Source organism: Ruditapes philippinarum, unplaced genomic scaffold (assembly GCF_026571515.1).
Source record: "Ruditapes philippinarum isolate M1 unplaced genomic scaffold, ASM2657151v2 ctg445_1_1_1_1, whole genome shotgun sequence".
Classification (NCBI taxonomy): domain Eukaryota; kingdom Metazoa; phylum Mollusca; class Bivalvia; order Venerida; family Veneridae; genus Ruditapes; species Ruditapes philippinarum.
Genome location: NW_026856225.1, coordinates 120505 through 264130, shown reverse-complemented (window position 1 = coordinate 264130; position 143626 = coordinate 120505). Strand labels below are relative to the sequence as shown.

Genomic DNA, 143626 nt, shown 5'->3' with positions numbered 1-143626 from the left:
AATAAGCGGTTCTTGCATGTTTCAATATTTGGGGATTCTCCGTAAATATATGCGATCAAAATTGTGGGGACACGGGACCGATTCATATTTGGTCGGCGATATCAGTGATTAAGAGCTTGCATATCTCGTGATATAGGTTGCTGTCGGTTATTTGTAAAATATTTTCACCGATCGAGAATTTTTTACATGTTTAAAAATCCCAATCGGTAATTTTTCACCGATGAAACTTATCTTTCCCCAATAGCAGTTGATAGGTGGGAAACAGGTGACCAATACGTGATATCGGTGTTAAATACGTTGTCATCGGTTCACTCCATGATTTGGTTCAAAAAACTACCGATCAATCACCGATGGCTCTGTGTAACTGGGGTGATAGGAGATAACAAAAGCTCAGTGAAGGCCCATTTATTAGAACAGTTAGGAAATCATAATTAAATTCATTAGTATGACTGGATATTGATCTTCATTTTTATTGTTTTCCTGTTAGTAAAGTAAAAGAAAATATTAAAGTTTAATATTTTATCTATATGACATCTTCCAGTTTCCAAAGTTTTGTTTTCAAGTATTTTGTTTTTATATTGTATATTCTAGTAAGTATATATCCAAGGTACCCATGGGAAATAATCCCTCGATCGGGCTTTCATGGGCAATCCGAGGTTATTGCACGCTACTTTATACATGCTTCCATTTACGTCGTTACATTATTATCTAATGGTAAATTGAAATCTAGTCAAAGAAAAGAAAGATAAATTTTGTATTGTCTGAAATGTTGTTTTTTTTTTTTTAGATTTTGTTCTTTATTATTATTAATATTATTATTTAATGAGCCTCCTGTGATATTTATGTTAGACAAACTTCCGAAAATTTTTATTACAATTGTCTTATAAAGATGCATAAGTGTTTATATTATGTATATGTGTGTTTTAACCTGAATAAATACCTATCTCTAAATCTTTGGATGGTGTCTGAGGCTGAGTCTGAGGTCTCGTGTTTAGAAAGAAAGTTTCAGGATCAGGATAAAACAATCCTGATTGTATTTGCATTAATGTATGACACTATAAAAAGGTCAATGTACATGTGATGTTATACTTTTGCTCATACAGCCTTTATGACTTGACTTATGTCCTTCATCACATGGTGAACATTCAAGGTCACCAATCGGTGCTCAAAATATTTTTTGCTCATACAGTCTTTATTTATCCATTCATGTATTCGTCATTTGTTGGTTGTCCTTTCATTTTTGTCGACGCTTTCAAGGGCCAGGTTCATTGATACTAAAAATAGATGTTTCATTTTTTTTTTTTACATAATTTGCATTGCAGAATATTGACAAAAGTGCAGTTTCGGTGAGAGCATTCATCGCCTTTAGTGATATGTTTGTTATCTCTCGGTTTTGTACTAATTTTATACCAAAGCACATTTTTCATTTGACTTTCGACTTGTTAGAAATTTAACATATTTTATTGCCTCTGATTGCAGGCCGGTGGTTGGACAGGCTTTCTTCTTTATGGGATTCAGACTGGTATAAGTGTATGGAGATTCTTTCAGAACCGCAAACGTTAGAAAAATGACCGAATATCTGATGGTGCTCTGACTACACAAGTTTATGTTATTTTATGTTACCACAGCATATATGAGACGTGCTATGACAAAACAAACGTAATGTGTTTGCGACCAGCATGGATTCAGACCAGCCTGCGCATCCGCGCAGTTTGATCAGGATCCATGCTGTTCGCTTACCAACCCTATTACAAGTAGAGAAACTGATAGCGAACAGCATGGATCCTGACCAGACTGCGCGGCTGCGCAGGCTGGTCTGGATCCATGCTGGTTGCAAACGCACTATGTTGGTTTTGTCTTGACGCGGCTCATTTTATGTGACCAAAGCATATAGTTATATCATTCCAGTTACCAAGTACATTTGTATATACTTGTTTTTTTAGTTTAGTTTATCTGAAAGGGATATTTATGAGTACAGATGTTACTCTGCCCCTCAAGATACATGTATGTGTCTCACCAAGGAGTATATTTGTCAAAATGATATCATTGTCATACTAAATATAAAGAAGACTGTATTTTAGTGAATTTTTAAAGCTTTTTGTCTGCACATATTGTTCTTGTAAATGGACAATGTTTTAGTTAAAATTTTATGGAAACTATCTATAGTGTTTTGTAGCCATTCACTGCACAATTGTCATTGTGAATAAAAACTGTAGTCAAGTTAACACCTTAACAAAAGCTTAGAACATTATGATTGAGTCATAGCGTTCATATCATTTCTTATTAATTTAAATTTATTGTGTCCTTTGGTTGAAAATGAAACAAAACAACTGAATGTGGTTTTAAAACAAATTGTGTTCATTTATCTCACAGATATAACTGAGCTTTAATAATGTTATAATTATACATGTAGTAAATAGACAAACTTGTTGAATATTGTGCAACACATAGCTATATTAAACAGATTAATTTAAATATTTGAAATAATGATATTCCATTGTTTACAATTCATTAAAACCGGTGAATGTTGAGATGTAACCATGCTATGAAATAATCATGTTATGTTGAAGTCACAGTGTGTTTTGGATATCTGTACTTATCTTTAGGGTTTACGAATAATGATCTGGTTTTAGTTTATAAGTTCGAATGTGTTGGGAGCTATAAGTTTTATGAAACACTCTCAATTCCGTTCCAACAAATACTAAGCTATGAGTGTAACCTAGGTTTCTTGTTCAATGACATAACTGCTTGTCCCAGACGGGGTTTGAGCCAACGCGGCCAACAATTGTTAGATTACCGACAATCATTACATTAAAACCTGGTTTTTGTTTCGTTAAAAATGAACAAAACACTGAATATTTTGTTCAGTTTGTTAGTTAAGATGATAACAAACCACCGGATCTATATAGTTCAAATCATTTGAACTTTTCTTACTTTTAGTTCAGAAATACAAAACCATGTATGTAGATAAAACCAAAGTGTGTTCAAATTGTTTCATTTTTATACTATTATCTAAGATTAAAACCATATTGTGTTCAAATTTTCTCACTTTTATGATATTTACAAAACCGCTGAATATACGATTAAAACCATATTGTGTTCAAATTTAATCACTTTTAAAATATTTGATTTAATACGTTTTCTCACTTTTAGTCGAATTTTTTTCAAGTTAACGTAATCTCTTGTTTAAACCATTCTGTGTTCAAATTAATTCATTTTATACGTATTGTTTACTTCTGATTTATATACGTGACAGTCACCTTGGTAGGACGGAATTGTTTCACACATTTGTTATTAAATCATTGACGATAAAGATGAGATCTTCTATATTAATTGTTTTTGTCAGATGATATACTAGTAAGTCAGATGTCGTTTCCAGTAATAATTGTGACATATGCTGAGACTTCAGTCATCATTGATAACACAATTCGCTCTAAATTAAGAGATTTGTCTGATCTTAGTATAACTGTTATAAACTCAAAATATTAAGTTTATGTTATGTTTGTTATCTTTTGTTAGAATTATATGTTTATTATCTTTTTTAGAACTGTGTGTTTATCATCTTTTTTAGAACAGTGTGTTTATTATCTTTTGTTAGAATTATGTGTTTATTATCTTTTTTTAGAACTGTGAGTTTATTATCTTTTTTAGAGCAGTGTGTTTATTTTTGTGTTGCCTCTACGGAGTAGTGGCGACATATAGGGATCACTTCTCCTTCGTCTGTCTGTCCGTCTGTCTGTCTGTCCGTCACAAAACTTGTCCGGACTACTCCTCATAAACTACTGGTGCAATTTCATCCAAACTTTACAGGAATGATCAGTACCAAGTCTAGTTGTGCATATTGTCAGCATTTTCTGGTTCAATGATTTTTGTCAGAGTTATGGCCCTTTAATAATTTTTATTTTTAAAGTTTGTCCGGACTACTTCTCTTATACCACTAATGCAATTTCAATGAAACTTTACAGGATTGATCTGTAGCTCAAGTCCTTGCGCATATTGCACGGGTTTTCCGGTTGAATGATTTTTGGCTGAGTTATGGCCCTTTGATAAAAAGGTGTTTTTTTCTGTGTGTTGCCAGATACACAAAAGCTTGTCCGGACTACTCCTCATAAACTACTGGTGCAATTTCATCCAAACTTTACAGGAATGATCAGTACCAAGTCTAGTTGTGCATATTGTCAGAATTTTCCGGTTCAATGATTTTTGTCAGAGTTATGGCCCTTTAATAATTTTTATTTTTAAAGTTTGTCCGGACTACTTCTCTTATACCACTAATGCAATTTCAATGAAACTTTACAGGATTGATCTGTAGCTCAAGTCCTTGCGCATATTGCACGAGTTTTCCGGTTGAATGATTTTTTGCCGAGTTATGGCCCTTTGATAAAAATGTGTTTTTTTCTGTGTGTTGCCAGATACACAAAAGCTTGTCCGGACTACTCCTCATAAACTACTGGTGCAATTTCATCCAAACTTTACAGGAATGATCAGTACCAAGTCTATTTGTGCACTGTCCGTCTGTCTGTCCGTCTGTCACAAAACTTGTCCCAACATGAAATTGGCCATCAAGAGGCGACACATGTGATCACTGATCGCTCTTGTCTTTTTTAGAATCGTGTGTTTAATATCTTTTTTTAGAACTGTGTGTTTATTATCTTTTTTAGAGCAGTATGTTTATTATCTTTTGTTAGAACAGTGTGTTTATTATCTTTTGTTAGAACTATGTTTTATTATCTTTAGGTAGAATTGTGTGTTTGTTATCTTTAGTCAAACTTGTATGTTTGTTATTTCTGATAAAATTTCATGTTCGTTATCTTTTGATAAAATTGTATGCGTTTTTAAACATTTCATCATTAAGTGCAAAATTTTGATTCCAGTAATTTAGGTTTCTGTCTGATTATTATTTATAATCAGTTTGTAATGCCACCTCTTCAAGTATGACATCATAGGGATTAGTAATCAACCCATCATTACCATGGCAACGAGGGGACATCTCAAAATTGCCAAAAAGATGTGTTATATATTTGTGGCTTAAAATCATAGATCTAATGTAATATCAGTCAGATATCAAGATATTGATCCTCAAAACTTATAATTACTGTTCTGAATTTCAACTTTATTTTATCAAAAAATTATGAACGTTCTCAGGGTATATTAATTCAGGTCCAAGTTTAGTTCTTTGTCAAATCTTATTATTAGAAAGCAAAATATTCTGAATTTAATACTCATATGCTAACTTTGTTAAAATCTACATACATATATTGTCTTGTGTCAAAATTTATTCTAAATAAATTTTTTCAAATTTCTTTGAGGTAACTTTTGGCTCAAAACTAGGCGAGCCATTATCCACCTTGTTGTTTATTTGATTTCCTCATTATATTGAACAATGTATATACAACAAATCAAAAGATGAAACAGTGACTCAGACCTATTTAAAAAAATTGCAGACGATATCGTTTGTTAGCAACTGACTCTGTTAGCTTTTTTATATAGATTTAATCCGAGTGTAGTGATGTGGTTTTCTTATCTGTTTAGATATATATAATTAATTAAAGTATATATTACTTATCACGGAGCTTTGTATTTTTTATTATGCACCATTCTCCCTATGTTCATTGAAAAGGTTCATTGAAAAGAAGAAAGTTTCGATCAGTTATCACTTCGTCCGTCGTCAGTCTGTCATTTATTCAGCTAGGGTATATCTTGAAAATCCTCTTACTAAAATCTTTCAAAATTTGGGTCGCCTTAACAAAAACGTTTAGTGGTTTATTTTGGGTCCTCTTAGGCTTTTTACCACAACTTAAATAACGAAAGCTTATCCGTCAGTCACACTTTCGTGTCCTGTCCATGACTTTGTCAATTATCTGTTTGTTATAATAAGACGATGTGCCATGCGTAACAACCAGACCCCTACCTCCAGTGTCCGGTCCATAACTTTCTTGTCTTTGAAGGGATTTTGTAAATACTTGCCACAATTTTGTGTGTGTCCGGTCCATAACTTTTTCATAGATCAAGGGATTTAAAAAATACTTTGCACAAATAATCACAAAAATAAGACGATATTCAGGCGTAAAAAGGGGTCCCTACCTCCAAGGTCACACTTAGAGGTCAAAGCTTAACATAGTCTGTTAAAAGGTATAGTTGTGTCCGATCTATAACTTCTTCATAGTTCAAGGGATTTTAAAAAATACTTGGCACAAATAGTTACAATAAGATGACGATATATGTCATGCACAACACCTGCACCCCTTCCTCCAAGGTCAAGGTCACACTTAGAGGTCAAAGCTTAACATGATAGATTTTTAAATTACGTGTTTCATTTAATTTCTTTAATAAATTTATAGTTACATTTGCAAATCTAGCATTGATAATAATTTTTGACTGAAAATCCTGAGAACCATAACTCAATCTTTTGAAATAGCACAATTTTATGCTTCATATAAAACTTCGCTGAGGCGAGGCACCTTGGTAACTCTGTTACAAATTATTGTTCTTTTTGTACTGTATTTGAAGACGGTATATCAGCCAAATATTTCAGTGGTAGTCCAATATTATTGTATTGCCATATAATGGTCAGTTCTAAACAATAGTTAAAATATGTTAATTTGATTCAAATAAACAAAAGTACCCATGATAGTATGGTGGTTTCCAGTGATTTACAAAACTCTCCATAGTGCGGAAGAGTTTTGCTTATCAAAAATTGGATGTCATATTTTAAGAATTGCTCTACTTTTAACTGAATGAGCATGTACGAAAGTATAATACCATGTACGAGGGGTTATCCAAAATTTCGTGAATTTTCTTTGTTGCGTAAAATATATTTGAGATATATATTTGAAATTCTTACACTGCTTAGAAGAATGTATAACAAATAAACACTGAAAAAATTCGTGTTAGTAGCTTCTTATATCACAACAATATTTAATTTTACATAAACACATTTCAGCGACAGCGGCGCACTCCAAAAGTTATTGACATCAACGTCATAATATTTAACGTACAGATTATGCTTTGAACAACGTTACGCAGTCAATAACCATTACTGCTTCGCAAAGTAATGTCCATCACTAAATTTCTTATGCCGCTTAAACACTAATGATAGTCTAATTTAATTTTCTCTGTTCGCCTGCTGTTTTTTTTTTTTAAATGTTTTTGTTATTTTCATTTCAGTATTACAACAACATTTTATGATCACGCTATTTTCTAGTTTGTTTCTGCTTCCCCGTTGTAAACAATATCGTCGTCTGGCGTTTCTGGAATTAATGGAAATGACGTCCATATTTTTTAAGAATTACTTAAATGACATCATAAAAGAAATGTGCGATGTTTAGCGGGTTTTCTACGTTAATTAGTAGTTTTTTAGCAAACAAATATGCGATGACTAACTTTTCTACCATGCGCCGGCTGCCGTGTATGTGCTTATTTAAAAGCAATATATATAAATCATTATTTATTGACGCAGTTAACTGTTCGTTTCAAAACGTGTTGATGATATTCTAAAATGTATGCTGATAAAATTCCGTTACAATACGCGTTGACGTTCAAAAGATATTTCAAAAGTCCACGAATATTTGGATAATCCCTCGTACGTTGTCATTTTGAACATTTAAACGTAAATTTTTCTGTCGATGTTTGATGGGTATTTCCTCTTTGTAATCTTAGTGGAGGAAACTCTGCTACTTTTGCTGTAATTGATAACAAAAATATAGTCAAACTTTATTCGATTGAACCCAAAGGGGGCGTGCAAACTTGTTCGAGAGATCGGTAGTTAGAGCCAACCACAGTTGAGTTTAAATTATGTATCATAATTTTTGTAGACATAGGTGTGGAGGTTATTTATTATGGTATAAAATGATACAAATCACTTAGCGCTTAGGTAAGGGAAGCCCAACTTTATATTATCTGCTTAAGAAAGGTGGTTGCTTAAAACATGTGTATCTGAGAACAAGATGTAAGTTTTGAGGCATTCTTATTTTGTGATTTAAGCCATGATACTGCTGAATGTCGGTGGCCACTGATTAAATTTTACTTTAGATGATAGCCTATCACCTGTTTATCCTTTGCAGACAGTCAAAACAAACATTTTATCCAAATTTTTGGGCAAGGGATGAGCATACTACATTTCATAATGATGTACAACTTTATTGGATAATAAACAAGAGCTGTCGGTAGGACAGCACGCTCGACTATTCTAAGTGCTTGATTGTAAAAGAGCCTTAATAATGTTAAATTTTTTAAGTTCACAAAAGGGCTAATTTTTTTTTATAAATTCATGTTATAGGCCTTAGAGAGAGTCTAATTATACAGTATTGGCTTGACTATTCGGAAGGTAATGTCACAAGGGTGTTTTATTGAGTATAATAATACTAATTACCTATGAATACATAAATTTGACAGAAAAGGTACAAAGGCTTGTTATTAAGATGTTTTATCAAGTAAATCACTGCTTTATTATTATGAATGCATAAAATTGTCCCAAAAAAGGCACAAACCCTTCAGTAGTTATTGAGATAACAGCTTACAAGCAAAACTTTACCATGAATTTCTAAGTTGAAAAAGGGGAGAAAAATCAGCCTAAATGCAAGATAGAATTATGGATCTTTGTCAGTGACCTACAATTATGACCCTAAATGTGAAGTTTTAAATAAATATCTTTAATAGTTATTGAGATATGTAAAATTGTTACAATAAAAAAAGTATTTTAAATTTCAAGTGAATATCTCAAGCAATAATTGAGATATTTGACTTTACAAAAAAACTTTAACCAAAATTTCTAAGTTCCAAAGGGGCATAATTCTGTCATTATTGTAGGCAGGGTTATCCAACTTGTCAATCTGATGTACCTTGTTACTATAAATAAGTATTGTAAGTTTCATTTGAATATCTCGAGCAATAATTGAGATATTTGACTTTACAAAAAACTTTAACCAAAATTTCTAAGTTAAAAAGGGGCATAATTCTGTCATTATTGTAGGCAGAGTTATCCAACTTGTCAATCTGATGTACCTTGTTACTATAAATAAGTAATGTAAGTTTCATTTGAATATCTCTAGCAATAATTGAGATATTTGACTTTACAAAAAACTTTAACCAAAATTTCTAAGTTCAAAAGGGGCATAATTCTATCAATATTGTAGGCAGAGTCATCCAACTTGTCAATCTGATGTACCTTGTTACTATAAATAAGTATTGTAAGTTTGTATTGAATATCTCAAGTAATAATTGAGATATTTGACTTTACAAAAAACTTTAACCAACGCAGACGCCGACGCTGACGCCGACGCCGGGGCGACTACAATAGGTCTCATATTCTTCGAATAGTCGAGCTAAAAACGGTATATAACGTGTCGTGATTTAACGCAAGAAACACACTGGCAGTAATAAAAGCTATCATAAGAACTCAAGATCATTTTCAGAGTTATCACAAGACCTCCGGGACATTTGAACAATCGGGCATAGATTTGTTAGCCGGGGCTTTATATTTGCAATTTTGCATTATAATTAGGTAATGATGAATGGCAAGGGTGAAGACCAGAAATAAACAGGTCAATACTTGCGAATTGGCAAATAATTTTGAAATTTTACTCAATACTACCAGATGTTAAACAATAGGCAATGAAAATGGCCTCTGAATTAGTATTTGGCACATAAAACAAGATGTAAAGCAAGCCTTATCCTTAAAGTTTAATTTAGCACCTAAAACTCACTCTTTAAAGATGATTCAAATTATTATTTTTGACGAACTCTTATAATATTCTTATTTTCAAAAATCCATGAATGTCGTGCAGCGGAGAACATTGATTTTCTCACCATTTGGGCACAATTTCGATCAGAAATAGCCTAAAAGACATTGGTAGAACTTGTATGTTTTCTTTTCCGAGGAGATATAATCTTAAGTTATTTACCTTCCAAGAGGTAAATGTTTGCCCACTTGATCGAGCGTGTAACTTTGTTCCAACCTTGTCTTTGGTTCAACACAATAAAAAAAGAATAGTTTATAAAGCTCGGCTATACACAGTACGAGTATAGTTGCATTTTTTTCGAATGTGACCCAGCCATCCACATGATGTTTTTCGCTAGCGGTAATTTGAAAAAAAGCTCAAGCAAATGTGATGGAGCCAACACCACCATTCAATAAGTGTCGATATTGTTGATTTTCTCATCATTTGGACTGCGTTTACCCGTTTCAGCTTTGTTTTGTACAAGGGAACAACAGCGGAAGTTTCGAGGGCCCTCCTTTAAACAGCTCACCAAAATCTGAAAGAGCCACTGTTTAATAGGGTTGTCTTCCGGAATGTCGATGGCTATCAAATATGAAAGGGCCGTGTTTCAGTTTTCTACTCTATTGATATATGGATTTGCTTGAAATTGAACATGTTCGTATTTGATAGAAATAAAATATTGTTTAAACTAAATAGATTCTGCATGCCAATGCACTATTATCTATGCCCTAGGCCTACTACTTGAAAAATAAGTCATTGAAGTTAATTGTAACCCTTTAACTATGAAATTCTTTCAGACGCTTTGCGCCTCATGTTTCCTGCAATCCAAAATTTTATATCTATTAGGACTATTTGAAAATGTATTTATAATAGGGACATAATTATATGAAAGGCATATGAAACCCTAGCAATGAGTATTGTTTTCCTCCTGTGCAAAAGGCAAACACGTGTATTATAATGTTGCAATAATGGTTAAGGATTTGTGAGATGTTTCTCACCTGAAGAAAATAGCATTGAATGAGAAATAAATTGTGAAAAAGATAGCTCAAAATGTAAACAAAATAGTATTTCTACTTCCAGATAAATACTTTATCACTATAAGTGTATTCATTGCCCAAAACACAAAAACTAGTAAAAGATGGTTCAGGTATATGGCCAATGAGTAACTTTTTGGAAGCTGATCAAACAGGACATCAAAAAAAAATGAAAACTTTTAAAAAAGATAAAAAAGTTATTGCATTTTATGCATAATGTGCCTTTAAAGATTTGACGTTAAAAGGGCATTGTTAGAAAGTAAACATCAGTGTGGCAATACCACGTGACATTGACGTCATTTTCGGCATCATTTCCAAGACAAATGTTGCTCGATTCGGAAAAGAAAATAGCCTTAAATATTTTATTTCTGTACCATTTTTTTTGGGATATGCACCAGTCTACGGGGAAAATTATAAGCTTTCCACAGAATATTGGATCTTTGTCAGTTTATAAGCCGTTTCATCAAACACTTTGCATAACCTTGGAAGTTGCTTGTATTAGAGCGGACTTCAGTTGCAAGCTATTTCGTTTTCTGGCGTTATCTGGTCTACGGCATGATTAAAAAGTCAGGTTTACACCAACCGGGAGTACGGAAGGCCAAACTCTACCTAAATATGTTCATATTTTTATCATGAATGACATAAATCTTAAATTTTTCTTCAATTGTCAATTCTGGCACCAGTTCCAAGTCGAAAAAAAAGGACTACAGTTTAAAGCAGATTTTAGAATCCGTTGCAAATGCAAAGCAACATGCTTACCGTTCTCTTTCTATAATTATGTTACCCATGAAAAACAGTGTATTTACTATACGATTTACATAAACACAAATGAATATTTAAATGATTTTTACTCGCTGCGCTAAAAGTGATTTTAAAAGTCGTAAAATTGTTGTCTGCATTTCGTCACCTCAATTCCATAATGTTCTAAGTGGACAGAAATATTTTTTTAGAAAACCGAGTTGAAAATTTTTAGGTATCATATCTCAACAATTATTCAACATAAAACTTTCATTTTTGGTACATGCCATCTGTGTATACATGTGAGCATGCATGCATTTTTTTATCTGAATGTTTAGGGTATTTTATGACGAAATCAGAATTCTAAAACAATAAAGTTACACTTTTATTCAAACATTCAACATTTCAAATTAATTCCAGAATGTCCTACAAGATAGAACATTTTAGACGTAACGAAACAAAACTTTTGTGAAATACAATGTTCTATTTTATTTATTTCTGCTTAAACTTATGCAGTAAAATTTACAAACAAAAGAATAAAACAACCTTTATGTAAAAATGTGGAAAAAAAAACAGTCTTGTAACATTATTTTAGATTTTGATACATACATGTATCTTCACTTTCTAGATCAAATATAATACATTTTATATCAATCTGAAAAACTTGAACAGTTCATAATTTTTTCTGAGCCTTTCTGGTTTAATACAACAAGGAAAATAAGAGCTTATTGTTAATAAGGAACACATTATGTCAGTGGTATCCACATTTGCATTGTGAACAACAAAAACAACGCTGAACTTCGAACCTTGGTTATCTTATCGTTTCATTTTCTTTTTTAATGTTTCACTCTGTAGATTCGTAGTGGATGACCGTTTCCCAATTTTAAGAATTGTCCTAAGATATTTACATTCAATTTCAGGAATATACTGTAACATGCTTTTTTATATTTTTCACTTTATCTGGTGAAATAATAGGTTCTTTACGAAGTAAGCACGGTCTTTTTAACACTTGTGCTGGGCCATTTCTAGTTATAACTCTACCTATGTTAACCTTCTTATAGGTACATTCTTGAAATGACTTTTTATATTCAACAAAAAAATCTTGGTCTTTGATATATTTTAGACACTTAACCTTAGTATACGGAATTTCATTGAACTTAAATTGTGAGCTTGATTTCTGAAAAATCAAAAAAGTTATGTTTTTGCAATTGGATGATTCTCATTGATTTTTTCCAACGTACAGTTTTTAAATTTCGAATAAACTAATAGGGCTATACACTTCACATGTTCGCAACCGCTTTTTCATATGACTGTGGATATTATCCACCTCTTGGATAGAAGAGTGACCAGGAGTGGAAAACTTCTGCGTTATCTCAGTTATGCTAGGATTATCTTTCATAAAGGTTTTAAGAGCGTATGTCATTACAGAATTTCTGTTCTGAGGTGTACATGAGTCTGACCACAACATAAACTTTGAAATACTTGGTAAATCATGTTTAATGGCTGACAAGATGCACAACAAGGCGGATGCTATCTCACTTGCACCTCTACCTGAAGTTGTCTCGTTCCATAAAGCATTATAAGCACCTTTGTTTTCTGAACAATGACCAGTTAAATTATATACATTCAGCTTTCGTTTATAAAAAAAGTTAGAAACATTTGCTCTCGGGCACTGGATAACGTTTTGAAGATCAAAACAAACTGTAGCCTGGTCTTTATTCAGCGATATTTCTCGATCATGATCACGTTCTAACTTTGTGTCAGTTTTGTCAGCTAGATGATTTTTAAGTTTTTGAAGAGTTTCCGAATTTAGACTGTCATTTAAGACGTTTTTTATGTAGTTCACACAAATCACATCTGTCGGTTTTTGGAATATAAAAACCAATGTTAAATTCCTGATTGAACACCTTACTGTATGTATGCTTTTTTCTGAGCAACAATTCCCTTCTTCTCACACTCTTCAGAATAAAGTTCAAACATTTTAGCGACTGAAAGACCAGACTCAAGGTATTCTCTTCGCGTCTTTTGTCTACAATAATGGGAAGGCATCCGTGGAAATGATTTTATATGTTGCCTTATGAAATTCAAACTTTCCTCTGAAATCCTTTTTTGTCTATGTTTTTTCTGTTTTGGGCTCACTATATTGTTGTAGTGCCATTGTATTCTTCGTTGACTGATATCAAGTGTTGTAAGATAAAACTCTTTGCACACTCTTGTTTTAATTTGATCATTTGTTGTAAATAGATAATATTTGTATGTAAAATTCTTCCGCGAAGCATGTGATAGCCTTTTTGAAACCTTTTGTGATCTCTCGGTAGTAGTAGAAAAAACAAAACGTTTTTATCTGATTTCCAGAATTCATCAAAAATTTCCTTTCTATCAGTATTCGAAAAATAATGGCTGCACTTAAATCTACAATTTCCCATGCAATCTTTCTTTGTTAGCACTTCACGCTTCCTACATATTTTACCTGAAGAATTAATATGCTCTTCACCAGATTGGTACTTTCTCTTTCTAATATTCTTTTGCCATTTACTTTCATCTTTCACTCGTTTTCTACCTCTGGGTTTTTCAGTTTGTTGTAGAGCTACAGATGACGTTCCTTCATGTTCAATCATAGTATCATTATTATCTAGGTTACTTAAACTTTGATTTTGCTGGCTATCACTGTTGTTTTCACGAGGAGACTTTGGCATAGAATTACGACGATCATTTATCTGTAATACTGGTGACTCAGATTCCTGTTGAGTATTATTGTTTAGATCCGTACTATCTTCAGAACGACTACCTTGTTCGACTAAGTCTAGGTTTAAGTATGTTTTACCATTTTCTTCAATTATAAGGTTTTCATTAGGTTCATCATGTAATACAATTTCATCGGGCACCACATCATATAATTATTGTAAATTTTCTGAAATGTCATTATCGTCAGTGTGAAACACATTTAAACTTTGGTCTCCTTCGCACGGCTCATTATCACTATTAGTTGCGTTTAGACACTTTTCAGTTTCTACATTTTCAATAAAACAATTAGTATCATTACTGTCTTCAGTCACAAGGTGTATTGCATCAAAAGACTTATTCAACACCTGACTTATAACTCTAATTGAACAGTGCATGCATCTCTTTTAAATTTGGTTTTTTAATTCAGATCTGTCAACTGTGTTATCTAGGAATATCTGGAAATAAAACATTGTGTTGTACTGTTCAGATAAGATTTCTTCACAATCATGAAGACCTATTTTTCACACCAGTAACATCCAAAGTAATCAAAGCAATGTACTTGCATAATTCAATTAACATGGACGGTGTAATTTGTGTAAATGCAACATTCAGTTGGCTAAGATGGCCTGCAGCTTTTAATGGCTTTGAAGTCATCATCTACTAGATTACTGCATTCAGAGAGGTCAAGTATTTCAAGTTTTGGACAATCTGTGAGGAAACATATTGTTGATATAGGACATCTGCTTAAACTCAGCCAAAATAAATTCAATCCACTAAAATGCTTTACAGAAAAAGTATGTCTATGTTAAGCACCTCACACCTATAGGTTGTGTAAGGTAACATCATTGTCTGAAACTGTCTTGAATGTTTTAAGATATTAAGAAGATCATTCTCTGATAGTGTCAAAGGATGCTCAAATTCAAAATCTCTCCAAAGCACTGAATACCTGTTTATTATGAAGCTTAATCTCTTAGAAACTCTGCAAACTGACTTCAACAAGAACTGGATATCAAGATTGCTCAAAATCCGAATAAGGACCTCGTCAGGCAGAAAAGAGAGTGATACCCTGCAATAAAGAAATATTCAACATAATGTCACATTTCTTATCACTTAATCACTTTAGAAACAAAAGTTGAAATGATTTACATAGCCTGTATATTTACTTTATCCGAAAATGTTATCCGTACATCTGGTAAAGTCTACAATGACTTTCACTTCATAGACCCTTTATTCAGTTAGTATGTTTAATCTATTAGGCTGGTCAATTATAAATGTTTCTAATACAAATATTATGCAAAATCTATGAATATCTATGTATGAATATAAGCAACACACTTACATATTTTGTGATTTTTTCCTGTGTAAATCAAATTGAAAATGTGTACATTGAAAGTGTAAATAAAGCGTCACGTGGTATGATCTTGTACATCCCATTGGTCCAGAAGATAGAACATATTGGAAACAAAGTGTTGGTCACTTTCTGAGATAGAACATAATTGAATTGGTATTACCTTCCTCAAAATTAGAGATATGATGTTCTAAGTCATTTGTTTATGTAGGTCTCTTCAACAGCTTTCCAGTGGTATAAATATCTCCATTTTTCAAAAAATTGAAGATAGAACATTTTGGAATTGACGCGACGATTTGTAAAGAAATTGATTTGCTCTTTAATCATTGTTCTTTCACGGTAATGATTATGAAAAATCTATTTGTGTCATGTAGCAATACTAAACGTGGGATTGAAAACAAAAACCCTAAATATCGCCAAAAACGGCAAAATTGAAAATGTTGCAGGCTCGGATTGACTAAGCTAGCCTGTCCAATGAACGTGTATGATAGAACACAGTGGCACTCGTTGATAAAAAATGTTTTTACATCCTGTTTTCATACCCACGGTAACCGTTTTTCGTGAACTGGATATAACTTCGTTCACTTAAGAACACAATTAAACACACTATTAAACACTATCTATTTTATAATTGCATTTATTTCTGTTGATAAACTGCATATCTGACAAATTTAGTTAATTATATCAGTCAACTCAGCTTTATCAGAGAGCTCACCAATATACATTGTAAAGAGAGGAAGGGAACGGAATATTTATGGTTTGAACACATTTAAATCGAGTAGAACTTTTTAACAATAATGTCTCTTTCAACTGAATAAAAACGATAGGGCTATTTGGGACTATTTCTTATCGATGTGGTCATTGGCTATAAATGCATGAATTATTGCACGCGGCGTGACCTGCAGATGTCCTCAACAGGCTTTTTGTAGCATTTTAAGATATAAAAAAGGACCATACATTAAAATCTAAAACATGATAAACATGACGCATATACTAAATAAGTGAATCATCTGATATGTAAATAAAGAAGTAAGTCATTTGACAGTTGAAGGGTGAAAATTGAATATACTCTTCAAATGTAATCGTAATTTTACTAAGCTTATGTTAGCTATCAATTATTCAATGGACGCATCAGTGGCATATGGACCCCAGTCATAGATTTTGTCGATGTTGCTATTACAGATGTTAATGTAAATATTTATATAATTATTGATAATCATTGTTATTGCCGTCTTTTTGAATGTTTTGTTTCAAGAAATTTGACTGTGATCGATGGCTGTTAGTTTGTAAAATCATTTATCTGTTTACTATTTTCTACTTTGTTTACTCGACATGGCGTCCATTCTCGTTCTTATTCATGGCAATTTTGGGTCTTTTTTTATAAATAGAGAATCACAAGTAATGCAACTAAGTAACAATACTATCAGATTTACACGGCAAAGTTCCAAGTTCAAATTGTGATTACGTTTATCAAACTCTATAGAAATTTATTATACAACAATTCCAGAAAATATATATACCTTTTAAAAGTCTCTCTTTTGGGGACAGAAGAACCTATTCGTCACATTCACGAGTGTCAGTGTTTGTCAGTTACTCTTTACAAAAATAAACTGAAAAAATACCTTTAGCTTTACAACACTCGCGTTAAAGTGTATAGCATACAAAGTGTTTTTTTTTTTTTATTTTAACTCTTTCTCTCACTGAGAGCACATGTATTTCTTATCAATTTCGCCATTGTGAAATTTCGCCATTGTGAAATAGAATAAAACACATTTTAATACATAGGATAAAATAAGCAACACTTTAAACATCTTCAAAACGAAACCAAAATATTATTTTCCGACAGGACTAAATCTACGTGATTTAGTTTAAACATATTTTATTCATAATCATACACAGTTCATAATATACAATAATTCAATATATACAATGATGAAATGGATTAGAACGAAAGATATAAAATCTTATATAGTTCTTCTCCGACTCTATTTTGAATTAACAACAAAGTGATGGCATCAATCTACTGAGACAATGTGTATGAATTCATATACATATATTAGATATACATATGTTAGAGAAAAAAAACCCTTAAGGATACATACATATTCAGACATATATAATAAATTGGGGGAATTAGTTGTAAATATAACGTTATCCTAGCACATTAAGAACTGACTTGCTTTGGCTGGTTCTGGAGAATACAAATTTAATGGTAAAAAAAAACGACTGTGATAATGAGTACAAGATGTATTAATAAATCATGTTTCGAACCTCTTACTTAGTTTGATATATTTATGAACTGCAGAAAATATAATCTTCGATTTGCTTCAATTGATTTGGATTCCGTTCCGAACAAGATGATCTCTAATGAAGGAGCTATAATATTTGATACTGTATTAAACAGAATACATCTTATGTTATCAAATCTTTGACATTCATAAAAATAGTGGTAGGTTGACTCAATTTCACCACACTGACAAAGGGGCGATTGAACAATATTCTTTAAAAATAAATGTTGATTGAGAGAGCTGCAATTTCTCCGGAGTCGCGTGTGAAGTATTTGATATTTCCTGTCACCGTAATAGAATAAAGAATTGCTTTTGCTACTTCCCTGATTTAGGAGAGACTTAAAATTGTTTAATGAGTTTGCATTTCTTACATTGAGTGGTAACTCATTCCATTCTTTTAATGTTGAAGGAACAAAAGAATTAGCGTATAGAGAAGTTCTTGTAGGTATAATTTGGAGATTTGTTGAGTTACGAAGATTATACTGACTTGTTTCACCTACTGTATTAGGAACAAGATTACACAGATATTCAGGAGAAATCCCATTTATCATCTTAAAGAATAAAATTAATTTATGTTTACGACGGCGCTCAGCAAGACTTTCCCAGCATATTTCGTGATAGAGCTCAGATATGGAAACAAGTTTAGTGCATCCACTTACAATTCTTGCAGCATCATGCTGTATCTTTTCGAGTTCTTCCTTTTCATAGTTTGAACAGTTGTCCCAAACTACATCAGAATATTCTAAAACTGGTCGAATAAAAGCAAAATATATAACCTCCAATGATCTACGATCAAGCAAATACTTAAGACGTCTCATAACATTATTCGTGACCAAGCCTAGTTTTTAATTTAATAAATAATTATGTTCATGCCAGGAAGCATCATCTGAAAGAAAACAGCCCAGATGTTTGTGCGATTCAACCACATGGATGCTTACATTAGACATAGACAATGGAGGATGGTGTGGTTTATTCATCTTTTTAGAAATTACCATTGACTCAGATTTATTAGGATTGAAATACACAAGCCAATTGTTTTAGCCAGTTTGATATCTTTCAATATCCAATTGCATTTGAGTTGCTGTTTCTACTGGAGACTTTACAATCATATACAAACTTGTATCATCTGCAAAAAGATTAATTTTTGAGTTAATATCTGTAACAATATCATTTATAAAGATAAGGAACAAGAGTGGTCCTAAGATAGATCCCTGAGGAACTCCAGCCTCCATATTGGTAAGATCTGAAGTACTTCCAGGTAAAACCACACGCTGCTGTCTATCAGTGAGGTAACTAGAAAACCAATTAAAAAGATTTCCTCTTATTCCTGCATGATGAAGTTTAGAAAGAAGCCCCTTATGCCACACCTTATCAAAAGCTTTACTTATATCAAAAAATACAACTCTTACTTCAAGGCCTTCATCTAAAGCTTTAGTAAAAGTATCATACAAAAATTTGACGTGCGCTATTGCGATACAAGTAAGTGTTATTGCTTTAAGGAACAATCAGTTTTTTCACAATCTCTCTGTGAAAGATCATCAATGAAAAACTAAATTGTAGAAAGAGAACGGTAGGCATATTGCTTTGCATTTGCAACGGATTCTAAAATCTGCTTTAAACTGTAGTCCTTTTTTTTCGACTTGGAACTGGTGCCAGAATTGACAATTGAAGAAAAATTTAAGATTTATGTCATTCATAATAAAAATATGAACATATTTAGGTAGAGTTTTGCCTTCCGTACTCCCGGTTGATGTAAACCTGACTTTTTAATCACGACGTAGACCAGATAACGCCAGAAAACGAAATAGCTTGCAACTGAAGCCCGCTCTAATACAAGCAACTTCCAAGGTTATGCAAAGTGTTTTGATAAAACGGCTTATAAACTGACGATGATCCAATATTCTGTGGAAAGCTTATAATTTTCCCCGTAGACTGGTGCATATCCCAAAGAAATTGGTACAGAAATAAAATATTTACGGCTATTTTCTTTTCCGAATCGAGCAACATTTGTCTTGGAAATGATGCCGAAAATGACGCCAATGTCACGTGGTATTGCCACACTGAACATGCAGTGAAACTTTATTAGAGTTTACAGCAGCTGAAGCCGAGGTGAGAGGCCCTATATAGTATACAGAAGCGATAGGGGCGTGAGCTGGAAGGTATTATCAAGACAAGGCTACTTTTTCGGCTACCGTACGTTTAAGTGCTCATACCCTCTGTATAGCGCAAAGCTAAATTATGATAGTTTTTGTACCTCATGCAGAATCTTTAAAGATTACTCGATTAAGGTGACAACGGAGTCAATTATTACTGAAAATACCTAAAATGAGATTCTTTGCTTAGTAGATTTATCAACCTTTTCTGAACACATTCGTGATTTAATTTTGGAAGCAGTTAGTCCAAAAAATGTGTTTTTAAACGTTTTAAAACGGTACCTGTACCATTTTTATCTGCTATTCGCGTAACCTGTCAATTATCGATAACGCTCCGCCCCCTGTTGAGGCATCAATGAGGGAAATCGGTAGTTCCATATATCCGTGAATTACCCGTCCATACTGGTCCATACTACTCGTAATTCATATATCGTACAAATACCGAACATCTTTTATGAATATCGTCTACCTTTTATTAAGCATTTTTATAAAATAAGAAATTGTCGGCCAATGTACGTAACATAATGTATGAAACATAAATAATTAAGCATAGCGGCAAATCGCACGACCACGGGTTGATTTAAAATATAGTTGCTAAAATATCCATAATGTGTGAAAATAATTTGTCTGTCCCGTTAATCTGATAGATATTACATTGAGTTTATGGACTTTTGTACGGATTCATCGGCGTGCTTTACATTCAACCTCGTTTTCTAACAATGTCAAGTAAAACAACAACAAAAACAGACAACATTTTTTATGTGAACGCCTATATGACTTGTGGTAAGGTGTCCCTGACAAATTTCTAAACCATTTTAGATTTGTTTAAGGATGATCATTTCTCTATGAATCAATAAAAAAAGATATTAATATATACTATCAGTGAATGCTCTGAATAAATTGTTCGCCAGTAAATCGAACACAGTACTAATAAACCTGGACAAAGTTATGGAATTTATTGTATATCCCAGTAGAAACTGGATATCTATGCCGTGCATAGATGATTTTCATGATAAAAGAAGTCATAAAGGTCAGATCATAATGATCGAGTGATACCTTTTATTTCTATTATAATATGTCAAGCATTTATTTCAAATTTGGAGGAAGAAAAATATATAATATCTCGTTTTTTATTTTTACATTTACCATGGACTTTAAAAAGACCATCAGAAGCTCAGTTTTTTGTTATTTTTAATTTATATTTTAACGGAATTTCATACACGAATACACAGACAGAGTGACACTGGTATAATATAATAATAATGCTGATGATAATAATAATAATCTTCAAAAGTGAAACAATTAAATACCCGCTAGCGGTGCGCCAAATACGTTCCATTTCCCCCCACCGAGTGCCTCAAATTTTACCGAAAGTCACGTGACATGTGCGACCGACAGTAAATCACGTTAAGATTTGAAAAAATTTCTGTTATAAACGATATTAATCAGCAACTTTTTAATTGGTCAGATTGTCACTGGGTCATAAAATGTTGTTAGAGTATGTTAGCGCAACTTGTGACCCTCTCTGGTGCGATATTTGTGTATTATGCAATATTTAGCATGAAACGTAGGGGTCCCGAGAGAGAACAGCCGATTTATGACACTTCGTTTGATGCGGGTCGGACTAACTTTGAATCGGCATAACTTTTTAATAATCAAGCAATTAACATGCGGTTTAAAGCACATGAAAGGGAATTTATTTACGGAGGGAACCGTGTCAGGGATTTTTGATTGCTCAATCAGCGACTTAATTATCTTTAATTACGTAATATGTATGGTGAAAAAAAGTCGCATAAAATGTTTGACGTTACGTAATATTTTTTTGAGAAAAGATAGAAAAAATTTGAGACACGGTTCCCCAGATATTATAAGTATGTTTATTTTCCAAAAGTTTGATGACAAAAAAATAAAAATGACTTTGATATGACGATTTAAAATTTTAGGATTTTTATTAAAAATCAACCATTTACAAAGGCATTTTTTTCAAATATGTTATTTTTTATGTTGATCAACGACATTTAATGCACAAAGATTAAATAAATAACAATTATTACTAAAATTAGTTGGTTAAAATGACATTTATGTGAGTACCACGGAAAGTGTCTGTTGTCACCTTAATTTGGAGACAAAATAAATGTAAATCAAGTACACCCTTTAGTTGCGTCTGCACAATCACTGATCGGCGAGTAAGTAAAATTTTAAGTTAATTATGCACAATAAGATCTATTTTCAAAAAAATGTTGCTAGTTTAACCCATTTCCTCATATACACACATTTTTATTGCCCTTTTCGTCCGCTTTTGAAGACTGAAATGGTGAAAAAATGCCTGATTAATGCTTCTGTTTGTGAAAAGTTGTTAAAAAAATTAATATCCTAGAGTCATTAGTTTTGACGCCCTTAAGCTGTTTAACTAGTGCAATTTTTTATATTGAACTTGATCATTAAATAATATACAATATAAAGTTACTATGGCATGTTGTTTATCACTGCAAACCATTTTTATGTTTGTTAAAAATTCAAAATCAGTTAAGTTTTGTACTTGAGTAAACAGACCATGGAGGCATCCATTGCTGTTTACAGTCATATGAAATGACACTTTTTCATTGGGTGGTTATTTTAAAAGGATATTTCACTGTTACGTAATATGAACAGCAAAAGAATATTTTTAATGAGCAAACATGCAATGAAACAACATCGTGAAAACTTAAAATTATGTTTTATTTCATATAAAACTGTCCATTATTTAGGAATGCCATACACCCTAGCAGTGGTCTTAATAGGTGCACCTGTCTCTTTCACTTTGAATGTATTTACCATTAATCTTGATGAATAGCATCTGTATTTGGCTTACAGGGCTGAAAAATATATCTAAAATGAAAGATGTTGCAAAGATAGGTATATGTTGATTTGAAAAAATGATTTTTTTCTTTCTTTTTTAAACTTTATATACAATAGTTAACCCATTTTGAATTTTACTCAGTATCAATTAAAAACCAATTAACATTTTCAAACAATATAAGCTGTACACCTTGTGCTACAGTGAATATTAAGGACACTTTGCAAAGTTTTGGTCACATGACACTCATAAGACATTTTAAAATGGAGGATAGAAACAGAAAAGGGCAGGTCAAGATTTTTCAAAGGCTTTATTTGAAAAATTATGGCTTGCATGAACATCGATTGAATTTGCATTAGTAAAAAGATGAAAAAATACAGTAAATTTGATAAAGGTGAAGTATTTTCAGTGAAATGTCTCTGTCTTTCCACATGTTTTAGTTATACGTTGTATGTACATGCTTGCAGTGTAGTCAGCAAATTATGACTTCATGCGAGGTCGTTTTCGTCATTTGTTAGGTCAAAACAAAAATGGCGTCAAAATAGATGAGCGTCAAAACACATGACCGGACGATAACTTTTTTGGCGCCGCCACCTGTCAAAAAGATACATCAGGGGGTGCCAGATTGGGGATGTACCCCTTCTGATCAGGGTTTGGAGGGGCCTTCTGCACACCCCCCACCCTTTTGCCAAGGAAAATTTAGGACTGAGGGCTCAGGTCGATGATAAGGTTACTGCAACCAACAATGAAAAGCTGTTGACTCTATCTCAATCCATTGAGAAGTTGCAGCATTTTGAAATCAGTTTTGAGGGGGAAAAAAAAATTAGTGATTTAGGTGATGCCCGTCGATGCCATGGTAGATCTAACAGGAAATTTAAGATAAAGCATTCTTGCATAGCAGACTGGCGTTTCCGTGAGATTTACCCATGCCGGAAATTTCTTCTGTCATAGGGGGTGCCGATGAGTTGTGTGCCAAACAACAACATCATTTTAGCGCACTTTATGAATGAACCGCGTTAAAATGACGTCGTTTTAGAAGGGAAATATGTGCTTAGGATGACGTCATTTCACCGTTGATATTTAAGTTGTAAGTTCATACGCTATTGTAAGAAAGTAGTTATGGATGAAATGACTTTAATTTCCATGAACATATATCATATTAAGGTAAACCATTTTAAATATGAAATAATATGGCAGAATATGCAAGAAAAAATATCTGACATATGTTTGCGGTTCGGATCGGAATATCCGTCCCTCGTTACCGCCCACTCGGCAAGCCTCGTTACCGCTCATTGGGCGGTTCCCCTCTGTACCACAACATATGACAGATATTATTACACTGTAACAAAGACAATGGTCCAGTTCACATGTGTGCCAGGTTTGATTAGTATTGAAACATTTTTTATAGTTTCATATCAATTTGAACTGGGAGGCTGATAAATGAAAACAGTCAAAATGCTCTTGCAGTATCATGTGCTTCTAATTGTAAGACAGGGTATACATTGAATTGTATAGGCTTGCAAGACAAGGTACAGTGACTTAATTATTGTGTATTTGGCCCATCATCAAATAATATAGAATAAATCTAAGACAAAATTTTTAACAAGTTCTCAAAAAAGTATATTTATTCTTAAAAATATTCTTTATTTAACATTTCTGTCAAATTTGGCTGAAATTCAACAATTTAAACAGCTCCATTTCCATCTTGGAAAAGCACAACCCTTTTGTAAAACTGTCATTAAGGCTGGCAAAATCTGATTTTGACTTATTTGTCCTTGAATATTTCCACTTGTCCGTACATGCTGTGGGAAAAGACATGGCCTCTTAAAGGGAGACACAGGCAAAATTTTCATTTCTTAGTTTTGAAATTTTCATTCATTATTCTGTAAATGTCCCCAAAATGAATACACTAAACAGTCAAAAGAACAAAACTTTTCTCCATATAAAGAATAAAATGGTGTTTTCCTAACTTGACCCGCGTGGGTCAGGTTAGAGCGCTAAAATTTCACAATAGTTGTCACTCTGTACTCTGGAAATGTTAAAAAACATGTCAAATCAATTACTTAGACTTGTTTCAATCATACAATATCCACAATATTTGTTATTGTAACTTCCAGGGTTTGTTCAAATCGCATGACTTGTTTTTAAACTATTCGGTGATTCTGTTCGCGTCAAAATTTTGTTCAACATATATAGATATATTTAAACTTCAAACCCAAAATATATAGAATTTATACAGAAATTCATGTTGGGACTTTAAGAAATGTCATTTTAGGGTGATTTGAGTACAGAAAATCATTTTTATATTTTTGCCATTATTTTGCCTGAGTATCCCTTTAAAATAAAGAACTTAATCAGGATATTTGCCCGGAAATCGTTCAAAAGAGTTTGAAAATGGGTCATCTCAGAAGAAAAACTAGGTCAAACTGGTGTCAAAAATAGAAAAATCTTGTTAACTTAACACTAGTGGCTACAGTTTCTTTAAATATTCTTGAAAATGGTCAGATTAAGGTTGTTTTAATGATATCTAACTCTGGTTCAAATATGGGTTTTCCATGTTTGGGCTGCATGAACTAGTTTTTGACCCCAGGTGACCCATATTCAAACTTTGACTTATTTTTTGACAAAACAACATTCATGACAAACCTGACGTGATGATTTATTTAAATATGACCTTGACCTTTAAATGACCTTGACTTAGTAATATTATCCACTTGAAATAAATGTTTTCTAGGAGTATTCTTTACTACAATATTCCTCCTCCAATGACATGTTTGACTAAAGGAATAAGAAAAAGTCAAAATTGGCCCCTTCTAGGGGGTAGCAGCTCCTATTAAAGAATTTACTAAAAAGTAAAAACTAGTGATGTTCCGATTGTCGCAAGTCGCCGATGATCAGTTACTGTTATGTAAAACGACAATAATCGATTCACAAAAATTTGTTCCGCGACGTTGTCGAAAATGTTTAAAGTATCAAAGAGAATTAATTCTGACGGTAATTTTCTTTTAGGAACACCTCGCTGATCGCAAAAAATCACTCAGAGACAATTTGGAGTTGAACAGGATCAATAAGTAATGTAAACAATAGTAATATAATGTGATGTGAATGCTATTATTTGACATCCATTGAAAAATAAAATCTATTTCGTAAAATTATGACTATAATAAGGTTAAAACTGTGTTGAAAAGTGCTAAATGAAGTTGATGTTACTAAATATAATAAAGTGCCTTGGTAAGAAATGTTACTTCCCTATTTCTTTTTAACGCGACTTTATTCGAAAGTTATCGATTAGGTCCCATCCGACTGAACCGATGATCGATTGGGACAAATTTCATCCGATTTCCATCACTTGTAAAAACACATGGTAAACCTGACTGACCCCCTTGGGCTGGGCCAAATTTGACCCCAGGGCTTTATGAACAACCTTGATGATGTTTTTTTTGTTAAATCTAGCCTTTATAGTTTAAGAGATGATATATAAGACTTTTCTTTCAGTTGCCATGGCAACCAGATGGCAACCAGAGTTCAGCATGGAAGGAGTCGTTTTTAACAATTTTAAAAGATAAACAGAATGTTTTGATATTATTGACTTAGAGGTTTATGAGAACATGTTGATGAAAGAAGTGTGGCCAGACAATTATGGCGACGGTGAGTGATGACGATAGCTTACTTTGGCTGTGCTCTGTTGAGTTATTAAGCATAAACTTATGTATAATTTATTATTTTATTTCAGGTGAGTAGTTACAGAAGTTGAGAATCAAGTTTTGAAGAAATCATCATTGATTATGGACCTGTTGATACTACTCCAAAGTATTCTATACTATTGTGTTGCTGTTTCGGGATTTCTATTGGCTATTCCATTAGAAGTGAATCGTGTAATTTTTTTTTAATTGCATTTGATGAATTTAATAAGGAAAATGAAACCAAATAATGATGAAATTTCTAATTATTAACTGACATAAGTATTTAACATCTCAGTGGGATTATTAAACTTCAAGCTGTTAACAATGTAGACAGTAGTTCAAATTTTGTCAAACGTATTTGGTTCAATGAAAATTTCAAAATAAAAAGACTTTTCAACAGTGTTGTTTGCATTTTATATAATATGAATGAGTTTGCATTTAATATGAATGAATATCTATTTTATCTTAGATTAATTATTTTTGTTTATATTTTTCTCTCCAGTCAGACCTTGATGGAAAATGCATTTTATATGCCAAGATTTACAAAGTCAAGCGAAGCTATATGATGACTTGGGGAGATGGTTCTGAATGCCGCTATGTTTCTAGTACTGGTTTCTTTGGAATAGTATTTGGACTTTTAGCTGGAGTTGGTTTTGGATATATAGCAAACAAGTCAAGGAAGGACAAAGGTATTGGGTGAGTACTACTGTATAATCAATAGTAAGATTTTCATTACCAATTAATTTTTTTTCAATGATAAAATTAATATTTTGAAGAAAAAAAGGTTTCCGTTTTGCCTGTAAAAAGCAGACAAAATTTTCTCAAAAAGTAACATAATAGACAAAATTTTCTCCAAAAGTAACATAATTTTTTCACACTATTCATTTCAGATATAGAATGTGGATGATGGTTTTTGTTATGATGAATGCTGGTTTAACTCTTGTCTCGCTTGTTGCTGCTTGTATGTTAACTATTGGCTTCAAAACAATTTCCAACATATTGGGCAGTCAAATGTATGTTGTCATCAGATACTCTTATATTATATATATATACAACATTTTTTATATATTGTTATTCAAATAATACATGTAGTTTCAAGGCAGATTTAACTGTTTGTCATGAAAATATTTTGTATCTTTTTATTAGCACAATGCCTGAAACAAAAATTAAAATTCAGTTTAATGTATTGTTACTAGTACTTTAGATAGAAATCAAATCATCTCTCTTTCTACCAAGTTTGTATTATTTATGTGAACTGTAATACAAAAAAATAAAAAAAAATAAATGACCAATCAAAGAACAAAATTTGATGAATGATCACCAGTGAAACTTCATATTCCTATCATCTGTATGTTTTTTGTTGCTGTTTTTTTTGCAGGTGCTCTCCAATTATTACCAATGGGAAGTTGTCAAATTTTGTTCTCTTGCATTCCTTGTCAGAGGTAATCAACAGTTATTTTACATTTCTTGTTTTATATAGAACTAAACTTGTCTCTAAATCCCAATCAACAAATTTAAACATAGGCCAGTCATAATAGAAATTATGGTAAAACTAATTCCTTCAGAAATGTTTTCACAATTAAATAAAAGATAAACATTATCTACATTTTGAGAAAAAAGTCCTCAAAAAATCTCCTTGCAGAATCCTGAAAAATCGATCATAAAGATTTAGTAAAAATCAATATTTAAATGTGTCTCTTAAATTACACCATACTTTAACTTTATGCACGTTCGGTGACGTCACGTTTATTATATTTTCGTTGAAAGATCTGAAGTTACTTCAATCCAGCATTCCTAGTGCAAAGGTGAGTAATTTTAGTCAGTTTTATATTCTTCTGTATAAATTTTAGGAAAAAATATGTCAGTAGATAGATTTAATTGACCACCAATCAATCGATTATGCAGATGACAAAATGTGTCATATAATTTCGCGATTTTAAACACAATTTTGAATAAGGTAATCATTAAAAGAGAGTTTATCTTTTACTCACTGTTCTATATTGTTTTCTTTTGTACAATTATCTAAAATGGCACAGAATTAACCACACATCTTACTGAGTATTTAAAATAATGTGTATGCACAAGTTATGTAAATTTTTCTTCTCTACGGAAGCGTGTTGTGACCAAAATCACGAAAATCTAGGGATATTTTTTAAAATGTTAAATTTGACTTATTTCAAAGAGTTGGCATGTTTTATGAATTGTGGAAATCATAATTAAATCAAATAATATGTTAACTTGATGTAAACAAACGTATTTTGTAATGCATAATGCACTTCTAAGCGAAATGATAATATTCCAGCATGTTATATGAAAAATAGACAGCGTATCCAATAGGGTTTAATCAAGCTAAAACTATTACCTATTAATGAGGAAGCTGTTACTGAAACTTTATACATTACTTTTACTTCTTAACAGAAGACATGGATTTAAAACCCGAATTATTATGTCAATTATTTGATTCTTTTGTAGGTTCAATCATATCATATGCATCTGAGAGTATGGGGTTATAGCAAATCATAAGATAATTGAGCGTATTCACTTGAAGTATTGTAAAAGAATTTTAAATGTTAGAGCCAATACAAGCATTGTTCGTATATACGGCGAACTCGGCCGTTACCCATTGTATATAAATCGATACGTAAGAATAATTAAGTTTTGGTGCAAATTGATAAATACTGATAATATAATTTTACGGAAAACATATGAATTAAGTTTATCTGACTGTTATAAATGTAAAAAACTGGGTATCAGATATTAAAAAAAAGCTGGATATATATGGTTTATCCGAAAACTTTTTTGAAAATAATATCGTAGATAGTAAATTATTTCCAAAAATATTTAAACAAAGAGTTATTGATAATTATATACAAATATGGCATTCATCTGTAGAAAATACTAGTAATTCTGTTTTAGAACTTTATAAAAATTGTAAAGAATTATATTCATACGAAAACTATCTTAACATATTACCAAAGGATCTTAGATTTTACATCACAAGAATTAGAATGTCTGCACATACACTAAGAGTACAAACGGGTTATATGGTCAGAATAAAACCCCAAGGAGTGAAAGATATTGTTTATGTTGTAAAAAGATGAATACCATTTTGTTTTGATATGCCCATGCTATGTTGACATAAGGAAAAATATATGTGAAACGATATTATTACAAATGTCCGTCAATGTGTAGATATTGAACTGATTTCTTCTAATAATAAAATTATACTCACTAATCTAGCTAAATATTTGAGAGAATCGATTAAAATCAGGAACATTATTGTTAGTACTAACAACTGAATTTTGAAATTTTGTTACACATTTATACTAAAAATTCAATTGATTTGTTGTATACTCTGCGTAACAAATTGTTTTATATTAGTGGTAATAATATTCTCTTAATCCATTATTGTTCATTCTCCAGCTTTATATGAAATTCAATAATATATATTAAATCTTATATTATTTGTTAAATAGAAACGTGACATCTTTACAATTTGTGTATTTATATTATTACTAAGTGATGATGCACTATGTACAAATCCAAAATAAAATTATGTTCTGTTCTGTTCTTTACAACGTTTTATATCTTATGTTTTAACTATTTTTATTCTGTCATTCTAGGCAATTTGGATAAGTCTAATAATCTAATGTCAAAATGCAATAGATTTCACTTATCAAAATGGTTTTAAAACACAAAATTTACTTAAATACTAAGATGACATATTCAAAGAGAAAATTAAAATGAGGTGTAAACAGACCAGACTTCAAAATTGCATTTGATATAGATGTTAATCATATCTTTTCCGACCCTAAACCATTTGATTCTTATTATAACATATTAAATTTGCTTCAATTGTTTTCTTTTAAATAAAATGTTGTGTAGCTTGATAATCTACCTTCACGATAGTATGTATATTTTAAGTAATGTTTTCCATGTTGTTGTCAGCATTTATAGAAAAGTTGTTGTATAATTAGTTAGAAGATGGATAGACACGTGACTTCTACACAAGGGGTAATGGGCTGTGAGAGAAAAATGTTTTTTACGTAGATATATCTTATTGAATGAATGAAAACAAAACAATTGGGTGTCTTTCAGGTTTGGTAATACAACAGAAATTGATATATCAACACAAATTTACATCATTGTTTTACAGCATGATTATAATAAATGCACATACAAAAGTGTTTGCTCATACCAACATTTTCTCAGGCGTTTCCCTACTATATCAGTTCAATACTATTTCTTTTTTAATATCTTTTTGATAATGTTTTATGGACTTATATATCTTATTTTCAGAGGAAGGGCTAAACATAGTATGGGATGGTTGATTGCAGAAGACAATATTTAGCGAGAGTCCAGCCTTTTATATTTTGGCAAACATAAATCAATCCGTTGATTGGATGTGGCAAGAGCTTTCCATATTTCCAAGTTAGGAGAGGCTAAATGGGTTCTGTTTGAAAAGATCCAGCATTTTTGAAAAGCAATTAACAGGTAAATCAAAGAAAAACCCTCTATATTTTTAATACACAGTTGGTGTACCAGATTCAATTTTGTTTGCTACTGCATAATTATATAACTTTTCTAAAGGGAATTCACATTTGTAAAAAAGTTAAATGGTTTTCTTTTAAAAGTGTTTTATTTTTAGTGTCCAAAACTGCAGTTTTCTTACATTCTCGGAATTACTAAGATCAGAGATTTGTTTGTTGGTTTTTATGTCACATCAACACTTTACAGGTCATATAATAACTTTCAAGCTTTACTGGTGAAGGAAACAGTGTGACATAGGTATTATTTTTAGCGCGTAGAACCACCAATATTCTATAAAGCTAGTTTGGGTAAGCTATGTCAGATAATAGATTCCAAAACCCAGACAGGACTCGAACCTACATCGTTAACACCGTGAGAAGCAAGTGTTTTGAAGTCAGTGACCTTAAACACTCGACCAAAACTTCCAATTTAGTTATCTGTATGAAAGTATAGGTGCCGTTTTGTTCAGTATTTCCTACTTATATGGCACATTATGATGTTTCACAGTCAGTGCTTCTTTCAGCCGATAGGCAATTTACATGCTTTAAATTTGTTATAACAACATAACATGAAACATATTTTCTAAAGAAGAAAGCTGAGGCACGTTTTTGCTGAGGCTAAACGTGCCTCATTAATGTATGAATTATTTCAGGTACGTATGTTAATATACGTACCTGATTATTTGTAGATAATTCAATATAAAAATATAAATCTAAAAGCACAATCCTATCTTGCTTTTCATAGTACATGTACCTACATTTTCAGTTTGACATAAAATTGTTTTATTTTAAAAGCAGAATGCAAAGTTCGCATTTTTATTTATCATATTATGTTGTAACAATTTTACAGATACGAAACAATGTGTCTCTGTGAAAAGGGCAGGCTAAAGGTTTCAACAGCACCGGCCGAAAAAGTGGAGATATAATTTCAGCATTGAACAAGGGCAGGGCAATATGTATATATACACGTGTAGCGTTGTCAGACTATATGGATAGTCGGGTCTCTGTGACAAAAATGATGAGATAACATTGTGTTTTTTTCAGTGTCTTAACATTCAGTTCAAGATTCATTTTATTTTAAAATGTCTTTTTACTTACAAAACTTCCATGGTAAAGTAATTGCAATTTAGCACTGGTAAGATATTTAATTGAAGGATTGATTTTCAGAACAGAAATGCAAATACAATGTATATAAATAATAATTATAATAATTATTTGTGTAAAATGTATTGCAATTTTGAATTATAATATGAATTTAGATAGATTCATACAACTTTAATCTTGGTAGAGCTAATTTGTTAGAATATTAAATGGAATCTGACTTAAAGTAAAAAAAAAAATTATCATTAGTGGGTGGGGTAATGTTTTATACCAGTCTAAATGATGATGTATTATGTATGCAGTGTTGCGACTTTTTGAATGTAATCAACATTGGTTGAAATGTTTTGGATTAAATAAAGCATGTTTGTGTGTTAATGTGTTACTTTGTTAATTACCATATTTGCGTAGAATATCTGGGTTATTTAATTTCACAGATTATTCTAATTGAAAACACATGATTTCAAAACATGACATTTTTAGCATGTTATACTTCGAATTTTTTTGAGGACTTTTTTCCTGTAGCAACACATATATAGTAGATAACAAATATGCAAATATCTTTTCTGAAGGAATTTGTTTGAGGTTGGGTCTTATTTTTGGCTAAAATGCCTAGCCTAACAGTCTTACCAGTCATTCTACAATTTATGTTATGTGGAGACAGCACATATCTTTGTTCATTTTAGAGTTTAAAGAAGTGTAAAAATGAGAGAAAATACTTTACCAATTTCAAAAGAATGGTAATTAATAGTAATATCTGTCTTTTTGAAAGCATGTAGGTCCTAACTTGTCTTAGTACTTTGAACTGGATTGCTGACTTTCAATTTTGATTTTTTATTACAGGTAAGTGCTTGGATTGGAACCATTATAAACTTTTTACTGACTGGAATCAGCATTGTCACTCTTCTAAGGAACAGAGGGCGTCTACAGAGTAGAGATACTAAAAATATAAATTTAAACACTACCAGGCTTCCTTCTATTGGTTAATAGTATTGTTATAAATGTTCAAGATCCTTGTAGGTGTAGCTGTATCAGAATTGACATGTTAGTGTTGAACTTGAATTGAAGGGAGGTTATAGTTATATTTCATTTATAAATTTTGTTAAAGTCACATAATTATGTTTATCATTATTTCTTATACAGGAAGTTTTAATTTTGTAGTTAATTATGTTAATAATTTAAAAAATGTTTAATATATTTGAATTCTAATTGTTTGGATTTTGGCGAAAAATGAATAAATTTATTTGAAAAAAAGTTTTTGATATGTTCATTCTAAACATGGGTCATCTTACACAAACTGAGTACATTACAAGGGCGGAAACATTTGAACTGACTATCAACATGTTAAAACACTAAGTAACCCAATTTACACAAAGTAAAAAACAAAGGTTTAACAACAGCTTCACTGATACATGTTTAGCTTGTCTGTTTTTGAAGAAAAAGTTAAACTATTTGCTGTGATGGTAGCATGGTGCAAAAACCTTAATATATCCCATTATTCAAAGATTTTCAATGAAACTTGGTATACTTGGCGTTGCTGATCATGACAAGCTGCACTTGTCAGACAAGGGGCATAATTCTGAAAGCTAAATTCTTAGTTATGCCCATTTTTACATGGAATTTTTGTCAAAATTGCTTCTAAAGTAGAAGGATTTTAAAACTATGAAATGTTTCTAAATGAAACTCAGAACCTTGTTCATCATGCCAAATTAGATGTGTTAGACAAAGAGAATAATTCTGGAAGCTTTAGAGTTATGCCCCCTTTTTAACTAAGTATTTTTTTCCAAATGGCCTAAATTATTTTTGTCAAAAATGGCCTATCAAGTAGAATAATTTTAATACTATGAAAGGTTTCTAAATGAAACTTTGGAAAACTTGTCATCGTGACAAGGCACAGTTGCTAGACAAAGGGCTTTATTCTGAAACTTATATTTTAGACATTTACACTTTTTAATTAAGAATTTTGGTAAAAATTGCTTATTAAGTTGAATGAATTGATAACCATTAAAGATATCAACATGAAACTTAGAATACTTGAATATTATGACAATGCACATTTGTAAGACCTGGGACATTATCCTGAAAGCAATATTTAATCATGTCAGTTTTTAACTTGAATATTGATAACAAGAGCGATCAGTAATCACATGTGTCGCCTCATGATGGCCAATTTTATGTTGGGACAAGTTTTGTGACAGACGGACAGACAGACAGTGCACAACTAGACTTGGTACTGATCATTCCTGTAAAGTTTGGACAAAAATTGCACCAGTAGTTTATAAGGAGTAGTCCGGACAAGCTTTTGTGTATCTGGCAACACACAGAAAAAAACACCTTTTTATCAAAGGGCCATAACTCGGCCAAAAATCATTCAACCGGAAAACCCGTGCAATATGCGCAAGGACTTGAGCTACAGATCAATCCTGTAAAGTTTCATTGAAATTGCATTAGTGGTATAAGAGAAGTAATCCGGACAAACTTTAAAAATAAAAATTATTAAAGGGCCATAACTCTGACAAAAATCATTGAACCGGAAAATACTGACAATATGCACAACTAGACTTGGTACTGATCATTCCTGTAAAGTTTGGATGAAATTGCACCAGTAGTTTTTGAGGAGTAGACCGGACAAGCTTTTGTGTATCTGGCAACAAACAGAAAAAAACACCTTTTTATCAAAGGGCCATAACTCACCCAAAAATCATTCAACTGGAAAACCTGTGCAATATGCGCAAGGACTTGAGCTACAGATCAATCCTGTAAAGTTTCATTGAAATTGCATTAGTGGTTTAAGAGAAGTAGTCCGGACAAACTTTAAAAATAAAAATCATTAAAGGGCCATAACTCTGACAAAAATCATTGAACCGGAAAATGCTGACAATATGCACAACTAGACTTGGTACTGATCATTCCTGTAAAGTTTGGATGAAATTGCACCAGTAGTTTATGAGGAGTAGTCCGGACAAGTTTTGTGACGGACAGATAGACGACGGAGAAGTGATCCCTATATGTCGCCACTACTCTGTAGAGGCGACACAAAAATTGGTTATTATAGTTGTTGCCCAGCATTTACACCAAAAGCAGTGCTCTTGTTTACAACTACACATTTACTAAAAAAAAAGAGAATAGAAGGTCACATTAACCTTGACCAGAAAATGGGCAATATGACTACAGTTTCAATGTCATAAAAGAAGTCACTGACCATAAACAGAAACTACATAATGAAAATGAATAAAGATCATTGTCACAATTGACCTTTTGACACGAAATATGTTTCGCAGGTAGGACTCGCAGTATTTAATTTAATGACTTAATATGAATCTAATTATATTTGGTCATGCTAAAAGGTCTGCATTCTCTTCTACACATATGTACATGTGGTCTAAATCTGAGGAATGTAGCTTGAAAACGTAAAATGCTTTTTTTTTATCAAAACATTGTTAGATCTTTGACATACTCGATGTCATGAGTCATTTTCAAACAAATTCATGTGATAATTAATAAATGTTGTTGCAGATTTAAATTTTTTCGTTTCCATTACAAACACTGTCGCATGTTAATTGTTACAACACAATCAAACTACATTTGATGTGATTGAAGTTTGAAGGCCATAGCTTGAAGTGTTAACATATGAAAAAAGGTGATGGACTTCCTTAAGGTTGAAGTTTATTGACATGAACATAAAAGTGTGAGGTATCTGCATTTAATGTGTAAGCTATAAATAAAAATTTTTATTTCTAATTAAGAAAGATATGTAGTATGTCACTTGCAGAGCAAATGGTAATTACTAGTGAGTTATCCAGGGAAGTTGATTCGGTGGACCAAAATTAGAGATGTGACCAAAAATATGTTGAAATCAGTGTAAAAACAATACTAGTAATAACAACGCATCCTTGTTCAAAATGCATTTATGTTACAGCGCACATCCTCGTTCTTCCCAGAATTCAATCATTTTGGAAATTCCCTTATCTTATTGACACAGTCATACAACAACTATGTTACAGAATTTAATTCTCAAAATCTTTAAGCAAATGTGATATGTGTTAACAGTAAATACAGCAGATTTGAATAGCCTATAGTCTGATCGTGTTGTCTTTCCTTTACATCAATCTTAAATATAAGAATGGAAATAAATCTTGATTATGAGTGCTTTGTGGTATATTATGATTATAGCATGGTATGACTATGTCATTAAGATGTTAATTGCTATTTATCACGCAGGCCTACAGCCTCTCTGATTATGTTACCACTAGTATGTATCTTAGCTCATTCTTTGTAACATTATACTTAAGATGCTCATTTTAAGATCTTTCTCCTAAACAAAATACAAAATTGCATTTACTACATAAATGAATATTCTTTTTATAAATTTTGTATATTTTCTTTATACATGTATTAATGAATCTTCAAATGTGCTGTTTCTCTTCAAGAATATAAAACAGTAATAATTAGACAGAATAATAACATACTTTCTGTTTTTAACTCATAAAATTTATTCTTTTCTTTTTTTAATCTTAAAAATATCAATAACAAGTGAAAGCAAGCCGGAAGATAGTCCTAAGAAGTGCATAATGTCTAAAGTTCCCACATTTTCTTTTGATAAAGTTCATATCTGAAATCTTTACGATTGTCTGCTAAGTTGTCCCTCACGAGAGCTATGTAGTCAATTTCAAGTCTAAAAGGCCCATCTATATTATCTGCAGCTGTGATTGAAAAATATTTAATCTGGTCTAACGAAACAAGATATTGTTGATCTTGAGTCCTTCCTCGAAATGCAAGGAAAAAATGGGAAAGTGGAACCTGAAATAAAAATAATAGGAAAGATTTTACCTAATGGTTATCTTATAATTCTTATGTTATTACAAATATATATGTAAAACAAGTACTGCAAATCTACCTGTAACAGCCACGATAAATGCACCTGCACAGTTTGAGAGTAAAAAGCCCAATGGGTTGTCAAGATATTGGTCAGAAACCATTTTAGTATGAAAGGTCAATGTTACCTTGAACTTTGACCTAATGACCCCAGAAATAATAGGATTCATCTACTGATCATGATAATTGCGCACATTGTTGGTGTATGGGCTTGTGGCCTAAAACATTTTAATTAAATATTAAAATTGAATCAATACCCCCACTTCTACAAGGGGGGCATAATAAATAACACTGGGACATTACAAGCATACACATGCATTGTGTTTTCAAAAGTATATGAAGCTGTTGTAATCCAGCCCCCATCTGGTTTGGAATGAAATTAATAAAATGAGAAATATTTTTGTGTGTGAATAATCTGTGAATAAAGGTGGTCTGTTTGAGGGTAATTCTGTACATTTATAATCAAAGAGGTACAACTGACAGCTGTCAAATATTGCAGATAAAAAAAATCAATAACAATGATTATCTGGCTTTTACATGTCTGTCTGCATCTAAATCAGCATTCACAGGTGACAGGGTGCCTAGAGTTGTTAGCTGACAATTGTAAAAGTAATGTAGAGTAAAATTCTTCATCAGTAAAAGAAATCAAGTAACATTGCAAAGTCTTTCCAAGGGAAATAACTTTAATCTTTATATTATGTTATAATAGTCTTCAAATTATGTTGTGGACAGAAATTAAGAATGTAAAATTGCTAACTTGAGCATTGTGCAAAAAAAAGTTATAGTTCTTAGGTAACCTGTCAACCTATGAAATAGAAAATAACAGTCCCTAAAGAACGCCTATAATAGCAAAGTCAGTTTTTATTATTGATTACATTGCATACATTTTTTTACAGGTTATATGGCCTAAGGACAAACAGTTGTATAACTGTTATATAACCCAAGCTACTAGTATAAGGTGAAGGTTATAAAGCACACAACATTTTATAAATGGCCATGTAACCTGTCAAATGTACCAGTAATGTTTCTATATAATACTTCACCTTTACAATTTGCCAGTATGGTCCCCCTCTTGTATATAGGGGATAATTATACATATCGAAAGCAAGATGAGAGTAATATCTGTCCATCTGTATAACAAGCATGTAGTTTCTGCCGTCTCCACGTACACGCAAGTACATATGTGTATATCTGCTCCAATCATATGGTATCTGTCTTTGAAATGAAAGCTACAATACACAAACAAATAACATATTGAAGCAATTATAATCCAATAATTACAAAAATAAACACTATGTTATTATTACAACTATAAACACTCTATCTTCATTTTCCTGTCAGAGGGAAGTAGACTTATTACTGTCAAAATTCTATAAGTAGACTTATTACTGTCAAAATTCTATCATTGTTTGTGTCTAGATTTAGTCAAATATTTTTAGTATTTAACAGACTCTCATAATTTTTTATGTGGAAGAAAGCGACTGATAGATTTTTGAGATATCAACTCTTCATAAGAGTAGTTCAAAACACAAAGCTGATAAACATTTACCGTATTAGTATGTATTTACAAAACTAAATTGGTCACGCGGCTGTGCCACACCTGATCAAATTAATTTTGTAAAAACGTACTAATAAACTTTTACCTTTACTTATTGTGCACTCTAAAATTGTTAATCACAATTTTCAAAGAAGGTCTGATGTATTAATCAAATTTTTAACTTCTGAAACCAAAAGAAATTAGCTTTAAGTGCCACCAGTGTAGAGCCAGCCTGCCTGTACATCCATGCAGTATAAAATCAGGATTTTAACTAACTTTAAATTTTCATTTTGGTATCCCCTAAATGATAAAAAAAGTTCTGAAACTGGACGAGTTGAATGAAGTAATTCAGTAAGTGAAAGAATAACCCTTTACGCTCTGACAGGCAATACCGTATTATGACTTGTACAATCTCTTTTATCAGTACCAAAACGAGCTAGTTTGTACCTCCATGTTGTCTGACCAGACTCTTATACTACTGGCTGCTGAATTTTAGCATTTTGATATTATCAATTAAACTTTTTTTATTCAAATAAGTCTTAAATCAGTATTGGACAAGTCTGTTACACAAATACATGTATTTAGAAAGAGACGTTAAAACTTTGGTATGCCAAACTTAATGTTGATAGAGACCTATAGATTATCAATATTCCAGACATACACTACCTTATTTAAAGGTGACCTGATATTACAGTATCCAGCATGAGTAGATTGACCATCCTTCGGAACCTCTGTGTTCAGAACCCCTTGAAACAATGCCGTTCCTGCCGAGGTTGTAGTTAAAGTTGCTGTACTTTTACCTTGACTGGTATCCTGGTCTGTAGATACCATCCAGTCCTTCACACTATCTTCACCATTAAAACGTTTAAAATACTCAAAGTCTCCGTGTTCAGGGAAAATGTCTTGATCAAATATAAGTCTCTCCTTCCATTCCTGTGCATATTTTGGCAAATCTGCCTTTATAATTTCTAAACCAATAGTAATTTCATCAATTAATGAGCCTTCTCTTTTTTTCGGTTTCTTCTTAGGATAAAATAAACCGATGTCTGATCTCTCTTTAACACAATTGCGTTTAAATAATTTTGATAAGTTTCTGTTGTCAGCTGATAGTAATTTAGTCTGACAGCTACTTAAACTATTGATACAATGCTTTCTTACTGATAAATACTGGAAACTGACATGTTTCTCCACACTTAGAATAAACTTCCCTTTACTGCTGTGCTGTGAAAGTGTTTTAAAAAGTGGCATTATTGCATTAGTATTTTGGATGTCAAAGAAAGTTGTCTGAAAGCTGTCTGTGAATGGATACGTTACTGGTCATGACTGTGCATATCTGTCTCTGGAATCTGTAAAATAAAGTCAAGTTTAGTAAAATAATCAAGGATCAAATATCATCCAACACTAAATTTTAATTCATAAATACATGCAGTGTCTATTCAAGGAGGGGGGATGGGCGGATTCATCCACATTTTTGAGAATCCCCCCCTATTTTTCAGAGCTCGGGGGAAAATTTTACATAGAGAGAGAGAAGCAAAAAAATCAACAAATGTAATAAATTCTCACTTTTCGATAAAAATCCCCCCTGTTTTTCAAATCCTAGAATAGACACTGTACATGTATATCAAATTACAGTGAGGAATACCAGTTTAGTTACCATCTTTGTTGTCACCAAATACTTTTATCATTCAGTCATATGTCACATGGTTAGCAGAAAAACAAAACTACATAATTTATAGACGCTGTTTTATCGATAAAAAACTAAGAATGAAACAATTTCAATAATCTAAAAACATGATAAAACTAGACGAAAGCAGGATAAATCGAATACATGGTTTTTGTCGGGATAGGAGAAGGTTTATCCTATTCGCTGCAAAGATGAATCTTGGCTTGCTATCTAAAGCTCTTCAAGATAACAGATAAATCTTCTCTATTCCAACAGCAACTATGTATTCTCTATATTTCCAAAACTTGATTTCAATGCTCAACTTGTAACTTCAATTAAACCACAGGAACTTGAAATTCTATCACTATTAACGATAATATGCAAAATATACTCCCTATATAATATAAATAAACACTTTTTTATAGTATATAGGGGGTATTTTTAGCATATTATCATTTATAGTGATAAAATTTCAAGTTCCTGTGATTAAACAAGACTACAAATGTAACTAGTGGGATTATGACAAATTCACTATGTGAATTGATGACTTTTTATCATCAAAGGGTATGTGAATTAGAAAAGCACACATCATTTATCTGCTTTTCATTTCAAACCCAACCCTAGTCAAAAGCTTTGATATCTGACAAGGGGGCCCTTGGGTCCTGGGTCACTCACCTGAGTCATGGGTGTATACCTGTCTTCAGAGTTTGCGAAGACAAACAATCTTAATTTTAACTGAACTTGGTAAAAGGTGATCTCAGTTTAACAAAGGTTTCCCCAAGATCTGATCAGGTGACTTAGTTTCTGAAAATATATCCTTAGTTTTGAAGCTGCACTAAGTCTTGTTGAGATATATATGTAGACAAATATCTTTTGGAATCGATTAAAAGCTTCAATAACATCGCAAAAATGTATGACACATTATTTTTTGGCCAATGTGTAAAACTGTAAGAGAGTAACAAAGACTACAAGTAAATAAATATTTTTTTTCATTTATACAAAGACTACAAATTAACTGTTTAGTTGAATACAGTATTAGTGACAATGATATCTGAAAGATAAATTTGTTAAAAAGAACAGTGAGCTCTAATTATTTGCAACAAATATAGCAACGCCAGGAAACATGCAGGCTTGGTTGTCATTAGAAACTTAAAACAAACAACTTACAATATAACTTTATGCATTGAAACAGTAAAACAGACGACAGACAATATGATGTCACAAAAGCAGACCATGTCACTCTGTGACAGGTGAGCTTAAAATCAATAGGCTCCCTGGTAGAGCCCCTTTTCATCCTTGGGGCATTATTTGAACAGTCATTGTAGAGGACAACTAGATCACATTACACACCAAATATCAAGGCTTTACGCCTTGTGGATTTTAACACGTCTCAATATGGTGATCATTTTTGTGAAATACTTTAAAAATCCGACTTCAAATAACAATGTTATAAGCCGGACACGATTTTGCTGCAAGGTCATGCTGTGACCTTGACCTTCAAGGTAATGACCCAAATGTTGCTCATGACACCTCTCTCAATATGGTGACCTTTCTGTTAAATAGTTTAAAAATCAGACTTCAAAAAATAAAGTTATTGGCCGGACACAATTTTGCTGCAATGTCATGCTGTGATTTTGACCTTCAAGGTAACGACCCAAATGTTGTGCGGGACACGTCCTCTCAATATGGTGATCATTTCTGTGAAATAGTTTTAAAATCCGACTTCAAATAATAGAGTTATGGACCGGACACCATTTTGCTGCAAGGTCATGCTGTGACCTTGCAGCAAAATCTTGGCAGAAATTCGCAGAAATGATCACCATTCAAGGTTGCGACTCAAATATTGTGTGCGACACGTCGTCTCAATATGGTGATCATTTCTGTGAAATAGTTTTAAAATCCGACTCCAAATAATAGAGTTATGGACCGGAAACGATTTTGCTGCAAGGTCATGCTGTGACCTTGACCTTCAAGATAGCGACCCAATTGTTGTGCGCGACATGTTGTCTCAATATGGTGATCATTTCTGTGAAATAGTTTTAAAATCCGACTTCAAATAATAGAGTTATGGCCCGGACACGATTTTGCTGCAAGGTCATGCTGTGACCTTGACCTTCAAGGTAGCGACCCAAATGTTGGGCGCAACACGTCATCTCAATATGGTGATCATTTCTGTGAATAGTTTAAAATCCCACTTCAAATAACAAAGTTATGGGCCGGACACGAATTTGGGACATACGTACGGACGGACAACTCGACGACTATATGCTCCCCCGAAATTTTTTGGGGAGCATAATAAAGAACAAAATATAAAATGATAAGTGAAAATAAGGAAAATCTATATTTTGCAGACAGAATGTATGTTGAATTTTGCAGACAAATTAGATAAAGAACAAAATATGAAATGATAGATCAAAATAAGGAAGGTCTGTTTTTTTCAGACAGAATATATATGAATTTTGCAGACAAGTTATATTGATCAGGAACAAAATATGAAATGATAGGTGAAAATAAGAAAAGTCTGTATTTTGCAGACAGATTCCCAGACAAGTTAAATAAAGAACGAAACATGAAATGATAGGTGAAAATAATAAAAATCTATTTTGCAGACATAATATATCTTGAATTTTGCAGACAAGTTACTAGATAAAGAACAAATATGAAAAGATTGGTGAAAATAAGGAAAATCTGTATTTTGCAGACAGAATATATGTTTTATTTTGCAGACGAGTTAAATAAAGTACAAAATATGAAATTAATGGCGAAAATATGGAAAATCGGTATTTTGCAGACCGAATGTATGTTATATTTCGTAGACAAGTTAGAATAAGAACAAAATATTAAAATTTAATGATAGGTGAATATAAGAAAAATCTGTATTTTGCAGACAGAATGTAATATGTTGAATTTAATAATAATGTTCTTATAATTATTAAGAATAATGAAACATAACCATTTTGAGAATACTTTACAAAGTATTTAATTTTTTTTATGAATATTATTTTACTTAAATAAGAAACATACTGGTCGGGGACCATCAACCGGACACTTTTTAAACATTTTTCCGTACAGATTTCATAATTTTTAACCTAGAGACCTAAAAATTTGACACAGTTCAGCTTGGTTCTTCTCCTAACTAACAAACTAGTTTGTTTATTTCTGATTGTATTGACACTTATATCTGAGGCTCGACAAAGAGGGTATAAAAATTACCTAAATTGTCTACACTACAGTACCATGTGTCCGGACAGATATGTACATGATGTGATTAATAATTCAGATAAAACCTTGGGTGTTTTAATTTTTTATTTTTAACATGTTATACACTATTTCAGCAACAAATGCTGAAGTTTTGAATATTCTCTTGTTTACTCTGCAAATGATTATAGCTGGTAAATGAGGTCAGGCATTGCTTTCTTGACCCCCAAATTTCTAGGTCAACATTCTTGAAATAGCCATTTAAAAATTACCATTTATGGAGGTTGAAATAAATTTATTTATTTAATTTTAGAAGAAACATGCACTTATTGTTGATAGAAAAGTGACTCACAACCACTGAACAAAGAAAATACTAAATTAAGCATTTTCGGGGCCGTCCGAGTTTGGTGGTTGTCCGGTTTTGGTGGTCCCCAACCAGTATTATTAGATCTATATCTAAATGATATTTAACTTCACATTGTTTTTCCTTTTTTTATTACATAGCTTACCAACTGATCAACAGCCCATCACACCTTTGACAAGGGATTAAACACTCCCTATATAATCTATATTGTCTGCGTGTAAACAAAATACACAAGGATACTAAGTCTGGGGCGAAAATATTCGTGTACGAATAATTATAATAAAATAAAGGCATGGACAAAATCCGTTAATTGATATCATATGAAAGCAGACAGTAGACGACAACATATTTGTCCAAGTGGAAAGATTCAATCTTACATTTTATATCTGCATTTTCTTGGATAAACCTGTTTAGCTTACCCTTGCATGGGCGCAGACATATTGGATTCTACTTACTGCAAAATTGTGCGTAAAGTGCAAAATCTTTTTTTGTTTTTATTTTAAATACTGAAATAAATGATTAAATATTTAATTAATTTAATTGGTTATACATGTTTTATTATGTTGATTATATGATATGTTAAAATGGATATACACATAAATATTTAATGTACATCAATTTATAACCTTGACCTCCACGGTGTGTTGATATTTGTTTCAGTACTTCCTGATATTTGCTCATTTTGACAGATTTACACATTCATTATGGGTAACCGAGCTTCTATGCAGCTTCAAGAAGAAGAAATTCATGACATACAAAATGAAACAGGATGTAAGTTTATGTTTCAATGTTTGATTTTTTTGTTGAAGATAAATTTAGATTTTAAAAAGGGCTTCCATCAGTCTGATCAGAGCTACATGTATCCTACTGGTATTTCTAAGATCAAACTTCAAAGCTCAGGTATCATGGTATTTTATTAGGTCAGAAACCAGCACAAAATGTGAACAGATGTGAATTAACCATTGAAAATCCTCCAGATTTTACTGTTTAACACTAACAGTGTTTAACATAATTTTCTCTATCATTCTTTTATTTGGATATTATCACAAGGAACTTGATAGCCGTTCGGGCCTGTACCACTACCAAAAAATCTCGCTGTAAGTGAGTCATGTACCTCTAGTCTATACGCACTGTTGTTGAGGATAGCCATGAGCAATGAGCATTTTAAATATCAAATTTTAAGCGCAAAGATGAAGTCAGTAACTTGCACGTCTTAAATTACATTTTCACAAAGAATGATAATACAATATATATTTTTATGCCCCCGCCATATAATGGCAAGGGCATATAGTGTTACCCTTTTCCGTCATTCCGTAATTCCGTCCTTCCGTCATCATCAGTTTCCGTTCATTATCTTAATAACCGTTGCACATATTGAACTCAAATTTGACATATAGATATGTCATGAGAAAATACAGGTCAAGTTCGAAATTGGTCATGGTTCGATTATTTTTGGCAGAGTTATGCCCCTTTTACTTTGAAAATAATATGAAATTTTCAGTTTCCGTTCATTATCTCCCCAACGGTACAACACATTCAACTCAAACTTGACATATGCATATGTCATGAGAAAATACAGGCCAAGTTCAAATTTGGTCATGGTTTGATGATTTTTGGCAGAGTTATGCCCCTTTCACTTTGAAAATAATATGAAATTTTCAGTTTCCGTTCATTATCTCCCCAATGGTACAACACATTCAACTCAAACTTGATATGGATATGTCAAGAGAAAATACAGGTCAAGGTCGAATTTGGTCATGGTTCGATGATTTTTGGCAGAGTTATGCCCCTTTCACTTTAAAAATAATATGAAATTTTCAGTTTCCGTTTAATATCTCCCCATCAGTATTACACATTCATCTCAAATTTGACATATGGATATATTTTTGGAATGCGCAGGCCAAGTTTGAATTTGGTCATGGTTCAATGATTTTTGGCAGAGTAATGCCCCTTTCACTTTGAAAATGATATGAAATTTACAGTTTCTGTTCATTATCAACCCAACAGTGTTACATATTCAACTCAAAATTGACATATGGATATGTCAAAGGAATGCGCAGGTCAAGTTGGAATTTGGTCATGGTTCGATGATTTTTTGGCAGAGTTATGTCCCTTTCACTTTGAAAATAATATAGAAAAATCTTAGGAATAAGCGGTTTAAGTTGGAATTTGGTCGTTGTTCAATGATTTTGGACAAACTTATCTTTCCTGAATGTTGGAAAACTTTTGAACTTTCAGTTTCAGCACTCATACTTTTGTGGAAATGTATATAGCCATTATTTTGGCTACAAATATGCAATATGCTATTTTCAAAAGGTTAAGACTGAATAATTTCAGTGCCTTGAACATTGTATAAAAATGGTTTGTGTTAACATTGAAAAGTTTTAAGGGCTTTGAACATAGAATGAAAAAAATAATTTCTGCAAACAAATTTGGAACTAAATATTATAACATTTGAAATTTTGGCTGCATGCGGGGGCATCCGTGGTATGATGACACATTTCTAGTTTCAAAATACTTTAATGGATGATATTTGGTCATTTATATTATGACAAGATGTCAGATAGACTTACTGACGATTGACAGATTTATGATGTAAAATGAGAAAAAGTAAGCTCTGGCTATTTGACTTCTAAAATTGTAACTATAGAATCTACATAGCAACCTCTCTAACAGGATACCTATCAACTTAAATACACTTATTAACATTGTTATGAACTGGAAAATTAAAACAAAATTAATAGAACTACTAACCTGCTAACAAAGATTGAAAAGTAACCATCACATATAAATTATAAATATATGTTTATTTCAGTTTCCCACAATCAGATAGTGCGGCTTTACAGTAGATTCACCAGTCTTGATAAGAATAATAATGGCTTCTTAAGGTGAGAATGGCAATTGGCCTTTACCGAGTTTAATTATGTTATATTGTTTAACTCTACTTTGAACTTGGAACTGAACACTGAACATTGCTAAAACAAGGAATTTCATTACCAAGTTTATTAAGTATGTACAGCCAACAGTTTAAGCTCTAACATGACACCTAGTCAAAATATATTGACAGGCCAAAACTAGATTCTGAGATATTTTATTTTGTAGAGGCGACATATTGCCCAGACACAAAATAGCACAATATCTCATCATGCAGTACAATTAGTTGGACTAACATGACACTATACAGTTGGGATAGGCGGACACTTTAATTACTACTCGAGTTAAAAGTTAACATATTAAATTTGTTAAAGATACATGTTTTAAGAATCTAGATAATGTTCTTTAAGTGAGAATCAGAAAAGAACATGCACAATAGTAAATGTAAAGATTGCAGGAGAAGACTCTCAGTAGAATTCAAAATGTATTTAAAAAGTAATGATTAAATACATTAAATCTATGGTTCATACATAAACTTTTGTTAATATAGTATATCTATAGGTTTACATCATGTAACAGCAATTTAATTTACAGTTGGATGTTTTTTTATTTTACAGCCGTGAAGATTTTCTAAGAATTCCAGAACTTGCCATTAATCCTTTGGGAGACAGAATTGTTCATTCCTTCTTTCTTGAAAGGTAAATCAACTGTGATTTATTAGCAGTAATTAATGCAGACCAAGAACAGCCTGCACATGTGTGCACTCTGATCATGGTCTGCACAGATCATATTCTGTTAATTCAGTATTTTGAAATTTCCACCCAAAAGATTAATGGTTTTGTCTAGATTGAAAGATTGACTAGTCCATTTAAGATATTTAGTGTAGTAAGCAAATATAAGCTTTGATTCAGGATATTGTACCAGTATCATTTTATCTCTATAAGTTATATTAGGCTGTCATATTAAAATGAAGATTTTAAATATAATGACTAACTTAAATTTACATTTTATGATATATATTGTAATAAATACAACTTATTAAACTGTCTAGTTGACTGTGTTACTTTACAAAATTCTTTACTGTTGCTCTGTAACTAAGCTATATTAACTTATTCTAATATAATGTAGATATATGTCACTTTTATTTTGATTATTGAACTACATGTATATGATATAATCACATATTTGTAAAAGTTGAAGTGAAGTGGGAATGGTTTGTACTTCTGTCTTGTATGGATAAATAAATTAAATGTGAAATTGTTATATATACATACAAGAATTACTTGTGATGAAGAAATTTTAATGCCGATTACTTTAAGTCTGGCATGTGATTTTATACATTAGCCCACTGGTTGCTACTGATTCTGGCCACACAACCAGTGTTGACCAAGATCAGCCACCAATGGCATTCATTCAGTACTTATTTTAAAATTTGAATGGTTACGTCCAGTTTAATTGAATGATGGAAAAGTTGAAGACTATTTAAGATATTTAATGCGATAAGAATTAATGCTAAAGTGCTACAATGAAGCAACCAACAGTGTTAACATCAGGCCAGACTGCCTGGATAAGCAGTCACTGACAAAATGTTACACTAGTGGTATGATACTATATGATTAATGGTTTTATGTTGCAGCAATGATGAGACAGTGAATTTTAAACAGTTCATGAGAGTTCTTGCCAGGTTCAGACCAACCAAAACTAATGTGAACAAAAATAAGCTCAACACTAGGGAAGAAAAATTGAAATGTAAGTAAGATACTTTAGTCTCTGAAAGAAATAATACATGTATGTATTATGGTCTCTGACTTTAATTGTTTAACCCATTTCATTGCCTAGAAGATGGATATACCTGTCCTAAATTCAGTACCATCTACAAAATGCAAGATGAAATGATTGATTGGTTTCAAATGGAATTTATATTATATCTGTGGTTTGAGGTTTTATTACATGTAGTATCTTAACTTTGTCTTTTTCTTTCCATAAAAGTATGTTATAATGTTTGTTATATATCTCAACTTTGTCTTTTTCCTCCCATTAAAGTAAAGGTTTGATATATATTAGTTAACTTACATGAATGTAACATTAGTATCCATTTGTTATATAAATTCCTGCAATTCTTAGAAATGTCTAGAGCAAATACACTGTAATTACAGTACTGCAAGCATCTGCCATAATTGATGACGAGCACTATTCTTTGAAAAGATATTAAAGGTGTATACGGAAACCACATGTGGTACTAGACTAGCAAGTTTCTTGTTTGGTTTTCAGTTGCATTCCAGATGTATGATCTAGATGGGGATGACAGAATATCACGGGATGAGTTGTTAGCTGTCCTACACATGATGGTTGGTGATAATATATCAGAAGAACAGGTATATATCATTTAGTTTGTTAAACAAACAGATTTGTGCAGCTATGTAACTATTTGTTCAGACAGATGTATTTTAACCCTTACAATGACTGAAAAAATGCAGTCCATGTTGCCATTTAAATTGTCTGTCTCCTTTGATTTTCAATATTCATTAATTTGGTTTAAAATGTTGACATATTCCAACACATGTGATCACTGATCACTCTTATTTTTGCTACAGAAATTGTCCAGGTTTGGTTGAGATTCTCAAACCATGTGTTAAATTTCTTATTTGTTTTAGAATTAAACCATTTGATTGCATAGATTTTCTCTTGGGCATTGTGGGCATCCTTATGAAGTTTTTGTTAAGTGTTCTCTTTCTCTCATAGAGTTCTGCAAGTAGAATAAAACATATGTATTTATTCTTGCAAATAATGATATTTTTTTGTATTTCAGTTGAATAGCATTGCAGACAGAACTATCACAGAAGCAGACGAAGATGGGGATTTAATGATCTCTTTCCTTGAGTTTAAAAAGGTAAGTAAAAAATATTTGCTATACATTATAAATATATTATATAGTATACCACAGACAATTTATATACTTTGATTACTTCTTGTTACTATTTTAGTAACAAATTTATACAAACATGATTAATTTCCACACCAGGATGTATAAGTAAGGCCTAAAATAAAATTTGATTTGTTTCCCCTTCCCTACCTACCCCTACCCAAAAGATTTTTTTCACATTCTTAGGAGATGAAAGTATTTTTTTCTTTCAGAGTACAATAGGTACAATCTAATCTGATATGTTAGACAGCTAGCATAGTTAATATATTGTTGCATATGTCAGTTGTGAATATAGTATGCATTTACATAAGCTATTGCACTTAATAAATTAGCTTTAATAGTTCATTATACATATAATTATGCAGATTATTTATTATTATGCACATATAAAAAAAAAAATTTTCCTACCTACCTACCCAACCCTAATTTTAATGGGTCGGGAAGGAGAAACAAACATAATTTTATTTTGGCCTAAAATATGTATGTTTTGTAAGATAATATGAGTGATAAATATTTTGCCTGAGGCGTATTCAAAATTCATAGTATTGATTTTAATCTCCCTGTGAAAATATTAACCATTTAATACTGATATAACAGGATATGCTAACAGGATATGTTTCAATTATATAGCTGTGATTAATGATTATGGTTAACCTGAGTTTAATATGTATACATATACAGGTAACTAGGATGTGTTGTAACATCCTCGTTTGACTTGACAATTTTTGTACCTTTAGAAATTGCACATACTCAGTATTACTTATATAATCATATATGGTCTGGTTTATTTTATTCAAATTGCTAGGAATTTTAAAAGTAAATCATTAATTGAATGAATAACTTCAATGAATAGCACATTCAATTTAATTCATGTTTAAATTTATTGACTAATGTTACCAATTTTACCAATTACCAAAATAAGTTAAAAGCTCTGTAGAAAATAGAAAAGCTCTGGACAATTTAATACAGTTATTATCGTTTATCATTCACACTTACAGCTCGAATCATGATCTGTTTACATCAATATTGACAAAAGGGGTGTCGATAATTCTTATATAAAAGCATACTATTTATCGTTTAAATCTTTAACTACCTAAACAATTACTCATGTTTTAACCATTCAGCATAATAGCGTAGTCGTTGAGTGTTGGCTTCGTCAGTGTAGAGACCCTGGTTTGATTCTTGGAAAAGGCATTTTTTTTCTTTTATTTCATTTTTTGTTTTTAGATATTTTTCAAAGAACTGGATTTAAGTTCCTCATGAATTTATTTTACACAATTCTATTTGAGAACATTTAGTTTAACACACAATCGCTTTAACAAGTAAAGTTAGAGACAACACAGTCGTAATTATAGTGATAGAAATTTAAATATATCAATACACAATGAGCCGAAATTGTTAAAAAATATAGCAAACTGAATTCAGAATTTTAAATAGAATTAAATTGACAATACTTTTCAATCTGTTTGATGACTGTTAAAATCAAATACATTTAATTTTGCTAAATTGTTTTAAGTTTAACTTTAAATTGTACAAAATATTAAATTAATCACAGGTTTATAAAAGAGAGTATGAAAATGTTTTCTGGAAGTAAAAACCATACAGGCATAAAAATATTGCACAATTCCAGATTTGAACTCGAAATATAAGGCATTTTCTTAACATTAACTCCTCTTACATGTCATAATCAGAACTCTCTAACCACTACGCTACTTTGATTTACGTGTCTCTGTCCAATTTAATTCTTTTTATTGCAGTAAAAATGCAAAAAGTAATAACTGAATAACTTGCACAACCCATTATATCATAATGGTTTGACTGATTAATGTAAACGTTATCGTGTTCAACTTATACTTTGCTTAATGCATGTAATGAATTTATCTTTCTTTGACTATGAAACTGAACATTGTAAGGGATTTATCATGTAATAGCAATAATATTGAGCAGGTAACAGACCAGTTGGGCAAAACTTGTCTAACTGTATACTGGTGACTCTTATGATTCATTATTGCTGTCATTTGCTGATAATGTTCAAAGGATTTAAACTCACCAGTTTACTGGTGCAGAATGTGCTGCAGTCTTCATTTAGCATTGTTTATGCTCCTGTTAATGTATAATGGTATTGTTATGTATTTTATTTAGGTCATGGATCGTGTAGATGTTGAACAGAAAATGAGTATACGATTCCTGAACTAACTGTGTAAACATTGTCAATATGTAGCAGACAGGGAGTATTGTGTATCCACAGATGCTGGCAGTGAACAGTTGCAGGGAAGTGACAATATGTGTAGAAATTTCCATTCAAACATGATGAAGAACTAATGTTTTTGTTTAGTATTTTCTGCTTTTTGCTTTATCTTTAAATTTATATTTCTGTTATATTATAAAATACATGAATAGTACTACATGTCACTCAACTGCTTGCAGTTCATGAGTTTAACATTCATATACAATTATTTTTAAAAATTGTTCACTTTTGAAATTAGGACAGCTTGGTTATTCTAAATCATAGTAAGGTTTTTTTATAAATATAAATAGTTCAAAGATGTAATCCATTAAATATAAGTACTTTGTTAATAAAAAAACTACACAAGGACATATCCATGCAGCACTGTTATATTTCTATACACTGTCTAAGTGTTGTAATAACATGAACAATATTGCAAATATTCCTGATACTATCTGTTACCTTGTTTTCATTTCTGGACAGGTTTTGCATTTTAATTTTTATATTTTTCTTGCATTGTAAACAGCTAAATTGTTTTTATATTTTGGTTGTGAAAGTGATGTAATGTTAGTAATAGAGTATGCCAGACTTTTTATCAGGAAAACATTTTGTAAAAATTCTAAGTGCGTGACATTTTTTTAAAGAAATCTTGATAACGTTTCCTATATTGAAGCTATTGCTCTATTTTGATATTATTTGAAAGTTTTTCATTTGTTTCCATATACATTATTTGCCCCTCAGTTAAGTTATCAAGATTGTTGACTTTGTTTTTATATTGTATTAAAATAAAAAATCTATTTTTCTATTTTTATGTATGAAGGAAACTGCTAGGAGTACCCTAGCTACTAACTGGTGTGGAATATACCAAAATCTAAACTAACAAACATTCTAGTAATTCTGAACATATTTGGGGTTTTGTACATAACTAGCATATCTACCAGTTATGATATTTTTGTTATTGTTTGCATGCTTTCCAAAATTTTGATTTTTTTTTTGTATACAAGTATATATTTATTGCAATATTTTTTTTGTATGTGAATGTATTGAAATGTACCGTATATAAGTAAAATATTTAATATATATTATTTGTTTGTAAAAGTGTCTGTAACATAAATTAGCTATATTTTCTTACTTGAAGCTCTTGCAATTTATTATTCATATTTAGCATGTGTTGTTGAATGTATGAATTATTTTTAATTGTAATTAAATACAAGAGTCGCAGTAAAAAGTCCCTCATTGGTAAACTATTTTCATATGTATTTTAAAATCTAATATTATAGTGTATTTATAAAATAATGGTATAAGTAGCTTATAAAGAATTTTGATGGCCCACGATCCAAGAAAGGGCATTTCAGTATTAATTGCGTGTTGAGTGTCATACAAGCCCAGCAACTGTTCACTGATTTTAGGTAACTAATAAGGTATTTCAAAATACTTTCAAGATCTCCTTCTTTATTGTATCCTTACATGAACTTTGAATTCATGGTATGGTAAAATTCAAAGAAGAATAAAAATTAACGTGTACATTTATTGTTTATATTTTGACGAATTTTGGTAACCCGATTAAATATTTACTTATGATAGCATTGGACTTCTGACTGAATTGCACAGATTATTTATCATTCTTGAGGCTATATACAATTCAATTTATACATTTTATATTTATAATTTACATAAACTTATTATATAGAATATTTTAATGTTTTATCACAATGAAAAAAAAAATCCATGACTTTGTGGTTTCATTGAACGTAATCTTCTATTTTGTTCAGTCCCTAAGTATGTTTTTGAAATCCAGGTTTGATGTTGGTGTTGTTTAAACAAATGAATTTTTAAATATACATGGATTATAATAGAAATGAAATTATTGTGTGTTTATTGATTGAATTTCAGAAATATCAATAATAATTAGGAAATAGATATCAATTTTGAGTGCATTGTAGAATAATGCATGGTTTGAGTTTAAATGCTTTGGAATGTAATTACAAAGGTCGATAGGTCACGGTGATTAATTTCAAAGAGTTGGAATGATAAACTGCATTATTTTACAATAATGAAAGAAAATTAAATATCTATGTCTATTCTAATATGCTAACAAAAAAAATGGAATTGATAAAAAAATGTTGAACTACATTCAGCATAGAAGTAATTTTCCTAATGTCATTTGTTTTATTGACGTCATATCTGACATCGTATGATGTGTGAGCATTCCTTTTTATGCTGTGCATATACAGTGTAATAATTTCAAAATCAAACAGAAGTATAATGTATGTTTTTTGTTTTACTTATCACAATTATGAAGAAGGAAGACTGTTTTTGTGTATACTTTAACAATAATATTTCAGCTTAGCATACATGTGACATAATTACGTAAGGATTCAATTATTGGATTGTTCTTACAATTACTATGTAGGTCAGTAATTGAGCAGCTTTGTTTTGTTTAAAATTTTCTGATTCTTGTTGTTTTGCTTGAAAAGCCATTAATATTTTTTTTAATATTTCTAAAACTGCATCCTACAATTCTGTTATATGTATTGATATTTTAAAGTTGTGTGAAGGTTCATGAAATTAAGGATCTTGCCAACACTTTTTACATTTCAAATTTACAAGATTAAAACCATTTGCATATAAGGAAGGTTATGGTTCTACCTTGTGTTGTTAGACATAAAGGTAAAAATCAAAATGTAGTCATACAAAAACTATATGTATTGACTTGATTAAAACCAAATAAGTTATACATTAGCTGTTAAAGGGAACTAACCCACACAATGGTCAAAACTGAGTAATCTTCCTTGATCTTCTTAATCGCCAGACAAATAGCGTTGAGGTTACTGCACATGTCAACAAGTTATAGATCTGTAAATTAAACCATATACTTTATTACCAAGTTATTTAATTAAACAAGACTGTAGAAAGTAGCTTCAAATATTAGATTAGATACATTATTCCAGATGGGGTTATAAGTAAAGTATTTAATAATGTGTACTCAGAAAAAATAGAATAGTTCTGTTGAATTATCAAATTTAATTTTTGGGGACATAAATAACAGCTTAATATCATACTTTATGATTCATTTATATTTGATTATTTTAAATACATGTATATTTTTTGTTGTTTGTTTAGTGCTTGTCTGATTTTCTGTGTGCCATTTTATATAAAAATTAACATATGTTTGTCACAAATGTTTTGATTTTTGGAAAAAATAAAATCAGCTTTTTGGGTCTTTTTGAGTTTTTATCAAATTTGATTTAACATAAATTCATTAATATGAAATTTTATACTGGTAAGCATTTGAAATAAATCCAATTAGAATAGTTTTTTTAAACAACTATAATTCTGTTTTCCCTCAGCATTCAGACACATGCCATTATTTTAATCTTGGTAAATTATATTTTTTCTGTGATAGAGTAAATGTTTCCTTTGTCATAAAAATGTTATATACATGTAATAAAATAAATGAAGTTTTAAAAAAGCTTGTTTATTTTTTGTGCAACATGGTATTAGTCCTTATTAGTTGTTTTGTAAAAAGGGTTTTTAAGATAGATGATACAGGATGTGTACTTGGAGCCTTGTGGTTGTTAACTCATTTACTGGTTTTAGGAAGGCGTCAAACTGACATGAGTTTGTTTATATGAAGGCCTAGAAAGTGTCTGGATTCCTGGAGATGCCTTTTGGTTTATCTAGAGTTAAATGAATACACTCGGGGATTGTTAGAAATTGTAGGAATACAAAAAAAAATTTATTTTCCAACATTCCTGGAAAAAAGTATAGGTAACAGGGCTGTGAACATACTATGCCCGACTTGTCCGTCCCAGACAAGTAGATTTGTCCATTGAACTTTCCATGGAGAAGTGAAAATCTGAGCCAGTAGGAAAAACACAATACTGTATTTCTATCCCTTAACTTGGGTAACATTTATTCTAGTAAGTTAATTTATAATTAGGAGTAAATACCCTTTTGAATCAACTTCACTGCATGGGAGAGCTTTTGTAGGAAGGGCATCAGAAAGCAAACTCCCCTATACATGTAGGTTACTCGTTAAAGTTTATTCTAACATGCACATTTAGTTATAATTGGGAAGTTGTTTTAGTCGTTCTTTATAACTGCATGCATTGACTTGGTTTTTAGATAAACAAAGTGTTCCACTCGAAAAGCTTTAACCTTAATTGTAGAGAAACAAAAAAACTCAAGAACCTATGTTCAGATTTTATAAGCACCAAAATGAGGATAGTTCGGACATGATTCATTGACGAATGCTTCTTCAAAGTGCAAAAATGAAGTGTGGACTTTAAATTAGTAAATTTACTAGGACACTATTTCCTCTCATTAACTTGTGTTAAAACATATTACCAATGTTTTGTATTTTTATATGGGCAAGTAATGTTAAGATGCAGACAAGTATATAATTCTGCCCGACTTAACTGGAGCAAGTGGCAAAAATTCACATTTCCACATTCCTGGGCAACATATGCAATTTATAGGAAACTGATCAGAAGTCACAATTACAAAGTTGCATTACGGTATTTAGTAATTATTATATGACTAATAAGGAGCGTTAGATTGACAAAATCAGATATCTATGCAACTTTTCCTGCTTGTTGTAGTGACCACTCTTATAATGCTGCTTCCCAGAAGTAATGTGCTGTAGAAACATTAACATGACATCATACCCAGTAATGTTGAAACACGACTTACTTTATAATTGGTAGCAAAAACTCAAGACCACAAGCTCAAACCTATGTTCAGATTTTATAAGCACCAAAATGAACAAGGAAGACGTTTTTGTTTCTGGTTGTTTATACATAGAGCCAGAATAACCTATAGAGTTGAGACCTTTGGTGTTTTTCTGGGGAGGACCACATCCAAGACAGGTCAACCAATCATACCATCTATAATGATCTTCCTAGATCAACTAAATGAATTCTCACATTGAAGGTCGACACTTCAACATGGATGCCCCTATAGCTGTTAATAGAATTAGTAATGAGTATTCCATCACCAGTGAAAGCTAGATAGCAACATTTCACTTCTCAGAATCTATTTTCTTCTGAATAATCCATTATAATTTTTAGTTTTTTTAATTTGTGGATGACAACAACTTCAATAAAAATTGGCAAACTGAATGAGAATTTAACAAGAAGATTTGAGCCGCGTCATGACAAAACCAACATAGTGCGTTTGTTGACCAGCATGGATCCAGACCAGCCTGCGCAGTCTGATAAGGATCCATGCTGTTCACTTACCATCTCTATTACAAGTAGAGAAACTGATAGCGATCAGCATGGATCCTGATCAGACTGCGCAGGCTGGTCTGGATCCATGCTGGTCGCAAACGCAATATGTTGGTTTTGTCATGACGCGGCTCATTTAACCAGCTTAAAATGGACACAATTGTAAGCCACAGGAGAAAATAAAACACTAACAAACTTGAATTTAAAATCAATTTTAATGCCAGAAATTAATTTATTTAAAAGAATGATTTAAGTTAATATTTATATAGCAGAGAATCCTTGCATATATAAGTCAAGCATCTTGAAAGCTAAAAAATGAAATGAAATCAGAATGATCAGCGTGGTCTTTAACAAGAAATAAAGTTCCATGAGTCATCGATAAATACATAGAAATAGTACAGTGATTTCCGTCAATCATAAACAGCTCAGTACAGATGTGAATTCTTGCCTTTTTACCACTTTTACACTGAAATTCACATAGCACAATTTTGTTCTTTATTTTGTAGATTATGATGAAATGGTTGCACAAATTATCAAACAATGAATTACAACAAATAGTTTTAAGTATTTGAAATGACAAATTCATTTTATATAACATCAACAAAAGTGATTTTGAAAACTAGTTCAGTTCCACTGTTTAACAAAGGGTAGCACTTAAGTTTTAGTGAATGAGTATATATTATGTAATTTAACATTTTGAAAAATAAAAATTTACAGAAACCATAAGTGGTAAAATGTAATCAATACATGTCCATTCAACATTCTTATATATAAAATGAATGATCAGAAAATTATAAAACATTTCAAACTTAGCTGAATCGCAATGAATGCTAAAATTTACACGTAATTGCCAACTAAATTGTAATGACAGTCTGACAGTCACATATTCCTCAGTATTTTTAATTACTTCCAGAAAATGTCATATGGCACATTTGCTTCTAATGTTTTTTTTTATACCTTCTCAATAAGAATACATTAAACATTAAGTTTAGGATTAACTGCCCTTCAGGTAGTATTTATGCAAGATCCAAGAATTTTACTTTCATGTTCCCCAGGTTATAAAGAAATCTTATTTGCTCACTGAGATCTCTGGTGTCTGATTGGTCATAATCTAAAACAGAATGTACACTGACCAATGAAAATCCCAAGATCTGAGACTCAGAAATAAGTTAAATAACATCTCTGCTCGGTCAAACTACAGTCAACCACATGTATAGGTAATGGTAATTATCAAAGGGAAATATGTCATATAATGTTGAATGAACATGCATAAAGATATACTGTATCAAAACATGCATAGAATATTAAGTTTATAAAACAAAACATTTAATTTTTAACCAAATTTTGCCATCATATGGCCTCGATGTCATTCCAAGAAAAATTGAAACAGAAAATTTACATAACTTGAATGATAAGATGTATAGTTAATAAAAGTTTTTAATTAGGCTTCTTAGAGATGAAAAAATCCCTACTTTACTTTCATTTACATTAGCATAACTATATACATTGTTATCTGAAAATCCATTCAATTTTGTTATGTTAACTTCAGTAAGAAAATAGAAAAATTAACCATAAATTAAATTTTCCAAGAAAACAGTTGTCTTTTAATCAATGTTATGCAATGTTTAAGTTACCAGAAAAATAAAACTGCTCTATTGAGTATGTGATACATTTTCTGTAAACCATCTTTCCTTAATTTAAACAATATCTAAAACCTTTATATAATGTTTAGGAAATTGAAATTAATTTTTTATTTACTTTTTCAGATTAATACTTCAGAATAAACTGTGTACATTTCGGTAAATTATTATAATAATGAAATCTGAACATTTCTATATGATTCTTTAATCATTGCTATATAAAAGGGGAAACAACTCTATATTATCTACCACATGTCATATACATGTACATGTATTTGATTCCTCCAAAGACTTCAACAAGACAAACGATTTACCAAAATTTACATATATTATCTTATTGATAATTTTATCAATATATGAAATAATATCAGCATTTGAACTATTTGTATTAAAACATAACACACTATTCTTGTGACGATATAATGGTTTTATCATCACTCTTAGATACAATTAAAACTGTCAGAAATAAAAAAACAAGAGAGCAAACAATAAAGTCACATGGCGGCTGTATCACATGATAGTGATAGCGTCATTGTCCTCCGCCTCATTGTCTGCATGTATGACATCAGAGGTCACATGATGTTGGGACCTTCAAGACGAACTCGATACAGCAAGCTTCTTCAAGTGTTCCATAAATACTTGTAGACTGACATCATCTGTGAGTACAGCTGCGCTTGCATCCTGAAATAACAATAAAGAAATATTATAACTTAGACAATGACATAGTACCCATAATCAACAAAAAAATAACTGTTCTAGCTTTAGATTATTAAATACCATATCAGCAAGGAAGTTAGTCTTTACCATTCCATGTATTTTACCGGTCACGCTTCAATGCCAAATTCAATTAATTATGTTAAAAGCTAATTTATTTTGTTATAATTGGTTGCATCCTTCTATACATGTACAATGATTAACATAATACTCAGCTAAAATATACATCCAAGCAAGTTTTATCAGCATTCTCTTACTATGAAATTGTAAAATAGTTCTCTTTTTTTTTATCTCCATAAGATTCTATAAATCATTTATAAAGAAGCATCAGAAATAGACAGTAAACAACTTATGGCCATGCAAGATGCAAGCCCCTAACAGAGAACATGATAATATATCTTTAATAATTAAAGTTAAATTAGATGAACAGACATATATCAGCGTGTACAGACCACCAACAAGCTTAAATAATGAATTACTATCTAAAAGTCATATCCCAAACACTCAAAGTTTATATCTCTTTAATATTGTTTAAAAATATATTTCCAATACCCTTGAAATATATTCACGGTTCTTTTATTACCTATAACTAAATGTATATAGTTCTAAACTACCCTATGTTTTAATTCATGCATGTGTATTTCCTTAATAACCTGAAAACTTACAGAAATAAAATTGCCATATACAGTTCTAAATCCCTTGAATGTTTACAAATGCAGTAAAAGAAGTGTTCTCTTAAATACTGACCAACCCCATTCTACTTCAATATGTTTATATAGCTACCAGGTAATGGGGTAAAACCATAAAAGCATGCAAGACCAATTTGACAAGTTAAATTAATATCTTTACACAGTCTATCACTATTTTATAATCAGGTTTTACCACAACTTTCACCACTATAGGGATCATATTTACATCTTTCCAGTTTTTTTTTAAAAGCTTGCTAGAGCTAAGCTTTTCAGATCAGCCATATTAATACATGTACATTTGTGTACATGTATATATATTATTAAGAATAGTAAAATAGTTGGTAGTTTTTTACCTGTTCTCAAAATTAAAAACAAACATCTGACCAACATATCAAAATAATGTTTATTAATTTTGTACCCTACACCTTGATTCTATACATGAACTAAATGGTTTTCATTAAACATTTACAATTTTCTTATACTAAACCAATGAATACAGCAGTTGAACTAAAGGCAAAGGTAATGAATCCTGTTTTGAAAAATAACGATTTCTGCCACCAAACCAAAAATGCCAGGATATAAAAATAGAATGGTCATATACAATACCTGAGAGCCCCCTGTACCCCCTGACATTGGTATCTGATAACAGGTAAATAATATCTCAATATAAACATAGATACCTCATTAGCAGGTCAGTTCATTTATATTTGATTATCTCTTGTAAAGTAAATATGCAATTAAAAAAAAAAAAAAAAAAAAAAAAAAAAAAAAAAGAGGAGAAAAAGAATGGAGAAGAAATTAAAAGCAAGGTATTGAAATTATATGAGGTAGTAATTATTCTTGGTCTATCTGAGGTAAAATAATCTAACTTTTCCCAAGTCAGGCTGCTCTAATTGGTCATGAATTTTATCTTTTTTGTTTAGTTGAACTTTATCATTAGAAGAATATTTATGCAACAAAGCAAAGATATATTTAAAGATTGTGTTTATTTGCAGCAGTAAGTATATGAAAAAGATGGTTTGAAGTAAGTTTAATAAATTCATTTAAAAAATCATTGAATTTTAGAATATTTGTTCAGTCAGTATTTTTGCACTTAAGTACAATATATTTATTACATGCTTTTCGGTGGTTTATAGAAATATATCAGTGAAATAAAAACTGATAATTTCACTGTTTTGAATATTTGAGCCCGTTACGTTGTTTCAGTGAAATACAAGCGTTCACAGTACTGGAAACCAACTTAATGACGTGACGTCGTAAATGACGTCAGGTTGTATTATTATTTGGCGCCCTTTTCAACTAGTACTAGGTTAAAATGTCTTTTTAAACGTTTCTTTGCAAATAATAAAAAGAAAATTTGTTTAGTTTAATGTAAGATCGAAATATATTTCACCTCGTGAACACCAAAAGTTCATATTTCACTCGTGGCTGCGCCACTCGTGAAATATACCTTTTGGTGCTCACTCGGTGAAATATATTCCGATCTTACACTGAACTAAACAAATATCCTCTATATACACATGTACTTGAATTTAGTACACAGTTATGGAATGCGATTTGACTAGTACCAAAGAAACCTGACATAAATTCTAACATTGTAAAACAGTTGCTGCTCTAACCATTAGATAATTATATAACTATATTCTAATATCTCTAACATTATTATTTGTGACAAAATGAAATGACTGTGAAGAAAATAAAGGCATGAAATTAGATTAGAGTCTAAGATAATGTTAATGTGTATGTAGGTAGACAGATAATGACTATAATTAAATGTGCTAATTTTTGTGTGCAAAAAGTGACATTAATCAAAAGATCTTATATAGTGTAAAATAATGAGTTTTATTTACTTATAGATAAAGTAGAACTAAAATAAAGAGTCATATATAAGTCTAAGTGAAGAAATTTGTTACAATGTGACCCATCACAACAATACAATAATTAATACTAACCCCTGTTCCTCCCTAAAATATGCATAAATAAAATGATCCATCAATTAATTTATATAAGTTATTATAATAGCTCAAATACAAAATCAATCTGCATGGATAAGCATTAGATTACAATTAGATATATGGGTTTAGGTGTGAGTATATTATACAAATATGGCAACAATTGTCAGTTTAATGGTTGCTTAGCAACACAGGTGTATGATTTCTTTAAGCCAAAAAAGGTACATTTCTGGTTTCCTACCAAGTGTAATGCTTGCCCCTGACTGAAACACAGTTGGCAGTCAAATAAAATATATAAAAATTTGCATTCTTTTATTAATCTAAAATTAATAAAGGCTACAATTTTACCTTTTTTCAGTAGTTTATTTTTTTGTTATCTTAAAGAGGGAACCAGAGACAGACCGAATATTTTAGCTGTAAAAGTAGCCATTTTATGTCAACTGATATAAGTGTTATACAGAAAAAACTAAAAAAGTCATTCCGTGTAAAATATACAATTAAATAAAACTGGGTGACTATCATTGCAGGTTTGACTTATCAATGGTACTATATGTAATATGAGGTGAAGAACAGCAATATAGAAAGTGACTACTTACAGCTCCATATGCATACATGTTATTATGGGTCTGTGTTGGATTCACTCTGGACAACAAAAATCTCGCCTGTAAAAAACAGAAATAAAAGTAAGGACTTACTACATGAAAGTACTAATGCTAGAATAATATTAACTTCCCTTTATCTGTATTAATCAAAAGGAGAAAAGTACACTTTCTTTTCCAACAAATATAAAAGAAATAGTTATGACTTTTTTGGCAGTTTTGATAAAGAATTGCCTATTTCTCTGAATATCAAAGACACATTATGTATCAGTTGACATGGCATAAGAACATTTGTAAGCAAACCAACAAGATAAAAGCCAGGAGTTTCTTACAATATTTTATTGATCAAAACAATAAAATGCCATCTGGTAATAAATATAAAATTTCTATATAAATCTTTTAACTTATTTCAATTTCTTATCTCAGTCATTTGTTTGACATATAAACATATGTAGTTTACCTGTGAGCCACCAGCCTCTGTGTCAATATATCTTGGCATAGGAAACCTGGTCTGCAGGATTTCCTGAGCATCATCTACAGGTGCTTGCAGTAACTGTTTAAAGTTCTCATACTCCGGTAGTTCCTGATACTTCTGGGCACGCCACTGACTTATTGTCTATGTAATAAAAATAACATTCATTATAATAAAAGTCAAAATAGACTAGTACATGTAAATATATACTACAAGTCATAATGATCAATTTAACAAAAATTCATGTATACTCAAACTTAATACAATTAACATGCAAATGTTGGAATATTACTATACAGAAAACTATTTTACTATCAACAATGTTTATAGATTCTTTTATTACATCAGTACTGTATCATTCATGCTAAACTTCCATATAAAAATAAATCTACATCCCTTATCAATAACAATATATTATTGGGACCTACCTCTCCATGATATATAACAATCTGGAAGAAAGTGTCCATCAACAGAATTCTGTCAGGTTGTATACTACTTGTGTCTAATAAAACAGGCTGAAATAGAAAATAAACCGACTTGTTAACCCTCTACATGCTAGAATTCCGTAAATGGACTTGACTATCTATCTGGACAAAACCATTCATCATTTTAAGGGAAAATGTCAAAATATGTAAAGACTGAATGGCAAACAGTAAAGACCATCCTGCACAGATGTGCTGGCAAGATATGCATATTTATCTTGGTCTGCACTGGTCACATAGTTATTTTCTGTCACTGCTTACAGGTTAAAGGTTAACAGTTTACACAAAGACAGGAATATATGCAGACAATCAACATAAGTACTTACATTTAATACATATCATATTGTTTGTTCGTTCTGTTAAATTTTATTAGAAATAGTTATACATGTACTATCTTTATACACCACTGCTGCAGATTCATGAACTAAACTTGATCTTTTTTCAAAGAAAGTAATTATACTGTCGAGTAATATATTTTCCTTTGTAAAGGCTTTTGACAGGGTGCATGACTAGCCTTTGTCACTAATATTGAGCCTGTCAGATGATGCTTTACACTGATGGCTGATTTATTTTTTCTTCATGATAAGCCTTTAAATAGATAATTAGCAGTTCCATAATGTAAACTGGAAAAGTCCATTAAAATAATGATAAGGGTTAAAATGGTAATGTAAGATAAAAGATATCCTTACCTCAGGAGTGCCACTAAATGAGTATGCATACAATATAGGCTGTATCATAATTAAACTTTGTGTAAGGTCCTCTATATTCAACATGTGCCTGAAATAATAAAATTAACTTATTGTTTAAAAATATAAATTATACTAATTAAAAGGTTAAATAAATCAAATAATCTCCTTTAAATTAATAAGTACAAGGCCGATACATGTAGATTAGCGTAACTGTGTTACATTCAGTTACAAAGTAGTGCTTTAAAATATTTTGTCATGCAAATAATACTTCCAAAGTTTGAAACAACATCTAATAAAAATATTTCTTAGAGAAACAACATTCCAACTTAATATCTTATAACTGCTTTTTATGTTATGAATTGTTATAGCATATACCTATAATATGAAGTTTCATCTGGACTATTGTTAAAAACTTGAAGAAACTGTGACCGTCGTAAATGAAACATAAATTGTGGGTATAGAGAGAAGTTTTCCGAGAATCTAAATGAGTTCGGATCATCTCTATGATAATCTCCAAACTTCTGACACTGAAAATACAACAACAAATATATACACTTTAAATATATAAAATTTAACATCAAATATATACAACTGAACATCAAATATATACTTATTATCAATTTTAATATATTTGAGTGCTACTGGATTAGCATATTAATCATCATCATTCCACAACTTTTAAAGGTAGACACAGATTGGCACTTGATTAGAACAAAAACTCTTCTTTAAGCAAGACATTGCACTTAATTAGAACAAGTATTCTTCTTTAAGGAAGACAGTTTTCTTCTAAACTTTGAATGATACAATTTGCCTGTTTAAGAGTTTATTCAGAAAGTGAGAGGTATCTAGTTCAAAACTTTAACTAATTGGCAATGAAAACTCATTTAACATCATGTCAAGGGGGGTGGGAGGTGAGGGGGAGTAAATCAGCTACAAGTGTAGGACACTCATTGATTAAACTATCAATTTCACCACAAAACTTTTATTGAAGAAATTTATTCCAGACACATAGCTTACTATGACAGATACAACAATTTTTACGAATACTTTATAATGCAAGGCAACAAATAATTTTCATAAATATGAAATGGTCAAGTATATGAGGAGTAATAAAAAGAAGTAAAAACTTACAAGACGAATCAACATTCTATCAAGCCATCTTAAAACATCAGGCCCGTCATCTGTTTCTGCTCTAAACACGGCAGTTCTTGCCATAAGAACAGCGGCAGCTTCCTGATCAAAACCAGCAGAGATATGCTGTATGTTTGAAACAGCGTCTGCCCAACTAAAACATACATGTTAGATCTATATAAAACACTTTGTTACAAATTGATATGTCAAGATTTATCGACATTGTTTCAAACAAAAGAAACATGTCAACTTAACATTTCCTTTTTTTCATATTTTGCTCCACTTCTCTTTATTAGATAATCAATATTTATTAAAAAATCAATTTAATTATGTATCCAGATACTTTCATAAAATTCAATCGAGTTGCAGCAGTATTTAAAATTGAACTCTTATTATTGTACAAGTATAACTAAAAAATAAAGTTTTACATTCTGTGCTATAATAGTAAATCTTGTACAAGTGCTGGTATATGTGCTTACTTTCTTGCTACTGTTGTAACTCTGACACGTCTTTGACCACTAGAGTGTTGATACTGTGTTATATATTGTATATATCCTCTCCCTCCTTGAGGTATTGGTGCATTGTGCTGAAACATTTACATATACAATGTAGACAAATGTTGACTGAAAACTTTCAATAGTAAATATGCCATTTCATATAACCAAAAGTAAAATATAAGGCAGACTACAATCTCCATCCCAAACTCCAGTTTTATAAACAAAAGCTCAATATCTCTTTTGTTTCCATATTAACACAAGTTTTGCTTTTCACCAGAATTATCTTCTTTCTTTTAGAACTGTAAACCAGTGGCATAATTATCCTTACATTTAAATATCTTTCGCATTTCCCTTTTTTAAAAATTTTATATAGTGATTGAACAAATAACTGAAATACCTGGTTAACAACTTCAAAGAAGAAAGCTAAAGTTGAGTTAGGGTATAATCCACACATCTTCCACTGACATGTTCCACCAAGTCCCATTTCTGTATCCGACACTGAGGAACTCTTCACACCAAGAGATACACAAGGTCCAACTGCCCCTGATACCTTCAACTCTCGAGACGTCTGGAAAAAGTTAAAATATACCTTTCCTACAAATTTAAGTTACAAAACGATTAAACCCCTAGTTTAACTATCGTAAACAGCAGTCCATTTTGTGCTACATATCACTGATTGAACATAAATGAAGCCATGGAATCTATTAAAGATATTTCATTCCAATCCTATTAACAAATTTTAAACATTTTATACATGGTATCATTTTCTGATCATCGATTAAATAGATATTTTCAAACTTCACATGTAATGTAAGTAAAACCCCTGAAATCTGTATCCGAATTTCTTTGATAGAATGAAATTAAATTGCTTTATTTTCAGAAAATGATTTGTTGTGAAAGGGAGATACAAAAACAAATGAAAATAAAGGAAGAAGGAAAAACAATTTCAAAATACCTTCACTTCTACAGTAGCTCCAAATGCCATTTTAAACTCCGATTTTGCATCTTTTGAAAACACTCTTTGGAAAGTTTGTTTGAACAGTGATGTGTTGAAGGAGTCACCCATCACCATGTGACCACTATAATAGATTCAAAAGAAAACATGCATTACCAGAAAAGAAAAATATTTCAAACTCTTTCAACTCTTTAAGCATTAAAATCTTACAAAGCACTATTCCATAAAATCTTATATTAACTTATAATGTTAAACAGTATTGACTCTTTAAGTGAAATATTACCAGGGATACTGGAATTTGGCAAGAATTGAGTATATGTAAACACTTACCCAGTATATCTGGAGCAGAATTTCATCTCATGTAGACCGGTCTGATCGAGGGCGCAGGAGAATATATCAATCACATGACCATTACTAGCTGCCCTATTAGCCAAACCTTCATAATGCTGTCAATTATACATGTACAATTAAATGTTAATGGCATTTTACATATAATCACTTATATAATTATATATGTGTATCATTATAAATCAAATAAACATTCAGTAAAAACACACATACTTTTCTATGAATTATCTTAATCAATAAAACTTCTGGGGTTAAAAAATACTTCAAGAACATCCCGATTTTTTTTTTCATTTACTCTTAGATTGAATTTCTTTTTATCAAAAATCACAATGTCAAATGATGTAAGAAATATTCTGTGTTCAAACACTCACCTTCATGCCTTTCTTCATGTATTTGCAATTGTCCTTCTCAATGTCATGGTGAGATCTGATTGGGAATTTTAGCTCCTCTCCTACCACCATACCGGGACCCTGAGTACAGGCTCCGCCCATAAACAACATTATTCTTGCTCCAGTATTTGGAAATGTGCACTAAAATATGAAGTTAACTCAAATTACAAACAAGAATTAAATATAAATCTTTTCTTATCAAAAGCAATACCTGTATACAATATTGTTTGGATGTGAAAACAAGATTCTGAAGATATGACTAAATGTGTGCCATTTCTAAATTTAATTAAAAAATCTCTATAAATAAACAGTGATTGATCATTTTCTTGTTTAAAATAATGATATAGATGCATTATTAGCACACAGCAAGTCCCTACCTCAAGCAGCCCTACAGCAATAGAGAGAGCCACCCCTGTAGACCTCAGTGGTCTCTTGCCTTGAGCCACAGGCCATGGGTCACGCTGTAATTCTCCTAGTAGGTCTGTCAAGCTGAAGTCACACTTGTGAACTGGCTGTAAAAATCTGGAAGGAACAATTCAATCAATGAATATAAAAAGAAATCAAGCATTTAAATCAACTAAAAACAGGTTTCATTATAAAATAATAATCTGGCATTAATTGCTTTAGATTATTTCTCAAATGGTCATACTTCTTTCTTTTTTAACTGACACTCATATTTTCATATCATGACCTTCAATTAGCCATCTCCCGTTACTGGTGAAGAAAAGCCTGATGTTCCACTGTATAACTTTCTTAACCCTTTCGCTGCCAGAGGGTTATTGTTTTATTGTTCACCTAATTGCCAGAGGGTTTTCTAAGAAATTACTATATTATTAATAAATATAATTATTATTATTTGTTATTAGTATTATAAATAATTATATCTGTTTCCAAATATGTTAAGTATAATAATAATTATTGTCGATGTATAATTTTCTTTACATTTATTATTATTTTTATTATTATTATTATTAATTTATTATTTATTTCTTTTTTTTTCTTTTTTAACTGACACTCATATTTTCATATCATGACCTTCAATTAGCCATCTCCCGTTACTGGTGAAAAAAAGCCTGATGTTCCACTGCATAACTGTCTTAAATATTTAGGTTAGCAACTATGTTCAACCATGACCTACCTCAAGCTTGCCGTATAAATTCTTAATATGAAATAAACAAATTATTGTATTTACCTGTTTGATGGTAGTTGTTGCTGTTGTTGTGGGTTTCTGTTTTGGGCTGGGGCTGCTCCTTTACCAATACCTAACATGTCCTACATTATAAAAAACATTATGTAAAAGCTGTAATCAAAATTATGTACAATCAAACTTCATTCGCTCAAACTCAGAGGGCCTGTGCAAATTTGTTTGAGAGATCGGTAGTTCGAGCCAACCAAGACTGAACTATTATTACATAGGCCTAAAGGTTTTCCAGCTTAAATAGGTCAAATGATAAATACGTCAATATAATTGTTTGTTAGTAAATCCGTTTGTCGAATATGTCATAATAAGAATTATTATCCTATTGAAAACAGTATTAATGTAACACTGTGTTAATCTATATTTGCATATTGTAACTGGTTGAGTTCGATTGGGCTATCATTATCCAAACAGTGAACAATATTCAAAATATATTTATATGTTTATTATGGGATGAATTTTACTTTAAACAATGAATTAATAAAATATTTAAAACAAAACAACATTTTACAGCAACATCTATTTGTAGTTATTTACTAAAATAAACACATGTACAAGTATCATTCAATTAGATTACACTGTTACAATTCATGTTAATCAAGGTTGTAATTAAAGCTGTCCGGGTAAACGTCATTTATTTATTGACTTTTGCGCATTTCAGGAGTTATTTTCCTTTTATTGTTACTAAAGACGGCAAATAGATAATTGTATCCTAACAAACAAATTGGTTACAACACCTTTTATTTTGTATCAATTAACCTTAATTGCCTTTGTCACGACCACAAGGTGTTAAAAACATTTGTCACCGACTGTCAATTATTTAGAACATGTCGACCCACAACTTCTGTTGTCTATTTGTGTTCGACCGAAAAGGTGTGATTTACATTATATTTCTGCCGAAGGGACCAGAGATCAGGTTCGAGAGTTCGATGGAAGGGTGTTCGAGGGATATGAGGTAGAACAATATATATTATATAGAATTTTGCCTGGACTGGGCGATGAGTTCGAACCAAGGGAGGTATTCGACCGATCCGAGTTCAAGCAAACAAAGTTTGACTGTATCTTTAACCGTTTTTAAAGATATAATTGTGCATTTTAGAACCTGTTCAGAATTTTGTTCATCCCAGCATGATCACTAACTTTTAGAACAGTTTCTTTTAATAATTTTTGAATTTTTTTTTAGTTTGCTCAACATATTAAAAAGACATTTTAACAACATATCATACATGTGACAAATGAAATGGGCCAAATCTGGATTTTCAGCTGGATTTTGAGGCTCAAAACTGGATTTTTTTATCGACTCGAATTTCAATGCGTGTTTGGCACATTTGGTTCAAAGAATCTATATTACCCTCAATATCCTTAAATGATTATACTTTTTTATGATTTTTTTGTTGATCAATATTAATTTATTTCACCAAAAAAATAAATAAATAGATAAATAAATAAGTGTAGTCATACAGGCTATTTCTAAAACAGTGACACTTTCACATTTCATTATTTTCAGTTTGAAGAATTATATGTCTTTTCAGTCATTCAATAATTAAACACAAGCTATTTGAAAACGTGCAACAACTATTCATGAACATAAGACTATGACAGTTAAATAACAAGTCAAGTCAAAAATAATGTAAATAACGTAACATAAGTAGAAGACTCAAAATAAATGCAAGAATCATTCCGTTAATTAAATCCACCTTTTTGCCTCGATGATTGTGTAATTCCTAAACAAAACAAAAAATTACCCACTCACTAAAAATAGGTTAATTAGACATCTGAAACAGGTTTTGAATGATCCCCTTTAAATGATTCTGCTCACCTTTTATCTTTATCAGTGCGGCACTAATCAAAGAAAATCAAAGGTTGAGCCGAATTCATACATGTAAATTTACAGGGTAGTGTTGATGACGTAGCGTGTAATACCTAAAAAGAGGTCAATTGACTGACACACGACACGTGATAAGTTAAACACGTGAGAATAACTTTGGGTATTGGAACTGTTTATTACGTCACCTTGCTGTCAATTAGCGACTCAACCTTTAATCCGCTATAATTTAGGATATGGACAGATAACAATCAATGCCCGGAGGCACGGTTTACATTTTAGATACAGGTGCTGTGTTTGATTTTTTTTTATGTTGATTTTTTTTTTAAATATCGGGAATTCAAGCTGTTATATCGGGAATCGGGATCAGTGTTGAAATATCGGGATTTTTTTAAATCCCATCGGGATGTCACATGTATGACATATTTGTACAAGTAACATAAAATAATCAGCCAATGACTGGGGTTTTAACATCAGTATCTTAACATTAACATCTAAAAGGGTTACCTGTATTTGTTTTGCTGTTAGATCTTTAGTTCCTCTGAACACATAACTTTTTGAACATCCCTCACAGCCAAGTTCATGCAGTTGAACCATTTTACCATAGGTAATGAGCCCAATTAGAGCATTTGGGGGTAGCAAACTAAGAGACATCTGAAGTGACTCCTGTAAATATTTGGTTCATGAATAAAATCTCAAGTTTTTAAAAAAACCTTTGTAATATCAATTATAAACAAGACTATTTGCTTGTGCTATGGATTATTATGTAAAATACTTAAATAAAATGCAGTTAAAGTAAGAAATCATACAGTGAATTTCCACTATCAAAAACTGATTTTTCAAATAGATGATTGGGTTAACTCATACAGCCCTTGTGCATTTCAGACACATCCAGAATCAATGACCTAATAAAGTTAGGTATAAGGCTTCCAAACAAAGAAGAAGTTAATGTCTTCTTGAGTGATTCAAACAGCCAAGAGGGAAAAGTGATAAAATGTCTTTAAGGTGCATCAACAACTGTTCTGCCTTACCAGATGGAATATATACATGTATAATGAAGAAGAGAAATGAGTTTTGTTTGTCCTGTGGTATTCACTGAATTCTAATATTGATCTTAAATGATGTAGAATGCCCAACATCTTGATGCAGAAATAAAACGTCAACCATATTAAACATAAATTCACAGCATTTAAAACAGAAAATAATCTCAAGCTTGAATAAAGAATTTGGACTGAGTACTGACAATTATTAAGCACACTTACTCAATTAAACCAATTTCTCAATGCAAGTCTTTCAAGAGTTTTAATATGACCTGGTACATAGGTAAATTCTCCTGAAAAGTGTGTTGAGACACCCAGCTACAATAATTACTTCCACCAACATTTTAGGTAAGTACTTATTTACCCTCCAACTTAAAGGAATGACACAACTTTTTTAAATGATAAAAACCCTGTATACTTGAGTATCTGTAACCCTAATACAGATATAGTAAATTACTAAAATATGAGCTGTGTCATAACAAAACCAACGTAATGCATCTGCGACCAGCATGGTCGCTTATCAACCCTATTACAAGTAGAGAAACTGATAGCGAACAGCATGGATCCTGATCAGACTGCGCGGATGCGCAGGCTGGTCTGGATCCATGCTGGTCGCAAACGCACAATGTTGGTTTTGTCGTGACGCGGCTCATATAATCTCTGTAGAATATACCTTGACAGCCTGTAGATCATCATCTTCCATACAGGTATCTAATACAATCAGGTAGACTGGTGGTGCACATGTTGCTCTCTATAACAAATCATAATAATGTATAACTTATAAATAATGCGATTGTTCTGTGAATATAACACTTGGAACAAAAAAAATCAAATTACAAATTATAAATCAGAAGGAGTGCTCACAAAAATAAAACTATTCATTTCAAATATTAGGCTGTTTAAACTTTATATATGTTTAGCTCTGATGGCCGTTCAAAGCAACACATAAGTTGTTTGGTAATGATACATCTACTGTTTCAAACGATTGTTTTAGGTGCTAGCTGACAGTTATCCACCCTAGCAGCCCCTTAAATAAACATGCGTGGATTGGAAAGAGGACATAATACTATACATGTTTATTATTCTTAAGTTTGGTGAGAATTCATCTATTAGTTGACTTGATTCATGCAATGGAACAATTTAATGGTATTTCTTTCTTTAACACATCATACAATTTTGTAATACAATAATGCTAAAGTAAAATCCTGCATGAGTATATAAATTTACTCTGAAAATAACTATGTGAAAACGTTAGACGCTGTAAGAATAACTTACAGTGATAGTGTATTCTATAGTAGAGAACTGTGGTATGATCTCGGCCGGTTGATGTTGTTCTGTTATTGCTGCATACTGAGGAGGGAACTAAAACAAAAAACAGTATCTTTTATACGACACATGAACAACATTCATAGTAGATTTTTAAAGGCATTTTTTTTTAAGTTTGATATCATTTAAATAATGATTTTTAAGCATGTCAGATGCTTAGCACCAAAAACATGTGATGCATGTGCAACTCTCATTAAAAAATATGAAAATGAAAACATAGTTGTATTTTTACTTCCATACAAATTACTAAATCACTATAACTGTACTAATTGCCAAAATATAACTAAAGCAAAAGATGGTCTGGGTAATTTGCCAATGAGTAACTTTTTGGAAACTACAATAGAAAACCAAAAGTAAAAGCTTATAAGATATAAAAATAAAAGCATTCTGAGGAATAATTGGCCTTTAAGGACAAAAATAGTTCTATATGTTTTATCTATTACATCTCCATAAAATCAAGAGAAAATTTTGAACAGTGAAAAAATCTTCTGTACTTAAATTACATTGTTTTAGAGAAAAGAAGACTTCCTACAGTATAAAGAAATACCAAAAAATTAAATGGCAATATTTAGACTTACAGGATTCCTTTGGAAACAAAAGTTGCAGGACCATATTTTAGCTCTGTAATCAACTTGGCTGAAATATAAGGAAAAATAAATTAAAAGAAAACTTGCAAGTAAATTTGAAAACAAACTGCTTTCACAGACTACAAAGTTCAAAATGTTATGTAGTGATTGGATTCAATAAGTAGAAACCGTCAATTATTACATCATTTGAGACAAGAACTTGAAGAAGTGTATATAATAAATCTCTATTTGTTTTGCTCTGTAATAAAATATAACACTGAACTACACTTTTCTTTCAATATGAACAGTTTATATTTATGGCTTTAAAGTTTAACTTTTTTAAATATGTTTACCATACAAAAATGTAATTCGCTCACCAGTAAGGATTTAATATAGCTCTACAAGTTGGTCTTGTACACATGACTGGATCATATTGTATAGGGGGCAAGTCAGGCCTCTCTTTGATAGGGGTATATAATGATCCAAGAGGAACAACCATCCTTGTTGCCTCAAGACGGCTTGATGGCCATACATTCCAGCTAAACCTCACACCATCTCTATCCTCATTCTGTTGTATAAACTCCTGGTATGTTGCCATGGCTGAATTAGCTGAAATTATAAATGTTCCCTTAAAATTTAGTTTAAAATTTAGTTTGTTGTCGCTATTTAAAATATATTTACAACTTATAAACACATAAAAAATACACAAACAATTAAAACACTGTAAATAAAAATTTAGATTATATAATCATGATGCACCACTGTTCAAACAATGAAAACGGGTTAATTTTCGATTTAATTTGAGAATAAGACCCATACCCTTAAAGCAGCATGCGTCGAGATTCATGTTTATTTTCATGAAAAAATTCAAAATGAATTAAAATGTAAAATATTATCATGAATTGAACAAAGAATTTAGTTACAAATTAGAATTGACACTTAAAATCTACGAAAATTGGTGAACAATGGTCAAAATATGCAAAAATAGCCCTTATCGCAGATCATTAAAAGCATATAACTTGAATGGTGAATATTTTGACAATTCTTTAAATCGTAGTACATTTTTCTCAAAGTTGATTTATTGAAATATTTTGGTTCACTTGGAGGCAGGCAGTTTTCAATTTACCATTAAGATTCAGAATTTTGTGTTTTGCTCAAAAGAGTGATCAACCTTTTCTAGTTTTTTTTTCTTATAGAAATAGAACTTTTGGCTAGCAGTACGGGCCACTTCCAAAGGTATTTAAACATGTATATCTTGTAAACTGCTCTTACATAGTACAGCAATAACAAATGTTTCAACTGCGAACAGGGTTTTTTTCCAGGATTTTGGGAACATGACCAATCCCACAAGATCATTAGCGAGGTTATTGTTAAAAAATTGAGAACAATTGCTATACTTAAATTTTCAGTGTTAAACATGAATGCAAGAATCACTTGTATAAGAATGCCATCTTTCAAAATTTAATCACCATACAAGAGATCCTTATTTTTTTGAAAAAGTTCATTGAATTATGTTATCAATATTTTTATCTGTTAACTTTCAATTTGGAATTTTTTTTCTGTGGATTGGGAAAAATTCTATTTTCAATTGGGATTAACAGAATATCGGCTATTTAAAATAAGCAGAAAATCCCTCGCTTGAACAAATGCCATTTATATTTTTCCTGGTTGCATTACAGTGATCACAATGGTCAGTACATGACTTTTATTACAAATAAAGAGATTAGTTTGGTCAGGGTGAAAATGTCTTTGGGTGAAAACCAGCCCATTATTTATCTTAAAAAATTTATAATTAATTTAGAATTAAAATAATCAAATAATTCCGACTTACCTATTACCCCTCACATTGTTAAATAAATCTATTTTCATTTTATTTATTTGAAATGTTCAATCAGCAAAATATTCAATATTTTTAATTTTATCAGTTTGACAGTTTGGGAAATCCCTCAATTTCAATAAGATAAATGTATCTTTGTCAAAATTATGTCTGGTTTTGAAGGAATCAAGTTCAACGGTTAATATACACATATACCAAACACATTGCTTACCTCAAATTCTAAGTGATATTTTTGATCAGGTGTAATCAACTACGATAATTTTGATAATTTGGGCTGAAACACGTAGCCTTCTTGATGCCACGTAACCTTCCCACAATTCTGTTTATGACGTCATTATTAACCAAACTAGACTGTGTTGTATTTTTTTAGAATGATCGATGATGACTAAAAATTGTAACTGTAAATCAGTCTAGAAGGATTCCCCACCCGGGGGAAATGAATTCTTTAACGAATAATTGCATTATTGCTGTTCATGGAGGTAATTAAAGTGTTGTCACAAAATAATTAGTATTCGAGTTCCTCCATATTTTCTCAAATTTGACTGTTAAATCATTGAACTTGCAGATATTGCATGTTAATATTATCTTTTATTCCGCCCTCAAATATTTTCGTACCAGTCTGTCTATGTTAAACACTGTTAAATATGTTTTTTTTTTAAAACAATAAATATAAAATAATGATTTCACCGAAATTTAGTATGAAATTTTAAGGGTAAAATAGTCTTGGATTAGTTTTGATGAAAAACGAGTCAGTAAAATACAAATCAGTTAATTGCAACCTGCGATGTCTGACACTTAACACACAAAATACATGTATTTTGTTTTCTTTAAGCATAAGGAACAAACAATACACTGTGACACCTAAGAAAATGTTAGTGACCCAGATTTTAAATACCAGTACAAATATTTTTCAGGTTTGTAAAAAAAATGAGTGATAATTTGTTTTTTTTATGTAGATTCTAACTGAATCATCAAAATTTGAAAGTTGGAATATATTGTTTGTATCTCTGCATTAGAATCAAACAGTGTAAAGCTATAAAGCAGAAACATGAAGGTTATATCACAAATTCCATTAAGTTCATTATGTTCTTTGACAATCAGGTGCTGGGTACCATTCCACAGATAAAGAGAAGGAGTATAGATCTGTGTGTGCCAGCCTGAAAAAATTTTAAATTATTTATCTTTTTCTTAAATTTAAAATTTTGTTCACTTAAAAATTAATATGTATTAAAATTTTCAAATTATATTCATGGTTTTACCAATCTGGTTTTAAAAAAGAATGAAAATCTGTATTCAAAAAATAATAGATTTAATTTTAAAAAACAATTTATAAATGATCTAGTATCCAGATAAATGTACTTTTCCTCAAAAATTTTGCACTAATCGGAGGTTGCAGGGTTTAAATTACAAAAAGGGGAAATTCTATTACATCCCTCAATTTTTATTTTGGGTTTTTATGGTGACCCTTGTAATTCTGTAGCCTTAACAGGTTAAGTGTTTAAATTAAAGTTATGATTTATAAAAAACTAAAAGGTTTAAATTTTTTTTAATTTTTAACCATCTATGTGTTCACCATTTCTTTCTTGTTAACTCAATTAACTGAAGAACAGTTTGCCCAGGGGTCTTCCACCTCCAATAAAGCTTGAAGGTGGCCTTAATATTATGACCTTACCAACTGGTGTCAAAATAGCTAAAAACTTAAGATAACAAAAATATGCATTTGTAAAATCACTTCTTTATATATATACATGTAAGTTCTTTTTGATGTCCAATTATTTCCTATAATATGCAATAATGCAAGATTTGAGGAACTTATAGTGCATTACAACATTCAGAGTTTATTGTATAGTTTAATACTTCAAGAGGAATCAATATACAATTGAATGAAAATATATTTCTGTTTTTTAAGGCAATGGCAAGCTTAAAAAAAGGGTCATCAGCATTGGATGCAGTTGTTATAGCTGTGAGGTACTTAGAGGTAGGAGGGTTTTCAAAGTCAGTAGATATTGAGGACTTCTGTAATTATACGACTTGAATATCCACCTCATTATATTGTCTTACTAATTTTTTAGTGTGTGATTAAAATATAAAGACATTGAAATATTTCAGTGTATATATTTTAAATCTGATGTGTCATTTAACAGAAGTTATGCCACCAATATAAAGCAAGGCAAGTCGGCTAGGCCAGCCTGCATGTCTATATGATTCAGATCAGGCTCTATAATGATTTATGTGGATTTTTTTGGTATTTTGATATTAAAATCTTATGTATAAATTAATATAAATAAAAAATGTCCATTTCCAAAAGCACAATTCACCAGGGTAAGTAGAAAATTGTAATTATAATATAGCATTTCAGTTCTAATTTCAGGATGCTGCATGTACAAACGCAGGTATAGGATCTAGTCTAAGTCTGGATGGTACAGTTGAGTGTGATGCCAGTGTTATGGATGGTCAATGCCTTAGTTATGGTGCAGTAGGAGCTATATCTGGTAAAATGATTTATCATAAATATTTTCACATAAAATAATCATCTCTTTTGATAAGTGGCATGTTCTGTTGTGTTTTCTTTTCTTACCACTGTATGTCAATTAAAGATCATGTTTTTTGGCATTTACATGTATATATTATGGACATAGCAATCCAAGTTGGAATTTATCTATTGTTCTCCATAGCATTTTAACACTGGCATTTATAACTACACACATCCAAAGAAAGTAAACAAATATACAAATGTATATAGATGTATTAATGTATTAATGGTGGAATTTGATATATATTTTCATGACAATCAGATATAAAGAACCCTATAATGGTGGCCAGAAAGTTGGTAGAGGAGCAGAGATGTGGAAATTATGTTTGCGTGGGTCCCTCCTTGTAATTCCCACAGTTATACTTTTTATCTGAAAAATTTTCATTTTAAACTCCTCCCAAAAGGTTTTTTTATTTTTTTTTTAATTTATTAATTATTTCCTTGCGTAGCAAATTAATTTTATTTCTTCTGAGATCAAATCACAGGCATATGTACTGATGAGTGCATGAATAATTAAAAGAAAAACAACTCAAGTGATAGTATGTACATGACACAAAGGTTTGTGTGTAACAGTAAAAATATTATAATGAGAAAAATACTGTTATACAAGGCATTAGCCAAGAGTAAAATGATTTTAAGTATTGTTGATGACATTTATATCACTGGTCTAGAACCATGTTAAGCATCACATTTGTTTAGTCTGACTAAATTCCAAGTAGAGTAAGTCCAATATACATGCACAAGTTTAGCAGTCATAGAGTTCCTTCCCTTTAATTATGTTGTTTATATTTTCACTTTGTTTAGACAATGTATCAATATAAATTGATTCCCATTTTATCTCCAAGGACATAATTTAGCAATGAATGTTAAGATGATTTTTGTTTTCAAAATTGGTGGATGCTTGTAATTTCAAGTATTCACTTGATTTATTAAGAATTCCATATCTGAACCACTGTCTTGATATAGATAATGTGTTTATATGTGTTTAATTCTTTTAATTTCTTCTAGTACAATGGTTGGATCAGGGGCTACAAAATGGGCATTTGAACATGGAATACCTCAAGTGTCACCAGACACACTGAAAACAGGTGGGATGCTTTCTTAACATAAAAAAGCTCTGTATTGTCTATGATTTCTTTTAATATATCCTCTTTATTTGTATGGTACCATATGAAGCTATGTAAAGAATTGTTTAATCATATTTACAAGGGCTTAAAATTGCAAAACTGTTCAAGTGGCAGGTGCGACTAAACTCACCTGAAACTTATTATGTTAATAAGATTATAAGTTTTGAAAGTAGGCAAAATCAATGGGAAAGAAAGAAAGTTTCTTCATTTTTCAATTGTTATATAATGTTAGTGTAAAGACACATTCAAATGTTCTCTCGTGTTGGTTCATGAAAAGAATGGTATACAGAAGTGTATGGAATAATTTGTTTGAATCAGAGAGCATCACTGGTACATGTTTAAATGTTAGTTTATTCTTACTTAAACAGTACTGTACATTTTTTGTTTCTGAGACACAATAGTTTTAGTGATTTGATTGGTTTAGATACTGAAAAGCAGTATGCATATTTTTTTTATTCATTATTAAAAAGACACTTTAATGGAATAATGCTTCATATCTCAGATTTTGAGTTAAGATATCAAAACATGTTTTTTTAAAACTGTAACTCAAGTTTGTTTGTTTTTAGCTCACCTGAGCATATGCTCAGGGTGAGCTATTAGGATCACTCTTCGTCCGTCGTACGTCGTCCATCGTACGTTGTCCGTTCACACTTTTCAAACGACATCTCCTCTGAAACCATAAGGCAGATCATAATGAAACTTCACAGGGATGTTCCTTGTGTGAAGCCTTAACAAAGTTGTTCAAAGAATTCCATTCCATGCAGAACTCTGGTTGCCATGGCAACCAAAAAAGAAAAAACTTTAAACATCTTCTTCTAGAAAACCCAAAGAGCTAGAGCTTAGATATTTGGCATGAAACATCTTCTAGTGAGTGTCTACCAAGATTGTTCAAATAAAATCCCTGGGTCAAAATTGGCCCCGCCCCAGGGGGTCATTGATTTTCCCTATATGCATATAGTAAAAACTTAAAAATCTTCTTTTTAAAGTACCCAAAGAGCTAGAGCTAAGATATTAAGCATGAAACATCTTCTAATGAGTGTCTACCAAGATTGTTCAAATAAAAGCCCTGGGGTCAAAATTGGCCCCGCCCAGGGGGTCATTGATTTTCCCTATATGCATATAGTAAAACTTAAAAAATCTTTTCTAAAAAACACAATGAGCTAGAGCTTAGATATTTGGCATGAAACATGTTCTAATGGATGTCTACCAAGTTTGTTCAAATAAAAGCCCTGGGGTCAAAATTTGCCCCGCCCCTGGGGGGTCATTGATGTTCCCTATATGCATATAGTAAAAACTTAAAAAAAAATTCTTTTAAAGAACCCAAAGAGCAAGAGCTAAGATATTTGGCATGAAACATCTTCTAATAAGTGTCTACCAAGATTGTTCAAATAAAAGCCCTGGGGTCAAAATTGGCCCGCCCCAGGGGGTCATTGATTTTCCCTATTTGCATATAGTAAAAAATCTTCTTCTAAAAAACCCAAAGAGCTAGAGCTTAGATTTTTGGCATGAAACATGTTCTCATGGATGTCAACCAAGTTTGTTCAAATAAAAGCCCTGGGGTCAAAATTGGCCCCGCCCCAGGGGGTCATTGATTTTCCCTATATGCATATAGTAAAAAACTTAAAAAAAATTTCTTTTAAAAAACCCAAAGAGCTAGAGCTAAGATATTTAGCATGAAACATCTTTCTAATGGGTGTCTACCAAGTTTGTTCAAATAAAAGCCTGGGGTCAAAATTGGCCCGCCCCCAGGGGGTCATTGATTTTCCCTATATGCATATAGTAAAAAACTTAAAAAAATCTTCTTTTAAAGTACCCAAAGAGCTTAGAGCTAAAATATTAAGCATGAAACATCTTCTAATGAGTGTCTACCAAGATTGTTCAAATAAAAGCCCCTGGGGTCAAAATTGGCCCCGCCCCAGGGGGTCATTTGATTTTCCCTATATGGCATATAGTAAAACTTAAAAAATCTTCTTCTAAAAAAACCCAAAGAGCTAGAGCTTAGATATTTGGCATGAAACATGTTCTAATGGATGTCTACCAAGTTTGTTCAAATAAAAGCCCTGGGGTCAAAATTTGCCCCGCCCCTGGGGGGTCATTGATGTTCCCTATATGCATATAGTAAAAACTTTAAAAAAAATTCTTTTAAAGAACCCAAAAAGTTAGAGCTAAGATATTTAGCATGAAACATCTTCTAATGGGTGTCTACTAAGTTTGTTCAAATAAAAGCCCTGGGGTCAAAATTAGCCCCGCCCAGGGGGTCATTGATTTTCCCTATATGCATATAGTAAAAACTTAAAAAAAATTCTTTTAAAGAACCCAAAGAGGCAAGAGCTAAGATATTTGGCATGAAACATCTTCTAATAAGTGTCTACCAAGATTGTTCAAATAAAAGCCCTGGGGTCAAAATTGGCCCGCCCCAGGGGGGGGTCATTGATTTTCCCCCTATTTGCATATAGTAAAAAAAAACTTAAAAAAATCTTCTTCTAAAAACCCAAGAGCTAGAGCTTAGATTTTTGGCATGAAACATGTTCTCATGGATGTCAACCAAGTTTGTTCAAATAAAAGCCCTGGGGTCAAAATTTGGCCCCGCCCCAGGGGGTCATTGATTTTCCCTATATGCATATAGTAAAAAACTTAAAAAAAATTTCTTTTAAAAAAACCCAAAGAGCTAGAGCTAAGATATTTAGCATGAAACATCTTCTAATGGGTGTCTACCAAGTTTTGTTTCAAATAAAAGCCCTGGGGTCAAAAAATTGGGCCGCCCCAGGGGGTCATTGATTTTCCCTATATGCCAATATAGTTAAAAACTTAAAAAAATTTCTTTTAAAAGAACCCAAAGAGCTAGAGCTAAGATATTAAGGCATGAAACATCTTCTAATGAGTGTCTACCAAGTTTGTTCAAAATAAAAGCCCTGGGGGGTCAAAATAAGCCCCGCCCCAGGGGGTTCATTGATTTTCCCTATATGCATATAGTAAAAACTTAAAAAAAATCTTTTTTTAAAGAACCCAAAGAGCTAGAGCTAAAGATATTAAGCATGAAACATCTTCTAATGAGTGTCTACCAAGATTGTTCAAATAAAAAGCCCTGGGGTCAAAATTGTCCCGCCCCAGGGTGTCATTGTATTTAAACTATATGTGTATAGTAAAAACTTAAAAAAATGTTCTTTTAAAAACCCAATGAGCTAGAGCTTAGATGTTCAGCATGAAACATCTTATGGGTGTCTACCAAGTTTGTTCAATAAAAGCCTTTGGATTAAAAAATTGGCCCTTGCCAGGGGGTGGGGGTGGGAAGGTCATTGTTTTTCATTATATGTGTGTAGTAAAAACTTAACATCATGAAACATCTTCTAATGGGTGTCTTCCAAGTTTGTTCAAATAAAAGCCCTGGGGTTTAAACTGGCCCCGCTCGAGGGGCCTATATACAGGTGAGCGACCTCAGGGCCATCATGGCCCTCTTGTTTTAAGTCACTTACATAATTATAGCATATATATAGTGAATTTCTTGAGATCATTCTAGGGAGAAGGAGTATCAATCCTGATGTTAGATTTAGAATAACATGTTGATTTTTTTTCTGTAATGTAGAATCTTCGATAAAAACTTATAACAGTCATAAAAGACGGCTACGTGCAATTGAAGAGAAGAAAAAAATCAAAAGAAGAAAACATTTACAGAAACATGGTCAAGTATGTGAAAAAAGATGTAAATTTTTAGTTTATGTTTGTAGAATAATGTGTGAATCGTGTTCAGATTTTACAGTAATATAATTAAAGCCATAAAACATATGAAGTAAAAAAAACTAACATGCATAATTGTAGTACAACACAAGAAAAATTGATATCTATTTCCATTCTAACATGCTTATTGAAAAAAAAAATCAATAAAATTATGTTAATCTACATTGTCATTTGACAATAGATAAAAACAGATATTGCAGATATAGTAAGATTGAAACAAGTCTAAGTCGCTCATTTGACAGGTTCTTTTACATTTCCATAGTTTACTATCTTGAAATCTAAATGCTTTACGTGGGTCAAGTTAGGAAACCAACTTTTTCTTCTTTTTATGAAGAAAAGTTTTGTTCCCTAGACTGCTTATTGTTTTCATTTTGATGACATTTATAGAATATTGGATGAAAATTCAAATTGCAGATATGAAAATTTTGCCTGTGTCTCCCTTTCAAATGCTCTAAAACAGCTAACTGCTGAAAATCTATACACATGTTGTTATGCCAATGTCAAATGTATCGTAAATTTTTATATTATATTATTTTGAAATTGCTTTGTTAGGGAAATGTAAAGGATGATGAAACTGCCCAAGTGATATGTAATGGTAAACAAAGTAGTGAAGATCATGATTGTAATGGTATACAGGATACTGTAGGGGCAGTTTGTATAGATATGTTAGGAAACATGGCAGCTGGGGTCTCAAGTGGAGGAATTTCCTTGAAACAGAGTGGCAGGCTGGGACCTGTAAGTACTTGTAATTGGCCGTAGTATTTGTATTTTTAGAAGAAAAATAGCGTTGGCGTTGGTTTTGGTTAACCTTTTTGTTAAGGTCCATTTTCTCAGAAACTTTTAAAGTAATTCAATCAAACTTGGTATACATATTTGTTGTCATGAAAGGACACCATTTTAAAAGGGCAGATAATCTTAAAATTATTTTTGCAAGTTATGCCCCTTTTTTGACTTAATCTTACTTCTTCTAAGGTCAATTTCTCCAAAATTGTTGAAGTTAATCACTTCAAACTTTTTTCAGTTTTTAAATTGAAAAGCATTTCTTAAGGTCGGGTAACTTTTTAAATTTATTTTTACTAAGTTCTGCCCCCTTTTAACTTTAAATTTCTTGGTTAACATTTTTGCGAAGGTCGATATCAGAGGAAATGATAGCAGTGTTTCTTTGCATGGCATTCAATGATTAAACAACATTCAAATCGTCTTTCTAACATTGTATATTTAGGGTAAAGATCTGTATGTGCTATATTCCTCTGAAAAGTTAAAGATTTAAGGTAACAATGGAAAAAAATTGTATTGAAATCAGATAAATGATAACATATAGATGAGGACAACAACAAAAAATTTTGCTTTTTAATGAGGCAAAGAACAATAAAGTTTTTGTCTCATATATAAAAGTTATAAAAGTAAGTATGTTAATAAAGATGGAATGAATCGAAAATTACATCTAAAATCTTTATTGTAGGCTGCTATGTATGGAGCCGGTTGCTGGGCAGTAAATTGGAAGTCTGAGATTAAACCTGGCATTGCCATAGCTACCTCAGGTATGTGAAAGTTATTAACATGTTATATACCATATACATATTATATTATCACAGGTATGATAAATTATTTACATGTTATATACATATTAAATTATCTCAGGTATAATAAATAAGTTAATTGCCTTAACCACAACACTTTAAAAGATGCTTTGTGTAGATAGAAATTTCTTCTGTATGAAACTATTAAGAATTGAATTATGACTGTTTCATGAATCAGAATTATACCTTGAGTAGGTTTTAGCTTGTGTCTGTTATAAAAAGTATTCCCTAAGCTGATTTTGGGTTGTGTTAATAGCTATCTCAGAGTTGTTGCCAATTCATCATTAACATTAAATCAAAAGTATATTTCCAGGTCTCCAATTTTTTTTATTGTATCAGAGTAGTTTTTAAGAAGAGCCTTTTTCTTATTAATAGAATACCAAACTGACCCGTTAAATGGAACTCCACTGAGGATCCAAAAGCAGTAAAAACATAAAAATTTGAAATTCTTGCATAAATTATCAAACCAGGGCACTTAAACAAGATTTAGATGTAAAAGAAAAAACAAGACAACTCACAAGGAAATCGAAGTAGGCAAATTGTATTATAATGCCTATTCTTAGCCAGATTGGGAATATTCGTTATACTGGAGCGCGAGCAGTTCCCGTACAGAAGCAGTACCCGCGTTATTTTTCATTTTAAACGCCTTGATTTTACATGCATTCTTCAAAAATTCATTTCAAATCAAGCAGAGACATAAAACGGACAAAATCTAAGAGTGTCAGTTCGGCAAAAGTAAACATATAAAAAGTCTCAATTTTAAAAAATCACTTTTCACCACTGTGCGGTTGTCAAAACGGTGCCTTGTTTTTATCTGGGGGATTCCGTTCCTTGCGCCCATGCGCAAAACATATTACACGGAGGCATTTAAAAGGGTTTTCCACTTATGCCCTGTTTTACAGATAAAGAAGGCAATGTGATGAAAACTTGTTTAAATTATCAGAATTTTTGACCAATATTAAACTAATATAAAATAATTTTATGGCTTTGATGCGTAAAAAATATCAATGCATACAAGCATAGCCATCGGCATGTATAGGCGTTGGGGGGTAACGGTACCGGGGGTAATAGATACACGCGGTTTAAGTCTACTTTCTAATTTCCTCTGAATAACATCTATTTATTCTCTTAGAAAATGGTCTGTTTGCAACAATAATAAAAATGAAAAAAAGGTTTCCGATATTAATTAAAATTGATTATAAAAATTATTAAATGAGTTTAAATTTTTATGACGGGAACTACTTCTCTTCATACAAAATAATGGAAATTTCCCGGGTACCCCCATATGAGGCCTCATAACTAAGGGTTTTATTCTATGTTTAGAACATGATGGAATTTCCATGATTTGTGTGACGAGCCCAATATTGATAGTGTAACGTTCAAATTTTGGTGAGTGAGCGTAATAAAAAATAATGTTTAAGTAACTACGATATTTGTACGGGAACTGCTCGCATGCCAGTATATAGTAAAGTCTTTTCAATTTTTGGCCATTTTTTACAATTAAAGTAATTATTGTGAAAAAACGCACGAAACAATCTGAAACTTTGCACACAAGTTGTTAGTCTAGGCCTACATCATATGGAACATTAATCTCTGAGAGTTATTTACAGTTCCATCTTTTCAACCACAGTGGAGTCCCTTTAAGAAATTGAAACCAATTTTTGTATTTTGTATAGAGGTGATTTAGAAGTATAAGTGATGTATCATTATTGACTGTTTATGTCAAGAAATGCAATTTTGTGGCATATTGATGATTTATTCTGGCATGATATATTATTTAGGTACAGGTGAACATCTAATGAAAACATTACTTGCACGTGAATGTTGCCAAAGTTTACAACAAGATGATTTCACTGAAAATGCATTTAAAAAGGTATTCCAGGACAAGTTTTTAGGTGAGATATTTCTATATGCTTGGCTACTTAATGTTACAAAAAGAGAAAAACCACAATACATATCATAATCTAAAAATAAATTCCTACAGATTATCAATATTTGTTTTTTATTTTATTTAATGTGTGCTGCTGATATAAAAACACAAACATAATAATAGTATATGTTGAATGTTTAAGTTAGGTTTAATACATCTTACCAGAATATTAATTTCTTTTCAGATTCAGAATTTTTACATGATACTAAAGAAAAGTTTGGTGGAATTTTAGCTCTGAAGTGTGACAAATCTGACAGTAGTGCTGGTAACTATGGTAAAACATCTTGGTCACTTAATATAATTGCTAATGCTTGAATAATTGTAAAATTAAAATTTTTTGCACTAAAACTCTTTTTAAACTTTTTAGCTCAATTGAGCTAGCTCAGGGTGAGCTTTTAGGATCATTGAATGTCCGTAATATGTTATCTGTCGTCTGGCGCCCATCCACATTTGTTTGTTAACACTCTAGTGGTCACATTCTTGCCTCAATCATCATCAAACTTTGTCAGGATGCTTGTCTAGGTAATTACTCGGAGGTTCAAACATGGGTCATATCGGATGAAAAACTAGGTCACAGGAGCTAAAAATAGAAAAATCTTGTTAACACTCTAGTGGCTACTGTTTTGATCCAAATATTCTGGACATTAGTTTGAAAGTTTGTTTTGATGATTTCTATGTCATGTTCGAATATGGGTCACCTGGGGTCAAAAACTAGGTCACACTGCCCAAATATGGGAAAACCTTGTTAACACTTTAGTGGTCACATTTTTGACTGAATTGTCATCAAACTTGGTCAGGATGCTTGTCTAGTTAATTGCTAGGATGAGATCAAACATGGGTCATTTCGGTCACAGGAGCTAATAATTTAAAAAAATTTGTTAACAATAGTGGCTACTGTTTTGGTCCAAATATCCTGGAAATTGGTCTGAAAATTTGTTTTGATGATTTCCAGGTCAAATTTGAATATGGGTCACCTCAGGTCAAAAACTAGGTTACACTGCCCAAATATGGGAAAACCTCGTTAACACATTTTTGACTCAATTGTCATCAAACTTGGTCAGATTGCTTGTCTAAGTAATTGCTCGGATGAATTTGTTGGGTCAGGTGAGCAATCTAAGGCCATCTTGTTGTCATAACCCCTACCACATGATGTTAAGGAAGTTATACAGGAATCACTTTGTCTTGTCCATCCGTCTGTCTCTATCTTATCCTATACTCATCAAGGATTTTCTTCAAACCTGGCTCAAATGTTTACATCAACAAGGCAATGTGCAGAACTCATACTGCTGCTGTGCCGACTTTAGGTCATCGTCAACATTTAAAGCTAAATGTTACACCATGTTGTGTTAGCTCTTTAAATCGTGTAAGTCTTGAAGGATTTTCTTCAAAAGTGATTCAAATGTTCACCTTTACAAGGTTATGTGCAGAATCCATGCTGCTGATTGGCCAGCTCAAGTCAGTCACCCTTGAAGGTCAAATTCAGACAATATTATGTCGGTACTATAATATTCTCTTCAAACTTTGATAAAATATTTAATTTCTGCTTTTCCTGTCCTAGTCTTTTTTTAGTGCAAGTAATGTAATAATATGTATTTTATTATATTAAACTTTTATTTCTTATATTGGGATGAATGATACTAACTGTAAATCTTTTCCTTCCTTATATAGTATAAGATTTTTTTTGCTATTTTTTATCGTTTTATTTAGAATATTTTGCTAGAAATTCAAGTGTAGATAATGAAGCATATGAAACTATGTACAGAAGTAATGAAGAAATTAATGTTTTTTATCTATAATTTCAGAGTTACTATGGGGACACACTACAGATAGTATGTGTGTAGGTTTTATGTCTAGTAATACAAAAGTCAAGGTACTGCTATTTTTTGTTTAAAACATAGTTTATACAAAATCTTTTAAACACACTTGAACACATTTGGTAATTAAAATTGCATTAGAATAAGTTTTAAGCTTATGCACTGACAGATTAATTAACTGTGTCATATTTATTAACATTGAAAGTCTGAAATTTAGACTTTGATAAAGGCAATGCAAAATATTCCTTGTATTTTATATAATTTTTCATTGTACAAAAAAATTGATCAGACATCTACCATATGGTTTACATACTGACACAATTTCTTTACAATCTGGCATACTTGAGTAAGACCGAGTCAACAGAATATACATATTTTTTACAGTCTTCAGATAAATTTTAGCAGTGCCTGAAAGGGCGGATGGACCCTCATTAAGCATTGATAAATTTTAGAACTTAACATTGATGATAATAGGCCAGGGTCTGTTTGTTTCAGTCTTATATGGAAGAATTTGTGGTGTTCAACATAACGAAGCATAGTTTTGTTTAATTAATGAACTACATATACATGTATGTTCTATTGTTGTCATCTTTAGATAATCTTTTTTCCATTTTTCAGACTGTTATATCAAGATTAGAAGATGATAAAATTGCTGGCACAACTTTTGTCATGGAGGGAAGATCATTTAAATTATGAGACAAATGATTGTTAGATATTAAAAATAAAATGATTAGATATTAAAAATACAATTATTATTAAATATTGAGAATAAATTGTTACATATTAGAAATACAATGATTGTAGATATTAAGAATAAATTGTTAGATATTAAAATGACATGAGTGTTGATATTAAGAATAATTTGTTACATATTAAAAATACAATTATTGTAGATATTAAGAATAAATCAGTAGCTATTAAAAAGAAAATGATTGTTAGAAATTAAGATTGTTAGATAATAATAGTAACATGATGGTAAGATATTAAGAATAAAATGATTATGCTTAGCATAGTCTATTCAAGTCATTTTAATAGTTGTTCTTTGTTCAATGTTTCAAGACTTTTTTTATTGTTTAAACTTTTCTTGTCTTGTGATTTTATTTCATTACTTGAAAAAAACTTGTTTGTTGTTAATTTTGCACAAATAATCGATAATTATTCCCCACCAAACATAGTTTGTGTGGAGTGGGGCTATATAGGAATTTGTTTGTCCCATTCTGTCCTGTCTCAGGATTTGGTAGAGATATTAACTTGAATCTTGGAACATCAAAGCAATATCACAATTGTCTGTATCAAGTTTCATAACTCTAATTGTTAGTTTGACATAATTATGCCCCTTTTTAACTTGGAAAATATCCCAAAAATTACCAAAGTGGCAATTGTTAATCAATGAATTGTCTCCTTGCTTTGACAAAACAATCCTTTGGAATGTTCCTTTAAGTTGACCAGAGTGACCTTGAGTAAAAATGACCTTGAACTTCAATGTCAAATTATTGAGTTTTGCTATCTTTGTTGTAACCAGCTTTGATTTTTATACGCCCATTTGAAAAAATTTTATACGCCCATTTGAAAAACTGGTCGTATTATAGATTCCCCCTGGTAGGCGGGTGGCATCAGATTTTTGTCCGGAGCACATCTCCTACACACATTGTGGAATTTTAATGAAACTTCATAAGAATGTTTACCTCTAAGAGAATGAGTGTCTTGCACATGAACCCGGTCTCTTGGTCAAAGGTCAAGGTCACAGAGGACATTGAAAAACGCTTGCCTGTAGCAAAACTTCTACATGCATAGAGGAATTTCAATATAACTTGTCACCAATGTTCACCATTGTGAGGTGGAGTATCGCGTGCAAAACTTAGGTCCCTGCGGCCAAGGTCAAGGTCACACAGGGGTCAAAGTTCATATGAAAATGTGTATTTGGACCATAAAGTCATTATTTATTTAGGGATTGAAACGCAAATGGTCATTATCATGACTACAGATGTGAAACATGTAATTTTGGTTGATATAAGAAAGGTCAAGGTCACTAAAGGTGTATAGAAATTTTGTCCAGAGCATATCTCCTACACATATAGAGGGATACTAATGAAACTTCATAGAAATGTACACCACTATGAGAGGCAGTGTCCTGCGCATAAGCCAGGTCTCTAGGTCAAACTTAGAGGTCATTGAAAAACGCTTGTCAAGAGCAAAACTTCTACATTCATAGTGGGATTTCAATATAACTTGGCACAAATGTTCACCATGGTGAGGTGGAGTGTCGCATGCAAAATTTAGGTCCCTGTGGCCAAGGTCAAGGTCACACAGGAATCAAAATTCTGATAAAAATATATAAATGTGTATTCAGGCCATTAAGTCATCATTTATTAAGGGATTGAAACACATTAATGGTCATTATCATGACTACCATTGTGAAGCTAAGTATTGCGCACATAATCCAGGTCCCTGCTCCCAAAGTCAAGGTCACATAGGTAAGTTTGTGTAAGGGGACCATTTAGTCATCAATTATTGACGGATTGTAACACAAGTGATAACTATCATGACTACAAGTGTGACATGTAATTTAGGTTAATATTTGCAAGGTCAAGGTCACTAGAGATGATAAAATATCCAGATATTGTCCGGATATTACCCAGAGCATATCGTCTATATGCATATCTATAATGCCCACATTCCTGACAAAAGCTTTTGTGACGGGCGTATTTTGCGACAATGTTGTCCTTGTTTATTTATGAATGGATTGTCTTCTTATTTAGATACAACATCCTTTAGGACAAACCCTTTATGAAGTAAAAATTGACTTTGACCTTCACTTTTAAATGACATTGACCTTGAAGGTGTAATTATTGAATTTTCTTTGCTTTTAGCTCACCTGTCACAAAATGGCATGGTTCGCTTTTGTGATCGCTTTTCGTCCGACGGTAGTCCGTTCGTCCGTAAACTTTTACTTTAAACATCTCGTCAGAAACTGCTGAGCCAATTTCACCAAAACTTTACAGGAATGTTCCTTTGGTAGTCACCTTTAAAAATTGCTCAAATAATTTAATTCCATGCAGAACTCTAGTTGGCATGGTTATCAAAAGAAAAAACGTAAAATATCTTCTTTTAAAAAAAAACCCAAAGGGCTAGAGGTTAGACATTTAGCATGAATCAGCTTCTAGTGAGAGTCTACCTATTTTGTTCAAATAAACGCCATGGGGTCAAAATTGGCCCTGCCCTGGGGTGTCACTGATTTTCCTTATAAGTCTATAGTAAAAACAAAAAAAAGTCTTTTTTTTTTTTGAAAAAAAAAAACCCGAAGAGCTAGAGTTTAGATATTAAGCATGAAACATCTTCTTATATTGTGTCTACCAAGTTTGTTCTAAGAAAAGCCATGTGGTCAAAATTGGCCCTGCCAGGGGGGCATTGATTTTCCTTATATGTTTATAGTAAAAACAAAACAAAAATCTGTTTTTAAAAAGCCCAAAGGAGCTAGAGCTTATATATTTAGCACGACACATCTTCTATTGTGTGTCTACCAAATTTGCTTATATAAAAGCCATGGGGTCAAAATTGGCCCCACCAAGGGGGGGGGGGTCGTTTCTTTAAAAAAAAAGAGTTGACTAATAAAAAACGCTAAGACGCGCTGTAATTTAGCACAAGAAACATACTTAAAGACATCCTCAGAGTTATCACAAGAACTTCGTGACATTTGTAAAATCGGACATGAATTTATTAGTCTGGACTAAACGTTTGCAACTTTCCATTATAATTAGGTAAATAAGTATGGCAACGAAGAAGATTACAAGTGAGAAAGGCCAATATGTACGAAGGAGCAAGTAATTTGGAACTTTTACTCATAACTACTAGATTTTAAACAAGAGGCGATGAAAAATGGACTATAAAGTTCTTTCCTGACACATTATATGTATATGTACTAAAACTTCCCATTTAAAGTTAAATATTACAAATTTTACGTGTGTTTCTCCAGTATACAGTAAAGTTTTCCGACGAACTCCGTGACAGTTATCATAAGAACTGACAAGTTACCATAAGAACCCCATCCTTCGTGTAACAGTTCCTCACCCGTGTATATTAATTAAGGCAGTATGCAGGACAACAATATGCCCTGCAACAGTCTTTCACCTACCTTGACCTTTAGAGGGTCAAAACTTTATTGTTGTAATTTGCACATCATAAGGATGTTGTGGCATGATGTCAAAGTTAGTTCAAATCTTCCCAAAAGTGGAAAAGTTATGGACCAGAAATATACAAAAAGTATATAAATTATGACACAAGTCAAAATTTTCCCGGCCCCAGGAGTTACTTACATGTGTAGTTTATATAGATTTATCAGGGGAAACACATTTAAATTTTCTTGTAAAAAAAAACTACACCGCACAGCTTAGATATTTGGCATGTACACTGTCATATGCTTCCCTGATTGAATAATACTAATCAAGCCAATGGGGTCAAAATTGACCCGGCTTTTGTTTGTTTGACCAACACAGTATAGGTCACATGGCGTTGCCTCAATCAATACTCACTTGTAAAAACTTAAAGAGGAAAACAGGATAAAATAGTGAATAAGGAAGTTGTGGCCTGGCATTGAGATATTTTAACAAGCAGCATTACCCAGTGGATCTTGTGATGAAAAATTTGCTATGCCATATAGGTCCACTAAGTTGATATCTGTAGTATGACATCAACTTATATAGCTGACAGATGAAATCCTTAGTGTTGTGAAGTTGATAATATGAAAGAAATATGACAAGAAGTAAGGTTGCTTTAAATATGTAAATTTAGTACCACAAATTTATTCCGACATGTTTTGGGCTAACTGAAGTAATTTCCCCTGAACTTGTGTTATGCAGAGATTGGAAAAAGTAATAATTCTATCAAGTACACTAAAAAAAACGCGACACGATTTTAAGTTGGACATGTATTTGCTGATGAAAGGACCAATATTAACACTCGATTTATTTGTTTACTAAATGGTGCAAGTAAAATTGTGATATAGGAATAAACGAGGTGAAGTAATGTATAGAGGCAATGAAAATACTGAAGTAAGGTAAGGAGGTTATGAAAATTCTGAAGTATGGTAGGGAGGTAATGAAAATATTCAAGTCAAAAAGGGAGGTAATGAAAATAATTCAGTAAAGTAGGAAGGTAATAAAAATACTGAAATAACGTAGGGAGGTAATGAAAATACATGTACTGAAGAAAGTAAGGAATGCAGGTAATGAAAATTCTGAAGTAAGGAAGGCAATTTATGTAAATACTGAAATAAGGAAGGGAAGTCATGAAAATACTGAAGTAAGGAAGGTAGGTAATGTAAATACTGAAATAAGGTAGGGAGATAATGTAAATACTGATGTAAGGTAGGAAGGTAATGAAAATACTGAAGTATGGTAGGTAGGTCATGTAAATACTGAAGTTATGTAGGGATGTAAATAAAATACTGAAGTAAGGTAGGGAGGTAATGAAGATACTGAAGTCAGTTAGGGAGGTTATGAAAATACAGAAGTTAGGAAGGCAGGTAATGAAAATACTAAATAATGTAGGAAGGTAATGAAAATACGGAAGTCAGTTAGGGAGTTAATAAAAATACTGAAGTAAGGAAGGTAGGTCAAAAACATACTGAAATAAGGTAGGAAGGAAATGAAAATACTGAAATAAGGTAGAGAGGTAATGAAAATACTGATGTAAGGTAGGGAGGTTATGAAAAAACTGAAGCATGGTAGAGAGGTCATGAAAATACTAAAGTTTGGTAGGGAGTTATTGTAAGTAGGGAGGTAATGAATGTACTTAAGTAACGTAGGGAGGTTGTGAAAATTCTAAAGTAAGACAGGGAGGTAATGAAAATACTGATGTATGGTAGGGAGGTAATGAAAATAATGAAGTTATGTAGGGCGGTAATAAAAATACTAAAGTTAGGGAGGGAGGTTATGAAAATACTGAAGTATGGTAGGGAGGTAATGAAAATACAAAGTAAGGTAGAGAAGTAATGAAAATACTGATTTTAGTTAGGGATGGTAATGAAAATACTGAAATATGGTAGGGAGGTAATGAAAATATCAAAGTTATGTTGAGAGGTAATGAAAATACTGAAGTATTGTAGGGAGGTAATGAAAATACTGGAGTCAAATAGGAAAATGGAAATACTTCAGTAAAGTAGAAAGGTAAAGAAATACTGAAATAAGGTAGGGAGCAAATGAAAATACTGAAATTTTGTAAGGAGGTGATGAAAATACTTCAGTAAAGTAGGAAGGTAATGAAAATACAGAAGTCAAATAAGGAGGAAATGAAAATACTTCAGTAAAGTAGGGAAGTAATGAAAATACTGAAGTCAAATAGGTAGGTAATGAAAATACTTCAGTAAAGTAGGAAGGTAATGAAATACTGAAATAAGGTAGAGAGGTAATAAAAATACTAAAGTTAGGTAGGTAGGTAATGAAAATACTGAAATATTGTAAGGAGGTGATGAAAAATACTGAAGTTATGTGGGGAGGTAATGAAAATACTAAAGTCAAATAGGCAGGAAATGAAAATACTTCAGTAAAGTAGGGAAGTAATGAAAATACTGAAGTAAGGAGGGAAACTAATGAAAAATGTGATTTAATGTAAGGAGGAAATGAAAATACTGAAGTAAGGAAGACAGGTAATGAAAATACTGAAGTAAGGTAGAGACGTTATGAAATTGCTTAAGTCAGGTAGGGAGGTAATGAAAATACTGAAGTAAGGTAGGCAAGTAATGAAAAAACTGACGTAAGGTAGGGAGGTAATGAAAATACTGAAATAAGGAAGGCAGGTAATGAAAGTACTGAAGTAAGGAAGGCAAATAATGAAAATACTGATTTAAAGTAAGGAGGTATTGAAAATACTGAAAAAAGGAAGGCAGGTAATGAATATACTGAAGTAAGGTAGGGAGGTAATGAAAATACTGAAGTAAGGATGGAAGGTAATGAGCATACTAGTTATGTAGGGAGGTAATGAAAATACTGAAGTAAGGAAGGGAGGTAATTAACATACTGAAGTCAAATAGTGAGGTTATGAAAATACTGAAGAATTTGAGGAGATAATTAAAACACTGAAGTTGTGTAGTGAGGTAATGAAAATACTGAAGTAAGGAAGAAAGGTAATGAAAATACTAAAGTATGTTAGATAATAATGAAAACACCGAAGTTGTGTAGTGAGGTAGTAAAGAAGGAAGGAAGGTAATGAAAATACTCAAGTTATGTAGGAAGGTTATAAAAATACTAAAGTTAGATAGGGTGGTAATAAAAATACTGAAGTAAGGTAATTAAATACTGAAGTTATGTAGGGAGGTAATGAAAATACAGATGTTATGTAAAGAGGTAATAAAAATACTGAAGTAAGGTAGGTGGTTATGATAATACTGAAGTTTGGTAGGAAGTTAATGAATTTACTTTAGTAAGGTAGGGAGGTAATGGAAGTATTGTGGAGGGGGGGGGGGTAATGAAATTACTGAAGTATGGTAGGGAATTACTAAAGTATGTTAGGAGATAATGAAAATACTGAAGTTATGTAGTAAGGCATTGAAAATACTGAAGTTAAATAGGGAGGTTATGTACATACTGAAGTAAGGAAGGAAGGTAATGAAAATACTGAATCAAATAGTGAGGTAATGAAAATACTTCAGTAAAGAAGGAAGGAAGGTAATGAAAATACTGAATTAAGGTTGAAAGGTACTGAACATACTGAAGTTATGTAGGAAGGTAATAAAAATACTAAAGTAAGATAGGGAGGTAATGAAAATATTGACATAAGGTTGGGAGGTAATGAAAAAACTTCAATAAGGTAGGTAGAAATATGTAACGAAAATACTTTAGTTTGTTAGGATATAATGAAATTACTGAAGTTATGTAGTAAGGCATTGAAAATACTGAAGTTATGTAAGGAGGTTATGTACATACTGAAGTAAGGAAGGAAGGTAATGAAAATACTGAAGTCAAATAGTGAGGTAATGAAAATACTTCAATATGGAAGGAAGGAAGGAAGGTAATGAAAATACTGAAGTTAAATAGAAAGTTTATGAAAATACTGAAGTAAGGTAGAGAGGTACTGAAAATACTGCAGTTATGTAGGGAAGTAATGTAAATACTGGAGTTATGTAGTAAGGTAATAAAAAATACTAAAGTAAGATAGGGAGGTAATGAAAATACTGAAGTAAGGTAATGAAAATACTGAAGTTATGTAGAGAGGTAATGTAAATACTGAAGTAAGGTAGGGGGTTATAAAAATACTGAAGTTTGGTAGGAAGTTAATGAAATAACTTAAGTAAGGTATGGAGGTAATGGAAATTCTGAAGTTTGATGGGGGAGGGTTATGAATATACTGAAGTATGGTAGGGAATTAATGAAAATACTGACGTAAGGTAGGGAGGTAATGAAAAAACTTCAATATGGTAGGAAAGAACATGAAAATGCTAAAGTATGTTATGAGATAATGAAAATACTGAAGATATGTAGGAAGGCATTGAAAATACTGATGTTATGTAGGGAGGTTATGTACATACTGAAGTAAGATAGGGGGTGATGAAAATACTGAAGTATGGTAGGGAGTTAATGAAAAATACTGAAATAAGGTAGGGAGGTAATGGAAATTCTGAAGTATTGTAGGGGGAGGGGTAATGAAAATACTGAAGTATGGTAGGGAGTAAATGAAAATACTGAAGTAAGGTAGGGAGTTAATGAAAATACTGAAATAGGGTAGGGAGGTAATGGAAATTCTGAAGTATTGTAGGGGGAGGGGTAATGAAAATACTGAAGTATGATAGGGAGTAAATGAAACTACTGAAGTAAGGTAGGGATTAATGGAAATTCTGAAGTATGGTAAGGAGGTAATGAAAATACTTCAATAAGATAGGAAGGTATTGAAAATACTTAAGTATGTTAGGACATAATGAAAATACTGAAGTTATGTTGGAATGAAATGAAAATACCGAAGTTATGAAGGGAGATAATGAATGAGGGTAGTAAGGTAATGAAAATACTAAAGTATGTTAGGAGATAATGAAAATACTGATGTCATGTTGTAAGGTAATAAAAATACTGAAGCATGGTAGAGAGGAAATGAAAATACCTAAGGTAGGGAGGTTATAAAAATGCTGAAGTAAAATATAAAGCAGGTCATTAACATCCACAATGCAATCAGTTTTTTTCTTTTGAGAAAATATATACGTATTTATTATTTCCGTATCATATTTAGTTTTGTTTATCATTATCTTCATTATTGTGCGAAAAATTTTAGTTTACGGACTATATTTAGTTATCCTTTTTCAGGTTAAATAGGTGAGGCAAACTTTTTTTACTAGCGTGCGCCTATTGAAAAAATTGCTGACCATTATGCTTAACACTTTTTTGTATCTAATTACCAGATAATTATCAATTCTTAAAAGTTTCTCAAAATTACGACGGTTTTAGGGAATATTTGATCAATATATATGCATACATGCCAGATGATGGGCCATTTGGATTTCACCTTTTAGCATAACTACATTTTTATAGTATTAACAGAATTCAATCACCCTGATCATTCTTGTTCCCTCAGTTATATAATCGCACTTCAACTAATCACATTATTATTGTCATTTCAATAGGAAAAAAGATAACAATATATAACCTAATTAAGATGTGTGTGAATATTTACATATGTTGTATATACATCTATACAGTGTATACAGCCTTGTAAAACACTTAACATAATTTAAAATGAAGTTATATACTTGCATTTTATTAATATATTTTTATGATGGCGTCATTTCGACATCTCCAGAGTTTGATGCCCTGCTAGCTCGGCTTGCAGTGACGGAAGCCCGCCAAGACATGTCGGAAAAGACGATTGAGAGTCTGAAAAGTAAATTGTCCGCAGCCGAACAGCAGATACAGGTAGATTCTATTTTATACATAAAATATGACAAAAGAGCTAAGTTTGCTAACGACAAAAATACGAGGGTAGATCCAGATTTTCGTAGACTCGCACTATATCTAGTTTACATCACATATAAATAAAAATAAAAAATACATTTTCATAAGATACGCTCTTTTATTTATCTTCACTGAAAAATTTACATAACACTATGCGGGTACGTTCAACTTGTGCAGATTACTAAACACCATCTTAACGACATTACCCCCGTACCGCGTTGTTTCAATTCTGACGTGATAAACGTCAACGTCATGATCATATGCGCTGTAATAAAGTTTCTTGCCTAAATTCTGACACAACTTTATGTTCGAGCACAGTTTTGATCGTTGAAGCCAACACAGCTAGTTCTTTCTGTTACTTAATGTCCAAATGATGCCATTTTTGCAGACTACATCTACGTCACAGTGATGTTTTTACGAGGAAAGCTTTTGATGAACTTTGTCTAGGTATAAAGGCGACGTATTTCACTGAGTCTCCAGCGCATATTTAGACAGGGCGATGACGCTTTACAATGCTTATGCAAATAGTTGTAGCTCTTTTTTTCGTAGTAATTGTTCCGATAAACAGTTTGCAACTATACCAATATTTCTACAATGTAACAATGAATAAAGAAAATGCATAAAAAGTCTACGAATATCTGGATCAACCCTCGTATGTTGCGGCAAGACCAAGTGGTTAACGCGTCGAAACTAATTATTTAAGGATTGCTTGCGCAAGCCGTTGTTTCCTTGAGCAAGAATCTATACATTGAACACCGCCTTTCCTTGTTGATCTTGTTTATCATATTTTTTACTGATTGGCTCCAGGAACGGAATTGGGGGCGTGTCTACAAGCTTATAGCTTCCTACACAAAAATGCCACAACCCGGAAACATAGATCGGTATAGAATGTTCTATTATAAAACTCTATACCCGTAAGATGAATCCCAAGGCAACTCAACAGTATATTAGATATGTTGTTGAAAATATCTATGTAAATAGATTCAGACATGGAAAGTTGTTAACATATTTGTAATTGTTGGTTTTCAGTTAAAATATAACTACTCATGAGCGTTTATCCATGATTATATCTTTTACAAGTACAAAGTAACAAAGTTTTAATTCTATGTACTTTTATTTCTATATGCATGAACAATACATGTGTATGCCATAATGTTATGCATATGTTAATTATTAGATCCGATAATGTTTCTTTTCATTTTATTATGCAGTGGTGTTATGTTTATACTGACATGTTCTCTAGATATATTTATATCTTAGATTTTATACAGTTATAGTAAACAAGATCACTCTGACCTTTTTCAGAAACTACAGATACAAGGAAGTCAAAGAAGTAAATCGGAGAAGAATTTTCCAAGAAATGTGAGCGATCATCGGCGTTCAATCCTTCCTGGTAAAACCCTTTTAGTGTTACAAGCTAGCTCTATTTTTATAAGACTCATCAATTATTGCTATAAACGTAGTATTGTTTTATTAGCTGATCATGGTCTTGCAACTATAGCTTTAGGTAAAGATGCAGTCTAGCACCAGACATCTATCTATAATCCGTGTAATGACTGAAACCAGTTATTGTGTACCTACACTTTGATTGAATCTATTGTTGTGGTTTTTAGCTCATCTGAGCTGACTCAGGTGAACTTTTAGGATCGTTGAATGCCCGTCCTCCGTCCATATCTAGTTCGTTGACATTCTGGTGGTCACATTTTTGCCTCATTTCTCACCAAACTTGGTCAGGATGTTTGTCGGACGAGTTTGGATGAAAAATCTAGGTCACAAGAGTCAAAGGTAGACAAATCTTACAAACACTCTAGTAGCTACTGTTCCGGTCCAAAAATGTCTAAAAAGTTATTTAGATTAGTTATATTAATTATACTTATTATATTAGTTATAGTTAATTAAGTTATTATTTTTGCGATAATTGATTATATCATTATGTTATTTATAAATGGAACTTCTTCATACTCGAGTACAAATGCCTTAAAATGAATTAAAGACTCATAAATGACCATGATCTTTAAGATCAAATTTTTGTGATTTCACATTTTTTCACTAATGTTTGAATTGTCTTCATACTTGGGTACACCAATCCCTGGGACGAGACATTAAAGAAAACTTTATTGTTCTTGATCTTGATTCGACATTAACACTAAAGGTCAGGTTTGTGAATTTGCCACAATATACCATTATTTGTTATCTTGTTATGGATTTCAATTTATACTTGGGTAAAATAACACATTTTGTAATAAAACTGACATGTAAGGTAATTCAAATATGATGTTGACTTATAGATAAATGACATCGACAGTCAAGGTTAAATTATTGAATTTTTCTTAGATTGTCATAAATTTGTTTTTATTTACAGATTTGACTTATACTTAGACAAAAGAACACATTTGACAAAACACACATGTTGAATTATTTTGAGATGACTGACATTTTATAACCTTTACTGCAAAGGTCAAATTATTGAAATTTGCTTAAATTATCATAACTTTTTTATGGGTTTGGTTCATCTGTGGACAAAACAACATGTATAGGTTAGTGTTTAATAATACATATTAACAAAAATAATTGGCCAAGCCTGCCGCAGGCAGGCGACCAATTATTTTTGTTAATGTGTATTATTAAACATTTACCTATTTAATGATCAACATTATTTTTTTCAACCAATCACCGATAGCTCCACCCTTTCGCTGTAAAAGATGTCTACACCTTGTCAAGTTTCTAACATGTCACATTTAGATAAGCTAAATAAATGGCCCTTTCAACATATAATTAGGCACATGTTTTACTGAAATATCACAGAATTTATACCTTTATCTACAGTACCTCTATCATGTTTCTATAAAATATCTGGAAAAAAAATCTGAGAAAAATACATTAGAGATTATTAATTGATACAAATTCGTTATTAGCTTCAAGTTATTCACTAACATTTAAAATTCCTATTGATTTGCTTATTTGAAAAACAGTTGATTTTTTTTTATTTTTCTGTGTGTCAATTTAAGTTTACAGGTGGGTCCATTTACAATGAGTTTTCTAGCCAAAAATGTAAACATTGAAGGATTGTTAATGCAGTTCATTCCTATCGACTAAAAGAAAATAATGTTTTGGTTACTTTTTCTAGAAAATATAAAGTTTAAATCAGTCAGCAATTTATAACAGACATTTTTCTTAGAATTAAAAGGATATAAAAAGTTACTATGTAATCATTTATCTCTGCGTGGGGCATGTATTATCTATGTAAATCAATTGATTGTATCCTCACATTTAGAAACACCTGACCTCGCTTAATTCTTTTTACGATGGCATTGTTTTGCTAACCTATAGGTATTTTACAATTCAAAGTGCAAACCACACATCTAACTCCTCCCTAATATAATGCATTATTGAAATTTGTTAGACTGGTTAGACGACAGATTAAGTAAATTTTATTTAGTTAGTACACATTAACTAAAGTTAGACTTAGCAGAAATTTGAAAAATACTTCAATGTGATTGGACAAAAAATAATGTTGATCATTAATTATGACAAAAATTCTGCACACATGTTTCATTGCCAGTTACCACATTTACAAAGTTCTTTTTGTCTTATTTAGAAAATATTTTGAACTAGTGTTTGGCTCTTTGCTGCTCTTGATCGACATTCAACAAATGAGGCACCCTTGTTTGCAGAAATCTTCCTGTAATTCAAGATATTCTTTAGAATATCTTGTACATACGGTAGTGAAATATCACCCATTGCTGCAATATTGCCAACTGCATATCTAACATTTCTTTCAACAATTCTGTAACTTTTGGTATTGCAAAGGGCACCAAAATCTGCGAAAAATAGCAAAAAAAGGTCAGAATGTGCAATAGCCCTTTTAGTCACGCAGTAAAAAGATAAAAATCAATAAAAATCACATTAATTTTTCACATTACGTGTAAATTATTTCTTGAATTGTGAATATTTAAATTTACTTTTCTGAAAATCTTATTTCTAAAGGTTGATTTTCTTGAAATACTTTGGCTCATCTGGATGCATGTAGCTTTGAAGATTGCATAATTGTCAGATAATTAAGCGCATATCTACTTTTAAAGAACAACCAAGCTTAAAACGAGCTATATAAATTTCTCCCTTCTTGTTAACGCTTGTACTAACACAGTTAGATAAAGAAGGATTATCGAAAACTGCATTACTCAATATGAGTGTATTCGAATGTCAAATTCTCTACTGTTTGCTTTATACCTACATGTATACATCATTGTGCAGGTATTGAACAGCTCTCTATAGGTATGCATTGATTTGTTGCCATTTCCACGAGGATATTGTGCAACGGAACAATAAGCAATTTCTTTCGGACACCCCTTGTATGTTCTCACAAGGCTAAGAATTACAATCACGAAAGGTCATACCATTTTTGCAAAGACAGACAGAGAAAGAGACACGAACGGACATAAGACAGACATCTAGATAAACAAACAAACAGTCAGTCAGTCAGTCAGTCAGGTAAACGAACGTCTAAAAAACAAAAGGACGGTACATAAAAAATCTGATTTTTATTTATCGGAACTTTTGTCGTCATATTTTTTGTATTACAATGCATAATATAATTATTAACCTTGTATCCCATATTTAATTAAGGATCTCTATCTGACAAAAAAGCAACAGTTACTCTGAATACAGGTCCTCATTAAAATGTCGAAACACTATTCGGTGAAAAGCGTCGAATAGAGAGATTCTCGAAGAGCTTTCTTTGGCAAATACTACGAAAAGAACACCACCTGTTGCCCTATAGAATGTGGCAAGAGTGCTTGAACGCTATGTTTGTATAAGGCAAAAATCCTCTATTTATTACATTCCTGCGACGTACTTCATGTCATTTTAACCCAAAATTCACATTGTCCATGTGTTTGTTAAAAGATTGCTCAACGCTCGATATGTTTCGTATTTATATGTTTTTCAGGTGTCGCTATAGGATTTACAGCGTGTGTTTCGGTTCCAGATGTTAAAAGCCTTGGGGTTCATCACACCATTGTCTACGACAGGATCATTACAAATACTGCGGGTGCATATCATAACTCCACCGGAATATTCACAGCTCCTTATAAAGGGTTGTATGTGTTTTCTTCTACTGCAATGTCCGTTGCTGGACATACACAATATTTAGATATTGTCAAAGATGGCGCTACTGTTAATACGTTTCTTGCTGACGGCCTGGGTAATCAGGGGTTTGAGGCAACCGGCAATCAATGGGTGCTGGAACTAGATCAAGGGTCCGAAATTTGGATAAGAACAAGTCATGCTGGGGAAATACATGGAAACTGCTTCACTCTGTTTTCAGGTTTTTTACTTTCAGAAACTGAATAATATCGGCTTTGATGTCATTTCGAAATAAAAGCTATTATGAATTAGATACGTTCGTTGTTATTTATATGTTCCCTATGAACTCTCATATAAAAGTCAATGATGCCAGAGATGCTGCTAGTTTCGCATAATATTGAAACTGTGTTTCTAAGTACTGCAACCACAACATTTAAGATTTACGCAATTAACATGAGTAAGATACCTACCTACATACCTACCCTACACTACCTACTTATTTATAGCCAGAGTCCAATCCAAAAGAACTGGTGTTTTTTATTAGCTCACCTGAGCACAAAGTGCTCAAGGGTGAGCTTTTGTCATCACTCTGCGTCCGTCGTGCGTCGTGCGGCCGTGCGTCGTGCGTCCTTCAAAAAATGGCGTCAAACTTTTCAAACAACATCTTCTCCTAAACCACATGGCCAATTGCAACCAAACTTTACAGAAATGATCCTTAGGTGGACCCCTTTCAAAGTTGTTCAAAAATTTAAATTCCATTAAAAACTCTGGTTACCATGGCAACCAATAGGAAAAACTTAAAAAATCTTCTTTTAAAAAACCCTAACAGATAGAGCTTAGATATTTGGCATGAAACATCTTCTAATGAGTGTCTACCAAGTTTGTTCAAATTAAAGCCCTGGGGTCAAAATTGGCCCCGCCCCAGGGGGTCATTGATTTTCCCTATATGCATATAGTAAAAACTTAAAAAATCTTCTTTTAAAGAACTCAAAGAGCTAGAGCTAAGATATTTTGCATGAAACATGTTCCCATGGGTGTCTACCAAGTTTGTTCAAATAAAAGCCCTGGGGTCAAAATTGGCCCCGTCCCAGGGGGTCATTGATTTTCCTTATATATGTATAGCAAAAACTTGAAAAATCTTCTTTTAAAGAACCCAAAGAGCTAGAGCTAAGATATTTAGCATGAAACATCTTCTAATGAGTGTCTACCAAGTTTGTTCAAATAAAAGCCATGGGGTCAAAATTGGCCCCGCCCCAGGGGGTCATTAATTTTCCCTATATGCATAATAGTAAAAACTTAAAAAATCTTCTTTTAAAGAACCCAAAGAGCTAGAGCTAAGATATTTAGCATGAAACATCTTCTAATGAGTTTCTACCAAGTTTATTCAAATAAAATCCCTGGGGTCAAAATTGGCTCCGCCCCAGGGGGTCATTAATTTTCCCTATATGCATAATAGTAAAAACTTAAAAAAGCTTCTTTTAAAGAACCCAAAGAGCTAGAGCTAAGATATTTAGCATGAAACATCTTAATGAGTGTCTACCAAGTTTGTTCAAATAAAAGCCCTGGGGTCAAAATTGGCCCCGCCCCGGGGGTCATTGATTTTCCTTATATGACATGTATAGCAAAAACTTAAAAAATCTTCTTTGAAAAACCCAAATAGCTAGAGTTTAGATATTAAGCATGAAACATCTTCTAGTGAGTGTCTACCAAGTTTGTTCAAACAAAAGCGCTGGGGTCCAAATTGGCCCCGCCCCAGGGGTCTTTGATTTCCCTATATGCATATTGTAAAACCTTAAAAAATCTTCTTTTAAAGAACCCAAAGAGCTAGAGCTTAGATATTTAGCATGAAACATCTTCTTATGAGTGTCTACCATGTTTGTTCAAATAAACGCCCTTGGGTCAAAATTGGCCCCGCCCCAGGGGGTCATTGATTTTCCTTATATGTGTATAGCAAAAACTTAAAAAATCTTTTTTGAAAAAAACCAAATAGCTGGAGTTTAGATATTAAGCATGAAACATCTTCTAGTGAGTGTCTACAAAGTTTGTTCAAATAAAAGCCCTGGGGTCAAAACTGGCCCCGCCCCGGGTGTCATTGATTTTCCTTATATGTGTATAGCAAAAACTTAAAATCTTCTTTGAAAAAACCCAAATAGCTGGAGTTTAGATATTAAGCATGAAACATCTTCTAGTGAGTGTCTACAAAGTTTGTTCAAATAAAAGCCCTGGGGTCAAAACTGGCCCCGCCCCAGGGGTGTCATTGTTTTTAACTATATGTGTATAGTAAAAACTTAAAAATCTTCTTTTAAAAAACCCAATGAGCTAGAGCTTAGATGTTTAGCATGAAACCTCTTCTTATTGTTGTCTACCAAGTTTGTTCAAATAAAAGCCCCTGGATTATAATTGGTCCTGACGGGGGGGGGGGGGGGGGGAGTAGATCATTGTTTTTCATTATATGTGTGTAGTAAAAACTTAACATTGTGAAACATCTTCTAATGGGTGTCTTCTAAGTTTGTTCAAATAAAAGCCCTGGGGTTTAAACTGGCCCCGCTCCGGGTGCCTTTATACAGGTGAGCCACCTCAGGGCCATCATGGCCCTCTTGTTCATTTGAAGCATAGTACTTTAGTAGCAAGTGGATTTTAACGTGCACTATGTAGTGCTCTAATACACCACAAAGTAAGACTTTAAATTTCATATAAAATATTTTTTTTTATTTGATTTGGAAACGAGGACCAAATAAAAGTTCTTAATTTGTTTACTAAAAGAATTATAATTGCCTTGGACCATAGAATTGTGTTGCATTTTAACTGTCAAACTGCTAATATAAACATCCTAGCAATAGGGACGAGTAATGCTCCATATTGAGGCCATGCATCTTTACCTATTTCAAGTACGGAAATAATATGCAATTATCATTTTTAGAGGAATAAAGCGAGATTTCTTTATAAATCGACAGCAACTATATAAACGTCACGATTATCCAATGAAATGCGACGTTACAAACGTGCAGTATTATAAGATCATTTATAATACTGCACGTTTGTAACGTCGCCTTTCATCAGATATTCGTGATGTTTATATAGTTTTTTTTATAATACTGCACGTTTGTAACGTCGTTTTTCATTGGATAATCGTGACGTTTATATAGTTTTATATACACGGATGTTGTCGATTCATGAACAAATCTTACCTTTTTCTCTAAAAGATGATGTTTGCTGTATTATAAATTCGTTATAAAGATTGTTAACAGGTTATATGGCCGTATATAAACGGCTGTTTGCAATATAACCCTCGCCTAGCGGCCTGGGTTATATTTACAAATAGCCGTTTATATAGGGCCATATAACCTGTCAACAATCTTTATAACTAATATTCTAATGTAGTTTATACAGGCACTGATGGTCTATGGTAAAACAATTCATTTATTTATTATTTATTTCATTTTTTAGGGGGGGGGGGAGGAAGAACCATTTTCAAATATCGGTGGTATTTTGATTATCTATTATCAGTTTTTTGTTTAGTTCAGCTATTTTTGTTACTGTTTAAGGCATAAATTGGTATTTAAACTAGGGCTATGGAACGTGACTAATAACCTAGATTTACCATTGCCGTATATACATATTTAGAATCCTTTATCTTTTGTCATATGAATTAAATACAAACACATTGTAATAAGAGATTAATACACGGCCGAGTAGGACCGGAAGGTGATAATCGGCCCGCAAAATGAATAATGGCCCAGAGGGCTTCAGCCCGAGGGCATTATTCATTTCGGGGCCGATTATCACCTTTCGGCCATACTCTGACGTGTATTAATGAGCAATATTAAACAAAACAACAAAATGTACATCAATATTGAAATCCGTTTTGATAGAGTCTGATAATAGTTCAAGGGCCGCAACTCTGTTTATTTTGTGTTTGGTTTCACGTCGCACCAACACCAGAGTAGCAGTCATATGGCGACTTTCCAGGGTTAAGATGTGCATTTTGTGGAACTATCCTTTTTTAAATGACGTTATTTTAGTATCTTGTCCAGTACAGTTTCTCAAGTCGTGTACCCTTTAAATATATTACTGTATTGTTCAACTTATATGATAAATAACCTGTAAATATTCTTAAAATATTGCTAAAAGATTAAGAAAAAACGCCATTCTCAATATTTTTTAACTGTCTTTATTGACTCATCCATGTAGAGAGGTGGTCAACGATTACAACTCATATGAGCCGCGTCACGACAAAACCAACATAATGCTTTTTGGCCAGCTGGATCCAGCCACCTGCGCCCACGCACCCTTTCAAACCGTATAAAATAAACTGATAGCGAACAGGTGGATCCTGATCAGATGGGGGATGGCAGCGGGTTTGATCCATCTGGTCGCAAACCATTATGTTTGGTTTTTCGTGACACGGTATATTTTACTTTGAAAATTTTGAATTTGTAATCTACATAATATTATCGTTCTTATTTCATGGTCATGGCCAATAAATTCTTATTGCAGTTTGGCAGAATTGTTTTACCAGATTTCAGTTCCCTTTTTGCACTATTTTGCCCTCTTGTGGAAAAGTATACACTTCGTCGGCTTACTCTTGAAATGTCCTAACTGCCAAAATGCTATTTTGAGAAAAACGACTTTAAACATTTTGCATCTTAATATTTTTTTCCACGTGACCCCACGGAATTGAAATTTTTCACACATCTATATTTAGGATTTTAATGCGCACAAAAGGCGTTTATTTTTCTTTCTGGAGAAAGACTGAGAGTAAATATGAAAAAAACAAATTTGAGATAGAGCAAAAGGTCAAAATATTTCTTAAAAAGTCACTCTAAAAGTGCGTCATTGGAGATAAAGCAAGGTTATACCAAAATTAAATGAAGGAGCCAGAGATACGATACTTTAATGGTAGAAATTATTACATACACAGGCTGTTTTAACCTTTAAAATACACTTATTATGCTTGTCCGTATGTGCAATTAGATTCTATTGTAAATCATTACAAGCCGTCGCAATACTTTTTCAACGCAAATGAGCGACTGGATGTTTCTTTGTATAATAGTATAAAACTTGGGAAAATAAATTCAGAAAACTGACCTAAACGTAACGTAATGCATCAAACCTAAAGTGTTAAGACTTTATGATATTGGTCCCCAAATATTTAGTCACAACAAGTTAAACAATTTATAACTGTTTATCATAACTTTTGTAACATTAATAAATATGACTTCTTGTCATGACAAATAGAAATTGATATCTTAAACATAAATACTGATCGTAAGTTGCGTAACAAAGACACATATCTTAATTATAGACAAATATAGATATACATCATATAAAAGGTATACAATTGTCTTTATATTTGCATATACAGCATGTTACTTTGCAAAAACTCAATCTGTATGTATTAACATAATTATACAACTGACATTAATGCAAAATGTCTGTATTAAACAAAAATATAAAACAGCGTCTCGTCATACCGTGAAAAAAAAGTCATGAAAGATTTGAATTTTCTATTATCTAACATTTTTTCAATGGACTAAGGTTAACATTATTAAAATGTTATTTACTTTCTTTAACAATGTAAGAAAACCTGTTGCCAAAATACTTTATCAAATCTGCCATGTAGTAGTCATTAATATTAAACGTAAATCAGCTATTCATGTGGCTTGCAGTTTTAAACATAAATGCAACAATAACATGCTGCAACATCAAAAACATCAACATCAAAAAAGAAAATATATTTCAATGTCTCATCATAACATTGAATTTTGTAAATTTCTCAAACATACTATTAATCACCTGTAGATGTAGATGAGTATTTGATAAATTGTGTTATAGAATAATACCATGATCAAATTCCTATGATGTCTGTTTGGTAATACTATAGCACTTGCACTTATAAAGGTTTATATTTTGCACAGACTTTTCATGAACATGCGATCCTCTGTCGGTATAAATCGTAGCATGGTTTCTATATCTTTTTTCTTGTCATCAGACAAACCCTTTCCACATTTTAGAATTTTAGGCAAAGGAAGTAGGTCTGCTTTACAAGATAACCTTGTTGTCCTTAGAATTGTCGCCTCTGTGTACTGGACATCTAATGACTTTTTAAAAAACCTTGAAACGGCAATCCGTTCACATATTTCAATGCTTTAACTCTTGTAAATGGGACAGAGTTAAATGTGAATTTCTCTGCAACCGCTCGATAGTCAAAAATCACGTCATTTTTAGTTGTGTGATTACGGTTTTATCCGGACGGACTTGCTTAAGTTTTCTAATTAGACTTAGAGAACTGTAAATTTCTGAAACTTTCAGCTTTTTCTCTGTATGTGAGTGAATGTTATCAATTTCCTGAACACAAGAATGTCCAGGAGTACAAAATTTCTGAACAATTTCAACCACTTCAGGATAATTTTGTTGAAATAGTTATAAACTAAAGCAGTGGTCATCATGCTGTTCCGGTTTTGTGGTACACAACTATCATACCACAATGTTATTTTCCTTATATGAGGATTCATGAGCCTTCAAATCGTTTTCTAAAATAACAGTTACAGCACTAGCAAGTTCATTAGATCCTCGTCCAGTGACTTGTTCATTCCATATAACATTATATCCAACTTTGTCCAGTGACACAATAGGATAATCAATCTCAAAATCACACCAAAGTCTTGACAATTGCTTATCAAATCGTTAAATTTTCTACAAACTTTGTTCACATTTGTCAACAGATCTTGAATGCCGATATAGCCCAAAATGTGTATAAGGACGCCGTCGGGCAACACCACGAGGTTAACCTACAATGATATTTAAATTTAAGTAGATTATAATATCAATGATTTTAGCATAGCTCACAATAAAAATGAAAAGGTAAACTTTAATTTACTTATTTATGTATCCGAAATATTGTTTATCCGAATTATATTTACTAGATTTTGTAAAACTTCTTAAAATTCTGAGATTACAGTGCATTCGACATTAAAAAAGCAAATTGCAGTTACACGTACAGAGATTTTAGTTTAATATACTAACATATTATTATTTCATCTTGCTTGGAAACACAATCAATGGCATTACAAAAAATATTGGCAAGAAAATTCCCTACCGGAAGTTTTGACTTAGCGCACTATTATCGCGAAAACGACCAAGGTCACCTGACCATCAGTTTGTGTTTTGATTGGCTTATTTCAGGTTTCACAATAAAATTGTCCTAAGTAACGTACATACCCTACTATAAGGATAAAACAATCATGCGAAATATGGACATAGAGCAAAGCTCATACTCGATAACTCCGTTTCTAGGTCATCATAACCTTGGACCCAAAGCTTAAAAGATAGAGCAATGTAAGGTAAAAAGAATGGTACATTTATCTCAAATTTTGCAAAAATGGACATAGGACACTTTAAGAGTTAGGCGACGATATGTAAAACGGCACCATTTGTAAAATGGTGCACCATATGTCAAAAAATCGGAACCAAATACGAAATTTTTTGCCGTTTTGCCCTGCACCAAATGTCAGTATTTTCGGTACCATATGTAAAATATTTTTTGATATGCACCATAAGTAAGAAAAGATGCACCATTCGTAAAATGGAAACAAAATCACTTGGAGTAATATATAGGGGTAATATTTTCTGTACTATAACATAGTCTTATCATTATTATCACCATCGTCGTCGTCGCCAGCACCAACAAGATCATAATAATAATAATAATAATAATCATCATCATCATCATCATAATCATCACCACCACCACCAGTAGCAATTGTACGTACGTCTTGTTGTTGTAAAAGTAGCAGTATTACCTTTAGCAGTAGAACTAGTACAATAAAGTAGTAGTGGTGGTGATTGTGGTGGTGGTAATGGTTGCGGTGGTTTTGTTAATGGCGGTTTGGTGGCGGCGGTAGCAGCAGCAACAGCAGCAGCAGATTTCCATCAAATTTTTTTATTGAAAACCAAAACAATAGTTTCTTTCTTCTAAATTTATTGCAATAACTAGCAAAACTGTGACTCAAAACATTAACATAAATAAATTCAGATAAACTCGTGAAACAAAACTTTAGAAACGCAGTTGCAGCGAATTAAAGTAACATTTATGTACATGTAACAACCAAAAAAAACAACGTCTTATTAACTAAGATAACATTGTTGTTGCGAGACCAGTGTCCAAATGCACCTTTTCTTAACGGTGCTTAAGTAATAAAGGATTTAATTTTATATCAACAGTAAAATAAATAATACTCTCGAACAATGCTGTACCATCAGTTTTAATGAGGTAATAAATTAAGAACTGTGTACATGTAACGACATAAAAACATAAAAAATGTTTTTAACAACTAATAAAATAACATTGTTGTTGCGAGACCAGTGTCCTAATGCACCTTTTCTGAACGGTACTTGATTATTGAATGATTCGAAGGTTTAAGTAACAGTAAACTAAACAATAAGAGACCCATAAGAGTCCATAGCCGCTGGCCAGAGTCTCTAAGCGGTCATCTGCGTTGTTTGAAGACTTCTCTTCATACAGAGAACAGAAACATTCAACGACTTCATGTTGAAATTAATGTTTGGTTGCTTTGTTGAGGATTCTATTTAGTCTAGATTTCTAAAAATATGAAAACTTTATACGTTCCTTTTTCTGTACCAAACTCGGACAATGATGTATCATCCATGTATTGCTACCATCTTTAAAAAACAACCAAGCATTAGCCCAATAAGAATTGTTCAAAAGTTGTTTTAACTTCCGTAACTAGACCGCTGCCACTTCCGCCTGCGTATGACTGCTGTAGTCGATAATAAAGTGTTCGATAGCCAACACCCTTCAGGTCATGGTAAAATTTAACTATCATACTTCTAAGATCAGATTGTTTCAGAACTTCCTTATTTTTGATAAAATAGTTTTGGCGTTGGATGATCTTTTTCTATTCGGAAATGTTCTTTATTTCGATAGAATCTTGATACTGCATTTCGTTCAGAGACTGTCATCTTCTTCCAGTCTAGACACTTGTGTTTCATACACATATCAGCCATTATTCTGTAGTCCTCATCAGTCACTAATCCGAGCTGCCTCGGCCTTGTCCCAGCAGATACACTTAAAAAGAAAACCCATCTGTAAGCATAATACAAATTTATCAGATACGATACAATGTAGTGCTTTTACAAATGGCTATAACTTGAAAAACTAGAGTTATCACTGAAGTTGATAAATACCCCCTCACACCGCATTGTCAGAAAACGAGAATTTAGTTTGAAAACTGGCTAAGGGCACAACTCTGCAACCCCTGGACAACACGAGATGAAAATTTTATCTTGCCCATCTACGCTATGTATGTATGTATTTTCTCCAGTGTGTATTATTATATATTACCATTCTCTCCATTGTGTATTATTATATGACCATTCTCTCCAGTGTGTATTATCATATCATCATTTTCTCCAGTGTGTATTATTATATCTGTGAGAGAATGGTAATATAATAATACACACTGGAGAGAATACATACATACATACATACATACATACATACATACATACATACATACATACATACATACATTCATACATACGTACATACATGGATGCATGTTTACAGTCCTGCCAGTAAAATCCCTGATGGTCAAACACGTTAGAGTGTCATTAGAGTCCGAACCGTAGTCCTTATATGTCGTTACAGTCCTTTGTTTGCCGATAAAGTCCCTGTAATTGTCGTGAAAGTCTTTTATTTGCCGGTTAAGTCCCTACTGTAGTCCTTTTTGTCGATTAAAGTCCCTGTAATTGTCGTTACAGTCCTTGAATGTCGTAAGAGTCCCTACGGTAGTCCTTTTTTTGTCGCTACAGTCCTTTATTTGTCGGTAAAGTCCCTGTAATTGTCGGTACAGTCCTTGAATGTCGTAAGAGTCCCTACGGTAGTCTTTTTTTGTCGGTACATTGTCCTTTATTTGCCGGTAAAGATCCTGTTATTGGAGAGAATAGTGATATCATAATATACACTAGAGAAAAATGGTATATGATAATACACTCCGGAGAAAATGATGATATGATAATACACACTGGCGAAAAACAAATTTTATTTTTTATTGTAAAAATATAATTGTCTTCCAACTGTTTTTTTCTCAAAGAAGTGGTTTATTCAAGCGCGTCCGCTCGCGCACAGATTATATCGTTTGTGTATCGAAGTATGAGTTTGACTATGTTACAACTGTACATACATGGTGCAATAAAAACTCCTTTTTTCAACAACGAAAACCGCATATTCACATTATTTTTATCTCGTTGTTATATCTTCTTTTCATAATAAACTTTATAAATGCTTATAAAACGACGATTTAACTAATTTATAAGCAATCTCTCACCAAAATAAAATTTATAATCTATTTCATTAAAAACAAAAAAAGTCATATTTACTTTTGCAAAAAAAAATTTTGAAATCATTTATAATTATTATTGCAAAATAATTAAAATATTGTTTTGTGCATGTCACTGCACCATTATTAAACATGAATTTACAAAGCGCTCGCTTCGCTTGCGCGTTTAAATAGTTAAAAAAGGATAATTGGCTCTACTTTAATATCAAGACTAATGAGAGGATTTTACCGTACATATAGCAACTTACATGTTACTTATTGGAGTTTTTGTTGTGTATGACTGCACATTATTGTGTATAGCAACGATAAGCTTAAGGACCTGACAAACGTCCACAAATTAGAACGTGCAAACAGAAAAACATCCATGTATAAGACATGGAAAAAAGCAGGGCCCGCCCTAGAAAACAGAAAAACTAATTATTTTTACTTGATAAGATATTAGCGCATATGAAATTTGAATGCTTTGTTAGACAATATCTGTTATTGAGACATCACTTTAATGATAAAAATTCAATGTCTAAACTGTCAATAATTTCAAAAACGAAAGTATGTGAAACACAATGGAGACGATAGGTTTCTTTAAGTTTAATATTATCAAACTAACTAATTGAATAACTGGTTAGCTCGTAGGTAAGGCGTCAGTCAGCGTTGATTGATGATGATGATATGATTGATGATGATGATGTTGAATAAATAATGATAAGACTATGTTATAGTACAGAAAATATTACCCCTATTATATTACTCCAAGTGATTTTGTTTCCATTTTACGAATGGTGCATCTTTTCTTACTTATGGTGCATATCAAAAAATATTTTACATATGGTACCGAAAATACTGACATTTGGTGCAGGGCAAAACGGCAAAAAATTTCGTATTTGGTTCCGATTTTTTGACATATGGTGCACCATTTTACAAATGGTGCCGTTTTACATATGGTGCCGTAACAAACGTACATACCCTACTATAAGGATAAAACGATCATGCGAAATGTGGACATAGAGCAAAGTTCATACTCGGTAACTCCGTTTCTAGGTCATCATAACCTTGAACCCAAAGCTTAAAAGATAGAGCAATGTAAGGTTAAAAGAATGGTTCATTTATCTCAAATTTTGCAAAAATGGACATAGGACACTTTTAGAGTTATAGGCGATGACTTCCTTGTGAATCTAGACATATGGTATACATCCAATCAGGTCTTTTTCCTTGTTGAGATAATTGAAGATATATATATATATCTAGATTTTAGATAATGTTACATATTCATTCAAAATGAAGTTTTTCCTTCTCTTTTCAATTTTTAAAATTTTAAAAAGTGTAAAATTTGGGCCCCTTTCTCTCGTGCATTAAACGGGAATTTGCCCGCTCGGGGTGGCCCGATTTGCTGCTACAGAAAATACAATTAAGAGCCTAAAGAATGAACTGGACACAGCAAAACAACAAATACAGGTAAATTGACTTCGCCATTTTGGATAAACAACAGAAATAACTTTAACCATCATAAACGTATGAAAGTTTCGTTTCAATGCTCTTCTTTAACGTTATTTTGATGTTTTTGTCATTAACTGCTTTTATCCAAGACCTTACACGGGCAAGACCATACGCACTTGAGAATGGCGCTTTTTTCTATCTTTTAACAATATTTTAAGAATATTTACAAGTTATTTATCATTTTAGTTGGACAAAATGGTAATGCATTTGAACAGGTACACGGCTTGAGAAACCGTACTGGACAAGCCGGTTCTCAACTGTGCACGAGTCAAAACCACACTGTTCATTCTATGTAAAAGTCATATGTTCTGAAAGTTTCGTTTCAAATTTTCTTTTTAAACGTTATTTTTTGGTTTTTTTGTCATTAACTCTTTTCCCCCAAGGGCCCTTACAGGGAAAAGGGAACCCATACGCAGGGAAACTTTTTTATGGGGAAATTTTACTTTGGGAAAGATTTTAAAACTCCTTACGGGGATATTTTTAAACGACCAAGTCACACAATCTATGACAGCTTTTGGGTTAAAAAAAAATTTTTAAGGGAGGTTAAAATTATTTTTGAGCAAAATTTACTAGACAATACATGTAAAAAATTTGTTTAGAGGGCCACTTCGTCCATATATTTTGGGAATTTGGTGAACTAGTCCATTAGAATAAGTTTTAACCAATAAAACCCAAGAAATAAGACCTTTTAATTACCATTATCTATCATGGGTCTTTTTAAATTTGGCGCGTTTTTTTTTTTTTTTTTAATTTTTTTTTCTTAATTTTTCCTTTTTTAAAAAAAATTTTGATTTAACTTTGTTTACATTAAAACATTTTTTAACTTTTTTTTTTAAAATTTTGGGGCCACTTAAAAGGCCCATCAGTCACATTTTTACAATAATAAACATTTTTAATAAAATATAAAAAAAAGATTTTCCCCCAGAATAACTAAGGGGTACTACAGGGCTTTAAAAATTCTAAGTTCCCGGAAACCCCAAACAAAAGTGAAAAAGACGTTTGATAAATTAAGATGAAATAAGAGTTTTAAAAATGTGTTTAATAAAAAGATAAAAAGAATAATTAACTATAGCAGCCGATTTATTTTCGATTAAAAAACCTTTGATATGCATTTCTTTTGTACCAAAAAAATTTAAAAACCGGGTTTAGATGGAATACAATATTGATAATATAGTTTTGGAACACGTAATTTAAATTTAATAAAAATTTGATAAAAAAATTTGACCCCAATAATTTTTAGAGGGCTTTCAGGGCCCGGGAAGGGGTTTAAAGGGTGGTTGACTTTTTAAACCACCTTTTCACTCACCGTTTTTGGGCGCAAAAATCTCGACGGGAGACTTTGGATTCTTTATTTGCTTACGGAACGTCAATAGTTCTACTAAAAGGTCCCCCTTTTAAATTGCTGAAAAAAATTTGTTTGGAAAGGGAAACCGCTTTCCCCTTCCAACAGAAACGGGGAGGTTGCCATACAAATTTGTTTTTGCGATGTAAAAAAAAATAAAAAAGATTAATATAAATAATCCAGGGTGAAAGACAAAAAGGGTTATTTTTTACTTTTTAAAATTACGGCATTTTATTTTCATATACATTTTTAATACAATACGGGAAATTTTTTGGGACCATACAAAAATTTTCCAATATTTAGCTTTTTTGCCCCCAATATAGAATTTTTGCGGCTGTGTTTCGTCCAATAGAACTCAGTATTGTATTCAACATTTTATTATGACCTCTTTATTGCACACCGCAAATTATTTAACATTTTTACAGAATATTTCAGCGTAAATGCAATATGGATTTGATTTGGATTTAAAGGACTCGGAAAATAGCAACTAGACTAAATTGACTACAATATGGATTTCATATAGATATTTTAAAAACGAGGCTAAATTGATAAGATTGGATCCAATTATGATTAAAACTGAGTCTGATATATTTTGAATTTCGGATGTTCTTTAAAAAAAAATCCATTACTTCTATATGTATTGTATCTAACATTTTACAGAATTTACAGACTGAAGAAAATACCAGATGTAAGTCGGAGAACAATATTCCAAGAAATATGAGTGATCATCAGCGTTCACTCAACCAAGGTAAAATTCGTGTTAGATAATACATGTAATAAGAATTAAAAAAAAATTCAGAGAGAAAACTGTAAAGACAATTACCCATTAAAAAACAATGCCAGTGTAAAAATTGTCAGGGGAAAAAATTGCCCCTTTCATATAGGTTCCATACGATCTGGGGGGATTACTAACCCGGGAATGCTCCATCTATTAAACCTAATTGAGGGGGGAGGGGTAAAGTGGGTGGGGGGTCAAGAATTCTTACCAGTAACCAATTCCAAATGTCAACAAAAAAAAACCAACCGGAATCTAAAAACGAAAAGCAATACTTTTAAAGGAGAAACGGGGGAAACCCCCCTTTGGAACAACCAGTACCAAAAACCACTTTAGGAGTAAACACCGATTAATGTTGCAAGATTAACCTCTTTAAACATTTCATAGTTTACTAATTACACAAAGAATAATTATTAATTGATCAAAAATCGTACGTGGTTAAAAGAACATATTTTCTTTAAAATCACTGATACTGTGTTGTCGTTTTTATCGTGGGTTGTATTTATGGACGTGGCTCTTCCTTGTTGATCTTAGCACTCATTGTGTGCGTGCGTGCGTGTGTGCGTGCGTGCGTGCGTGTTGCGGTGTGTGTGTGGTGTGTGTGTGTGTGTGGTGTGTGTATGGGTGCTGTGCCGTTGGTGTGTGTGTGTGCGCCGCGCCGCGCACTGCGTTGCGTTGCGCATGCGTTAGGTGTTGTGAGTGATATTAAACAAGTGACTTGTCTTTTTAAAACAATAACGGAAAAACAAAAGTCTCAACTTGTTCGCCAACAACTCAAAGCCATTCCATGGTAAATATCTCTAATACCTATTAACCCTTACCACGCCAAATATTTATTAAAAATTATTGTCCATCTTTCATTCTAGACCGACTAAAAATCATCTATAATTTTTTAAACAAAAAACAAGAGCTGTCAGTAGGGACATCGTGCTGGGATTATTTTTCCGTGCTTGAAATAGTTAAACAAGAGCTTTGATAATGTAAGAATTAATAAGCCAGAAAACATAATTTATAAAAATATACAAATAAATGTACATGACATGGTTATAGAGTGTCTTGGATATTGACAAAAAATTTTATTAAATTCCTAAATGTCCAATTATTATTGACCAGTAAGCCATTGAAATACATGATGTGATATTCATTGGCAGATGACATATTGACCAAAAAAAAGAGGCAGAATATTGTTCATAATGCTTGATAGAGGTTACCTCCTTCTGTGTACAGGTTGAACAAGTGTACACAATTTAAAGCCAGAGGTCAATGGAATTCGAAAATATACTTGGTATGGTACACAATTTTTAACAAATAAATTTCTAAAGTTGAAAAAGGGCTATATAATTCGATTGAGTTTACCTCTTCTTGTCTACAGGTTAGGGTCATGATGATGAACAATTGTGAAAAGTTTCAAAGCCAGATGTTAATGGACTTTGAAAATATTTGAGGTGGTACGCAGACTTTAATATAAATAGTTACGCCAACGCCAATGCTCGGGTACTAGGATAGAGCTCCTTATTTTTCGAATAGACGAGATAAGAAATAAGCACTGACAGAAAGGTAAACAGTGCAGATACGTTCAGATGAGTCAGACACTGGTCTCCCGGCTAATCTGGGTCTGCACTGATCGCACTAACAGAATTTGTTGCCGCCGACAGGCTTAGAATTAAGTGCCTACGAGCATGCCGTTAAAGTTGATATACGAGTATATACTGTTCAAATACATATATGAAATTACAGCGTGGGTTTCCATGCATCTTAACTAGCTTTAAAGATATATGAGTTTACTGCAACCATTAACATAAAAGAACAACGGACCACTATGAATTGTTATGTATGTGAAAATATGAATTCATATAAAAACTTTACATATCTTTTTTCCAAATACATCAAAGAAAGTGAGAGGAAACCAGTTTTTAAGAATATAAGTAATTACTTTACGCATGTCTTGTTTAAAACATACACACTGTGGCAATATTAATTTTTATAAAGTGCGGTTTCAATATCCCTCATTTACAGACTCAATCAAACCTAGTCAACTTTTTTGTAATTTTGTTGATATTTATACATCCCAGAGATCACACTTTATCCAGATTTTTGTCATTTGTTGTGGAACATTTTTGTAAATTTTTCACACATGTAATACTTTATTGTTGTCATAGTCACGGCAATATGGGGCACAGTGACAAAATTAAAAATTGATAAGAACAAAGAAGATAATGTTCAATGTACATTAACTACCGCTTAAAATATGTGGAACATTTATTTCTTGTTGATTTTATGTTCTTTATCCTGGCGATTACGTAAGTCTGTTTCAATTTCTTTTAATAATAAACATTGCACGGAAATAAATACGAGACGTGTTCAATCTATTATGAAATTATATAGCTTACAAAAACTCGTGCAAATCGATATATTCATGTAAAATACCCATCTCATTTGAATTGAATATTCCATATGGTTACAACAATAATAAATGGCACAAAGGACTGTTGAATCAAATTGCATCGATATATCTGGTCGTCTTTCCTCTTGGTTTTTCTCTTATCTTAAGGACAGAACACAAAGAGTTGTTCTACCTGGTTGTAGATCTTCTCTACACTTTATTACCACTGATGTGCCGAAAGGGTCAATTGACTCAATTCTTTGACCCTCGCTGTTTCTGGTTTATATTAACGATATTGTTACCGACATCAATACCAATATGGTGAACAAGCGTGCAAAGCTTCAATGCCAGATGTCGATGGACTCTTCGCCGACTATACGCACCCCTTCATTGTTGTCAAAGATCCTGCCACTCCTTCAACTATCATAAAACACATATCGCAAAAAGGTTTTTAAAATTTTCCTAAAAAAAAGGTTGGTAAATTTTACCCCAAAAAGAAGAATCACATTGAAAACAAAAAAAAAACAAAGCAATCTACCCCCATTTTTTATGCAAGCAAAAACAGACGTACATTTTTTCACAAAACTTGGGTAATACTTTCGCCAGATAAGACGGTCCACACATATTTAAACCAAAATTAACTCGACGGAAATAGAAAAAAGTTTTTAAAATTTAAAAAATTCTAACCACGGGAAAAATCTTTAAAGGGTCATTGCCAATTTTTCAAAAAACCGATTTAAAATAGAAGAGAATTTTTTTTTAAATTGTAGCAAATTATTAAAAAAGGGAGCTCGAACAAATTTAACATAAAGCCGCTAGATAATAACGGCCTTCAACAAAAAATAACGTCCATTTTTTTTGCGGGGCGCAAGAATTACTTTTTTCCAACAAATAAACGTTACTAAAACTGCAGTTCACTTTCTGCGATTTATTTGGAAAAGAAATTATCGACCTCTCCTTAATGCGGGTAATAAATCCGTTTAGCAATGCCCTTAATATACTTAATCTTTACCTTAAAGTAATAAGGCTATTCCCAATTGTGCAATCCTTCTATATAATAGCATTCTTACCTTTTGATCTCTAATTTATCAATCTTAAAATCAAAATTCAACATATTCAACATATTGAAACAGATACGAGATTAATGCATTTCTTAACTAGTTTTCTTCGAATGCTTTCATCATTGTCAATCCCATTTTCTTTTCCTTTCTCTTATACCCTTTTCCCTTTAATATTCAGTGGTATATCTATTTTGCGTACTAGTATCTGCTTATATGCAAACTTAAAAGCAATCAAATAAGATATTATTGTGCTTCTTTTGGTTCAATTCTAAGCTTTGTCATCTTCTGCAGTTTGCTTCATTTTTCATTTATTTTGCTCTATTTTTTTTATTACTGTTTACTCTTACATATGTTACATTGTAAAATACTTGATTATTATGAAAACTTCTTGAAATTAATTTCAAGTAACCATTGTGCATTGTAATACCTTGAACTAAATGTAAATTGCTATAAAAGGGAGAGCTAGCTTTATAGCTTTCTGTCCAATCCCAAAATGTATTTTGTAAATATTGTTCACACGTTAAATGTTTTGTTTAAACCAATATAACTTTACTCTTACCTCAAAAGTTCTGTATTTTTTCATGCCAAGTAGACTTGTCAGGTATGATCTAAATATATAGAAAGATAATTATATTCATTTATTTACTAGATGCATCTACTTGTCCAAGCGGATGGATGCGGCATGATAATTCCTGTTATCACTTTAGTCACGACCAGGAGGATTGGCCAAACGCTATGGTATGCTCAATCGCAACTTTTCTGCCCTTCCAGAAAACTTTGCAAAAGAATCTCGAATAGTTTAAATACACAGAACGGTCTAAGCTTAAAAAATAGTATTTTAAATGTTGGGATTTAATTAATTTGTTCCATGTAAAAGTCCACCTAAATTAAGTAGTAAAGTGTTATATATATAAAGGAACAGTACATTGCTTATATATTTTACTTTTAAATGTGGTCAGTAAAAAGTAAGATAAGAACGTCTGTAATAAAGTCATTGTATTGTCCGTTTCAGACAATGTGTCACATTTTAAGTGGTAAACTAGTAGAGATTGAATCATCTGCAGAACAAGCTTTTCTTGCATCAATGGCAACGAGGTTTGATAGTAAGTATCTACGCACATATTTTCATTTCTTTATCTCAGCGAAGTAAAATTAAGAAGAGAAAACGAACAAACAAACACATTTCAAAGAAAGAGGTTATATAAAAAAAAATTCGTGATATAAATTAATTTAATCAGGCACAAACGGGCACCTGAGTAGTATATTCGAGGGTCTGTAAGCTAGCTGAATAGCTTCTTCACATGAAAGAATCCAAAGTCACTGGTGGGATTCGAACCAACAGCGGTGACGGACAAGTGGTATGAAGTCAACACCCTTTACCACTTGGTCACGGACGCCCCAACAATGGGTCTTTAACAAAGTACAAAACAGAGAAAGGAAATTTTTAGTTACGTTAATTGTAAACGTTGTAAAATATTTATTAGCCTAACAGATAAACAAGGCTAGTATCACTATTTTGTTCATGTAGCAGTAGAGATGTAAACATTTTTTCTCTGGCCCTGAAGGTAATAATAACCTAACGTTTGACATTACATTGCATGCATGGATGGGTCAATAAAGGATAGACATAATTAAAGTACTTAAGGTCAGATGGGCTTGATATCTGTCACTTAATGATTCGATATCCACAAAACGCATCGTGTCATGTGTTGTTTTCCCCATAAAAATTGTTTTCAGTCTGATTTACACTACGTACTGCGCCTTGGTCAAATGTTTCATTATCATTCACTTTCTTTAAAGAACCGAAAATGTAATAACTAAGCTGCTATAAGAAAGTGTATGACAGGAAATGTGAACACGGTGGTAATATTAGCTACAGTGTAGCCATATGTCATGATTTTTGATTTTGCCAAACGTCATAAAAAAAAACTTTCGGAAAAGGAATATTCTCACGTCATAAAATATGAAGTTGGTTGTACGGCATTTTCTTTTAGATTGTTTGACCTTTATTTTAATAAAATGTTATTAACATTACGTAATTCGTACATAGTTTATAGGTGACTTGGTTGGTATAATTTACGCTTATATTAGCATATTTTTGTCATATCAAGGCAGTCAGTCCATCTTACTGGATTTAGTGGATAACTAGATAATTATTACTATCTAGCCTGCAAGTTCTTTTTATTTATTTATACATGAATTCAGCACCGAAATGAACCATATGTCCGAGGCCTACTATGTCCTTGATGGTTGCTGATCGAAGCGGCATCGGGGAAGTCCCATTTTTCGTTCGTTGTTGGTTATAAAATTTGACAGTACATGTACTTCCAAGGTATCCGTGTTTCATAACAAAGTCCCTTTGCAGGACCACACCCTCCCGAGTTATTCTCAGCAGCTAAACTAACCACCCATGATACTTAGGACTATTTTACCTTTATCTGCGGAGTGCCCGCCTCGGGACGGATTTGGAGAAGTCTGAACAATGCAATAGCACCATGACGCGTTTCTGCTTGAAGCTATATGCATGATTGAATTAGGTTGGCAGTAGTTCGTTCTGTAAAAGTAGGTCCTAATCATGTGTGACGCTGGAGTACGCTTTTTGCTTAATTTTTTTTTCACATGTTTAAAGAAAATTACTGGATAGCTCTTAGTGATATACAAGAAGAAGGGGTCTGGGTATGGATGGAGACGACGACTCCCATGTCACAAACTGGATATTCAAACTGGCATCCGGGTCAGCCCAATAATAGTGGTCAAAATCAAAACTGTGCTACATTGAATGGACATAACGAGAATGGTCTTTGGAACGATTGGCAATGTAGCGAACCTAATTTGCCTTACATATGCGAAAAACCTGATGGGTAAGTTTCAAAAAAATCATTTAAAGAAATAAATCACCTGTCAACTAACTAAATCGACATTTGTTTGGAAAAAATGCAGATTTGAATGCAAATGCCCATGGCGTCAATTTCAATTTGATGATTGATGTTCTTTTTTATCAAGAGCCAATACTCGATTTTTTTCTTATTTCTTAGGTCAAACACATTAGAGGAAGAATTTATAAGAAAGAGTACTCCTACAAGGTTTTTTTTGTAAAAGAATATTAAAATTTCATATCTGACCTTAACGATCGATGTCATTCAAAGGTCAGTGTCACATTTGAATTCATCATCATGTCAGTTTTGTCCAAAAATGAATTGAATCCATAAATAACAATGTTTTGACAATTTAAGCAAACTTCGATAATTTGATATTGACAGTCAATGTCAAGTAAAGGTCAAGGTCATATCAGAATAATTCAACTTGTCGTTTTTGTCACATGTGATCTTTTATCCAAATATTTTTCATACCTGTAAGTAAATTTCAAAGTTAAGATAATTTAAACAAATTTCAATAATTTAACATTGACGGTCAGTCAAATAAATGTGGTCATATTTGAATTGTTCAACATACAAGTTTTTGTCATCAGATTTTTTTGTGTCTAAGTCTAAATCAAATTCATAAATAAATAATAAAGATTTGATAAATTACAGCAAAAAAAGATAATTTTAAGTGTCAATATTTCTTTAAGGTCTAGTGCAATTAAATCTTCTTTTACGGTCTTGTCCTTAGAATTATTTTTGACAATTCATTCATTAATTACAAAGTTATAGCCAATTCCAGAAATGGAAAAATGTGAAATTACAATATGATCTTCAAGATTAAGGTTATTAAAGGTCAAGGTCAAATTGAGTTTGATCTTTCTTTAAATCAATGTCGCTCAAGTATAAAGACAATCCATTCATAAAAACAAAGCTTTAGCTAAGTATTGGAACAAGAGGGCTATGATTGTCCTTATATCGCTCACCCAATTATTAAGGCTCTCAATGACAAGGAACAATTAAAATTGTTAACTATGAATGAAAATCAGATACCATGAATAATGTTAATCTTAAAATAAAAATATTTCCTCTAGGTTGTTAACATTTGGGCCAAGGTGAACTATACTCAACCTTTAGCTTATAATCATCTAAACAACATTTCTTGCTATTTCAAGGATATTTTGGCTGAAAATGTAATCACTACAGTTCTGAGAAAAAGTTTTTTCATATTTGGGCTGTGTGACCTATTTCAAAACCAAAAGGGAACCCATATTTAAACTTGAACTGAAAACTTTCCAACCAATCTGGAGGATATTTGGACAAAACAGTAGCCTTTAGAGTGTTAAGATGTGTTTTTTTCATATTTGGACTGTGTGACCTTGTTTTTTTACCCCAGGTGACCCATATTCGTAAAAGAGCTTAAACGATCAAAACACCCTTTCTGACAAATTTCCAGGATATAAAGGCTGAAAATGTTATCTCTAGAGTGATAGCAAGGTTTTATATTTCATATTTGAGGTGTGTCCTTCTTTTTTTACTCTAGGTGACCCATATTATTATCATTAATTAGAAATCTTCTACAAAACCTCTGTTTTGATTTTTCAGAATATGTTTCCTCTAGAGTGTTAACAAGGTTTTTACAAATTTGGGCTGTGTGACCTTGTTTTTATCTACCGATGACCCATATTTGAATTTTAAATAAAAATCATCTTAGCAATCTTCATGAACAATTTTTAAGTATATAAATTGAAATAGTTTACAAAGTTTTTTCCATATCTTGGCTGTGTGACCTTGTTTTTTGACCCGCTATAAATCATCATACTTTCTGACATATTTCTAGGTAATTTGAATCGAAACAGTAGCCTATAGAGTGTTAACAAGATATTTCTGTTTTTTGGCTGCGGTGACCTTATTTCCCATTCAAGATGACCCATGGTCGGATTCAATCTAGCAATTACTTGGACATAGATTCTGACCAATTTGTGACAATTGAGGCAAAAGATGTGACAACTAAAGTGTTAACAAACTAAATGTGAACGGACGACAGACATCCACCCTGAACCAGCTCAGTTCAGCTAACAATAAAGCAACATTCATTAATTCAAAACATTTAATTACTGAAGGTCATGATGAATTTAGTCTACTCAAAGGTTTTGTCCAAAGGATCATTGTGGCCAAGTATAAAGAGAATCTACACATAAAATAACCACATTCTAGCCAATATAGCAAACATAAAGTTATAAAAGGTTCATTAATGTAACCTTCAAGTTCAAGGTCAATGATGAGTGGCGGTCATAATCAATTTGGTCTACTTATAGGTGTAGTACAAAGGATGACTTTGTACAAGTATGAAGACATTCCGTTCATAAACTAGAAATGAGTCTATAGGACACGGGTGCCACTACACACTATCTTCTTTTCACTTTTTTGACTCTAGGATAAATAGTTTTTGGGCTACACCAAACACAAGTTAAAATTGCAAATATTTAACATTCCTGCGATTTATGACTCTACGCCAAGTACTAAAGTTGAAAATTAAAATTTATACTAAATTAAGGACAATAACTCTAAAAAACTGAAACAAGAGGGTCATGATAGCTCTGAAATCGCTCACCTGTATAAAAAAAACTCTCCATGACAAGAAGCAAGTAATATTGTAAACTATAAACAAAAGCAGATCTAAAATCTACATCTTAAACTGATATCACAATGTTCATACTTGTATCTGAAATAGTGCATGTGTAAAAACATATGTTTTAATATATGCATATAAAGAATATCATTAACCCCCGGGGCGGGGCCAATTTGATCCAAGGGCTTTTATTTGAACAAACTTGGTAGACACTCACTAGAAAATGTTTCATGCTAGATATCGGAGTTCTAGCTATTTGGGGTTTATAAAAGAAGATTTTTAAAGTTTTCACTATACACATAAAATGAAAATCAATTACCCCCTCCACCCCCGGGTGGGACCAATTGGACCCGAGGGCTTTAATTTTAACAAACTTTTAATCTACAAACTGTAGATCCTTATTAGAAGATGTTTCATGCTAAATATATAAGCTCCAGATCTTTGGATATTTTAAAAGAAGTTTTGTAAGATTTTACTATATACATTTAATGAAAAACAATGACCCCCGGGGTGGGGCCAATTTTTACCTACGGGCTTTTATATGAAATATTCCCATATGAGAAAAACCAATGACCCCCCCCCCCCCCTGTGACAGGTGGGCTTAAAAACAATGCAAAACGCAAAGTGTTCAGCTTCACATGTGATCACATCTCTGTAATTGTTTTTAACTCAATCACTTTAAGGGTGCACATAACAATTTTGGAAACAGTTTTCACTATTTCAATGCAATAACTCTACGAATAAATTCTGATTAAATATACAAGCAAACACCTAGGTGCATAAGTACACATGTAAACAAGCATTTCTGTAAAGTTTCAATGAATGAAATTGTCAATTTTCTGGGGGTACACGCAACAGAAGTTGAAAATTGCAAATGTTTACTAAGAAGTCAAGGACAATAGCTCTACAAATACTGAATAAATCTACAAGCAAACCTCCAGGTGCACAACTACACATGCTTACTGACATTTCTGTGAAGTTTTATGACCTAGGTCAAATACTTTTGGACTATACACGATAAAAGTCGAAAATTGCAAATTTTAACTAGGTCAATGACAATAACTCTACAAATAAATTGAAATAATGAATAAATACATAAGTCAATCACTAGGTGCACAATTAAACATGCTGACCAACAATATGAATCTAGGTCAAATACTTTTTGGTTTTGTAAAATGGGTTATTGTGTCAAAGTATGAAGACAATCAATTAAGAAATGATCATTAAAGTTTCGGGATGGCGACGGCCACGAAAACATTCGGATAACTGATTTGAGTGGCATTGTAACCCTTATCAACCAAGCTAAATATCTTAATTGGACTTCTCCATCCATCAATCTAGATGAAATTGTTCACTTTTAATGGAAATTTTCAAAACATGTGCAATGTACACCATGTGCCGGCTGATCTTGGTCTGCACTGGCCGCATGGGAAAATATATAGTTTCTAACAGGACAAGAGTAAAGATAATGAATTAGTGCCTAATAGACAGTTTAAAATAAACCTGTCTTATATACCACACTTACTTTGATATTTTACTTTCAGCTTTCAAGAAATAGTAGGCTAAATCTGGCGTCAATTGAATACATAAACTGTAAACAGGTGGGAAAAAAACCTTGAATATGTCCTGTCTTTGTTGTTCTTTTAATGAGTGTATCTTGGAAGTGAGAAATCTTTATTTAGTCAAAAACAAAATCTGATCAATACTTATTACATCTATGACAATGTGTAATAAACTAAACAAAAGCCACCAACAGGCGGGGACCACGCTCGACATTTTCTTAATCTCTAAGGTCAAACACATTGAGGAAAGCATATTGTAGTAAATAATACTCCTAGAAATACTCCTAGAACTGTCTTGAACAACTTATAATTCAATTTTCATATTTGACCTTGTGTCCTGGGTCATTCAAAGGTCAAGGTCAAATTTGAACTAATCACCATTGTCAGTTTTGTCAGAAGCGTTGGTTTGTCCAACAATGAACCAAAGCCACAGAAAAATAACACAGTTATTACAATTAAAGTAAATTTAAATCATTTGACATTGACGATAAAGGTCAACTGAAGGTCAATCTCATATCAGAATAATTCAACATGATGGTTCAATAAAGGATAGAGTTAGAATTGAGGTACTGACGTGCAGATGGACTGGCTATCTTACACTTAATATTTCGGTGTCCACAAATACGCAACGTTAATATGTCTTTTCTTAGCCTGATTTTCTTTTTCTTTCTTTGAAGTACCGCTACTGTAGTGATAAAGCTGCTAACGTAACAAGGAAATGAAATGAAATATGAAAAACTCAGGTGGAGTTAGCTTCAGTGCGACCATATGTCACGATTTCTTGACAATTTGCAATTTTTAAAGCAGTGACGTCATTTAAAAGACTTTCTGAAAAGGAATACATGTGTTAACACTTATAAAATATAAAGCTGTCTCTACGGCATTTTTTAGATTGTTTTACCTTAATTTCAATAAAATATTATTAAATATAAAGTAATTTGTAGATTGGCTTTCATAGTATATGATCTAAACCATGGTGTATAGGTTGTTTGGTTGGTTGTTGTTTTTTTACGCCAATTTAGCATATTTTAGTCATATTACAGCGGTTGGGTATGGTGGCTGATTTAAAAAACTTTTATGTGTCGCGTTATCGCTAGCGACAGCACGATATTTAAGCGCCAAAGGGCGCGTAGTCGCACTGTCGTCTTGTCGCTAACGATGCACGACAAACGGTGAATTGTCGTGCGACGTGTTGTCGGGTTGTAACATTGTCGCTCGGCTAAAATCGAAGGATTGGCTATTTGTATACATATAAGCCAAGCGACAAGGCGACATCTTGACAACGCGCCGCACAAAAATGCGCCGTTTGGCGTGCTTTGCTAGCGACAAGACGAAAAGGCGATAACGATATAGGTTGTGTTGTTGCTATCGACAACGCAACGTGTACCAAATTAGCCACCGTAGTTTCTGGTTTTCGTGGCTTACTAATTAATAATTACCAATAACCCTGTTTTTTTTATTTATCTATACATGCATTCAGCACCGGAATGAACCATATGTCCGAGACATACTGCGTCCTTGCCGGTCCGCTGATCGTAGCGGCATCGGGGACATCTATTTCATGCCGCTATGCCTAAGATCTATTCTTCGTTCGTTGGTGATAATGAAGTTCGACAATATTTAAATGTATCCGTGTTTTATAGCAACGACCCTTTGCAGGACCACACCCTTCCGAGTTAGTCAAGGCACGTCAACCAATCATCCCTGGACCTTAGGATGGCTTGACCTTGAACTGCCATGAGCCTTCTCTGCGACGTGCACGCCTCTGGTGGGATTTGGAGAATTTTGAGAACAACGCAAGGACAAGTCTAAAATGTCCATAACGCGTTTCTGCTTGAAGCTTTACGCATGGTGAATTGGACTGGCACTAGTTCTGTAAACGAAGGTTTTAGTCATGCGTAACACTGTCGTACTCTGCTTTGTTTAATTAAATTTTTTTCCTCATTTCTTAAGAAAACTAATGGATAGGTCTCAGTGATATACAACAAGAAGGGGTCTGGATATGGATGGAGACGAAGACTCCCATGTCACAAACTGGATATTCAAACTGGCATCCGGATCAGCCCAATAATTATGATCATAAACAAAACTGTGCTACATTGAACAATGTACTAAATTTTTAAGAAAAGTAAAAATATAAATAGTTTACATATTATATGAAATGAATGACTGGTTTAACGAACAGTGTATTACCATATTTCTAATGTGGAACTATATGTTATATTTGTATATTTTACAAATATAACATATTTGGTAATTTGCGTGGACTAAATGTGTAAAATTTCTTTCTTTGTTAACTTGACAATATCTTACTTTTTGTACTTTTTCCAAAATTCCATGAAAATGAGCATAAATCTGAAGGCATGCTGCTTTTAAAATAAATTTACTTGTAGAAAGAAATATGTCAACTTATTAAAATCGACATAATAATTGAGACTTGTCCATCTGTGAAGTTCATCATTTTTAGAGAGATTTTCAAAATATGTGCGGTGTACACCATGAGCAGACTGATTTTAGCATGGGAAAAATAACTTTTGCATGCAGGACAAGAGTTAAGATAATGAACTAGATCCTAATAAACAATTAAAATAAATTTGCCTTATTTACCACAGTACCTATGATATAATTTTACTTTCAGCTTCCAAGGAATAGTGGGCTAAATATGGCGTCAACTGGATGCATGTACTGTCAAACAAGTGGAATAAAAAAAACTCATGTGATTATGTCGTGCCTTTGTTGTTTTTGTTGTTGATGGCAGAAACATCTCTGCATAATGATAATTATTTGATTATTTTCAATTCTTTCAAAGTATAATCACCGGACATATAAAATCTTGCTTTTAAACTGAACTGTTTGTAGAACCGGTTAATCTTATCGTATATTTACATAACTTGCAATGCACTGTTGCGGGGAAAGTATATGAGCTGATTCATATTAAGACGAAAAATGGTCGTCATATACACTTTCTGAAGAGATTCCGTGAGCTTAAAGGGTTAACTTTGCCCAGTTTTCAAGAACACTTTGTTTAAAGTGCAAATGTGAGGACTTTCTTAACAGATCACAATGTCATTAGGCCTACTGTTTTTGCATATTTTTTCATCTTCCTTATTACTAATACCACTTACATTATAAATTGGATCTTTTTATCTCTAATTAAATATATTGTATTTCAAGAATTTGTCAAAGGGCGGATTGTTAGGATCAGTAAGAGATAGTGAGTTTGTGTGTAAGCATGTGTGGGTGCATGCGTGCCTGCGCGCGTGTGTGTGCATGCGTGCGTATGTGAGAGAGTGCGCTCGAGTGCGACCATGTGTGTGTGTGAGTGTGTGTGATATATAACAAGTGACTTGTCTTTTAAAACAATAACGGAAATCAAAAGTCTCTGTCCAACTCGTCCGCCAACAACTCAAGCCATTGCCTTGGTAATATCTCTAATATTATTAACCCTTACCACGCCAAATATCTTAAATTGATTTGTCCATCTTTCAATCTAGACCGCCTAAATCATCTATAATTTTTAGCACTAACCTCAAACAAGAGCTGTCAGTAGGACATCGTGCTGGATTATTTTCTGTGCTTGATAGTAAAACAAGAGCTTTGATAATGTAAGAATTTATGAGCAGGAAGATATCATTCATATACATGTATATACAAATAATGTACACGACATGTTTATGAGTGTCTTGCATATTGAATAATAATAATTTCATTAAGTTCACAATATATTGATTAGTGACCCATTGAATATGATGTGATATTAGCAGGCAGATGACATATTGACCAAAAAAGGCATTATATTGTCAAAAATGCTTAATAGTAACCTTTAACATAATTCTAAGTTGAAAAATGGCATAATTCTGTCAAAATGCATGATAGAGTTTCCGCCTCCTATGTACATTTTGGGGACATGATGGTGAACAGGTGTGCACGTTTCAAAGCCTGGAGTCAATGAAATTTGAAAATGTTTGAGGTAGCACGCTTTGGGACTAGAATAGGTCTCCTTATTCTCCAAAAAGTCGAGCTAAAAAAATAAGCATTGACTGAAAAGTTAATAGTGCAGACACGATCAGATGGGAGTGACAGAATAAGTTGCCGCCAGCATATGAGTATTGAGTTTGAAAGTTTGATCGTTGATATATATGCTCTTCATATTGTGATATTGCATCGGTCCCCGCCATCTTAACAGGCTTTAACAAAATGAGACAGATTACTGCAACTATTTACATATACAATCAACAGATCAGGAATGAAAATGAATGTGAAAACATAAAGGCATATAAACAATTAACATATCTTTTTCTAAATACACCAAAGAAAGTGAGAGGAAACTAGAAATCTAAAAGAATAACTATGCAACATGCGGATTTTAAAAATTTCATTCATGTAATACGTAAGCTTTGTCATCGTCACGGCAAAATGGGACATTGAGACAATATGAATAAATTGATAAGAACAGAGCAGATAATGTTCAGTGTAAATTGACTACCGCTTCAGATATGTCGAAAATTTATTTCTGCTTGATTTTATGTTCTTTATCCTTGTGCTTACGTAAGTCTGTTTTAATTTCTTTTAATTACAAACAGTGCACGGGAATAAATATTTGTAACAAAGTTAAAAATGCTTGTGAACTGTCTCATACGCATAGTAATCGGTGAATCGTAAAGTAATATTGAATAATAAAAATCAGCAAAATATACAAAACATATATAATATTATTAGTACCTGTATACTTGTATCTTATATATCAACTCATACCATAGATATAATTTAGTAACATATGACAAGACGGTGGCATATCTGAAATATTAAAAAGATCAAAATGCAAGCCTCTTTCATATAATCACGGACTTAAATGTCAGGTGTCCTCATCTCTCTCCGCAATTGATTTCACCTGTAACCGATGTCTGGTTCCGCGCATGCGATTTTTATGGTGGCTTATTTGTGCAATTCGTGTTTTTGTCCCGCGACCCCGCCAATAACAACTTAAAATGGCGGGGGCGCGGAACGAAAACACGCTAATTAGCGATTATAAATAAAACTTCGCCCCGCGGGGGCACGGGGCGAGATTTAAGAAATAAAACGGCGAAGCGAAAACACGCTAATTAGTGCCCCGCTGATTAGCCTGTTTTCGCTCCGCGTCCCCGCCATTTAAACTTGTTTATTATCGACTTTTCGCTTGGAGGGGTCGCGGAATGAAAACACGCTATTTAGCGAGGGCGCGCGGCGAAGTTTTATTTATTTCTTAAATCTCGCTCCGCGCCCCCGTGGGGCAAAGTTTTATTATTTAACTTCGCCCCGCGCTCTCGCTAACTAGCGTGTTTTCGATGCGCGCCACCCGACACTTTTACTTGTTAATTTTAGACCTTTCTCTTGGCGGGGTCGCGGGGCGAAAACACGAATGGCACAAATCAGCCTCCAAAAATTTTTAACTTAACGATAGTTTCCGATTACTTGATATCGGCTGTCTAGTGCTATAACGGCGTAGATGCATTTTTACAACTTTCGGGAAATTGAAAAAAAACTATCGGAGAAGAATATACATTTTTAACATGATTGTTTTTTGAATGTTTATAAAGACAATTTAATGCAATATCGTTGCTTCCTTTTTTGGAAGTTTCTCGGTCTATGGGAGAAGACATTCCTTCCACACCCTCCTGATTATAGACAGGTACAACTAGAGGCCTAAATATTACGAAACATGCAAAGCGCCTGTTTGAATGCAAAATTACTACTTCTTTAATCTTTTCATTTGGTTTCCAGTGATACACATTTTGTGTCAGTTTTTCAGTCGTATGCAAAGTAATAAAACTTTGATTCAAACTAATTGCCAATTCATAAACGATAACTCAAATGATTCTTATCAGATAAAGAATTGCACTTTTTCCCCAGGGAAGAGACCATGGAGCCCCTTATCTACAATGCAAATCCTTAAAATGTGTCAAGGTATGTCCCTGACTCGTGACATGAAGTCCTAATGTGCGTAAGTGTGACTATCTGTTTGAACTAACGTATCAAAATCTCAAAAGGGCCTAACTTCTACTTAGGCTCTTACAACATTTGGGACCGGTGTAATTACGCCCTTTTCCTTTTGAACTCGATGCAATTACGCCCTACTAATCATTCTTCAATATTGGAACCAACTTAAATTCCAGGTCAGCAGGTGCGCGATGACGTTCTTCTTTGAATGGCGTTAGAACATAAAAAGGGCGATATACTACTTACGCCCCGTCGATAAAATGAAGTAAATTAAATGTACAAGTAATATTGTTACTACAAACATAAACTATTAATACCCATTAAGCCCGAAAATGGAATTACATTTATTTCTCAAAAACATGTTTGTGCGCGCATGTGTTTGTGCGTGCGTGTGTGTATGTGTGCGCGCGCGTGTGTGTGTGTTCAATACTGATATAGTTTCCCTGATGTTTTTCATTGAGCACATAAAATGAACCATTTTTATTTCTTTTGGAGTTGTATGGGGTGTAAAAACCGAAGTCAAAATACCTCTTTTTCAATATTTTGCTTATTTGGTGACAAATTATTTCACAGTCAGTGTTTCTTCCCCCCCCCCGGTGATAATCGTCCATGTTCTGAACCATCGCATGCTTCTCCTTTTTTTTAGAAGAAAAAATGTACTGATTTATAAGGATTAATGTTCCTTTAAATTAAGAAGACAAACTAATTATTTCTAGTAAATAACAAACATAAATTTAACAACGGCTTTCAAAAGAAACTGTCAGACAAGTAATATGTCCATAACAAAATACCTTCACTCTAACTTCTAAAGCTCTGTATATTTCATGCCAAGTAGATTTGTGATGTATGAAATCAATATAGAAGGATAATTATTTTCATTTATTTTCTAGATGCATCTACTTGTCCAAGCGGATGGATGCGGAATGAAAATTCCTGTTATTTCTTCAGCCAGGACCACGAGGATTGGCCAACCGCTATGGTATGCTCAATCGCAATTTTTCGGGCCTTTCGGCCAGTTTTCGGACGAACGGTCTAAGCTAAAAGTCTTTCTTAACTTAATTTATTCCATTTTATCGTGTAACAATCCACCTAAATTAAAATTAAGTATTACATATATAAAAAGAACAGTACAATATATATATTGTCCCGATTGTGGTATACTATTACATGGTTGTTGAATGTCAAAGAAGAATGTTATTAAATAAAGTTATTGTATTGTCTGTTTCAGACAATGTGTCACATTTTAGGTGGTAAATTCGTAGAGATTGAATCAGCTGCAGAAGGCACATTTCTTGCATCAATGGCAATGAGGTTTGATAGTAAGTACTATACTATACTATACTATACTATACTATACTATACTATACTATACTATACTATACTATACTATACTATACTATAATATACTACACTACACTACACTACACTACACTACACTACACTACACTACACTATACTATACTAGACCATACCATACCATACCATACCATATCATATGATACCATACCATACCATACCAAACGATACCATACCATACCATATACCATACCATACCATACCATACCATACTATACATAAAACAATACAATACAATACAACACAACACAACACAATACAATACAACACAATATTATAATGTTTATAATAAAGTGTTTTCATAATGGCCTTGTTTTTGGGCTGAAGACTGACATATTAGATAAACACAAATATAAAAAATCAGAATGAATGTTTGTGAATAAAAATATTGCCGAGGGTTTATTCAAACATAGTGAAATTCAAAAGGGGTCGCTCAACAAAATCACAAATTGATATCGGGTATGACCACTTTCAGCATAAAGGACTGCATGGCATCTTTGGTGCATTGAACTGATCAGCGTATTGTGAAATGTTGTTCCATTCCAAAATTAAGGCTCAACTTAGCTGAATGGCGTTTGACGTTAGAATAGGGCGACGTCTAACGCGCTGATCTAAATTATCCCAAAGGAATTTAGATCAGGGCTTTTGGCAGGCCAGTCATTAATAAATGCATTGTAATTCGCTCGGAGAAAGTTCAGTTTCCCCAGCAGTATGGTTTGTGTCATTATTTTGCTGAAAAAGAGTGATATTAGCATTATTTTGAAATAGTGGGATTACATGCCTCGCAAAAATTTCATCTCGTTAGCGTTTGGCATTCAAATTCCCTTTGATAACGACGAGATTAGTGCGAAAGCCTTATGCAATGTCTGTCCAGACCAAAACAGAACCAAACGCTTAAAACGATCTCGTTAAAGTACGCAGCAGCCGGCATTGCGTTCATTTCTCCTACAGTAAATCCGAACCTTGCCATTAGCTCGATGAATGGAAAACGTTGACTTGTCAGAGAAAAGAATGCTATTCCATTGTTGTATAAGCCTGTGTTGGTGCCTAATTAATACGATTTACGCGGTGACGTCGCCTCAAAACACAACCAACGTAAGGTCGACGTTCATGTAGCCCATCCCCCCCCCGATTGCGCACAGTTTGGCAGATATACGGATGCCATGTGTATCAGGGGTGTTAGCAGCAGTAGCTGTGGTAGTTTAGAAGTGATTGTGCAGGTGAGGTGTTCCGAATATAACGGTTTGGGGCATGCGTCGTGACGCGCTGGCGTCCACTACGTGGTCGAACTTCTCAGTACGCCCTGTTGCTTGAAAACGTTACCTAAGTTGTCGAATAACACGAGTAGAACATCCAATATTCATAGCGACAGCATTCATCGTGATACCAGCATTAAGCACGCCAATGGAACGTTCGCGTAATTTTTGCGGAATTCCAGGCATATCAAAGATTAGAAAAACTCAAGAAAAAAATCAACATCTTTTTCTTATTGACATGAAAGTCTGTAAAATTACACTGAAATGTTTTATAAAATATAAACGAATCTACTGACTCGTGCATGCAAGTGAAAATCCCGTGCAGCGGGTTTCTCCTAAAAAAAACAAAGTTCAATATTTAAAAAAAAAATAAAGATCGCGATACTGAAATAAGACGTGGAATGATCTAAGTTTGTGCTACCGATTCATTTCCGACGGTTTTCATGTTTGCACTATCCTGCTAGGCTGCTAACTTCACAAATTTCGAAGCGTCAGAATGAAAAAAAAAATATGTTAAGATAAAGTTCAACATCTTAAAAAATGACGATATTGAAAAAAGGCGTGCAATGATCTAAAGAAGTGCTACTAATGTATTTCCGACTCTTTTCATGTTTGTACTATTCTTAGTTTTCTTTAGGCTGCTAGGCTGCTAGGCTTTTAGGCTGTCAACTTCAGGCTGTTAGGTTGCCAACTTCACGAACATGCATAGTTAGATTTGCAACTGATATTAAAACATATTTTATAACATTTGTTTTAATAAATGCCCATTTTCTAAACTTCAAACATTTGTTATGTTATACTTATACAAATTAAGCCACAGCAGTAGGTGTCCAGATAACTTTTTAAGACAATGATTTTTATAAATCTGGGTCAAACAGAAGCGCCATGGGCATTCATTAAGAAAAATGCCAAAAAATAAGTTTTAATCTAAATGGTGGTGGCTGATTTGGTCCATTCGTATTTTCGCCCCGTCGCTCACGCCATTTTAACTTGTTAATTTTCGGATGTTTGCTTGGTGGGGTTGAGGGGCGAAACACGCTAATAAGCGTAGGCGCCCCGCCGTTTTATTTCTAAATCTCGCTCTGCGCCCCCGCGGGGCAAAGTTTTATTTATTAAACCTCACCCGCGCCCCCGCTAATTAGCGTGTTTTCGCTCCGCGCCCCCGCTATTTTAACTGGTTTTCGTAGGTAACTATAAATAACTAATTACTGTAGGTGACCGACTACTCCTTCCGCGTGATTTGATGACATTTTAATTAAATAAATAAGAAGACATTAATATTAAGACCACATAATTTATCTATTAAGTGTAAAAAGTGGCATGCAAATGATTGAACAACATTTTTCTGTGTTTTGTTTTCGTTGTTTTTGTTTTATTTTATATATGTTTTTAAACTTGTACTGAGCAACGGGTGATCCATAATTATGTCCAAGAGCTAAGTACTGCGTTGTCTTGATTGTATAGTCTCATTACAGCGACCCTTTGCAGGACCACATCCTCCTGAGTTAGTCACGGCAGGTCAACCAATCATCCCTGATACTTAGGATAACTTGACCTTAATCTGCTATGTGCCTTCTCTGCGACATGCATGCCTCGGGAGGGGTTTGGAAACGTTTGGACAACACAGAAGCAAGGCTATTTAATGTCCATAAAGCGTTTCGTTTCTGCATAAAGGTATACGTTGGATAGGCAGTAGTTCTGTAAACGAAGGTCTTAGTCATGCGCAACACTGTCGTACTCTGCTTTGTTTAATTAATTTTTTTCCACATTTTTAAGAAAACTACTGGATAGGTCTCAGTGATATACAACAAGAAGGGGTCTGGATATGGATGGAGACAAAAACTCCCATGTCACAAACTGGATATTTAAACTGGCATCCGGATCAGCCCAATAATTATGATCATAAACAAAACTGTGCTACATTGAACGGGAATAACTACTATGGACAATGGAACGATTGGCATTGTAGCGCTTCGAATTTGCCTTTCATATGCGAAAAACCTGATGGGTGAGTCAAAGCTGCAACTGGAAAATAAGTTAAGGAAAATGTACTAAAATTTTAAGAAAAGTAAAAATATAAATAGTTTACATATCATATGCAATGAATGACTGATTTAACGAACAGTGTATTACCATATTTCTAATGTGGGACTAACGGAGTAAATGTTATATTTGTATATTTTACAAATATAACATCTTTGGTAATTTGCATGGACTACATGAGTAAATTTCTTTCTTTGTTAACTTGACAATATCCTACTTTTTTGTACTTTTTCCAAAATTCCATGATAATCAGCATAAATCTAGAGGCATGCTGCTTTGAAAATAAATTTACTTGTAGTCAACTCATTTAAATCGACATAATAAATGCTATGTCATTGATATTTTTAATGAACAACGAAATATGTTATTTAACATTGCCCATCAGTTTAACTTATTATCCGTTTTGTTTACTTACATATATTTCACAAAATCGAACAATCGAATATATATGTATGTATTTAAGTACTAACTTGTTCTATTTCCTTTAAATGCCAGTATAGATCATTTCATTTAAGCGATAAACGTCGAGGAAGAGTTACTTCCCTTACCAGATGTGACATAATCATGCTAAATATCTTCATTAGACTTGTCCATCTGTGAAGTTCATAATTTTTAGAGAGATTTTCAAAATATGTGCGGTGTACACCATGAGCAGACTGATTTTAGCATGGGAAAATATACTGTTGCTAGCAGGGCAAACGTTAAGATAATGAACTAGAGCCTAATAAACTGTTAAAATAAATCTGTCTTATTTACCACAGTAACTATGATGTAATTTTACTTTCAGCTTACCAGAAATAGTAGGCTAAATGTGGCGTCAACTGGATACATGTGCTGTCAAACAAGTGAAATAACAAAAACTCATATGATTATGTCGTGCTCTTGTTGTTTTTGTTGTTGTTGATGGCAAAAACTAATAAATAAAATCTTGTTTTTAAACTGAACTGTTTGCAGAACCGGTTAATCTTATCGTATATTTACATAACTTGCAATGCACTATTGCGAGGAAAGTATATGAGCTGATTCATATTAAGACGAAAAATGGTCGTCATATACACTTTCTGAAGAGATCCCGTGAGCTAAAAGGGTTAACTTTGCCCAGTTTCCAAGAACACTTTGTTTAAAGTGCAAATGTGAGGACTTTCTTAACAGATCACAATGTCATTACTGTTATTGCATTTTTTTCATCTTCCTTATTACTAATACCACTTACATTATAAATTGGATCTTTTTATCTCTAATTAAATATATTGTATTTCAAGAATTTAGTCAAAGGGCTGATTGTTAGGATCAGTAAGAGATAGTGAGTTTATGTGTGAGCATGTGTGGGTGCATGCGTGCATGCGCGCGTGTGTGTGCATGGGTGCGTATGTGAGAGAGATTTCGCTCGAGTGCGAGAATATGTGTGTGCGTGTGTGTGTGCGTTTGTGTGTGTGTGTGTGTGTGTGTCAAAATTGTTAGGATTATCTGGGCTGAGCATTTGTATTGAACTTCATTTAACAACCAATGAAATACATCAAGGATGAAATATTTGTCATTCATGGTAAATTTCAAATCCCGATGGTAAAATTATGGCCGCTTTCACTTCATTGAGCTGTTTTATCATCCACGTCATTTTCTTCATTATTAACAAAGTTTGAGAAGAAAAAAGATTATGTTTTTCTTCTTCGTTATTATAGCTTCCGCGTTATTATTATAATCGAAGATTTACCCAAAGTGTATAAAATAAGGCTGTAATGATCGTTTCTACTCGTATATATATTTCAGGTGCCGCAGTAGGATTCACAGCGTGTATCTCGACTCGAGATGTAACAAATCTTGGGATTCACCACACCATTGTTTATGACAGGATCATTACAAATACTTCGGGTGCATATCATGCCTCCACTGGAATATTCACAGCTCCTTATAAAGGGTTGTATGTGTTTTCTTCTACTGCAATGTCCGTTGCTGGACATAAACAATATTTGGAGATTGTAAAAGATGGCGCTGTTGTCAACAAGTTCCTTGTCGACGCCAGTGGTAATCAGGGATATGAGGCAACCGGCAATCAGTGGGTGCTTGAAATGGATCAAGGGTCCGAAATTTGGATAAGAACGAGTCATGCTGGGGAAATACATGGATACTGTTATACACTCTTTTCAGGATTCCTTCTTTCAGAAATTTATTAATGATGTAAATTCGAATAAATGAATTTGTATAAGGCATCATTCGTTATCAAATTTTTATACACTTTATTTTCTGCTTAAGTCGGTGCTATGGGGCGTGGAATGTAGAAATCAAACTGAGCCTACAACGCTTTCAGTTTTGTTTAGCCTTAGGGATTCCGTTTTCTCTATTGTAAACTTAATTATAGAAGTCAAAAGATGCTATATACATGTACATCATTTATAGGTGGCATGAAATTTCCATATGTACATTATAAACGAATGTCAAACAAAATTAAATCATTTATGTCTCAGGTGCCATTAGTTTATAACACTAATTTCTTATCATATACAGTACATACGTGTAACGTTATATGTTATTTTGGTTTTGGAGTGATATATGTGGATATATTACCTGTAAGATTTTATATCACCCGAGCCGTTAGGCAAGGGTGATATTTTATCTTGGCAGGTAATATATCCACATATATCACTCCAAAACCAAAATAATAATTTTATTACCCTTCCCCTGCCGAGTTTAGACGATTTTTAAAAAAAAATCATTGCTGTTTCAAATGAAACGTCGAAATAAGATTCCCTTTAGGGGACCTCTTCATCACAACATGACGTCACATAAATACATGACGTATTTTTCCCGTACCTAACGAATGTAAACAAGCGAAAAGGAGTAGTCTATTGAAAGCACTTTTTTTGTAATTAATATCAAGCTTTCACAAGGTCATATTTGTTTTCAATACTGATGGGAATTTGTATCATTACTCTACTTTGGTAAATATTAATCATTTGACAGTTAAAAAGTGCTTGTAAATCGGAATTTGCACCGCGTAAAATCGAACCGTACGCGCATCACCTCAGCGCATGTCGTTTAGAACGTTGGGTACCCAACGGGGAAATTTAATGTGTATATTACCCGTCTGGCTCGGTTATATCAATTTCTTTCGGGTGATCAATATCCAATCAAAAAGGCGGAAAAAATCTGGAAGGGTAATAAATATTTATATTTGATTTTTGAAACATATATTTATTCATGGTCACCGCCGTAAATGAGAATGCCATCTTTACAGGTTCTCTTTCAGTGTCCGTTATTGTAAGACAACGTAGTTTTACAGTGTTGACGATACAACGTATGATACTTCTTTTATAAATGTGCACACATTGTGCACGACAAAAACACAAATTATCTTATTTTAGAACAGGGAGTCGCTGATATTGCGGACTTAATAAAACCTTCATATAAATGTATTTATATTTAAAATAAGCTGGAAAATCGGTGATCCCTCGGCACTAATGGCATATTTGAAAATTGTTATTTTTTCACTTTTCTACTTTGTGACTACAAATGGCATTTTTTTAAAACTGAATAAACTCAAAATAGTTGTTCTATGTTTCACTCACATCATGCATGACAATGTTCATAAGTCTAGCAACTTTATTTAAAGAGTAATTTTCTCTTTAGTTCAAGAATTTTGCTTTTATAAATGTAATATTCTGGTAAAAACTAGGGCTGTGTAAAGGTTAACCCTCAGTGTCTGTCAGTCCGTCTGTATGTCCGTTTCCTGAGATCACTTCTAAAGAACTTGGAACTTTTCCAACAAGTTTCTTTAAAATAGAGAAAAGTAGAATCATTAGTTATACAAATTTATCCTGAGCAAATTGGATCTCTTGAGTCTCTGTTGTATAAACATAATTTCCTTACTAAACATAGATTTTTACACATTTCTATGATACAGACAAACTAAGAACTCAAAAGATTTAAGTTTATTCTTGAAATATATTCATTCAATTGCATGGCAGAATGTTGCTAACCGATATGGGACTTGTAATACTATGACTTGTAAAACTATGATACTTGCTTGCTTATTGTAAAAAAACAGCTGAGATGATATTTACTAACAGTGTTTTGTATAAACAGCATATCTTTTCGTAAATCAAAGCTGAGTTAGAATTTAGATGGACGTGTGGAAGTTTTTAATGTTCTTTTACACGTTATCCAGTAAATTACGATAACTTTTTTTTATATATTACATGTATAATAAACACACATAATGGTAATTTTGAATTTTTGCCACAGTATTTTATTGAATGTCATATTCCAACTGCAGAAATAGTTTTGAATAAATTACATGGATATTTTCATGTATAAATTATAAACCACATAAGACCCATATCCTAATGTTTTATTTTGACGGACTGTCATGCCCTATGATATCTGAAAATTAATCTTTTGAGCAAGCTTCAATACAAAAACATGCTAAGACACTTTGAAAAGAACATAAACATATACACTGTACATACAAAATAAATGTGTATGCATGCTTCATTGATTAAATGTGATGTCATTAAAACCTTTTGTTGTAAATGAGTATAAAAGAAGTTTCCAGAAATATTTTTCTTCCTCTTCTGCATAACACAGAATGTTGTAGTGTCTTGTTGTTGAAGTTTTTTTTGTGTAAAATAAGTCATAAATCACTGCACAAAAACTTGTTCCCTTTTTCCAAGGATTGTTATATCTGTATGCTGACACGCTACTTCTTTTATTCTAAATGATAACTTTGCGTTACTATCCCTCACTGAGATATTTTAACACGTAAAGTGTCAGATTTTTTGGGAAGCATATTGATATAAAGATTCTTGAATTTTCAATCTTGGAAAGGACTCAAGCTCTTCCCTGTTAACAAGAAAAATAATTATAACAGAAGTATTTATGAAAATATAACGTAGTGATTTGTCTTAAATTCATTATAGAATTAAATTTTCATTTATGTTGCCTTTTCCTCTTAAAATGAGCCGTGTCACGACAAAACCAACATTGTGCGTTTGCGACCAGCATGGATCCAGACCAGCCTGCGCATCCGCGCAGTCTGATCAGGATCCATGCTGTTCGCTTACCAACTTTATTACAAGTGGAGAAACTGACAGCGAACAGCATGGATCCTGATCAGACTGCGCAGATTCGCAGGCTGGTCTGGATCCATGCTGGTCGCAAACGCACTATGTAGGTTTTGTCCTGACGCGGCTCAAATATAGTTTTGTTCTGATTTTTCATTTAATATATGAAATTACATATTATATCAAAATGACAATGATGTTTTGGAAAATATTCAAATTAATCGAACAAAAAAGCTATTGATTTCATTATGCTTTACATGCTGCAAGGAAAAATCAATGTCTGTCGGCCTAGTAAAATATTCAAAGAGTAGAAAAGCTCATCTTTTCAACAAGATTCACCTTT

General features: G+C 32.4%; 9 protein-coding genes and 1 long non-coding RNA gene across 13 annotated transcripts; 8 read left to right on the top strand and 2 right to left on the bottom strand.

The window, feature by feature from the left end:
* Positions 1–22118: 22118 nt before the first annotated feature.
* Positions 22119–33420, top strand: LOC132745858 (transmembrane protein 179-like). Of its 2 annotated transcripts, XM_060734858.1 has the most exons (6): positions 22119–22190; positions 26574–26715; positions 27026–27219; positions 27414–27536; positions 27902–27965; positions 32994–33415. In XM_060734858.1, the coding sequence occupies exons 2-6, from the start codon at positions 26626–26628 to the stop codon at positions 33135–33137; spliced, it is 615 nt and encodes a 204-aa protein (XP_060590841.1). In that variant the 5' UTR covers positions 22119–22190; positions 26574–26625; the 3' UTR covers positions 33138–33415. The 2 variants fall into 2 exon arrangements, with proteins under 2 accessions (XP_060590841.1, XP_060590844.1); XM_060734861.1 differs by lacking the exon at positions 22119–22190 and having other exon boundaries at positions 26574–26650; positions 32994–33420.
* On the top strand, positions 28054–32532 carry LOC132745851 (uncharacterized). The gene is made up of 3 exons (XR_009627909.1): positions 28054–28328; positions 30823–31017; positions 31903–32532. It is a non-coding gene; the product is annotated as an uncharacterized LOC132745851 (long non-coding RNA).
* A 3199-nt stretch (positions 33421–36619) lies between the features above and the next one.
* On the bottom strand, positions 36620–44253 carry LOC132745857 (complex I intermediate-associated protein 30, mitochondrial-like). 2 transcript variants are annotated; one of them, XM_060734856.1, is made up of 4 exons: positions 44165–44253; positions 39229–39908; positions 38069–38254; positions 36620–36950 (listed from the first exon to the last, which is right to left on the bottom strand). In XM_060734856.1, exons 2-4 carry the CDS (start codon positions 39808–39810, stop codon positions 36726–36728), a joined length of 993 nt encoding a protein of 330 aa, XP_060590839.1. In that variant the 5' UTR covers positions 39811–39908; positions 44165–44253; the 3' UTR covers positions 36620–36725. The 2 variants fall into 2 exon arrangements, with proteins under 2 accessions (XP_060590839.1, XP_060590840.1); XM_060734857.1 differs by having other exon boundaries at positions 44207–44229.
* A 146-nt stretch (positions 44254–44399) lies between these two features.
* LOC132745856 (calcineurin B homologous protein 1-like) lies at positions 44400–55283 on the top strand. The gene is made up of 7 exons (XM_060734855.1): positions 44400–44558; positions 46603–46675; positions 47279–47359; positions 48298–48410; positions 48933–49036; positions 49471–49551; positions 51727–55283. Exons 1-7 carry the CDS (start codon positions 44492–44494, stop codon positions 51778–51780), a joined length of 573 nt encoding a protein of 190 aa, XP_060590838.1. The 5' UTR covers positions 44400–44491; the 3' UTR covers positions 51781–55283.
* Positions 55284–57238: 1955 nt separating this feature from the next.
* LOC132745855 (protein transport protein Sec23A-like) lies at positions 57239–74154 on the bottom strand. 2 transcript variants are annotated; one of them, XM_060734853.1, is made up of 20 exons: positions 73932–74154; positions 73567–73624; positions 72938–73024; positions 72336–72413; positions 71130–71288; positions 68792–68871; positions 67977–68121; positions 67582–67740; positions 67193–67308; positions 66863–66986; positions 66305–66475; positions 65890–65996; positions 65411–65564; positions 64655–64806; positions 64280–64367; positions 63537–63623; positions 63097–63252; positions 62634–62699; positions 62038–62049; positions 57239–59363 (listed from the first exon to the last, which is right to left on the bottom strand). In XM_060734853.1, the coding sequence occupies exons 1-20, from the start codon at positions 74150–74152 to the stop codon at positions 59274–59276; spliced, it is 2310 nt and encodes a 769-aa protein (XP_060590836.1). In that variant the 5' UTR covers positions 74153–74154; the 3' UTR covers positions 57239–59273. The 2 variants fall into 2 exon arrangements, with proteins under 2 accessions (XP_060590836.1, XP_060590837.1); XM_060734854.1 differs by lacking the exon at positions 62038–62049.
* Positions 74155–77222: 3068 nt separating this feature from the next.
* LOC132745859 (threonine aspartase 1-like) lies at positions 77223–89136 on the top strand. The gene is made up of 11 exons (XM_060734862.1): positions 77223–77369; positions 77763–77883; positions 78187–78254; positions 78925–79012; positions 82635–82735; positions 83339–83521; positions 84249–84327; positions 86148–86261; positions 86481–86570; positions 88099–88166; positions 88729–89136. The coding sequence occupies exons 1-11, from the start codon at positions 77304–77306 to the stop codon at positions 88804–88806; spliced, it is 1056 nt and encodes a 351-aa protein (XP_060590845.1). The 5' UTR covers positions 77223–77303; the 3' UTR covers positions 88807–89136.
* An 8656-nt stretch (positions 89137–97792) lies between these two features.
* On the top strand, positions 97793–103440 carry LOC132745850 (complement C1q subcomponent subunit A-like). The gene is made up of 3 exons (XM_060734847.1): positions 97793–98003; positions 99348–99435; positions 102991–103440. The coding sequence occupies exons 1-3, from the start codon at positions 97827–97829 to the stop codon at positions 103392–103394; spliced, it is 669 nt and encodes a 222-aa protein (XP_060590830.1). The 5' UTR covers positions 97793–97826; the 3' UTR covers positions 103395–103440.
* Positions 103441–114864: 11424 nt separating this feature from the next.
* Positions 114865–130318, top strand: LOC132745854 (perlucin-like protein). Its single transcript, XM_060734852.1, has 6 exons — positions 114865–114937; positions 116982–117069; positions 121190–121278; positions 121553–121643; positions 123170–123401; positions 130234–130318. Exons 2-6 carry the CDS (start codon positions 117039–117041, stop codon positions 130253–130255), a joined length of 465 nt encoding a protein of 154 aa, XP_060590835.1. The 5' UTR covers positions 114865–114937; positions 116982–117038; the 3' UTR covers positions 130256–130318.
* A 1746-nt stretch (positions 130319–132064) lies between these two features.
* Positions 132065–139095, top strand: LOC132745849 (perlucin-like protein). Its single transcript, XM_060734846.1, has 5 exons — positions 132065–132143; positions 134462–134550; positions 134800–134890; positions 137960–138191; positions 139014–139095. The coding sequence occupies exons 1-5, from the start codon at positions 132092–132094 to the stop codon at positions 139033–139035; spliced, it is 486 nt and encodes a 161-aa protein (XP_060590829.1). The 5' UTR covers positions 132065–132091; the 3' UTR covers positions 139036–139095.
* Positions 139096–139732: 637 nt separating this feature from the next.
* On the top strand, positions 139733–140397 carry LOC132745852 (complement C1q-like protein 4). The gene is made up of 2 exons (XM_060734848.1): positions 139733–139769; positions 139994–140397. The coding sequence occupies exons 1-2, from the start codon at positions 139733–139735 to the stop codon at positions 140395–140397; spliced, it is 441 nt and encodes a 146-aa protein (XP_060590831.1).
* The last annotated feature ends 3229 nt before the right edge of the window (positions 140398–143626 follow it).

Excerpts from the sequence above, each read along its gene's own strand:
- LOC132745852 (XM_060734848.1), top strand. The coding sequence starts at position 139,733 with ATGAAATACATCAAGGATGAAATATTTGTCATTCATG. Across the intron at positions 139,770-139,993 it reads TGAAATATTTGTCATTCATG|GTGCCGCAGTAGGATTCACA; the intron begins GTAAATTTCAAA and ends TATATATTTCAG.
- LOC132745856 (XM_060734855.1), top strand. The coding sequence starts at position 44,492 with ATGGGTAACCGAGCTTCTATGCAGCTTCAAGAAGAAGAAATTCATGAC. Across the intron at positions 46,676-47,278 it reads AATAATAATGGCTTCTTAAG|CCGTGAAGATTTTCTAAGAA; the intron begins GTGAGAATGGCA and ends TTTATTTTACAG. Across the intron at positions 49,037-49,470 it reads ATAATATATCAGAAGAACAG|TTGAATAGCATTGCAGACAG; the intron begins GTATATATCATT and ends TTTGTATTTCAG.
- LOC132745859 (XM_060734862.1), top strand. The coding sequence starts at position 77,304 with ATGGCAAGCTTAAAAAAAGGGTCATCAGCATTGGATGCAGTTGTTATA. Across the intron at positions 82,736-83,338 it reads ATTTACAGAAACATGGTCAA|GGAAATGTAAAGGATGATGA; the intron begins GTATGTGAAAAA and ends TTGCTTTGTTAG. Across the intron at positions 86,571-88,098 it reads CAGTAGTGCTGGTAACTATG|AGTTACTATGGGGACACACT; the intron begins GTAAAACATCTT and ends CTATAATTTCAG.
- LOC132745857 (XM_060734856.1), bottom strand. The coding sequence starts at position 39,810 with ATGCCACTTTTTAAAACACTTTCACAGCACAGCAGTAAAGGGAAGTTT. Across the intron at positions 38,255-39,228 it reads TCAGGTCACCTTTAAATAAG|CTTTCATTTCAAAGACAGAT; the intron begins GTAGTGTATGTC and ends TGTGTATTGTAG. Across the intron at positions 36,951-38,068 it reads CATACTGGCAAATTGTAAAG|GTTCCACTTTCCCATTTTTT; the intron begins GTGAAGTATTAT and ends TTTTTATTTCAG.
- LOC132745849 (XM_060734846.1), top strand. The coding sequence starts at position 132,092 with ATGTCGAAAATTTATTTCTGCTTGATTTTATGTTCTTTATCCTTGTGC. Across the intron at positions 134,551-134,799 it reads AGGATTGGCCAACCGCTATG|ACAATGTGTCACATTTTAGG; the intron begins GTATGCTCAATC and ends TGTCTGTTTCAG. Across the intron at positions 138,192-139,013 it reads ATATGCGAAAAACCTGATGG|CTTACCAGAAATAGTAGGCT; the intron begins GTGAGTCAAAGC and ends TTTTACTTTCAG.
- LOC132745854 (XM_060734852.1), top strand. The coding sequence starts at position 117,039 with ATGAGTGATCATCAGCGTTCACTCAACCAAG. Across the intron at positions 117,070-121,189 it reads TCAGCGTTCACTCAACCAAG|ATGCATCTACTTGTCCAAGC; the intron begins GTAAAATTCGTG and ends TTTATTTACTAG. Across the intron at positions 121,644-123,169 it reads AATGGCAACGAGGTTTGATA|AAAATTACTGGATAGCTCTT; the intron begins GTAAGTATCTAC and ends ACATGTTTAAAG.
- LOC132745855 (XM_060734853.1), bottom strand. The coding sequence starts at position 74,152 with ATGGCAACATACCAGGAGTTTATACAACAGAATGAGGATAGAGATGGT. Across the intron at positions 73,625-73,931 it reads GCTATATTAAATCCTTACTG|CCAAGTTGATTACAGAGCTA; the intron begins GTGAGCGAATTA and ends CTTATATTTCAG. Across the intron at positions 65,997-66,304 it reads TCTTTGAAGTTGTTAACCAG|CACAATGCACCAATACCTCA; the intron begins GTATTTCAGTTA and ends TAAATGTTTCAG.
- LOC132745858 (XM_060734858.1), top strand. The coding sequence starts at position 26,626 with ATGGACCTGTTGATACTACTCCAAAGTATTCTATACTATTGTGTTGCT. Across the intron at positions 26,716-27,025 it reads TTCCATTAGAAGTGAATCGT|TCAGACCTTGATGGAAAATG; the intron begins GTAATTTTTTTT and ends TTTTCTCTCCAG. Across the intron at positions 27,220-27,413 it reads AGGAAGGACAAAGGTATTGG|ATATAGAATGTGGATGATGG; the intron begins GTGAGTACTACT and ends TATTCATTTCAG.
- LOC132745850 (XM_060734847.1), top strand. The coding sequence starts at position 97,827 with ATGAAGTTATATACTTGCATTTTATTAATATATTTTTATGATGGCGTC. Across the intron at positions 98,004-99,347 it reads CAGCCGAACAGCAGATACAG|AAACTACAGATACAAGGAAG; the intron begins GTAGATTCTATT and ends GACCTTTTTCAG. Across the intron at positions 99,436-102,990 it reads TCGGCGTTCAATCCTTCCTG|GTGTCGCTATAGGATTTACA; the intron begins GTAAAACCCTTT and ends TATGTTTTTCAG.